The 137,817-nt window shown below is 36.3% G+C and overlaps 1 protein-coding gene and 1 long non-coding RNA gene across 7 annotated transcripts; one reads left to right on the top strand and one right to left on the bottom strand.

Moving 5' to 3' along the window:
* The first annotated feature begins 17,057 nt into the window (after positions 1-17,057).
* On the top strand, positions 17,058-128,128 carry LOC131032446 (uncharacterized). 6 transcript variants are annotated; one of them, XR_009103455.2, is made up of 8 exons: positions 17,058-17,482; positions 17,618-17,880; positions 27,434-27,983; positions 28,159-28,403; positions 28,580-28,818; positions 29,021-29,276; positions 121,148-121,247; positions 127,683-128,128. It is a non-coding gene; the product is annotated as an uncharacterized LOC131032446 (long non-coding RNA). The 6 variants fall into 6 exon arrangements; XR_009103456.2 differs by having other exon boundaries at positions 121,141-121,247; XR_009103451.2 differs by lacking the exon at positions 127,683-128,128 and having other exon boundaries at positions 28,995-29,276; positions 121,148-121,553.
* Positions 122,811-129,237, bottom strand: LOC131032439 (beta-fructofuranosidase, soluble isoenzyme I). Its single transcript, XM_057963414.2, has 7 exons — positions 128,409-129,237; positions 128,179-128,187; positions 125,505-126,361; positions 124,190-124,351; positions 123,717-123,958; positions 123,427-123,517; positions 122,811-123,298 (listed from the first exon to the last, which is right to left on the bottom strand). The coding sequence occupies exons 1-7, from the start codon at positions 128,758-128,760 to the stop codon at positions 123,107-123,109; spliced, it is 1,905 nt and encodes a 634-aa protein (XP_057819397.2). The 5' UTR covers positions 128,761-129,237; the 3' UTR covers positions 122,811-123,106.
* Between the last annotated feature and the right edge of the window lie 8,580 nt (positions 129,238-137,817).

Here is a 137,817-nt window from a genome sequence, read left to right as displayed (position 1 = left end):
GTTGGAGGTAGACACTTTTGCATTTCACACATTAAATGAGGAATTTTTCTCTTCCAATATTTTATATCGTCTTTATGAATTTCTTTACATGACAACCACCTACAAGGTATTCAAGACGCAAAAAAATATATTACATAAGAAGTAAAACAAAACGCAAATATAATATCTATACAACGAACTAAACAAATATCACTACTTACCTTATGTATTTTCCAAGATCATATATGACTTGCTTGACATTATTGTCGAAGTCGTCTGGGAGAGATAGAGGTAGAACGTACTGCAACAATTATAAAATTATCTTTTCATTTTTTTGTAACATAATGAAAAGTACACGTACGCTCAGTACTTAAAAACATACTAAAAACACAAGAACATGAATTACCTTAATGAAGGTATGCCAATCGTGCGTTTTCATCCCTGGCCCAAATTCACTTTTCTTTGATATGAGATTGTTTATGTTTGCAGCAAATCCTGTGGGAAATCGAATTTTTCGTATGACTTCTTTTATAGAATTGCTTTGTTGGCCCGTTAATAACCAAGGAAGCTCACTTATATTAATCTGGTCTCCATGGCTATTTGATTGAATGACATTTATCATTGCATGATTGGAATCCTAAATGTCACTACATATTTTGACAATTTTTTCTTTGTCACGCCTTCCATCCAATATTTTCCATAATGTCTCTGTTATATTCTTTCCAATATGCATACTATCAAACAAATGAACAATTTGTAACTGCTCGTAGTAGGGCAACGTACTAAATTGTCAGGGATAACTTTTTATTCCCTTAGGAAGGTGGTCATTTATGCCTTCACGACCATCATGATCATCAATCACATCATCAGTAAACAAAACAAAATAGAAAAGATGTTTTATGACAAACCAATAGATGGAATGGCATTACCTTGATGATTAATTCTATTATATTCCAACTTCCATAGGTGAGGTGTCATTCTTCATGGCTTTGATGTATTCTCTTCTTTCCCATTGAAAAGATGTTTTTCAGTATTTTGATACTTATGATTTTTGTGGAGAAAGTGCCTATACTCATCAAACACTTGCTTTCCTAAACTTTTTGAATGACGAGATTTCATCTTTGGACCACAAACAGGACATGCAAATTTTCCCTTTGTTTGAAGACCTACAAGATAATGTATAATTGGATTAAATATGATAATTTTTGAATTATAATGTTCATGCACAACTTAAACACTATAACATACCACAAAAATGTGTTAGCCCCGGGGCATTGTGTATTGTCCATAGAAGCATCACATGGAATTGAAATTGTCTTTGTCCTGTTGGTCTAGAGACGTCATACATAGTGACACCATTCCATATCTCTAGCAACTCGTCGATAAGAGGCTCGATATATACATTCATATCTTTAACTTGGTACTTACGTAATCGAATGAACAAAAACATTACATAATTATTATGACCATTTTACTACAACATTTATAATTAAATTTAGACGACTATATTTAAATGATAAAATACCTGGAACAATCATTGCCAACATTATGTGCTCCCTCTTTATTGACATCCATGGAGGAATGTTATTGTTGATAACAAAAACAGGCCACACTGAGTAAACAGATCTCATCTCTCCAAATGGATTGACATCGTCCGCTGCCAATGAAAGCCTGAGATTACGAGGTTCTTCTTTAAAGTGTGGCCACTTTTTCTCTATGTCCATAAATGCTGAGCCATCCGCAAGAATTCAAATACTGTCATCTCAACTTCTATTGTGTGCATGGTAATCCATAAATTGTGCCAAGGTAGTGCACTTGAATAATCGTTGCATACATGGAATAATGGGAATATAGCGAAGAACCTTGTGAGGAACCCTTTTTGTTATTTGATCTGTTCGATATCTACTGATATGAAATTCAGGGCATTCAGTTCAAAATTCATGTTGTTTGTGATATATAATATGATCATTGGGACAAGCATCTATTGCTTGATACTCCATTCCAATATCTTTCATAACGACAGATAATTCTCAGTATGAGTGAGGTAGAATATTTGATGGTGGTAACAAAAACTCACCTATCAATCTACAACAACAAAATATAATTTGTTATAATAAAGAATATTAATGGTATAGCATGATTCACAGTTTATTATGGCATATATGACATGCCTTAACATATGTGACATTGTTATGTTGGATAAACCATTCATAACCTTCAAGTTCACCAACAACAATACAACGGAGAGAAGAGTTGCCTGCGAGCCTTCATAAAGGACCTCAGATGCCTTCTCAAGTAGAGGGACATCATGAACAACATCAAGGTCATCTTCATAATCATGATCAGCTGCGCAAGTACTAAATGAGTCATGGATCAATGTATTTGTACCATCATCTTCAATTGTGCTTTCTGGCTCATGATCGTCATCTTCCATGGGATCATTATCTTCAGCTTCGATATTCACACCTCCATGTTCGTCCACTTCGAAAATCATATTCTTAGGGTTGTGTTGATCCATACCATGTGCTCCGGGGTGCTCAACCTATATAAAATTGATATACATAAATAAACCGTGATCATGATCTCATCATCACATGATTTATTATGTATATAAATTGTCAAAATGATATAATGAAAAACTTACAAATGGATGATAATCATGTCCACCTTCAATGTGACCATGCAGCCTACAATGTTTCTTCGTTGTTTTGATTAGAAGTCTTCTAGTCTTTAACCCCTTACAAATTTTGCACAGACAATAACATTTTCCATCACCTTTTCTTTTCAAATTAGACCACAATCTAGCAGTTGTCTCCTTATTTTGTTGTTCATTGATATTGTCTGACATGGTCTTTCTTCACAGGCAAGAAAATAGAAATTATTGTCTGACATGGTCTTTCCCTCAGGAGCTGGTAGATCCTGCTTCCATACTTTAATTTTATTTTCTCAAAGGACAATCTTAAAAATCCATGCATTGCAAACAACTTTTTACACCTTTGTTGGTTGTGGTGGCGTCACAGAGAGTTTACATCAATAAATGAAGAACATGCCAATGCTTTTAATGCAGCAGTAGAAGTCTATCTCTTATTCAATATCTCTAGTGAAACCCCCATGATCTTTTGTTGGAGTAGAATTTGTTATATTCTAGAAAGGGTCTTGTCCTTTGTTGATGGGATATTCATCTACCTCAAAAAATAATTGTTCTTATCTCCAACAAGAAGTGGAACTAAATGAAGATCTAGCACCATGAAATTAATCCTCAAAAGGATTACTATAGTTAGTTTTGGTAGATAATGATCTGGATAAAATACTAATGTGGCTTTATGAAACATTATGTACTAGCTTAGCATTCTCTAACAATTTTGGTGTGACATGCTACATCCAATTAAGTCTCCATCGGTATCTCTATTGTGTTTATGGATTGGGATTCAATGTACTCTTTTTATACATAGATTTTACTTTCAACGGAGGAGGTTTGTATGTACTTACTTGTCTTTCGATTGTATCCCTATTTCAAGAATTTCTTCTATCAACAAATCATTTGTTGTAAGTTGTACAAGTGGAAGCTTGAACATGCCTTCCATGCTAGCCTTGTTGATACAATCAACACCATCTTGTGCAACAAATCTTTAGAACTCCATTTTTCCGAATTGAAGAGTGAGTAGTAGGGACAATCTAGGACACTTACAAAGGTTTTGTAAGAGAGATAAATACACCTAAATATTATGGCTTAATAATGATCAATAGGTAAACAGATAAGAAACTCTCAATATCAAAATGACTTTCTCAATTGTCTTTACTAGAAATGGATAGATCTGCTAATAATGGCTTTATGACTATATGTCGACTTTAGACTCAATCCAAGAAGAGCTATAACTAATATGCGTTATCTAGATTTATGATCTCTATAATATAACAATCCAATAATTATGTTTCCACGCATCTATACCACAACACAAACATCATGCTAGTGTTCAGCCATAGCAATTGATATCCTAATTATAGAATGTGAAATATGCACATAACTATGATTAAAGATTAAGAAAAACAAAGAAAGATGCTTATTGCAAACATAAATGACTAACGGACAAGAATTGAATTCATTGTAGATAGTTTTGAATATCAAATTCACTTATTTGTGTGCATTTAGTAACTCATGTACTTGTGGCCAACTATTTATCTCTTTCATAAATTAAACACTTATTAATAACATTAAACGGCTGAGTAATTATGTTTTAGTAGAAATTGAAAATAAAATATTTTATTTTAGGATAGCTCACACTATTCCCTATCATATTTTGGACTCTCGGTTTTGTTAGTAGTGGTTTGGTGTCTTTGGAGCTGATCATTGCATTTCTTTAGTTACGTTTGCCAACCTACTCCTAGCCTGTGCCAAAATGGGAGTTTTGGAATAGGGTATGGACATCCATCAAAGCATAAAAGATAGAGGAATTTTGTCAGATGTAGTTGCAACTGCACAAAATGGATTAGTTGAGAAGGCTTTAGAAACTTTCAGGCAAATGCAATCAACAGATGTAAAGCCATATTCCATGACCATTGCTACTAGCCTCCCTGCCTGTGCCAAAATGGGAGATTTGGAATAGGGTATGGACATTCATCAAAGCATAAAGGATAGAGAAATTTTGTCAGATGTTGTAGTTGTAACTACCTTGGTAGACATGTATGCAAAATGTGGAAGCATAGACAAGGCATGTGAACTATTTGATAGAATGCCTGAAAGAAATGTTGTCTAGTGGATTGCAACAATTGTTGGATATGCACAAAATGGATTTGTCAAAAAGTCCTTAGACACTTTCAAGCAAATGAAATTGGAAGGCATAAAGCCAAATTCCACAACCTTTGCTAGCATCCTCCCTGCCTGTGCAAAAATGGGAGCTTTGGAACAGGCTATGGACATCCATCAAAGCATAATGGATAGAGGAATTTTCTTAGGTGTTATACTTGCAAATGCCCTGCTTGACATGAATGCAAAATGTGGAAACATGGACAAGGCTCATGAATTGTTTGATACGATGCCGCAAAGAGATGTGATCTCATGTGAACAATCAACACGCGCGTATACGAGAGGAAGGGATTATTGATACAAAATTGAACGCTCACTCGTCAATCACAGTTCTATGGTTTTACGAGATTAAACTAGGACAATTAACCTCCACATGTATATTTTTTGCAACATGAAATTAAAAACTAGGGCAATTTGAATCTACCTCCTGCATGGGATTGCCTTCGACGTGGGTTTGATGTTCTTAGGGGTTGAAGTCACCCTGGACGCCTACGCGGGATTGCAATTCACAAATGCATTCCCCGCCTCTTTTTTTATTTTTGTAATGGCCGCTGTCGTCGAAATTACGATGAACTTGAGCACTTTTTAAAAAAAAAGAAAATTCTCATTGCTAATGCCTTCTTCGTCGAAACCAAATGGGTAATTTCCGTCGGAATAACAACGAATGCGGGCATTTTTTCAAAAAAACATCAAATTTGGCCATAATATACCTTCTCCGTCAAAAACCTCAGTCAAAAATCTGGTCCAAATGTATTAGTGGGATAAAGATTAGGTTATGGATGTAATATAATGTGAAATATATCAAAGAGACTATGTATGTGAGGAATTCATTGCAAGGGTTATTCTGGTACTGAGGTTTTAACCGGAACAGACAGAGCTTAAACCAGAACTATATTCTGGCATAGGAGATGCTATACTAAGCAGTTCAATATTCTCTGAATTGTAGTCTGGATTTGTATGTAGTCAATGAGACTCCTTTTGTGATGAGCAGTGTGCTCTAGGCTGTAAGCTTTCCTGCAAGTGCAGGCCCCAACATATATTGTAATATCTCTTCATATGGCCAGTGGATTGATATTGTGGGTCATAAATCCCATTGTGGTTTTTCCTCATTGAGGTTTTCCACGTATAAATTTGTGTGTTATGGTTCTCATTTATATGTTTGGCGTATTGGTTGCAATACTTCTTTCAATTCCGTTTATACCAGTATGCCAGTTGGTGTATGTATGTTTTGTCAAGGCTAAAATCTTTTATTCCAGTATAACACTGATTCACCCACCCCCCCCTCTCAATGTTATTGGTTTCCAACATCTATATCTCCATTCAAACTATCGCTATCACAACAATTAGAGAATGAAAAAAATGTCTCAATGAGGAGGATCACCTTCATATGTCTTTCACAATTATGGACAACATTTTAAAGCATGATGGTGCTCCAATGTGCACCCAAATACACCTTGGATTGGTGGACAACATCTTCAATTTTGTCATGGAGTAACTATGATTAGGCCATCATGAAGAAAAATGAGACATAGGAAAAAGGATAGATCGTATCAAACATACTCCAATGCCCCCATATATACTTTGGATCAAGCATCATTTTTTCTATGACCAACCCAATACTAACACATGAGTAGCCATCCATTTCCTCTCTAAATCTCAAATATGAACCACTAATAACAATACTAATTATAATAATATTTATCTAAAGATAAATATGTTAATAACATAGATATTAACTAGCAATTGCACCTTTGTGTGCAATGGGTACACCAAAGAGTTTTTGAAGGTCGATTGAGGAGAATTTTAGTATATTTTTTGCATATATTTGTGCAATACATAAGTTCAATTGGAAGGCCATTTAATAAATGATATTGTTTGTGCAACAAAGGTCTCAATAGAGATGTGATAGGTTTAAATCAACTATGTATCCCCTTTAGGGACCCAAACATGTGACTGAAACAAAATGATGTAGGAGCATCCCCAGTTCTTGGCAATCTTGCATCAACCAAAAATATTTCCTTTATGTTTTCTTTTTGTTTTGTAGCTTCAACATTTCATTCTGCATTTTTTGGCATTGGCTCACTAGATCTTGAGGAGTTGTATTTTTGCTTGAGGATTTGATCATCTACCTTATTCCCAAACTGTGGAGCATTTTTTGACAAGTTATCACTACCAATTTTCGAGACAATTTTCTGGTACCGGTTGCCTGGACCTATTTGCATTAGTGATCTACCAAATCCCTTCCATAGCTTGTGGAGCCCTGAGTGGTAATTCTGATGTTCCTTGGCGTGTGGCTGACCTTCCCTTTGATCCGCACTTCATCCTTTGGATTTTTCATAGGAATTTCTTTGGCAGAGGCCGACCTTGTTGTTTTTACATGTTAGTGTTGCCCCTTAGTTGTCCTTGATGACAAAAAAGGGTTCTATTGTATGACAGATTGTATATCATAATTCATGCAATTTCATTATAGTGCATTGGAATATACAAGTTCTATTGTTATTTACTTGATTTTATAAGCACCTCAAGTTCTTGACACAATCACATTCTCTAATGAAAAGTTTCATGCTTTACACTTAGCTTTTGATGAAAATGATTATATTTTATTTAGCACTTTATGTGCTTGAATTTGATAGAGTCTTCACATAGCTTACTCAAGCTATCGATATTTTGCATGATTTAAAGGTTATAAAGCACTAAATAGTGTTGTCGACATTTCATGGTTTACCTTTGCATTTGTGGGCCCAAGCTACCTTGTCACTATATGACATGTACTATGGTCTTGCGTTGGAATTTTGAAGTTAGCGGATTTCAATGGATTTCAAAACGACATTGCAATATTGAAAACTCATTTGTTAAGGGCATTTCACAAATGAACAAAAGTAATCTTACTTCGAGTCTCTCGAACCCTATCTCATGTCGTTGCCATGAGTTATGTTCAAGCAATTACAATGAAGTTTTTTGGTTTCTAGTTTTGGGTTTTAGATATGATGATTCACTGGCTTTGGTGGTTAAATCGGTGGTCTTCTTGGCCGATTTTATGGGGATTTTGTGAAGATTTTGGGCAGGTGTTTTGGCTTGGTTAAACATGTAATATCTTTCTTGATCCACTCAATTCTGAAGGTAATTTCTTTGAAAAGGAAAAGCAAGTTTTTAGTTTTTGCTTCAAATATTTTTCAGTTTATTCAAAAATATTAAAGGGGTTTTTGAGAAAAAGGAAGAAGTTTTATCTTTCAGAAAAAGATTTCTCATAAAGAAAAATCTTTGTATTTTCATGTCTAAAAAATGAGATTTTTGAAAATGATAAAAGGAAAGATTTGATTCTTGTTTTAGTTATTTTTGTGCAAACCCTAGTTAGGGTTTGGTAACCCCATTAGAGGGTTATTGTTGAAGAATTTATCTCAGAAATTTAGATTATTTAATGACATTCTATTTTTACAGAAGAATATATAGAATTCAAAAGAAAACAAGTTATGTATTTTCAGAGAATTTTGACTGAAACACATATGAGATTATTTTATGGAGATTGAGATTATTCTCTGTGATCGTGATTGAGATTGTTTTGAAAAAGGGAAATTGTCATTCTATATTTGTCATACAGAGATATGAAAGATATATTGAAATACTCTTTGTAGTTGGAATCATTGCACATATTCTTTCATTATACTTGTTCCAACCATTGAAAATTTTGTGATTGCAAAACATGGTGCAATTACAAGATTACCAGTGACTATAACTTGAGTTGGTTTTTGGATTTGTATAAGGCATAGGGGTTGGTGCTCCTTGAAGTATTGATACTTCTAAATTCAGTGTATAGAGTTGGTGCTCTTTGGATTAATAAAAGGAAAATTTGTCGAGTGATTTTTCTACCCCAAGAGGGGTTTCCACTCATGAAAATTCGGTGTCATGTGTCAATTCATTTTATGAGTTCTATTAGATGCATGCTCTGATACTTTTGCATATATTACATTAATGATTTGCAAAGTTTAATTCATATGTTTGTCATTCCATACTTATGTCATTACACTTATAATCTGCAAGTCATACATTGTTGAAATTTGCTCATGGTTTCATGTCAAGTTTAAATTTATCATAATGTCATGCTAAGTCAAATGTTAAGAATAAAAGGATTATTCAATCAATTTATATTGATTAATTAGAAATGCATGCTTTAATAAAGGGTCATTAAGTCACACACTGTGTTTATGGTAAAAGATTTGTTCAAGTTGTTTAAAAGGTTTTAAAAGATCAAAAGTGAGTCAGATTTGTTATTGAATCTGATTCACCCCCCACCCCCCCCCCTCTCAGAGTCAATCCACTTTCAACAAGTGGTATCAGAGAATAGGGTCCCTCCATATAGGTCTATCCTAGGGATTGTTCCTTGTCATTTGGAAGTTTTGAAATGGCTCATTCACAAGAAGGTGCATCACTTTCAAGAGCTCCCCTCTTTAATGGCACATATTATGTGTTCTAGAAGATTAGGATGGAAACTTACCTAGTTTCTAATTATCTTAAAGTGTGGAGCATTCCGACCACAAATTATGTTGTTACTACTACTATTCCCATATATCCTGATGCAAAGACACAATATGAATTAAATGCCAGAGCTAAGCATTCTATATTGTGTGGTTTTACCAAGGATGTCTTTGTTAAAGTCATGGATTGTGTATCTGGTCATGAGATATGGAACAAACTTGAAACTATTTATCAAGGAGATGCAAAAGTCAAAGAATCTAAAATTATCACACTCAAGAATCAATTTGATTCTTTGAGAATGAAAGAAGATGAGATTGTTGCAAATTATTTTCTCAAAATTGATGAAGTTGTAAATTCCAGAAGGGGTCTTGGTGAAAATATTGATGATAACGATGTTGTAAGAAAGGTCATTAGAATTTCGTTGCCCAAATTTGAAACTAAGGTATCAACCTTAGAATAAATAAGACGTTTTCTACTATGTCTCTTGAGAATCTAAAAAGCATACTTATGGCCTCTGAAATGAGGATGGGTAGTAATCCTTCTACTTCTAGAGAGACTGCTTTTAAAGTAGAAAAGAAAGAAGAACTTGATAGTGAGTCTGAGATTTCAGATGCTATTGAAGCCCTGCTTGTTAGAAAATTGAAAAAGAAGTATAAGGGCAAATTACCCTTCAAATGTTTTAATTGTGGCAAAATAGGTCATTTTGTTGCACAACGTCCTCTTAGTGATCAAAATACTGAAGAAGAAAAAACGGAATTTTTTTATAAAAAGAAGTCCTGAAATCCCAAAAAGAAATTTAGTAACATAAAGAAAAAGAAGATTCTTTTCGTAAAGGAAAGCTCAAAAGATGAATCAAAGGACTCACCTTGTGAAGGTGATGAAATTTTGTTTATGGTAGGAATAACTTCTTGAAATAAATCCATGATTAGTAAATAAAAAAATCAATCTAATGATTTAGATCAAGGTGAAATTGATCTTGAAGGAGAGTTACTTTGTGCTCTCAAAGAAATTAAGAGATTAAAGAAGCTTGTAGTTTCTCATGAAAGCTCAAATAAAATCTTACAAATTGAGTTGAATGACTCAAACTTAGCAATTACAAATTTGAAATCTCTTCTTGAAGAAAGAGAAAAGAAAATTGAAACCTTAGAACAACAAACCATAAATATGCAAAAGCAGATTAAGCAGCATGAAAGTATCATGCATTTGAATGATATCTTGAGCAAGCAAAAACAACACAAGAATTTGACTGGAGTAGGCTTTGATAAGGCTGAATAATCAAAAAAGATCACTAAGCCTGCAAACAGAAAGCAATTTCAAGCTTACAATAGAATGACACCATTTAGGTGTGGATTCTTTCATGGCTATTGTTTTTACTGCAATAAGTTTGCCCATAAGGTTAACACCTGCATATTTTTGCTACATAGAACCCCTATGTTTGGACACAAACTAGCCTATGACTTTCCAAACACTATGAAGTGTGTCAAATATAATACCTTTGGACATAACTCTACTTAGTGCAAATCAAAGATAAATGTTGATAAGGTGTGGAAACCTAAGTTTGTACCTAGCACAAAGCAATCAATGTTAGTGTAGACTGCACTTCTGTCAAATAAGAAGTCATTGTGGGTGTTGGACAGTAGCTGTTCACACCATATGACAGGAAATAAAAGTACAAGTGTCTTCATCTAGAAGAATTTGATGGAGGTTTTGTAAGATTTCATGACAATTCAAGAGCTTATTTAAGAGGTAAAGGTACATTACTATTGAATGATGATACTCCAATCCATGATGTTTATTTTGTTGAACCTGGATTAAAACAGAACTTGTTAAGTGTTAGTCAAATTTGTGACAGTGGTTATAATGTATCCTTTAGTTCTCAAGGTTGTGTTATCAAAAATAAATCAGGTAAAACTATTGTTGTTGGTTTGAGAACAATTGGCAATGTTTACAACTTGCTTGACTCCACTGACATGAAAATAATGAAGGCATGTGTCTTATGGGTCAAGTAGAGGAAAATTGGTTATGGCACAAGTGCTTGGGACATGTAAAATTTGATAATCTAGCTCTAATCAACAAGAACCAGAATGTCAGAGGTTTACCTATCTTGAGTAAACCATCAAACTCTATGTGTAAGGAGTGTCTGAAAGGTAAACAAATAAAAGTATCCTTTAAATCTAAAGAACACTCTTCCACTAGACCTGTTACAAATTGTTCACACAGATCTATGTGGTCCAACAAGGACACAATCTATCAATGGTGAAAGGTATTTTATGTTGTTTGCAGATGATTATACAAGGATGGTTTGGGTTACGTTCCTTAAGCATAAATCATAAGCTTTTGATAGATTTAAGATCTTTAGAAAAATGGTAGAAGGAGAATCTGATTTAAAGATTAAGTGCTTAAGATCTGACAAAGGTGGTATAGGGGCATGAATAGAATACGGTTGGGGAATAGAATACGAGACTCCAAGATCAACCGGAAGGGTAAACACATCCTGAATTTACATCACAAGTGTTCCTTGATCACTGTGAAAGACATGGCATAAAAAGACAGTATGTTGCTGCCAGAACACCTCAACAAAATAGGGTGGTTGAAAGAAAGAATAGAACTGCCAAAGAGATGGCAAGAATAATGATCAATGAGGCAAATCTACCAGACAGGTATTGGAAAGAAGTTGTTCATACAACTATTTACATTCTAAACCATGTGCAAATCAGGGTAAAATCCACCTTTACTCCATATGAACTCTGGTATGGTAAGGTTGCTTCTATTAAAAGTATTTCAAGATTTTTGGCTGCAAATGCTATATTAAGAGAGATGAAGAAAATTTAGGAAGCTTTGATACTAAAATTGATGAGGATATCTTTCTTGGATAGTCCACTCATAGAAAAACTTATAGATGTTTCAATAAAACGTTGAATAAAATTGTTGAAATAGTTAATGTGAGATTTGATGAGCACTTTCTTCTAGGTGATAATTTACAGGATGTTGAGGAGGATACTTCAATAAGACTTGACAAAGCTCCTAAATCTGCAGAAGCAGAAGCCACAAATGAGGAGAGTGAACCAAGTCCTAAAACAAATCAGCCAATTAGAAAATAATTAGACTTGGGAATTAGTACCAAGACCAGATAATAAAAATGTTATAGGAGGAAAATGGGTGTTTAGAAATAAGCTTGATGAATCTAGAAATGTTGTTAGGAATAAGGCATATTTTGTTTGTAAAGGGCATGCACAGCAAGAAGGTGTAGACTTTGGTGAAACATTTGCTCCAGTAGCTAGACTAGAATCAATTAGAATCTTTCTTGCATATTCTTGCTATAAAAATTTTGAAGTCTACCAAATGGATTTTAAAACTGCATTTTTTAATGGATATCTTGATGAAGTGTATATGGAACAGTCGGAAGGTTTTGTATTTGTAGATAAACCTGATTATGTGTACAAATTGACAAAGGCTCTTTATGGCCTTAAACAATCTCCAAGAGCCTGGTACTTCAGATTGGATGCCCATCTTACAACAAATGGAATCACTAGAGGTGGAGTGGACAACAACTTGTATGTCAAGGTTGAAGGTAATGACATCCTAGTTGTTGAAGTATATGTGGATGATATTATTTTTGGTTGCAATAATGATTCCTTGTCTAAAAAGTTCTCTAAAATCATGGAATGTGAATTTGAAATGTCCATGTTGGGTGAACTAACTTTCTTCCTTGGTCTTCAAGTAATGCAGCTTGAACAAGGCATTTTTCTATCACAAACTAAATATGCAAAAGAAATGCTTAAAAAATTTAACATGACAGATTGCAAATCGGTTACCACTCCAATGAAGGCAGGGTGCAAATTGACTAAATCTGATGACTTCCCTGAGTAAATCAATCAGAGTATAGGTCAATGATAGGGAGTTTTATAAATTTGACTACATCCAGACCTGATTTGATGTATGCAGTATGTTTGGTTTCACGTTTTCAATCTACACTTGAGCAATCTCATTTGAATGTTGTGAAAAGAATTTTCAAGTACATTCAGGGTACTTTAGACTATGGTTTATGGTATCCTCGGAATAATGATTTCACTCTTGTTGGTTTCACTAATGCTGATTGGGCTGGTTGTATGGATGATAGAAAAAGAGTAGTGGTGCTTCTTTCTTCCTAGGAGATTGTCTTGTTGCATGACACAACAAAAACAAGATTGTGTCAGCCTATCCACTACAAAATCTAAATGTATTGCAGCAACAACATGTTGTACCCAGTTAATCTAGATGTCTTATCAACTTGCTGATATTATAGTTAACAAGCCAATCTCTATTTTCTATGATAACACTAGTGCCATAAATCTTTCTAAGAATCCTGTTATGCACTTTGGCACTAAACATGTTACAATAAAATTATATTTTCTGCAAGAACAAGTGTTAGCTAATGAATTTTAGGTTTTGTATGTGCCTTCCCAGGCACAAGTGGCTGACATCTTTACCAAAGCTTTATCCAAAGAAGTATTTGAACGATTCAGGGAAAGATTTGGGGTCATCTCTCAATCTCATCTTGCCTAAAATCTTGAACATGTTGAGGGGGAGCATAACTCTCTGCAAGCAACACTCTACTGCTTTGCCCTTTGTCCTTGAGATAAAAAGGGGGAGAAGGCATCATTGACAAATTTATATTTCATTATGAAAGGTTATGTCATTAAGAGTGGCATTATAGAAGAATATATAGAATTCAAAAGAAAACAGGGTATGCATTTTCAAAGAATTTTGACTGAAACACATGTGAGATTCTTTTATGGAGATTGAGATTACTCTCTCTGATTGTGATTGAGATTGTTTAGAAAAAGGGAAATTGTCATTCTCTATCTTTCATACAGAGATATGAAAGATATATTGAAATACTCTTTGTAGCTAGAATCATTGCACATATTGTTTCATTATACTCATTCCAACCATTGATAATTTTGTGATTGCAAAACATGGTGCAATTACAAGATTACCAGTGACTGTAATTTGAGTTGGTTTTTGGCTTTGTATAAGGCATAGGGGTTGGTGCTCCTTGAAGTATTGAGACTTCTAAATTCAATGTACAGAGTTGGTGCTCTTTGGATTAACAAAAGGAAAATTTGTCGAGTGGTTTTTCTACCCCAAGAGGGTTTTCCTCTCATGAAAATCTTGTGTCATGTGTCAATTCATTATATGTGTTCCATTAGATGCATGCTCTGATACTTTTGCATATATTCCATTAATGATTTGTAAAGTTTAATTCATATGATTGACATTCCATACTTATGTCATTACACTTATAATCTGCAAGTCATACATTGCTGAAATTTGTTCATGGTTTCTTGTCAAGTCTGAATTTATCATAATGGCATGCTAAGTCAAATGTGAAGTATAAATGGATTATTCAAATCAATTTATATTGATTAATCAGAAATACATGCTTTAATAAAGGGTCATTAAGTCACACGTTGTGTTTATGATAAAATATTTGTCCAAGTTGTTTAAAATTTTTTAAAAGATCAAAAGTGAGTCAGATTTGTTATTGACTCTAATTCACCCCCCACCCCTCTCAGAGTCAATCCACTTTCAACAGTTAGGTCTTGTTCTTCAGCATTTGATCCCTTTTTGGGCCGACTGGATCCCCTTGGATAGTATAAGTCATTGTAATTGAGCATTAAAATATAGATCGAAGGTGGTAGACAGAACATAGAAGCTAGATCTTAAGATTTGAGGTCCCGGTTGTAACTTGTTCTGTAATTGAGCATGTTTGTAGCAGGCTAGTGAGTCGTTTTCTATAACCTGGATGTTACCAGTTGATTGTAATTAGTTTTCATGATATAATTCATCATGTTCTGCATTGCCTCCATCATATCCTTGTGTTTCCGTTGTGTTTACTCTTGCTGACCGATCCAAATTGATCTCTTTGAGGTCGCTCCTAACCGGTGACTGCACCACAAAAGCTCTTAATTAGACTCGATTACCATCAATCTCATGTTATCTTTGCAATTCAAAGAGGGGGGGAGAGATGGAGAGGTAGGGATAAAGAGAGGGAGAGATAAGAGAGGGATAACTATATTTGGAAGATATAAATATATAGATTGTGTGTGTGTGTGTGTGTGAGAGAGAGAGAGAGAGGGGGGGGGAGGAGAGATGAATGTTTAGAGAGAGGGAGGCATGTCTAGAGATAGCTTGAGTAGAGAGGAAGATAGAATGAGAGAGGAAAAGGGAGAAAAATGGATACTGAGAGTTATGGAGAGATATAAAGATGGAGACATGGGGAGAGATAGGGAGCTATATAGGAATAGGGAGAGAGAGAGATAAAGATATAGATGGTGAGATAAAGTGACAAAGAGATAGAGATATAAGGAAATATAGAGTAGCGAAGAGAAATAGGTGGAGATAGAGAGGGAGAGAGAAAGAGTGATAGATAATAGTATTATATAATTATATCAACCATTATTAATTTTATTAAAAACATATTTACATATATATTATGGATATATATTAGATATTATACTATTACATAACACCTAATAATTATAAAAGATGAATATATAATAATTTAAGTACGAATATATAATATTAATAAATAAATGACCAATATATTTAAAATTTTGACACAATAAATTATATATATTAATAATATAATTATTGATAAGATTTGATTTTAAAATATATATTATTATGTTATATAATTTATTATAAACCAAGTGATTGCACACATGCCGAGGTGAGGAGGGATTGTAGAAGTGTTAGCTTTCGAAACTTTGAAGCAAATGGGATTGTCATGTGTAAAGCCAAATTCCACCATTTTTAGGAGTGCCCAGCTTACCTTGCTGCATGGGAGATTTGGAACAAGGTATGGACTTCCATCAAAGCATAAATGGCAAAAGAATTTTGTCAGATGTTGTCGTTGCACAACCCTGGTTGACATGTATGCAAAATGTGGAAGCATAGACCAGGAATGTGAACTGTCTAATGGGATGTTTGAAGAAATGTGGTCTAACAGAATGCCATGATTGCAGGATATGCGCCAATTGATTTGTTGAAAAGGCTTTTGAGACTTTCAAGAAAATGCAATGGGCAGATGTAAAGCCCCATTCAGCTGCTCTTTACATTCTCCTGCCTGCGCCAGAATAGGGGTTTCAAACACCCCTCCAAAGGTTAAGGTCTGAACAGAGGTTTGTGGGGATTAGACTGTTGAGCATTTGCAGAGTTTTGCTTTTCTACGCTAAGATAGAGAATATAATCGCTTTGTTTCTGCCAAGAGAATTGGATCTCATCGGTGAGGGGGCAGTGGAACAAGGCTTATTTCTGTGCAGGAGCATGTCAGATCACCCGCGACTTAGCCTCACCTATAAATGTTAAAAGACAACGGTTAAATGAAGACAGTCCTCCATCCGACGTGCTGCCAAAAATAGTGCCTCCGATGATGTTGTCAAAAGCCTTGAACGATGATGTGACAACAAGTTTAATGGTGGAGATTTGTTGGAGCCTCCGATGATGTTGTCAAAAGCCTTGAACGATGATGTGACAACAAGTTTAATGGTGGAGATTTGTTGGATCGTCTTGCAGCCCTCTCGGTAGTTATTGACCATTGATTTTAAAAAATAGAATGTTCATTTCAAATAAGAAACACCTTCCACCCAATTAAAAAAAACCATAAAAAATATTTACTTTAAAAACTATTCCAAAGTGTCATTTTCATATGTACGGTGCAAATTGTTTCTGGTCAAAACTGTCAATCCAAGTTGTTGTGAGACGTTGCAAAAGACGTGACTTCCAAGTCCAAAACGGAAATGACCAAAGCTTTCAATAATGGAACCCCCATGAAAGTAATAAGGGCCAAGTAATAATACCTAGCACGAGTTCTTGTTCATCTCTCATTCCTCTATTCACCAGATGAAACAGATTTCGCTTTAAGTGAATTATGGAGAAGGATCTACTAAATAAGCTGGTGAAGTCTCTGCAGAAGGTGCGGATTTCTGTTGAGGAAGACTGTTGGTACAGGAATTTCAGCACAGACACTGCCGGGGGATTTTAGGAAGAAATTGTCAAGTCTGTGATAAAGATCGCAATTCTAGTGAAACACGGAGAGACTTTGAGGGCAGAAGTGAGCAAAATAATTGTGGAAATTATACAGAGTTTCGTAAAAATTTATATCAACCGAGGTTTTATATGATTTTCTGGAGCGCTTTGGTGAGGAATTGCACCAGATTTCAGCCTGACTATGCCGAAAAGGTAAGTATTTGTTTGCTTGAACACTTGTTTTTAAATTTTGCGCCATATTCTTCTTCTTCTTCGGTTATCGTCCTGCCTTTATCAGAATCAACAAATTTCCGTTTTCCTGTAAAATTTAAGTAAATGTCTCTGCAGGAGGTGCGGATTTCTGTTGAGGAAAACTTTTGGCTCAGGAATTTCAGTGCAGACGCTGTTGAAGAATTTTAGGAAAAAATTATCAAAATATGTTCATAAAGGTCGCAATTTTGAAACACGGAGAGACTTTCAGGGCAGAAGCGAGCAGAATAATTGTGGAAATTATACAGGGTTTGAAATTTACAATAAGCGAGGTTTTATACGATTTTCTGGAGCGCTTTGGTGAGGAAATCCACCAGATTTCAGGCTGCGATGCCGAAAAGGTAAGTGTATATTTGCTTTATCACTGGATTTCAAAATTTGCGCCACATATTTCTTCTTCTTCGGCTGCTTCTCTGCTTGTCTTGCACTTGTCACAATTAACAAATTTTCGATTCCAATCATGTAAAATTTAAATAAATGGCCATGCTTTGAAATGCGATTGAATTGAGGCAATTCACGTTTACATGGATAAGGTTAAATAAGTTGAATTCAGGCAGGAATGCTTAAACAGTGTATAAGTTGTGTGTATTTAAATGGAGGGCGAGCGGGCCACATAAAGCATTAGCATTAGTTACTTTCAAATTCTTCTACAAGTGACGATGCAGATGCCTTAATCCTCATTAATGCTCCGTATACTTAGTTTCATTGAATAGATGCACGGGTGGGGCCTTTGTTTAACTTTATCTTTCACCTTCAATCTATATTCCCTTTTATTATATTTATGCACTTTCCATTCTTACCTACCATTTTATAATTTCTTGACCCTTTATCCTTTCACATATGGTACCCTAGATATTGTCATCTCACAACATTGTGTTCGACTTTCTATTTGGAGAAATTTTTATTCTTTTAACTTATTTTATTAAGACCATAAAAATTTCAATTACATATGGTTATTTTTATATGGTATCTTTTCATTATATTTATGTAATATTATTTGTATAATATTTATTATATTATATTTTTGTGATATGATATATTGTAATACATTATTCATGAACATATTTTATATAAATAAAAATTAAACTATTCTTATTTTATAATATTTATATAGTTTTTTATTATATTTGGCATATGAATTTATGATTGATCTTATATTGGACTAAACAAAATTTGCTCTTATCACATGATCTACAATAATTAAATCATATCAAGGGCCACTACAATATAATGCGTAATCATTACATTATTATATCCTTTCTAATCACCTTAAATCAAGTAGATGATAACATCTCACACTTAATTTGAGGGGTCATACAATCTTTATCAAAACATTCTCAATCTCACATGATGTTATGCTTGCATTTTCATATAGGGCATGATGAATTTTACTTCGTGATTACCCTACGCTCCATAATTCATATACATCAACATTAACATAATGGGGCCCATACTATCTAACTTTAAAAACTCCATAATTGTATTATTCATCATGATGTTTGGCTTTCTAGTTGGATAAATTTTTATTCTTCATTTATTTTGTTAAGAAAATAAAAATTATATTTTATTTTGTTATTTTTATATGATATCTTATCATTATATCTATATAATAATATTTTTACAAGATTTATTATATTATACTTGCGTGATAATATATTATAATATATCATTTATGACGTTCTTAAATGAGCATATCTTACATTAAATATTATAAAATATTCATATTTTATAATATTTTACATGATATTATTTACATTATTCTTATACTAACATTTGACATGTGAATTTATGATTGTTTTTGTATTGGACTAAACCATATATGTCCTTGCTACATGATCTATAATAATTTAATCATATAAATCAAGGATAAAATTGTAGCATGACAGTAAGTCACGAGCCTTGTTGATAGGGCAATCATGAGTTCGAAACTCATGCCTCTCATCCTGTAGGAGGAAGTACAATGCTTGAAAGGCGAGGTGGGAGTGGTCGTTGCAAAGCGGATGGTGTCCAAATTGACTACCATGGTGGATAGGATGCCTAGCAATTCCCTCGATGTGGCTAGGTGGTAGGGAGGCATTATGTTGTTGTGATAGAGGACATAAGAAGGCAAGTGAAGGAGTCAGATTGGAGTGATAAGGAGTTTGGTGGAGCGATGAGGAGATGCATGTTAGAGTGATAAGGAAATTGCGATCGGGGATATCATGCAGGCATGTGATAGAGAGAAAAGGGTGAGAGGAGGAGAAGGTTGGTGCAATGGAGTGATAAGGGATAATGCGCTTGTTAGAGAGATAAAGTGATGCCAAGCGAAATGGAGTGATAAGGGATGCCTAGCACAATAGATAGATAAGGAGTTGTTGACATGGAAGGAGCCATTGGTAGTACTGTGGAGAGAGGAGATACCTGCATGTAGGCGATGGAGAGATAAGGTGGCACTTGCACGTGGTGATAGAGAGATATGGTTTTTCTTGTGTGAGGCAGAGGACATATAAGGGTGAGCTGCCATGCCCATGCAACATCTGAGTGATAAAGTGGACATGCCATGCACACATAATGGAAAAAACATCTCTAAGGATGAGGTCCCTAAAAAATGTGGCCTCATTGGTTTATAGCTCAAACCAAAAGCGTTAACAACTTGATCTCTTACCAATCAAAAAACAAAATCATATAAATCATATCAAGGGCCACTACAATATGATTTATAGTCATTACATTATTATATCCTTTCTAATCACCTTAAATGAAGTAGATGATAAACTCTCACACTTAATTTGAGGGGCCATACAATCCCTATCAAAATATTATCAATCTTACATGGTGTTATGCTTTCTTATGTCATGTAGGACATCAAAATTTACTCCATGATTACTCTATGTATCCTAATTCATGTACATCAACAATGATATCATAAGGGGCATATTAGTTCCAACTTGAAAAAATATATGATTGTATTATTCATTTTTACTCTACTGACACTATCTTTTACAAGGTGATCATGCTTGGTTAAGTTGAGGGGGGCACACTGGTTCTAATTGGTTCTAACTTATGGTTTCCTTATGCATTATAATCTCTTTTACACCTTATACCAGTCTATATTTTGTGGGGAGCACAATGGTTCTAACCCCACTACTCGACATGTCCCTTTTTTCCAAAAATATCACTCACTAAAAATAGTAAGTTCCCACCCCCTAGAAATAGTAAGTTGATGGTAACGAGACACATTGAGAAATATTATTTATTTAATATTTTTATCATCCTAGTGTAATTTTCGTCCTTTAAATAAATAAATATTAAATTTATTAATTTTTTAGTGGTGCCAACATAGGTGGGGCATGATAAATCAAGGAGTAAATAGTGGGAGTTATTTTCTAATTTTAAACTAACATCTATAACAAGTTGTAAGAAATATTATGACACATGACAATTGCCATATCCTAAATATGGAATCCACATTGGAAAATATTCCAACGCATGGCATCCACATTTGACATTTTTTACCTCTTGCATATAAAAATTGGAAGTTAATCATTTGGAAACTATTGCATGTATCAATTTTCTCTCATAGAACCTTATGCTTGTGCTTTATTTAGTGGACAAAAACTCATCGAAGATTTGAGTTTGTAGACAAAAACCCATGAGTTTTAGGTGGTTCAAAGGATGAAAACCATTTGTTCATAAAAGTAAATTCCATCTAGTGGTTGCATTGGAATTGGAGGTTTAAGGAGGATACAACAATTTTTGGTAGTTTGCTTGTAGGTTGTCCCAATTGTGGTTTTGGTGATTCCAAAAGTGTTTAATGTTGTTGTTGCAGTCACATAAATCTGTCCACTTAATTAAATGAATACTTAGTATTAATTTGATTATTTAACCATCAATTAATAATTAATTAAATTAATATTTAATTAATTCATCTTAACCCTCTTCTCCTATTAATTAAATAAATTATTCAATTTATTTGATTTAATTCACTTAACCAAATTCAGACCATTAATTAAATAAATAAATCATATTTGTTTAATTAAATCTTCTCTCACATTTAAATAAATTAATATTTATTTAAATTCCCCCAAATCCCACCTCTCACATTTAAATAAATTAACATTTATTTAAATCACCTTTATCCTCCACCCACTTGTATTTTCCTACAAATGCAAGTTGCACAACAATTTTAAATAAATCATTTATTTAAATCACCTTTATCCCCCACCCACTTGTATTTTCCTACAAAAGCAAGTTGCACAACTATTTTAAATAAATTATTTATTTAAAATCCTATTTATCCTCACCCACTTGAAACCTTTAATGGTTTCCCTTAAAGTATTCAAACTTGATGGCTTTAAAGTCTTCAAACTTGATGGCTTCCTTCTATAGTCTTCTTAAGACTTTAATGGTTTTCCTTAAAGTCTTCAAGCCTTTAATGGTTTCCCTCAAAGTCTTCAAGCATTTTAATGCTTTATCTTCATTTTTCTCATTTAATAAATTAATATTTATTTGAATATTTATCCAAATGCAAATTACACCATTTAATTGAAATAAATGATTTTATTTTAATTGAAAATACCAAAATTTCTCCCACTTGCATTTTCCTACAAAATCCACTTGCATGCCTAAACCCCTTCTAGAATTTTCTAATCACTTCTAAATAACCTAACCCCTTCTCTAAACTTTGTCACATTCCTAAGCAAAAGGGAAGTCACTTCTCAAACCCTCAAAGTCTTTGATAACCATTAAAGGCTTTCAACCTTCAACCACTAAATGGCTCAAAGTCTTTGATAACCATTGAAGGCTTTCAACCTTCAACCACTTAATCCCCAAAGTCTCCAATAACCATTAATGGTTACCTCAAACCCTCCCACATGGTTAAAACATTTGTTTTGACTCAACCTCTACCCAACCCAAAGGTCTCATCAGGCCATTAATGCTTTGACCATGATTATCTCTTAAACATTTGCACAAAGGTTTATCCTTGGATTAACTCTTAATCCAGTGGGTAATCTTAATTTGGACTTGACCCTTAGCCTCTAGATAACCATGAGGTCTTCTCAGGCCTTTAATGCCTCCAACCTCTTCTCTCAACCCAATCCTATGTTGACACTTGTCACCATTTTATTGGTGCCAATTGTGCACATGGATCCCCAACTTTCAAACTTGGCCCTTGATTAAATCATTCAATCTTAACCCTTCATTTCCCCATTTCTTCTATAAATAGAACCCTTCTCCTCAAGCAAAAAAAGAGAAGCATTAGAGTATTGTTGTTATACTGGCATTAGCATAGAGCTTTCTCATAGCATCACTATCTACACTTGCATAGCATTTGCTTATCATATTCAACCATCTTGAATCTCCATATGGCATCCATGGCTAGTGCTAAAAGCTGAGAGCTACACTCATTTGGGACTTGGAGAGGAGAGGAACAAGGGAGGAGAAACTATGAGCATCTTGATTAGCTATTTTATTCTATGTTTATATGCTTTCTATTTCATGCTTAATATCTCTCTTGATATGCCTGTTTAGGATAATCTTTTGTTGCTAACACTAACGTTTGTTTCTTGTGCTCTTGTGCGTGTTGCCATCAAACATATTTTCTAATCCTTTTTGCAGAGCATCAGTTGTTATTATTATTAATTTTTATTTTTATTTTATACTCTTCGCAAATGCCATATCTCATTTGGTGCAATTTTAGAGGATTTTGTGTATGTTTCAAATAGTTTTGGGTGATCTAAGCATTGCGTGTTTCATCCAATTTGGTGTAGTTTGTAGTAGATTTATGGATTTTGTTGTAAAAGTTAAATCAATGTATTAGACATCATTTATGCATTTACATTATAAAATTAATAAAATTAAGTTTGTGGATTTTTTTGTGTATTATTATCTATTTTCCCATATTTATCTCATCTTTTGTTACAAATTTATTTAGAGAAATTAAGGAAAATGTTTAATTTAATATTAAGAACTAAAATTTAATGATGGGGAAAGTACAATATCCTATACATCATCACAATCACTACAATAATTTACACATTTCACTTCATGTTTGTACTAATAAAATGATGAATGCTTATACATTTTTGTACACTAATGATGTTTTAGGTATGTAAGATAATGATTTATTTTTAAGTAGAAAAGGATACCATAGTTAAATTACAAACACAAAAATAGATTGAAGTGTTAGTCAAGATTCAATGAGGTATCTTAGCATGCCTGTCTATGTATTTTACTATATATTTTACTTTGGCATACATGACTTGTGTAGATTCACATGCATGCACATCAAATTTAGGGAAAATGTAAGGGATAAAAGTGTATACAATACACTTTTTGTACACCAAATTGAATACCTCCCATAAAAACAGTAACATAGCTCTCAATTAGAGTTGCTTGGCACATAAACCATGTAGACTCTCTAATTTTTATCAAAAAGTAAACATGAATTTTTTTTTAGTTCAAGCCATAATAATTCACAAGAAAGGCCAAAAGACACTAGTGTATGGGTAGAAATTGTTTTTATAATGTATAGTTAAGAGGAAGAGTCAATTATGGTTTTCTATGCTTTCACTCAACATGGTTTCTAGGAACCTATTGGCCTCCTCTAACCTATTCACTATGAGTATTTAATTAGCTGATTATGATTGGAGGGAAAGGGTAGAAGGAAAAAACAACTCTTACAATCCACTCTCTAGATTCATTTATGCTTGTGGTACAGTAGTTTACTATGGAGTAGGGAAATAATTTGAATTTTGCTTAGGTGTGTGAATGTGTGTGGAAGTGCATTCTAATTATCTAGATGCTTTTTTATTTCCAAATTTACTTGACATAAATTTACATTCAAAGTAAAAGTGATAAAATAAAATACTATATATGTGATTAAATGTTAGATTTTTGTCTTTCCAATATTTAGATTTTGTGATGAATATAACTAAGATGTAAGAAAACATTCATTTTTTACTTACATAAAATGAGAATTTTAAAAAACTGATATGAAAATTTAAATAAAATTTAATCTAAACTACTTGCTAAACAAATTGGAAAATCCAAACCTAGAGTGGAGTGATGTAGAGGTGGAGATAGGTGACAAAAATATGGTCCTCAAATTGAACCCTTTCTCCAATTCTAGAGAAAATATTCTATTGAAAAAGTTCCTAAAGATGAGCAAGTGTGAAATGAAGATGAAATTGAATAACAATGGTGAGAAATCAAGAAACAAAGGTTGTCTATAGAGTCATATGGTTTAGGATTTCTTCCTCTATTTTTTCATGCACAAAAAATGAGCAAAATGATAACATTTATAAGATAATAAGATGGTAGATGAAGGGCTAAGGGTGCCTAAGGATTGAGAAATAGCATTAAAAAATAATGACATTTAAGACATGGATTTTAGCTTCGCAATTTTTTCTACATTGAAATCATATAAATCCATCACTTTTTAGCAACTAGCAATCTTGAAACCAAGTTATAGGTATCATCCAACTATTACGATGATCATGCGATTGTTGCACACTTATTTAGAACCAATAGTTGTGGGACAACAATAATTTCACAGAAATGAAAAGACCATAAAACCAATTATAAGAGAAATAAGTAAAGACAAAATAAATGAGGAGATCTTTAAGGACTTATAAGATGGGCTTAAAGAATTTGAATAATAGCATGACCTTGTTAAAGGGGATCAATTATTGCTATTTACACAATAAAGGTTATTTTAGGTTTCAGTCATCATTAGAATTTAAATCTTTACTCATGGATTTTCATTTTCAAAACCCACTTACTAAATATTAATATCCATCACCTCAATCAATATTGATTGACTTCTTTTTGTCTCCTACATTAGCCTATAATAGGTTGTATATAGTTTCACCAAATATATGTGTCAAACTAATTTGTGTGGCTTGGTCCGCCTAAATCAAATTTAAATATCTCACTCTCGATCCAATCTTTTTATGCAAGATAGTCATTGTCCCATTGACACCCACACTAAATACCTCAAGTTAGGTGACTAGAGACACGCTTGTATATGGTGAAAAATGATGATGATAAACTATTGCAAAACCACAAAGATCCAACCACAAAAAACCCTAGTTCTATAATAAAACATTCACCATACACCAATGAAGATACCTAAGAACATGGAAATCAACAAATTAAGCAATAATGCCATTCACAAGCCTTGGGTTTTAATCTGCATTGATCTTGTTTGATATATTTTCTCTCAGATTTTGTATGTGCACAAGAGCTCAACAAAGAACAGACTATGGTTGTGAATTCACTTGATTGCAATAAGGCTTGATTGTATAAAGTACTGATTAGGGTTGATAATGATGAAAGTATCCTCTTATATAGAAGATGCTTTAGAAAACAAAGGGATAAGATTAAGAGGTAAAAGAAATAAATGGTCGGATAGGATTAAATGGTAGGTATACAAAATAATAAAATAATGAAGGGGGAAGGTAGAGGAAAATTAAGAGATAAATGACATGTGTCATGAAGAGAAAAAGATAATAAATAAATTAAATAAATAAAGATTTATTTAATTAATAGAGGAAGTGAGACCAATTAAATAAATAAAATATTTATTTAATTTAGAAAAAGGTAATTTAAATAAATAAAAATATTTATTTAAATGAGGAAAGGGCTAGAAAAAGTTAAATGAATTAATTAAATAAATAAGAATTTATTTAATTAATAGAAGACTTAGGATAAAATAATTAAATAAATAAAAATATTTATTTAATTAAAGAGGACAATTTTAGGTGCCTACAATGTTATATTCCTATAGTTCATAAGCAAAGCATAAAAAAACATAGAAACAACAATCACAAGATCAATTGAAAGAATCTTCAATTGCATAGCTATCAAATGTTTTTTTTTTTTTCAATGTCTAGACATCTACACATTGCATTGCTTGAGATGTTTGCAAAATGTGTACATAAATTCCTTAAAATGGAAGATAGTCATTGTCCCATTGACCCCCACACTAAATACCTCAAGTTCGGTGACTAGAGACATGTTAATTTATATATATTCCTATAGTTAATAAGAAAAGCATAAAAAATCATAGAAACAACAATCACAAATCAATTGAAAGAATATTCAATTGCATAGCTATCAAAAGTTTTTTTTTTATGTGTAGACATCTACATATTGCATTGCTTGACATGTTTGCAAAATGTGTCCATCAATTCTTCAAAAGCTTCACTTATTAATAAAACTTAATGTCATCAACTTCTTGCCTGGTATAAAAATTCCTATTTTGTTTATCAACACAAACAACTCTTGGATGTAAGTCAAAATACATAACATTCAAAATTTTATAATTCATATCAATAACAAACCAAACCACATATGCATGACACAAATTAACTTAAGACAAACTATATGATATAATTGTACCCACATCAAAATAATAATAAAAAAAAGGTTTGTTATAGATACTTAATCTTAAATTTATTTTTAAATTTTAAATTCCAAATTTCAAAATCATTAGTCACAAAAGTAACATTAAAAACAAAATATCACATCATTGAAAACAACTAAACAATTATGTATTTAATTAACTTATACTTTCAACCTTTATTGATTTGAATTAATTATATTTATTGTTTTAAATATTTTTAGATTTACGTCATTTATTGTAGAAAAAACCTAAAGGTACTCATGCGTTTTTCCTCTACTTAAATAGCCATGATAAAAGATGTTGGCACACGTATACTTGAGTTTGAAACTAAATTAGAATGATAATTAAAAAATACAATAAAAACAAATATTTTGTACCTAAAATATCAGGACATTTAAAATATTACTTATAGTAGAAAGTGAAAAAGAGAGATATTTCTAAGGGTCCACTTTCCAATATAATAAGATACCAAAAACTTCCATTCAAAAAGCAATCTATGTGCGCAGGTGGGGGTTTTCCAATAGACGTGACTGCCGAGAACCCACCCAAAATCCAGCCTTACTGTAATTGAAAGACTGCCGCCAAATATGGTGGACGATTTGAGACATAATTTTGCAGAATGGCAGATTTGCTGGCGCGAAAATTAGCTGGATTTTAATCGGATGCCCTCTGCTAGGGTAGTTTAGATCTGGCTCTTCTGTTAGGTGTTACTATTTCTTAGGTAGATGCAGCGGCAATGGCGCGGTTTTTTAGCGCTGCATCGAATTTAGAAAAGAATCTGCTAAACATGGCGGTGGAGTTTCTGGAGGCCATGCGGCAGTGTTTTGAAAAGGAATTTCAGCGCAGGTGCTGTCGGAAAATTTAAGAGGAGATTATGGAATGTGTGCCGAAGATAGCGGGTTCGAAACACAGAGAGGATTACAGGGCAGGTCTGAGCATGATAATCGTGGAAATTACACAGGGATCTGGTAGTAATTTTTATGAGGCGAGATTTGCTTTGGTTTTCTTGATCTTCTTCATAATTGTGAGAGGTTGGAAGCTAGCGATGCTGAAAAGGTGAGTGAATTCTTGATTCTGTGCATTCTTCTTATTTCAGTCGCTCCTTTCTTTATTCTTCGCCTTTATTGCAATTAATAAAAATAGGAAGATTTGTTGTCCAGTCCACAACCAAACAAACTTTGCTTTTTCTGTCAAATTGTCTGAAGTAAACTTCTGTGCTTGAAATGAACAGTACAAGTGGAAGTTTGAAGTAAAATGCCCTGCTTCTCACATGACATTCAAGAAAGCAGTAACGCAAAAAGATCAATTCAGATCGCGGGTTCGAGACACAGAGTGGGCTACAGGGCAGGTCTGAGCAGGATAATCGCGGAAATTACACAGGGATTTGGTAGTAATTTTCATACAGGCGAGATTTGCTTTGGTTTTCTTGATCTTTGTCATAATTGTGAGAGGTTGGAGGCTGGCGATGCTGAAAAGGTAAGTGAATTGTTGATTCCGTGCTATCTTCATCTTCAGTTACTCCTTTCTTTATCCATCGCCTTTATTGCAATTAATAAAAGTACGAAGATTTATTGTCCAGTCCACAAAAGCAAACAAACTTTGCTTTTCCTGTCAAATTGTGTGAAGTAAACTGCTGTGCTTGAAATGAACAGTACAAGTGGAAGATTGAAGTAAAATGTCCTGCTTCTTACATGGCATTCAAGAAAGCAGTAATGCAAAAAGATCAATTTAGATCGCGGGTTCGAGACACAGAATGGGCTACAGGGCAGGTCTGAACAGGATATTACACAAGGATTTGGTAATAATTTTCATGAGGCGAGATTTGCTATGGTTTTCTTGATCTGCTTTCGCGGGGAATTGTGAGAGGTTGGAGACTGGCGATGCCGAAAAGGTAATTCTGTGAATATTTTGTTTCATCAGTGAATTCTTAATTCTGTGCTTTCTTCTTATTCAGTTACTCTTTTTCTTTATCCTTCGCCTTAATTGTAATTTTACTAAAAGTAGGCAGATTTGTTGTCCAGTCCACAAACCAAACAAACTTTGCTTTTTCTGTCAAATTGTCTGAAGTGAACTGCTGTGCTTGAAATGAACAGTACAAGTGGAAGTTTGAAGTAAAATGTCCTGCTTCTTCTATGGCATTCAAGAAAGCAGTAACGCAAAAAGCTCAATTTAGATCGCGGGTTCGAGACACAGAGTGAGCTACAGGGCAGGTCTGAGCAGGATAATCGCGGAAATTACATTTGGATTTGGTAATAATTTTCATGAGGCGAGATTCGCTATGGTTTTCTTGATCTGCTTTCGCGGGGAATTGTGAGAGGTTGGAGGCTGGAGGCTGGCGTTGCCGAAAAGGTAATTCTGTGAATATTTTGTTTCATCAGTGAATTATTGATTCTGCGCTTTCTTCTTTCTTTATCCTTTGTCTTTATCGCAATCAATAAAAGCAGGAACATTTGTTGTCCAGTCCACAAAACCAGACAAACTTTGCTTTTTCTGTCAAAATTTTGGAAGTAAACTGCCGTGCTTGTAATGAATAGTAAAAGTGAAAATTTGAAGTAAAATGCTCTGCTTCTCTCATGGCATTCAAGAAAGCAGAAAGGCAAAAAGCTTAATTTAGACGGCCTTGCAAGCTCTGGGCAGGGCTACTGCAATGGCATTCCCCCAACCACGGCCATTATAATATGTATATACAGTATAACATGATATATGTGCATATGAGACTGTAACATATACTAACTGTATATATTAATATTGGTCGAGGTTTCAATCGCAAAAGAGCTCAGAAATGTGATTTTCGTCAGTTTCGGTAGATCAAAGATTTCTGTCACCTACCGTAGACTTAGATTTACCGTAAAAGCTCTGAACGGATCTTTCTTTCTTTCTAGAAAGCAGTTTTGCTTTCCAAACACAGTTTAAAAACATAATTGTTAGCGTTCGGACACGCGGTATACAAAAGAGAATATTTTTGAAATATCCTATGCCTTTCAAAAATAACCTGGTTAATTTATTGGGTCAAAAGAGAAAATTAAAATATCGTGGTAATCGGGTCAAAAGAGAAAATTAAAATATCGTGGTAAAACTATGTATGCACATCCAGTAAGGTGGTGAAACGTGGCTGGATTTTTGTTGACTGGGAGATCTTGATAACGCGTTTGGGAGAGTCGTCAGTTTGGAAATGTTTCGAGATAGACGGCTAGGATTGCTTGAGGATATGCGCGTATATATATAATATATATTAAAGTGCTGTGATTTTATAATTTTTATGGTAAATATTAAGCATGGGAATATATGAACATCAAGCAGGGAAAAGTCCACGGTCGCCTTTATTTTGGCCACGGATTCTTAGTGCTATGAATTCTGCAAATGTGGTGTCCAAAGAGTAAATAATTGTGAGTGAGTACTCATTAATATATATAACTTTAAAAAAAATTATATGAAATATATGAAGGGAGAAAATTTTGTGGAAACATAATTGATTAAAAAATAGAGAAGGAAGGAAATCTTTGACATATTTTATATAGAATTTTGAAAGATATTTTTGTTAGGGATTAGTAGTTGTGCATGCTCGCTTTGCAAGTATGGAATATTTTATGACTTCATTTTTTTTAATGCAAAGTGAATAACGAAGGTTTGGAGGTTCGACTCATCACACAACTTGCCACATAAGCATGCATAGTGAGAAGTGTCTTAAAATTGACATTTTAAAGATTCAAGCAAAAATAATAGCACAATATCATTTGCAGTAGCACAATGTCATATTCTTATTTGAAATATCATTTGTTTTTTATTAAAAAAGCAGTGTTAAAGAGGGCGCTAACCCTTTACAAAGCCAAAGGCTATCAAAAATAAAAAGACCAAGCAGGGGAGCAAATCCCAAAAGAACAAAGTCGGACAAGCCAAATTGACCTATCAAACCATCAGCAACCCAACCCAAATCAAGAGGGGGGAGAAAAACCCAGAACTTGACCAGGGGGGGCTTGGGAAAGGGGGTTAGATTTTTCTTTCCGCCTACGACAAACAACCGTCTAGGCAACACTATCATTAGGAACTTTCAAAGAAGAATCAAGCGGGGAAGACCTTGCAGGGTCACTGCCAGATTGTTGATGCAGAGTGGCAACAAGCTGTTGCAGCAGAGCAGTAGCAGGAGAACAAACACCAGGAACAGAGTGAAGGTGAGGAGCAAGAGCAACAGGTGCAGGAACCAAGGGGGAAGGGTCTGACACAACAATGACATCAATAAGGCCTTCATCGGCAGTAAGGGGCACCTCATCATGAGATGAATCAACTGAAACAGAATCTGAAGCATTAATCGTCAAGTGGTCTTCCGTAGCATCTTTCCACCAAGTAGCAACACCTTTGCGACGAGATAAAGAATAGTTAGAAGCAAGGTGACCCGTTGAGAAGCACCTTCGACAATGAAAAGGGAGGCCCTCGTAATCCAACGGTTGGGTCCAAGGCCTATCTCCAATCATAAGAACCACATCCCTAGGGAGGGCCAGAGATATGTCAACATCAATTAAAAGGCGAGCAAAGGTAGAATGACCCATGGAGAATGTGGCATCATCAACCTTCAAGAAGTTGCCAAAACTTATAGCACAATATCATTTGTAGTAGCACAATGTCATATTCTTATTTGAAATATCATTTGTTATTTGCACAATATCATATTCTTATTTGAAATATAACTTATATGCAACCTAAATGACCACAATACCTTTGGTAATCATTAATATTGGGATCTCTAACTTTCATATCGAACACAAATAAACCAATAGTTGAGCACAAAAAACTACTACTTATAAAAACAATGCATTATTATTTAAAATACAACTTATATTGAACACAACTAATTTAACACTAAAGCTTATTGACAATCCTTCACATTTCATGGGAAAACACAAGGTATTTATTGTGTTCATCTTGTATACTTATGATAGGAAAAACTACTAATATGAAATGTTCCAATACATATACATTGCTGCCTCAATAGTTGTACGCATAAAAAAAATTTTTATGGAAGATTTAATATCATCCACAAAGAATTTTAGCTACCTGATATGGGAGCATGAACCTTTAGGTTCAAACCTCTTCGATTGAGAGCCAAGGACTCAGAGGTATCTATTCCACCAAATTTTATTGAGGCAGAATTCATTATGATGTCGGGTCCTTGCACTCAACAAGACTTGATCCATGTTGAGCTCATTGAGAACCATGCAACTTCACTGAGCTAGATTAAGGGCCCATTGATAAGAATAATATATTTACACTATGACAACAATACTTGTTAAAATCAACATCTTATCTTATCAAAGAAGTATTTATTTCACTTGTTAATTTAAATGTATTTATGCTATTTTTTAAATAAATTTGTAGCTTCTCATGTGTTCAAGTATGGGTCCATCTTGACCAACATTTGTATTTTTTTTTTAATTTACATATGGACTAACTATTGACAATATATAGTATAAATATGTGGCAAGACAAAATAGTATAACCACAAGTACTATAACAGCTATTGGGCCCCACACAACTACAAACCTCGAGTATTATTGTTGCTAAATATATTTCAAAAAGATATAGCACATTATAAATTGTATTTTAAAAGAATAATAATCATTTTTTTTTTTTAAATTGTGTCGTATTATAAATTTATGTAATTGATTTTTTATAAACTATAGGAATCAAGTAGCCCCCTATAAACTGCAGTGCACATCTAAAGTTTTTAACGTGACCGGTGATGTTGGCATGACACATCCTTCAGTACCATGTGGGTTGGGGGTAGATCAGATCTTGTGACCTCATTCTTTACCACAAGAAGCTCTCGCTAATCGAGTCATGCCCCCAACCCATAAATACAACTGATTTAACTCAATTGTATATATAATAATTTTAAATTTTAAAATTTATTTCATACTCAAATTTAAAATAAACACATTATTTAGTAAGATTTTTAAGATAAATATAAATTATAAATAAAATATTAAAAAATAAAATAAATAAATAATATATTGCAATTTATAATCTTAATATATTTAGATTGGGGTTCAGTGACATTACAGAACGATTAGACATATTTTTATTTTAGGAGATTTGGGCTCTTTCCCTTTCACCCTAACAAGCTCAATACTTCCTTGCTTTGGGACAAACCACTTCCCAATCTAGTTAGAAATTATGGGGGAGAGGCATTCTGTAAGATGCACCTTCAAGTTTGAAAATATGTGGATGAAAGATCCTTTTTTTTAAGCTTGTGGATAGTTGGTGGAAGGAGGAACAACCTAGGGTTCTAATATTTTTTGCTTTGTCACTAAGATCAAGCTCTTGAAACAAAAAATTAAGGAGTGGAATCTTACCCACTTTAAAAACATCCTTGATAATAAGAATCTGATTGAAGATGATTTGCATTGGCTCAGGGAAGAAGTACTCAAGAATGATATGGACCAGGCTTGCTTCTCTAAAGAGAAGCAACTCATGCAGGCCTACGAAGATATTCTAGCAAAGGATGGAGAGTTTTGGCATAAAAAATCCGGATAGAAATAGATTGAGGTTGGGGATACAAATACCAAATTCTTCCATAATGCCACTAATATAGGAGAGTAGTCAACAAGGTATCCTAGCTCAAACTCCAAGATGACACTGTATCGGAAGACCCATGGATTATAATAAGAGAAATGGTGAATTTCTTCTCCAATCTTCTGAATAAATCGAAAGGTTCTAACTTGGAAGCTCAGTAGAAAATGTTTTGCAACATCCCTTCTTTAGTCATCGAGGCTTAGAATAAAATGTTGAATGATAAATTATCAAGCAAAGAGATCAAGGATGCTCTTTTTCAATTCCACTTGAATAAGGTGCTTAGCCCATATAGCTTTCCTACCAACTTTAATCAGAATTGTTGGGATGCATTGAGAGAAGATTTGGTGGAGGCCATTACGAATTCCTAAAATGCGGGAAAGTTTATTAGGGAAGTAAACACTATGTTCATTCCATTGATTCACAAAAAGGAGGCTATTAATACTTTGGATGATTAACAACCAATTTCCCTCTGCAATACCATATATAAGGTGATGACTGAGGCAATGGCCAATAGACTCAAGAAGATTCTATCAGATATCATCTCTGACGAGCAGATTGGCTTTGTTCCACGAAGATCCATTTTGGATAGAGTTATTATCATGTAGGAAGCTCTTCACTATATACTACAAATTAGGATGCAAGGTATGGTTATCAATTGGATATCAGAAAATCTCATGATACGATGGATTGTCATTTTCTCTTGAAAGTGATGAAGGGTTTTAGATATAGTAGATGGTTGAATTAGGTCTTCCATGCCTAGAATCTTTGTTCTTCTCAATGTCCCACTAAAGGCTTCTTTGAAATTTCAAGGGACTTGCAGCAAGGAGATCCACTATCTTTGATTTAGGAGCATCCCCGATTCTTAGCAATCTTGCATCAACCAAAAACATTTCCTTTTCAGTTTGTTCCTGTTTTGCAGTTTCAACATTTCTTTCCACATTTTCTTGTATTTGCTCATCAGATCTTGCAAAGGTGGATTTTTCTTGTGAACATGATCATCTTCCTTTTCCCAAAACCATGGGACATTGGGATCATTTTCTGGCAAGTTATCACTTCCAGATTCCGAGATAGTTTTCTGGCTTAGAACCCTGGAACCACTTGGACCTATTCGCTATGGGTGAATCTTGCAGATCCTTTCTGTAGCTTGTGGAGATTTAGTTCATTGATTCCAATGCTCCTTGATGTGTGGCTGACCTTCCCTCTGATCAAGACTTCATCCTTTGCATTTTTCAGAGGATTCTCTTTGGTGGAGGCCAACTTGGTGGTCTTTCACATTTCATCATGTTCATCATGGTTTGATCCCTCTTGGGTCGACCAAATCTCCCTGAATCATATAAATCATTGTAATTGAGCATTAAAAATCATTCCATTAAATATTGAAGACATATCTTAGGATTTAGAGGTCCAGAGTTGACCAATTATGTAATTAAGCATGTATGTAACCGGCAAGTGAGCCGAATCTCATAACCAGATGTTACCAGTGATTTGTAATCAGTTTTCGTGATCTAATTCATTCAATTCTGCATTTCCCCCATCATTTCCTCTTGTTTTATGTTGTGTTTACTCTTGTTGCCTAGTCCATATTGATCTCATTGAGGTTCCTCCTAACCGATGACTACATCAAGTGGTATCAGAGCGATATTTCATTCCGGAGATTGCGTTGTCCTAGAGATCTTGTTGTGGGGTGGTAGATTGTAGATCTGACCTGCACCCGCAAAGGACTGGCGTGAAGATGGAACAAAGAGGAAATAGGAATGGTGGAGCGTGTGGGAATGCAGACTTTGTTGTAATGGAAATGTTGAGAGGAATTGCAGCCCGGTTAGAAGTTGTTGAGACAACCGAGAGAAGAGGTCGACATATTGAAGATGTGAGTGAGGATGATGATGAAGAAGAAGCACCTACAGAACAAGTAGCAAACCCACTGGCGATCAATCGAGAAGAAGAGAGGTTCCTAAGGGTTTTGAGTAGGGCGAACATTAAACTGCATTTTACCCCACCGGAGTATGATGGAAAGTTGGATTCAAATGAATTAATGGATTGCATCTTGAGGATGGAGAAGTATTTTGATTTTGAGAACAACGCAAAAGAAAGAAAGGTGATATATGCTTGTACTCGGTTGAAAGGTCATGCATCTCTTTGGTGGGAACATTTGCAGGTTTATAGACAGATAAGAGGCAAAGATAAGATCAAATCATGGGAGCAGATGGTTGCAAAGTTAAAATTAAAGTTTATTCCAGTTGATTACCAAGTAAATCTGATTCAAAAGTTGTAGAACTTGAAATAGAAAGAATCAAGCGTGAAGGAGTATATCGAAGCATTCTACAAGATGAATATAAGATCCGAACATGTCGATGATGAGGTTGAACAATTTGCAAGATATTTGAACGGATTGTGAATGTCTATACAAGATGAACTCAATTTGATGAAGTTGCAAAGTGTTGAAGAAGCTTACCAATATGCCTTGAAAGCAAAAGAGAAGTTGAACAAAAGACATGAGCAGAGACAGAGAGTTAGAGGTGGAAGGTTTCCTGGAGGAAGATTTCAAGGAGGCAGAGGATATTCCAGAGGAAGAGGAACCTGTACAGATCAGAATAAGGACAAGGAAGTAAGCAAAGATGGTAGTTCATACTGGAAGGATGATAGAAATTTCTACTGGAGAACAGAACTTGATGGTTACCAGAATGAAAGTTTTGGAAAAGAAGATAGAAAACAAGATAAGAGAGTGTTTAGAGGAACTTTCTTTAAGTGTGGAGGAGAAGGACATCATGCTTTCAAATTTAAGAAGACAAAGAACACTAGGAGAACAACATTGGTGGAAGAAAGCCTCATCGGATCAGCTAACAAACTGCAAGATGGATAATTGTTGATGATGAGGAGAGATTTGTGTCATATCGGAGAGGATAAAGAGCCCTTGCAGAGGAAAAATTTGTTCAAAACCAGATGTTAAGTATTCAGTAAGTGTTGTAAAGTAGTTATTGATAGTGGTAGTTCGGATAATCTTGTTTAAGAAGAAATGGTGAATAAATTGAAGTTGGAAAGATTGAAACACCCTAAGCCTTACCAAATAGCTTGGATTTAGGATGATCATAAGTTTTTAGTGAGTGAGCAATGCTTGGTCAAATTGAAAATTGGAAATTATCATGATGAAGTTGCGTGTGATATTATGCCTATGAATATTTGTCACCTTTTGTTGGAAAGACCTTGGCAGATCGATAGATAGGCAATACATGATGAAAGGAAGAACATATACACTATTGTAGAAAATGGGATAAAACAAGCCTTGTTACCCTTGGAGGAACCCCTAAAGAATGAAGTCTGTACGAATGGAATCTGTTTGGTGGATGGAAGGAAATTCCTGGATAGACTGAGACATGAGAATGTGTGTTTTGCCTTAATTCCTAAGTAGATTGAGAGACCAAAACCGGAAGGAGAACACCTAGCAGAGATAAGAGATTTGTTGATAGAATATGAGGACATCATTTCAGATAATGTACTTGATGGATTACCACCTATGAGGAGTATCAGTCATTGCATGGATCTGATTCCCATAGCTAGTTTCCCTAACAAAGTTACACACTAGTTGACACCGACAAAGAATGAAGAATTGAATAGACAAGTGCAGGAATTGTTGAAGAAATGTTTGATCAGAGAAAGTATGAGTCCTTGTGCAATACCAACAGTATAAGCATCTAAGAAGAATGGAGAATGGAGGATGTGTATCGATTCTAGAGCAATAAACAAGATGTACCGGTTTCCTTTACCTAGGATGGATGACATAATGGATTGTTTGAGTGGAGCCAAATATTACACAAAGATAGACTTGAAGAGTGGATATCACCAGATTAGAATCAGAGAAGGAGATGAGTGGAAGACAACATTCAAGACAAATGAGGGATTAAATGAATGGTTGGTGATTCCTTTTGGGTTGACTAATGCACCAATTACTTTCATGAGGTTGATGAATGAGGTATTGAAGAAATTCTTGGACCTAATTTTTTTATTGTATATTTGGATGACATTCTGATATTCAGTATGACAAAAGAGGAGCGTTTGTTGCATTTAAGACAAGTTTTGCAGAGGTTGAGAGAAGAGAAGTTGATAAGTCTAAAGAAGTCTAGTTTCATGAAGGAAGAGTTAGTCTATCTGGGGTTTGTGATATATGCGGATGGATTGAAGATGGACCCTAAGAAGGTAAGAGCAATTGATGAATGGCCTACACTGGAAAGCATTGGAGAGGTAAGATTATTTCATGGATTGGCTAGTTTCTGCCGATAGTTTATCATAAATTTCAGTTCAGTTTGTATCCCTATGGTCAACACAATGAGAGGAGATAGGAAAGAATTCAAATGGACAACCAAATCAAATAAGAGTTTTGAGTTGCTGAAGCAGAAGGTAACTGAACAACCTATGTTAGCTTTACTAGATTTCAACAAAGTATTTTGAAAGTAGATTGTGATGCAAGTGGGAATGCAATTGGAGCCGTGTTGAGTCAAGAAGGGAGAGCAGTAGCTTATTTTAGTGAGAAGTTGAATGATGCAAGAAGGAGATATTCGGTGTATGATGAGGAATTTTATGTCATAATTCAAGCCTTGAAGAAGTGGAGACATTACCTGTTTCCTAAGGAGTTTGTGTTGTATATTGATCATCAAGCCTTACAGTATTTGAATAGTCAGAGTAAGTTGAATTAGAGACATATGAGATGGGTGGATTGTTTGTAGAGTTACACCTTTGTGTTGAAGCATAAGAGTGGAAAGTCAAACAAGGTTGTTGATGCATTGAATAGGAGGAGGAATTTATTGACAGAGATGAAAGTGATCGTGTTAGGATTCGAGGAGTTGAAGACCTTGTATGATGATGACTCGGATTTTGCAGAGCCTTGGAAAACATGTAGCAGACCGGTTATGATAGATAGAAGTAAGTGGTTGGATTATTTCACTCAAGATGGGATGTTATTCTAGAGGAGTTCATTTGTGTATACCTAAGAGTTCTATGAGGGAGAATCTGATAAAGGAAAAGAACATAGTGGAGGATTAGTTGGACACTTTGGTGTTGACAAAACAATAGCATTGGTGAGTGAACATTACTTTTGGCCTCAGATTCATAAGGATGTCAGGAAATTTTTACAGAGTTGTAGAATTTGTTAGGTTGCAAAAGGTAGTAGTTAGAATGTGGGATTGCATAAAACTTTGACAGTACCGGAGAGACCTTGGGAAGACATTAACATGGATTTCATACTTGGATTACCTAAGACACAGAGAGGGATAGATTCTAGAAGATGGTTCATTTCATACCTTATAAGAAGACATTAGATGCAGTGCATATAGATAACTTATTTTTCAAGGAGGTTGTGAGATTACATGGATTACCTAAGAGCATAGCTTCAGACAGAGATAGTAAGTTTGTTGGTTACTTTTTAAGGATATTTTGGAAGAAGATGAAGACAGATTTGAAATTCAATTCTGGTTTTCACCCATAGACTGATGGATAGATAGAGGTCGTAAATAGGAGCTTAGGAAATTTGTTGAGATGCTTAGTTGGAGAGAAGACCGGAAGTTGGGATTTGATATTTGTACAAGCAGAGTTTGCCTACAATAATTCAGTGAATAGGAGTACCAGAAGATAACCTTTTGAGATTGTTACCAGAGCACACCCTAGAGATATATCAGAATTGAGGGATATACGTAATGAAGAAAAGAGGAGTGTAGAGGCAAAAGAGTTTGCAGATCATATGAAGGCCTTACATATTCAGGTTAAGCAACATTTGGAGGATATGAACAACAAGTATAAGGAGAAAGAAGATGAGAAAAAAAGACATAAAGAATTTTAAGTTGGTGATGAAGTGATGGTGTATCTGAGAAAAGATAGATTTCTAGTTGGAACCTATAACAAGTTGCAGATAAGGAAGTTTAGACCTTGTAATATCTTGAGGAAGTTCAATTCCAAAAATGCATATGAAGTGGAGCTACCAGATAGTTTGAGTATTTCACCTATATTCAACATTGTAGATCTAGACCAGTACCATGAATCAAAATTCAGTGAAGACTATATTGCAGACTTGGAGAAACAATTGCCCTGAAAGGAACTAGATCAGATTGAAGACATTTTGGATAGTAGGATTGGGCGTAGTACATAGAGCAATTAGTTCAAGGAGTATCTTGTGAAGTGGAAAGACAAACCAGTTAAAGACTCATCTTGGATTTCTCAAGTAGAGGTGGACCGCCTTGGTTTTCTTTTGACCCTAGCAAAGCGAGGGACTCACTTTTAACGACCCCAAATGTCTGATGTTGGAGCATCCTCGGTTCTTGGCAATCTTGCATCAACCAAAAATATTTCCTTTTCAGTTTGTTCCTATTTTGCAGTTTCAATATTTCTTTCTGCATTTTCTTGCATTTTCTCACTGGATCTTGCGGAGCTAGATTTGCTTGTGAATATGATCATCTTCCTTTTCCCAAAACCGCAGGACATTTGGATCATTTTTTGGCAAGTTATCACTTCCAGATTTCGAGATAGTTTTATGGCTTAGAACCCCAGATCCGCTTGGACCTATTCGTTATTGGTGAATCTTGCAGATCCTTTTCGTAGCGTATGGAGATTTAGTTCATTGATTCCAATGTTCCTTGGCATGTGGCCGACCTTCCCTCTAATCTGCACTTCATCCTTTGGATTTTATAGAGGATTCTCTTTGGCGGAGGCCGACCTAGTGGTCTTTCACATTTCATCATGTTTATCGTGGTTTGATCCCTCTTGGGTCGACTGAATCTCCCTGAATCATATAAATCATTGTAACTGAGCATTAGAAATCATTCCAGAAAACATTGAAGATATATCTTAAGATTTAGAGGTCCAGAGTTGACCGATTCTATAATTGAGCACGTATGTAACCGGCTAGTGAGCCGAATCTTGTAACCGATGATTTGTAATCAGTTTTCATGATCTAATTCATTCAATTCTACATTGTCCCCATCATTTCCTCTTGTTTTCCGTTGTGTTTACTCTTGCTTCCTGGTCTGGATTGATCTCATTGAGGTCCCTCCTAACCGGTGACTGCATCAATCTCCTTTCTTGTTTATCATAATGACGAAAGCCTTAGGGAGAGACTTACAAAATTAGTTACTTAATGGGAATGTTAAAGCCATAGACATTATTAGTGGGCTCCTACCTTTATCCCATCAACAATTCGCTGATGATACCATGCTATTTGGGGTGGCAAAACGATGATAAACTCTCCTTCTAAATAATGTTTTGAGCCTATATTCAAAAGCCTAGAGTCAGATGTTGAAGAAGACAAAATCATAAGTATTTTTCTTTCACACACATGTGCGTAAAGAACAATAAATTGTAAGATTTCTGTTAATTTAAAAAAAGTAATGTTGTCATGCACTTATTTGGGCTTACCATTGGCTAAGGGCCTCAAATCGGGGAAGCTATGGGACCCCATTAATAATAAAATGAGCTCTTTAAATTTCTACATGAAAGGGGAAATGGTTCTTTGGGGTGAGAAAAATCATGATGATCAAAGTGGTGATTTCTACCATCCCTATTTACCCGCTATCATGTTTGGCGCTACCAGCTAGTGTTAACCATATTTTGCATCAACATATAAGGAAGTTTTGTTGGCAAGGGTCAGAGGACAAGGCCAAATAGCGCTTATATCCTAGGATAGAATTTGCAAGTCAAAAGAAAATGGAGGTCTTGGGATCGAGGATCAAATTCTACAAAACAAGGCATTGGGAGCAAAGCTTGTATGATGCATGTTAAAAGAAGCCAAAGGATATGGGCAAGAATTTTATATAAAATATATCTTGATGAGAACAAACCCAACAAAATTTTAACAAATTCTAATCCTCCCAAAGGATTGAGGGTAAGGAATTTTATGCAATCATGCAATTCAGTTGTTACGGACTACCTTACTCGAGACATTTATGATGACTAAAAGGCATTATTTTGGGACGATTTGTGGGCGGGACTACTGAGTTTGGATAGTCAGATGGAGATAGCCCAAACTAAAGATACTCTAAAATTTTTATGGGGCAATCATGTAAGGGACTGTGTTCATTTCAGGGAGGAGGATTGGACTTTGGGTTGGAAATTGAAAGATTTCACCTCTTTGAATCTCCCTATAAGAGAAATTGACCTCCTCACTTCAGCCCTTGCAAATAAAATTTTGGCGTTTAGACATGGAGAGGATTTTATTGTTTGGGGTTGGTCCAAGATGGGGAAATTCTCAAGGAAATGTCATCGACTAATAATCATTATGAGGAATAGGATGAAACATCATCATCTGTAATCTTGTAGAACTACAAATACAAAGGAATAATGGTATAAGAAATCAAATTAAAAAATTAGATTGAAATGGGAGATACCTAAATGTCTCAAATATTTTCGTCATCCCCAAAATTTCACTAAAGCAAAGTTACAACATATAGATGGAAGTAAGATACATATAGCAGAAATACACATCATGGTGTTCCTCCTATATCCAAGTATCTACAAGGGTAGTAAGGGTCCTCAATAGTAAACAAATAGATAAAAATACATGCACAAAAATATAGGAACAAACAAACAAGTAGCACTAATCTAAACACATGAAATGATTTTGACACAATCATGGTTCTTAATCAAGTAAATTGTCTTGCTCTAGATCTAGATTAAGGCTAGGAGCGATGTGACTAGTTAATAGGAACAATACAAGGGTATCATTAGTAGAAGAATATACAAGAGGTTATTTGTGAGAGGGAAAATTGTTAATAATAATGTGAAGATTGAACTCAATGTCAAAATATCCAAGAATGACAAGCATCACTCCTTTGATGATAGAGTAGGCAAATAAAAGTTTGGATATGCAATCAATAACTATGGCTCACTACTAATAACAATGTTGGGAGTAAGAGTACTAATAGGTTGGGATGGAGGAATGCTCTCCACACTAGGGGAAGTAATGTACAAGGTCTTAGAGGTGATGAAATGGGGTTCATCTTAGCTCACTGAAAGGATCATATATGGCATTGCTTGATCTTGCACTAGGTAACAAATGATGGATTTCTATATCTATGGTGGCCAGGTGAAGCTTAAGGAAGGCTTGATGGTGCATTTGCATGAACGGAAAAAGCAAGGAGATACTAGTAATATAAACAACACGCATTAGGCACATCTAATAGAGTAGATAACATTGTAAAATCATGGATTTGAGGGATGAAGGGAGGGTCAAGGTATAGAGCCAAGACAACCTAAATGTGGGGAGATCTTGAAACAAGAGGTTGATTACAATGAAGAAAAATGATGGGCTTAGGAGGGTTAGAGGTGAAGTAGGATGAATAGTTAGGCTAGTTGATGGAGGTGGGGTGCATCATTTTTTACACAAGTGGTGGCATAGTGATGATGTTTATGTAGTCTAGCTAATAATCATTATGAGGAATGGGATGAAATAGCACCCTCATTGAAAAATAAGAAGGGTCATCTAACATGGGTTACTTTCCTCTTATTTTCCTAGGGTAGGAGGAGGAACATGAGAAACCTCTGAAGGTTAATTAACCATAGGTGATATAGAGGCAATTGAAGAAGGCGCAAGAGATGGAATTTGAATCACTTTATATTTTTTGATAAATTATAATTAAAATTTCATTTAAGTTTGGATGGGGCCAAAAGGGGTAGGCTAAAAGTAATCCAAAGAAAAGTTATCCCTAAGTGTGGGTGGCTAATATCCACCATAGGGCATAGTATTGTTCCTGCCATTGTAGGGGAACTTCAAGCACTTATACACAATATATGAAACAAATTTTATCAATGTGAGCCACAAATGGCACATGAAAATCATTTGATGTGGGAATAACTATGAATGTGGTTTCTAGGCTTTGAGGTCTAGTTTGAATGGAAAGTGTGATCTTATCAATAAAATGAATGGAAATATTGTTGTGTGTGCACAACAAGATACTAGATGAATTGTATTCATCTCAATACAATTGGTTAACTTATAATAATTCCTCACTCACCATATTTTCCATTTTCACTAGATCATCCAAGGCATTTGTCATGCCCCCTCTTTCAATTTAGAGACTTACCCTAATACCATTGGACTTGCATAATTTACATGATTCAAGTGTATTATGTAGGTATACTTAGTAGTATTTTCCTTAGAAAGAAACAAACTAATCATTGTCAAGACTAAGAGGTGTGATTCCGATTGATTGTTTATATTGTGATTACCTACCAAACACTCAAATTAATATGTTGTAAGCAATGGTAGAGTTACATGCCTCCAATCCTTGAGAATCTACATCAACAACAAGATACAAGTCCAAGCACAATATTGAATGAATTAAGTAGTAAGGATCATAAATTAATGTTGTGATTACTTTCCAAATGGTGTGATCACCTAATGAGTAGTTAAGGGAAAAGGTGCACTTCGCCAAGGGGCACCACTTTGCAAAGGGATACATGTGGGAAAAGACATACCTCTCCACCCAATAAGAAGATATAAATACTGCCTATTGACCTCCAAATGAAATCATCAAGGGAGAAGATCAGATTGGATTACTAGCAATCATTATTGTAACAACAAATTGCTATGTTGTATCTTACTTATGAACTAAGTGCTTATTTACAGTAATGTTATACTTGAATTCTATTAGGAATAACGAGCAAATCTATGGCCTATAACATAAGCCTTTTCATTTATCCTTATATATACATATAACACAAATAATGTCAATAAGATTTATATATGTTAATAATAGGAAATTCAAATTTATATGATAGCTATGCTTAATCTCATATATATACATATACATTCATAGTACATGAGAAATTAGTATATTAATGACCTAATTCTTAATCATTATCTATTTCCCCTCATGAAGATAGGTTGGTTTTGATAGGGAAAGGCGGTATTAATATCTCACAAAGTAGGTGAACCCCAAGACGTTGTATGGATGAGAATCCCTAAAATCCTTAGGGGGACCGAGAAGTGGTATGGATAGGTGTTCCTAAAACCCTTGGGCCTATTTGTGGAGAATAGTTTTCTAGGGCCTCAACATAGTAATTTCCCATCCTCTGTTAGGGTTGATGATTAGGAAATAAGTAAGGATTGGGGCTTAAATATAGTAATTATCAATTATATGATGAATACTAATGATTCTCTAGTTTTAATAATTTCATTTAAGGCATAATAAGTAGGATGAAGTATGTTTAATTACGGAAAATAGATATACTCCTAGCAGAGACATTATAGCATCATAAATGGTTTTCTATTTTACAAAGATGTGAATGTCGAGGGGTCAATCATATATGCTAATGGGAATGTTAGTGAAATAAAACAAGATGGAGAGCTCCATAAATTTCTCATCTCAAGGTGATCAAGGAGAAAGGTCCAGCATACCTACCATGTTACAAAAAGAAGAAGAAAAAGTGACAAGCTCGACACAATAGGTGGAAGAGGAAAGGAGATGAGTAAAGCTGGGTGAATTTCAAGATTGATGTAGTTAGAGGAATGGTTTGAAAATGGGTTTTGATAGAACTATAATAGGTATTCGTTTGGAAGAGAAACATAGTTATTCATTTAGTATTGGCACCAAGTACTTGTATTTTACTAGATTCAAACATATCCAAAATGATATGGTTGAGAAATAAACACATTTTAGTATTGTGTCTAAAGACTTTTGGTACTAATAAAAAGACTTTGGTTTGTAAGAATGTGGACGAATTTTTTTATATCAAGAGGATGAATGAGTGAAACTTGGATCATGTTATTTGTTTGAATTTGTTGCAAGATGACATGAAGTGGTTTTTATAGAGGAGAAAAATATTGATTTCTTTGTGTTCACACAATTCATGATAGATCACTATATAAGAGGACGATGCAGTAATGGTGAAAAATCAGGGTTTCACCCAATGATGTAGTAAAACCCCTCATTTTTGCTTAGGAACCAATTACACTAAAGAGGGGTGAATCCAATAGATCTAGCCTCAATCCAAGTAAGGTAGGGCTAAGAATTATGATTAGATTCACTGGTTGGAGTTTTGATTCCCTCTTTTTAAGTTGAATTGTGAAATGCTGAAATTAGGGTAAATATGTTGAAATTGAAGCAATTATGCATAAACAGTGAGCTACAGTTGCCAAATAGAGCCATCAACCTGGATCTGAGCAATATGTGAGTGTTCGGATTTGTTCCCAAAAGGTCGTCCTGAATTGTTCGGACCAAAATTCCCATCGCTTTGGTCCTTCGAACTTTTCGCCATCTAAAAGGGAATATGTTCATCTCTGTGAATAATATTGATCTTTAAAATTGCAGCTCCATACTTATTCTTGCACACATTAGAGAATATAAATTTGCTAGGAATAGGGGTTTTCCTTAAGACAAACCCTGGTTTTGGAATTAACCATGAAATATAATTGAAATGTAAATGAATTGTTGTAATGGAAATGATTTCCTTTTGAGGGAAATGTTGAAAATATTTGAAACACTAATGATATACCTCTTTATAAAGTTTTGTTCATCTCCATGAGGAATTAGGTTTTCATGTAGTCCTCATAAAACATAGAACATGAATGTCATCTCCAATGCTTGAATCTTGACTTCACTTCTGCTCCAATGTTTGAAAGAAGATTAATTACTTGCTCACTTGAATTTGAATGAATTCTTGATTGATTGAATTTTGAATTGATTGAATGTATTCATGGATGTCAAAATGAGAGGGGTAGACCTTTTATACATCCTTGGTCGAAAATAAATTAATTTTCCGACATGAGCCGGCACGAGATCTAGGTTCCTGCCAATTTCAAGTTAGCGTTGAGAGGCCTTGAAATGGGCCCTGATTGGGAGGACCAGAGAACCGTTGAGAGGCCTTGAAATGGGCCCTAATTGGGAGGACCAGAGTGAGGGTGCTCTTGTCCCTAAGGACCAGGGCACCAACGCTCTGGTCCTGATTAATAAAGGACTCCAAATTTTGGGGGAGAAAGTGTAGGTTTTGAAAATATTGAGTTTGGTGCATGGTATGAGCATAATCATGGCTCCAATCAGGGCTCAATGGACGAACACCAAAGTGAGGGATCAAATGAGGACAAAATTGTAAGGGAGTACAATTTATGATGCTACAGTACTAACAATATTATTCACAACTATGGAAGTGAAATGTTTAAAAAAGCTATTATTCTTTTTAAGAATTTTATTATATGATGTAGAAATCCCTATAGACACAATTGGAGTCAATGAGGAAGCCTCAAGTTTGATGACAACCAATTGATAGTCTACAATGTGGTGTATAAGTGTGCAAATGAAGGATTCGTCATCAAGATAATCTTATGCCTAGTCAAAGGCTAAAATCTTATTATTAAAACCCTCTACACATAAAAAATAAGAAGTAAGCTATATGTTCTTCGATTGATATTGAAAGATGAAATTAGTCACCATTTTATTGGCCCTTGTCTATAGTGAACTAGGTTAGTGAAGGTGACTTGAGGGTCAATATTTTTCTAAAGTGTTGAATGATTGGTTAAGAAAGCAATCTAAAAATAATTAAAGAGTTCAATAAGAGACAAAAACCAGTTTAACATTGTATCCTTGTGGGAATATGGGAATAGCTTTGCTAGGATCTTGTATTGAAAGAGGAAATTGCTACATAGAGCAATGAAGTTGGGAACATGAGACTATGAGTTACCTTTTCCATTATAATTTTCAAATCTAGGGAACTCAATCCCCACATGAAAGGGTCAAGCCATAAACTCTATTAAAAGTGGATGCAACAATAATATGTGATGAAAGAGTCTATGAAGTGGAAAATGTAGTGATTCATTGAAGGTTGTCCATGTTATACATTAGTTGATCAAGCAATTGATTGGTTGTGTACACAGTGGAAATAAAATTAGTGAATGAAATGGAAGGAGGTTGTGAAAAGAATGTGTAAAATTGAAGGACATGTTCATAGGTTAGGTGGCCACTGATGTAGTTGAATGGAAAAGGTTGTGTTTGAGGAATTTTCAAAAATCATGAAGGTAGAAAATGGGTACCAGTGGTCACACGTACACTTGAAATGGGCACATACATTCTAATTTGGTTATGTGTAATGTAAGAGTGCAAGTCATGATTGTCTCTGAAGCAGTCAACGGTTAGGAGGGACCTCAAAGAGATTAATCTAGGCCGGTCAGCAAGAGTAAACACAATGGAAACACAAAGATATGATGGAGACAATGCAGAATAGATTGCATTATAACATGAAAATTGATTACACCCAACAGGTAGTAACCGGGTTGCAGAAACCGGCTCACAGGCCTGCTCAAACATGCTCAAAGTACAAAATAGGTCACAACTAGGACCTTCAATCTTAAGATCTATCTACTACGCTTAGTCTAACTACTTGATTAAATTCTAATGCTTGATTACAATGATTTATATGATCCAAGGGGATCCGGTCGGCCCAAAAAGGGATCAAAACCCGAAGAACAAGAACTAACATGTAAAACCAACAATGTCGGCCTCCGCCAAGAGATTCCTCTGAAAAATCCAAATGATGAAGTGTAGATCATGGGAAAAGGTCGTCTACACGCCAAGGAACATAGGAATCAACTCTTAGGGCTCTGCAAGCTACGAAAGGGATCCAGTAGATCACAAATGCAAATAGGTCCAGGCAACCAGTAACAGGAAATTGTCAATCGATAACAAGAAAATGTCATGAAAACTGATAGCGATAACTTGCCAAAAAAGATCCAAATGCTCCGCGGTTTGGGAATAAGGAAGATGATCAAGTCTTCAAGTAGAATCCAACTTCACAGGATCTGGTGAGCCAAATCCGGCACACACAGAAAGAAATGCAGAAACTGCAAACATAAAGCAAAACAAAAAGGAAAATATTTTTGGTTGATGGAAGATTGCTATGAAACGGAGATGCTACAACATCAGACATCCGGATTTATTGAAAACATGAGTCTCTCACTTTGCTGGGGTCAAAGGAAAACCAAGGCGGTCTACCTTTTCCTGAGAAATCGAAGATGAATCTTCAACTGGTCTGTCCTTCCACTTCACAAGATACTCTTTATATTGATTGCTCCGGGTAGTACGCCCAATCCTAGTGTCCAAAATGTCTTCAATCTGATCTGGTTCCTTCCGGGGCAACTATTTCTCCAAGTCTGCAATATTGTCCTCATTGAATTTTGGTTCACGATACTCATGAAGATCTGCAATGTTCAACACAGGTGAAATACTCAGACTATCCGGTAACTCCACATCATATGCATTCCCAGAACTAAACTTCCTCAAAATCCTGCAAGGTCCAAACTTTTTCATCTACAATTTGTTATAAGTTCCAATCGAGAATCTTTCTTTTCTCGAATTTACCATCACTTCATCGCCAACTTCAAATTCCTTATGTCTCCTTTTCTCATCTGCCTTCTCCTTATACTTGTTGTTCATGTCCTCCAAATGTTGCTTAACCTGAATATGCAAGGCTTCTATGTGATCTGCAAAGTCTTCTTCTTCTAAACTTCTCTGGTCTTCACTGATAATATCTCTTAATTTTGATATACCTCGAGGATGCACTCCGGTAACGATCTCAAAAGGTGTTCTTTTGATACTCCTATTTACTAAATTGTTGTAGGAAAACACTGCTTGTGCAAGGATCAAACCCCAACTTCCGATTTTATCTCCAATTAAACATCTCAACAAATTTCCCAAGCTCTGGTTAACTGCTTATGTCTGTCCATCAGTCTGTGGATGAAAAGTAGAACTGAACTTCAAATATGTCTTCATCTTCTTCCAAAGTGTTCTCCAAAAATAGCCAACAAACTTAGTGTCTCTGTCTGAGACTATTCTCTTAGGTAATCCATGCAATCTCACTACTTCCTTAAAAAATAGGTTTGCTACATATAATGCATCTAATGTCTTCTTACAAGGTATGAAATGAGCCATCTTCAAGAATCTATCTACTACCACAAATATAGAATCATTCCCTCTCAGTGTTTTAAGGAATCCAAGTATGAAATCCATGCTTATATCCTCCCAAGGTCTTACCAGTACTGTCAAAGGTTTATACAATCCCATATTCTAACTACTACCTTTTGTAACTTGACAAACTCTACAACTTTGCACATATTTCTTAACATCCTTATGAATCTGGGGTCAAAAGTACTGCTCACTCACCAATGCTACTGTTTTGTCAATACCAAAATGTCTAGATAATCCTCCATTGTGTTTCTCCTTTATCAGATTCTCCCTCATAGAACTCTTAGGTATGCACAACTGAACTCCTCGGAATAACATCCCATCCTGAATGAATTAATTTAACCACTTGCTTCTATCTACCATAACCGGTTCTCTACATGCTCTCCAAGGTTCTACAAAATCTGGGTCATCATCATACAAAGTCTTCAATTCCTCAAATCCTAATACTGTCACTCTCATCTCTATCAAAAAATGCCTTCTCCTACTTAATGCATCAACAACTTTGTTAGATTTACCACTTCTATGCTTCTACACAAAGTTGTAACTCTGCAAAAAGTCTACCCATCTCATATGTCTCTGATTCACCTTACTCCGACTGTTCAAATACTGCCAAGCTTGATGATCTGTATACAACACAAACTCCTTAGGCGACAGGTAATGTCTCCACTTCTTCAAGGCTTGAACTATGGCATAAAAATCCTAATCATATATTGAATATCTCCTCCGAGCATCATTCAATTTCTCACTGAAATAAGCTACTTCTCTCCATTCATGACTCAAGACTACTCCTATTGCTGTTTCACTTGCATCACAATCCACTTGAAATACTTTATTGAAATCCAGTATAGCTAACACAGACTGCTCAGTCACTTTCTACTTCAATAGTTCAAAACTTTTGTTTGCTCCGGTGGTCCACTTGAATTCCTTCCGATCTCCCCTTTATTGGCAAATTGGAGGAATTTATCATGTGTTACATTGATGTTTGGTCATTGATGGCAACACCGACTGTTTAAGTTGTTTATCGGTTTCCAGTAGAGCCTGGTTTATGATATTGATCTGGTATGCTCTGGTATGCTTCAATTTGTGGAATTGGTTTGGATCTATCATTCATGCTATTCAAATGTGTATCACGATCAATTGGTTCGAGATTTGATGACTCAGGAGCTATCATTTGTTCTAGTAAACCTTTTGGCCACCGGTAAGGGTTTTACCGGTAGAGCTTTGTTGAAGATCTTTTGATGCACGTGATAAGTGGTGTTGGCGTGGCTTCTAGATGGATTTCAAGATGATGTTGGTTATCTTGTTCGTGTTCCTGTTGATCGGTGGTGTTGGATTTGGGTCTGGACCTAATGCTATCTTATTTGGTTAGGTTATGGACCATTTTATGTAACATGTTGGTGGATGATCCTGATGCGTTTCTGGCTGGATCTATTGATTGGATTATGTTGTTTTGGTCTTAGGCCAACTTGGTTGATCATTGGATTGCAGTTTTATGTTATGAATTTACTGTATTATCTTTTAGGTGGCCGACCAAATTATTTAGCTCCTGGGTTGGTATAAATATGATGTAAGATCTCTTTGTAGATCATGGGCATATTCATGAGTTTTCGAGATATAGGATTATCTATGTGTGAATAAGGTTGTAATCATATACAGAGGTTTTGGTCGATCATAGGTGATCGAATTGGGTTGGTGAAAGAGGTTTAAGACCTCTGGTACTGAGCTTAAATGGAACTATATCCAGGCATAAGAGATGTTATTCTTGCAGTTCACTCTTCTTTCCAGATTGCAATCTAGATTTATTTTGTAGTTAGTGAGGCTCATTTTGTGATGAGCAGTGCACTCTAGGTTGTTGGCCTTCCTGCATGTGCAAGCCCCTTTTTATGTAATCACATACTTACTACAGAAGTATTATCTGACTGTGGGTAGGCTTCCCACCATGGTTTTTCCCTTTACCACGTTTTCCACGTAGAAATCTTGGTGTTATATTTTGTAGATGGTTGGTAAATGTTTTGTGGATTATATTTGTGCTTAACTTCATCATCATGTCCGGATCTGATATTCAACTTGTAAAATGCTTCGGTGTATTCCTTCACACTAGATTCCTTTTGTCTCAAATTTTGCAACTTCCAGAACAGATTCACTTGATAATCAGTCGGCATAAATTTTGATTTCAACTTAGCAATCATCCGATCCCATGTCTTAATCTTCTCTTTACCTCTTCTCTGTCTATCAACCTCCAAATGTTCCCACCAAAGAGATGCATGACCTTTCAATTAGGTATAGACATATTTCACCTTCCTTTCTTCTGCAGTGTTTTCAAAATCAAAATATTTCTCCATCTCTGTGATCCAATCCATCAATTCATCTAAATCCAACTTTCCATCATATTTTGGTGGGGTAAAATGAGGTTTAGTATTCACCCTACTCATAACCATCAAAAACCTTTCCTAATCCGGATCAACGACTTCCAACTGGGCTACTATTCCTCGCAACATTTCCATCACAGCAGGGTCTGCATTCCCACGCGCTTTACCATTCCTAGTTCATCTTTATGCCATCATTTACGCCAGTCCTCTGCAGCTGTAGGTTGGATCCACAATCTGCCACCCTACAACAAAAATTCTTAGGACAACGCAATCTCCAGAATGAAAACTCGCTCAGATACCACTTGAAGCAGTCGCCGGTTAGGAGTGACCTCAAAGAGATCAATCTAGACCAGCCAGAAAGAGTAAACACAATGGAAATAAAAAGATATGATGGAGGAAATGCATAATAGATTGTATTATAACATGAAAATTTATTACAACCAACCAGTAGTAACCGGGTTGCAGAAATCGGCTCACGGGCCTACTAAAACATGCTCAAAGTATAGAATAGGTCACAACCGGGACCTTCAATCTTAAGATCTATCTTCTATGCTCAGTCTAACTACTTTATTACATTCTAATGTTCAATTACAATGATTTATATCATCCAAGGGGATCCAGTCGGCCCAAAAAGGGATCAAAAACCGAAGAACAAGACCTAGCATGTAAAATCAACAAGGTCAGCCTCCGCCAAGAGATCCCTCCAGAAAATCCAAAGGATGAAGTGTAGATTATGTGAAAAGGTCGGTCACATGCCAAGGAACATCAGAATCAATGCTCAAGGCTCTGCAAGTTACGAAAGGGATCCAGTAGATCACAAATGCAAATAGGTCCAAGCAACCGATAATAGGAAATTGCCAACTGGTAACAAGAAACTGTCATGGAAACCAATAGCGATAAATTGCGGGAAAAAGATCCAAATGCTCCACGGTTTGGGAATAAGGAAGATGATCAAGTCTTCAAGTAGAATCCAACTCCATAGGATCCGGTGATCCAAATCTAGGACACATAGAAAGAAACGCAGAAATTGCAAACAAAAAGAAAAAGAGAAAGGAAAATATTTTTGGTTTATGCAAGATTGCTATGAACCGAGGATGCTCTCGCATCAGTCTCATGCATATATTTCAATGAAAACTCATTTTTGTTCATGAATAGGGTTATCCCACACAATAAATACATAGATTTTGGATCATTGTACAATTGTGCTCTTATGTTCTCTAGAATAATATAATAAGTGTCTTGCATAACCTCATCAAAATCACATGTTTTTTTTTTTTAAGTAAGATATCAATCCAAGTTACATATCTCAAGATTAAGGATGGATTTTTGGTTAAATCCTCATCATATATCATGCAAAGTTGTAGAAAGTGATGTACGTAACTAGGAAAAATTCATGGTCAAATCAAAGGAATTTTTTGAAAATTATAGAGCTATATGAATGGGAGTTGTATGAGTTCCTGAATGGGATATGTTTAGATTCATTAAAATCCATTGAATAATATTATATGAATAGAGTGATTGGGTTGTGAAGCTAATAAATGGAAGGTTTCATAACACACAATTTGGAATTTGAGTTATTTTTGTCTTTTAGGTATGATCAAATGCATGGAATGTTCATTGCTTCAAAAAGTCAAGGTCTGTGATCAATAATTTGAAATTCATATGGAAGGATGCTTTAATCTTTCACACTAACCATGAGAAAGGAAAGGGAGGTGTTGCAATGCTTGTAAATAGAGAATGGAGTAAATACATTACAAGTTGTGGCTACTCTCTATGCAATAGGTGTTTAAATGTGTGGAGATAATGAAAGACAACCTCAATTTCAACATATTCTTAGTATGTGCTCTAAATGAGCACAAAGAGAGAATTGTCTTATAGAAGTGCATGACCAAAACTCTCCTAAAAATCCCTTGGGTGGTGGGAGGAGACTTCAATATGGTAGAGAGAAAGGAAGATAAGAAAGGAGGTACCCCTTGTGGATGGAAAGGCAATGAGAGGTTCTTCTACGAAATGATGAAGGAGATGTTAAAACTATATGACCCACTAGAAGGTAAAAAGAAAAAGAGTAAAGGAATTTGGTTCTCTTGGTGCAACATTTGGGAGACACAGACAAGGGTGTATTGTAGACTTGATAGGTTTTATGGCCAAAGGCACACATTTTATTATGAAAGCAACAAAGAATGCAACAATGTTCAAGTTGAACCCAAGACATTATCACACCATCATCCAATCATAATAGGGCTAACAATAAAGGTGGTCTGTTCAAGCTTAACGCCGATCTACTAAACCATCAATACTACCTTGATGGGATTTACACACTCAAGAGCATCACTAAAGTTGTGAACAAGAGAAGGGACAACAGGGCCTATTAGAACTCTCTGACTGAGAACCTACACAGTCTTTTAGGAACTATAGGGAAAAGAGAGTCTTTAGAGAATAGGAGAGTACAATATCATCTTCAAGAGGAACTAATGGATATGGAATATAGAATGACCTCAACAACAATGCTTTAATGAATTAATTAAAAGTAGTGCAACATAGATTGAGGAAATATCAAAGCAAGAGAGCACAAGGAGATAGGGTAGGAGCAAGAATAAACTAGGTAAAAGAAGGTGAAAAAGTATTTATTCAACATATTTAAAGAGAAACATAATATAGAGTCTATTAGATTGATTCAGGAAGATGATAAATGGTGTCATGAGAAATTATAAATTAATAGTGTCTTTCTTAAATTATTTCAATCTCTATTTACTATTGAGGATGTAAATATTAATTGCAAGCATGCACAAGAGTCATGCGAGAAGATCATCCCCAAAAATCTTAGCCAAGAAATGGTTAAGGAGGTTGGTAAAGACATAACCAAAGAAGAAATAATTATACCCATCTTCTCCTTCCATAATGGTAAGTCCCCTAGTGCAGATATAGTTCCTATAGAATTTTATAAACCTAACCTTGAATGGGTTGTGGAGGACTTATATAAGGTCTATCAAGAGGTCATTAAGAAAGAAATATTGGGTTAAATGATCAATAGAGGCATAATTAGATTGTTACCTAAAGGGGGTGACAAGAGCAACATTAAGAACTAGAGGCCAATTACACTTTTGAATGTATCTTACAAAATCTTTGCTAAGTTGTTAGCTAAAAGATTCACTGATATTCTGCCAAGAATTGTGAATCAAACACAAACTATGTTCATTAAGAAGAGATAATTCTTAGAGAATCTAATGACCATTTGGGCAAGCCTTAACTAGGCAAACAAAAGTACTTAGGAGGTGGGTATATTACTTCCTGATTTTGAAAAGACATATGATTGGGTGGAATGGTCCTTCATCTTAATTGTACTGGAGTCTATTAGATTCCCTCATCAATTCTATATGATTGCACAAATCCTATTCAAGGATGAGATTGTTGTCAATGGGGAGTTGACAAAGGCTTTCTCCTTGTGTACATCCATAAGACAAGGTTGCTCACTAGCTCTAGCTTTGTTTGTAATTGAATCTGAAGTCTTGTTCTATGCTCTTAGAATTGATCTCTTTAGTCCTGTACTGTAAGGTATTAATCTTCTTGACTCTTCCCCACTTCTCAACATGCAATTTTTTGATGATAGTTCTCTTTTCACATTTCTTACCAAAGAAAATGTGGGTAGCTTGGTTAATAGACTTGATTTATTTTGGAAAGCTTATGGCTCTATAATTTCACAAGCCAAATCCATTCTTCTAGGATGCTTTGATAGGCCTCCTGAGTGGTTAAGTGAATTTGGTTGGAAATTGGGAGGACCCAAAAGGGTTGTTGGATACCTTAGAATACCATTCTCAGTATCTCCTTCACTGCCAACAATGTGGGATTTGATTGTTTGGCAAGATTGAGAAGAAATTGAATTGTTGGAACAAGAATTATTTGTCTTTGGCTAGTAGAATCCAAGTCTGCCAAAAAAATCACTCTTCTTATTTTGTTTACTATGCATTAGCTTGGTTTTTTGTTGGATATCAGGTAATAAAGTCTAGAAATTCATCAGATAGTTTCTATGGTTGGATAGAAGAGGAAAACAAAGGAAGCATGTTGTCAATTGGGAATGGTGTTGTGTGAGAAAGGAATTGAGGAGATTGGGTCTTAAAGACCTTAGGAAGAAAGAGATTGCCTTGGCAACCAAGTGGATTGTCAAGGCTCAAGAGGGGGAGGAGCCTTGGAAAGTTTTGCTAATGAGAAACATACAAGATGCATCCCTTAAGGTGGCCAAGAAGTGGAAATTATTGCACTTTAATGATATACTATTTGGGAAATTTACTGCTATCCCCTTAGGATCTAATATCTTCCATAGCATTTGGAGGGTTTGGGGAATATGCAAAGATAAAATCCTTCATTTTTTCAAAGCTATTAAATATCACAAAGGAGAGATCTATGGCTATAGATCTATATGGTGGAATATTAATCACAAAGATAAAACTCTGGCTCCACTTCAAGTTTGTTCAGCTAGGAAATGGATCCTAGTAGGGCTGACTAAATTAGATGAATTATTTAAGAATAATTATGCTAAAAGTTGGGACACTCTAAAATTTAAGTTCAATTTATCTACTAGCAATAAGAGAACATTTCTAGTCCTATCCAAGTCCTTGGCTAAGTTAAAGCAACCATCCAAGTCTTTTAATGTTGTAAACACCATTCCTAATATTAAATGGGTATATGGTACTCCTTTCATCAACCTTAAGGTTAATTGTCTTTACAAGATGCTCACCTAGACCTATGAGATCCTTGACTTTGCAAACAAAAAGTGGAACTTATGCCTTAACAACAAATAATGGAAGAAAACCCTTGAGTCATGTTGGTCTAGGAGGTTAGAGCCTAACAAAGTTGTTTAAAATGGCAGCTCATCATCCATAAACTTGCTATGCTAATCATGTCAACTATCTTTATCGTGGTGCCTTGGAAGAATTCTTGCATATTTTTCAATGTAAATTTTCTATTATTATTTGGGCTGGAATATTGCTAATAAATCATGTTGGTTTGATGTCCTCATGGGTTATGTCCAAAGTTTAAATAAGAAGGCTAATTTGTTTTGGCTTGTTTTGTGCACTCATATATTATGATTTTTATGGAAGAAAAGGAATGAAAATGTGTATCAAGGGAAAGGAAGGACCATTATTGAGACTATCATAGAATCACAATGATTTTGATTATTGAATGTGTAGAATTCACTTTGAAATTGCTAGCAGATAGATTTATGAAAGTTATAGAGGAGGGATCCTTGATCTACAAGGAAAACATATAGGATGTTGGCTTTTGGCCATGAGACCTAAGTTAAATTATCAAGAAGTTTCAAGACGAATACATAGAATTTCAAAATATACATTGCATAAATCATCTACCAGCTGAAGAGGGATAAAGTTTTTCAACACCTGGAATTCTCACATTATAATTTCGACACCTCAAGTTGGGAAAGGATGTCTCTTCCCATAGGTGCAACATTCGATTATTTCTAGATCAGTAAGACTCAACCAAAGAAGAAGGACAATGGGAAGGGTAAATAGAAAGTCAATGATGAAGAAGAGGACAATTAGGAAGAAAGAAATGATAAGGAACAACAAGATGGAAGTGAGGAAAATTAATACCTATCCTCATTATTATCTCAATTGCTAGCATATGATGTTTTGTTACTAGCTTTCATTGTTGTATTAGAACTTATATTTGCTTAGCGACAAAATTGAGCATATGATTTTTGTTATCTTTTGAGATAGTCTAGACTGAGCTTACTTGAAGTGACCATCTCGGTCACTAGTTATGTAATCAAGTTATGTCTTTTGAACTTTATTGGTAATTGATCTACAAATTAAAAAAAAAAGTTAGAAAGGAAATAATGCAAATTATGATGTAACAGAGGAAAAATGCAACCTAATATAGAAAGTTTGTAAATTTTCCAAAATAGATGATTTTTTCAAAATTACTCTTAGGGTTAATTTGTATTAAAATATAAAATGATGTTTTTGAGTGTTTTGATATTATTTTAAGAGAAAATGTTTACACTAACCTATATGAATATTCTTTAAACTATGAAAAATAAATTAATTAAGCTAAAGTAAATAGTTGAAATTGGAAATTTATTGTTTATTACTAACTTAGATGAAATTTTAGACAAAAAAGCACTAAAACATAAAATAACAACTAGAAATGAACCTATAGGCATATATTGGAGCACTTTAGCCCAAATGCTTCTGCAACACATAGATGTTAGTACATTGTGCTATCATTTATACAATTTTCATGAATAATCTCTCTAGAAAACTCACTCCACCTTCCAAATTTATCTTCTAACTACACACGAGATGAAGAAGAAAAATTAGTAGCATTTCCAAGTATGAAGAAAATAAAGAAAAACCAATTTAATATAATGTTTAAATGAATTAAAAGATAATTATTATCTTACAAGAAGGAAGTTCCCAAGATAAAAAAAAATTCAATGGTTTTGTAGAGGATAGGGTATGCGATGATGATATTGAGAGGAAGCTCATAGAAAACTTTGCAAAGGATTGGATCCTCCCTTCTCTAGCACTCACATGTAGGGGTATTTTTCAGGCCTACCAAAGAATATGGGTATTTGTCAAGCCTACCAGGAGCACTTTCCACGTTCCCTTCCTCAATAGCATCCTCATCAACATCTAGGTCCACAACAGGTTTGGAAGTGCTGGAGCCATCAAGGAACTTGGCAATTTCCTCCATATTCCTGGTCACAGAGGTAAGGTTATCCGTAATCATAACCAAAAATTTCTTCATGGTTGTCTTTCCTTCCTCCAGCTTACTAATTTGAGCTTCTAGCTTCTCCTCTATTTCCATTGCTCTTGGTTACTTTCATCTTTCTTTCCCTGCTCTTCCTACTGCTTATCATTTTTTTCCAGTTTATTGATTCTTTCATATACCCACCTATCGAAACCCATTCGAGCCTCAGACTAGTTTTTGAGTTTATCCAGAATAATCCCATCTCCAGTTTTATCATGTTCTCTACTCGTTTCCTCCTTATCCTTCTCTTGCTCAGTTTCCATTTCCCTTTCCTCCTTATTAATCTGATTATCTTGCTCTTGTATAGGTTGGTTGTTAACATTACCAATATTCACGATGTGGGTAGGGCTATTCTGATCAGAAACATCCTTTGCTCCTCCTTCCTCTTCCCCCACTTCCTCTTCTTTCCAGCTCTCCTCTTCGTTAGACTCATCGGTCTCCATCTCACTTCCATATTTTCACATGTCCTCAGAATCAACCTCTGTATCCTTTTGTTTACCCATGTCCTTTTGAATTTTATCTACAGTGGCTTTTTTAACCTTTTTGCTTGTATCAACTCATCCTTACTGGGCCCACATTCCTCAATTTTCCTTTTCCTTTCCTCGGCAACACTGACAACCTTTTGTTTTCCTGAAAAGCCAAATCTTACAATGCTCATAAATGAGCAAAATAAGGTCATAATGAAGCACAGGAGAAGCAGGGTTCTTACTATGCTTGTTAAAAGACCGTGACAGAAACTTGAAAAGGTAATAGGGTAGAGAGATCATCTTCTCATGTCTAAAGTGATTTAGAAGCACAAAATGGTAGGTGTGGACCCTGGTGAAATGACCCTCCACACAACCCCAAATTTTTTTGATATTAGAAGCATCATAATACCCCCCGAAGCTTTTCCTAATTATGCTCTCTCTTTCTCTTTACACGGAAAAATCTTCACTGCATTATTAGACACTTTCAGGTCCCTAAAGAAATTAAGACCAGAATGGGGCATACCTATGACCGTAGAAATGAGGTCCACATCCAACTAGAATCTAACACCATGAATTTTGAAGGAGCCATTTTTCCAATTTTCAGTAACTTTGGTAACTGCTAGGTTAACTCTGCTTTTATCATAGTCTACCAATTTTTCCATGAAATGTGTCATGAAACCCTTCTCCATCTTTTTCCATACCTTAGGCATCTCTTGCCATCTGGAAATATTATCAGATTCCTCTCTTCTTAGATCACCCCCCATTTTAGACTTTGTTTTACAATTTCTCTGCTTCTGCAACTTCAGAGATTTCTTCCAAATGACACTTGACTTTTTCAAAATGCACACCCACAAAGCGTGCGAAATTTTAATATTCTTGTTTAGGACTCTGCCCTTCTGACGTGCTATCATTACCTTTCTAAAAATTTGATGATTAATCATTAATACTTCCATGATTAACATGCAATCCTTCTTTCCCCATAAATTTGTCCTTTCTAATGAGTTCTTTAATATTAAAATCAATATTATATTCCCCATTCCATATGCTTTGAGCTTTGAAAATAATGCCCAGGTTAGCAAGGTCGTCCGCTACGACATTTTTTCCCTAAAAGCATGCTCAATAATAATTGATTTAAAGCTTGAAATAATTTCTCTAGCTTTAAAAATAATATTTTCTATAGTCCACGAAGGCTCAACTTCTCCCTTAAGGCATTTAATAATGTTAAGAGAGTCTCCCTCCAACCATAGATTATCATGAATGAGATTTTCAGCTATAATAAAAAAATTTAGTGTCGTCGAGGCTTCAACATAATGACTACTTTGGGTACCCAAAGGGCTAGCAACAACCACAAGGCAACTTCCAGCAAAATTCCTAACAATGCCCCCATAACCAGCATTCCCAGGATTTCCCTTAGAAGCCCCATCAAAGTTTGCCTTGATCCATCCCTAGGAAGGAAAGCACCAGAAAAGACCATCCCTACCCTTATCCTTATTGTTTCTATTATTGGAGAGGTTTCATCTTTTATTAAAGTCTTCTTTAGCAGCTAAACCATTATCAATTCCATATAATCATTCATAGATTGGTCAGTAGGTACTTGTATTTCTTCATGTTTGAGTGTTTAGCATTGTGGTTTTGGTGTTATTCCCTTGTGTTCATGGTCATTATCATGTTTGAGTTTCATAGCTTTTGGCTTTGTTTCCGATAAGATGTGGATTCTGGTATTGTCTCGGTTGATTGTTCTTACCAGTTAGCTTGGTTGTATGTTGAGCGAAGATGATTTCGGGTTGCAGTTGATCTTTGTGACTTGCGGATCATTTGAGGTGTTGCTTTGGGCCCTGGCCGATATTACTGGAGGTCTATGCATCATTTTATGTGTTGGAGATTGTTCTTAACTGATTGAGCCTACATGTTACCGTTGCACATTTCATAAACTGGTTGGTCTTTGGGCCAACTTGATTAAGTTGTAATTATTTGTGGGCAGTATATATATGGAAGCTTGTGAATCATTTGACAACACTCACAACGCAATCACAGAGAAATCACAAAAAACCCAATGAAGACATAAGGTCAAATCTTCATTTCTCCCAATTCCCAAACTTGCATAACAAATTGAAATCCATCAAGTAAAATCATTCTACAATCAACCAATCCCCAACATCAATCAAAACTCAATTTACAAACATGGAGAAGACAATCTTTTCCGGAAATGAAATACAGAAGTAAGAGTCACCAACCTGCAATTCACAAAATCAAAAATTGAAGAAGAAATATAAAATTTCCAAGCCTTCACAAATCCAATTCGCGATCCAATCTTCAAACCAAATTTGAAAGCCTCATGCATTGATCTTCCAAATGATTAACTCGTGCACAAACCAGCAAGCCAAAATAAATAGAAAAATTAAATTTTAGACTTTAGGTTTTCCCACCAATTGAAAATTTCAAAAACCATATATCTTACTTACCATTGCAAAATTTGAAAAAATACATATTATAAATGTATATTTCTTACCTACTCAATCAAGCCAACCAATCAAAAATAAGGATAGGTAAAATAAACCCAAAACCCAATTACTATAGTATAGGAATGATAATCAATTAAGAAATACAAATATTTCCTCATAATTAGATGGTAGGTAGGAATAATATTATTTACAAATAATTACCCATATTTAATTGAATAATTCCCATACAATACTTTATAATTAATTGTCAGTACTCATAATAACACCAATAAATAAATAAAATAAAATAAAAACAAAAATAAATAATTAAACTAAAATCAATAAATAAAAGCCATTCCAATAATAAATCAAATCAAGATTTGGAATAGCGAGGGGGAGCTCCCTTGAGTGGCACGTGACATCTTAATTTATGAAAGATAGCATGGTAAGCAAGGTTGGATTTGAAATCATTTCCCGAGATGATAGGGGAGGTTGTGGCAGCAGGAAACGATTTTGTATGCAGCCGAGAAGGAGGTACATTAATAATTGTTGGATCACCTTGCATGCTTTGTGGGTGTGTTTTTCCTTATTGAGAGGAAGCATTAGAAATATCCATTAGCTTCTAGTGGTTTCTCCCCTGCTAATTAGAAATTCCATAGAAAAGAGTGGTATTTGTAGGAAATCGCAGTTGACAGAAATCGATAACAAAATGGGTGGAAATCGCAAGAGAACGGAGGCAACCAAAATTGATTTATGGTGGGACCGTCCTTAGGTTTGGGCTATGCTGTAAGCAGCTAAGATGACTGATTTTATGTAGAGAATGGAAGAGAAACATCCAGAAATTACTAGGATTTTCAAAAAGGGATGGAATAAAGGCACCTTGACCATTAGCAGTAGGAAGGTCAAGGTGAATGAGACCATGATCGCTGAGGCAACGGGTCTATTGATGGATGGCATCAAGTTCTATAGGGGTAGGAAGTTGTTTGATGTTGCAGCAAAGAAATTCCCTAAGGATGAGGAGGAGAAAGCCTGACTGGTGCAGGGAAGTCACACTTACTACTCGCCGAAGGTAATTAAGCTTATTTGGTGACGGGTCTTGTTTGCTGTTATGGAATTTTTCACTTTAGATGGGAGATTTACTAGGATTTACATGTATCATTTTGTTATTCTCAACCATTTTCGGTGTAAAGAGAAAATTTCCATCCCATATTATTTGTTATGTGCCTTAAATGTTGGGATAAAGGATGCTATCTCCAACCCCAAAACCAATCCTACTATGCATGAGGGTCTGATGGTGATTTTGTACGATCACATTAAGAATACCATCGTCAAGCTAAACATTGTAGAGATTTATGAGTCGGACGAGGAATTGGAAGACTCGGATGATGATGATGGTGAAGGTTATGACACGGAAGCTGATGTTGAGGATGACCCCCAAATTGTTGGGTCAAGAAAGAGAAGGAAAAAAATAAGGCAAGAGAATCAGAGTAAAGGATCGGCCAGAAGGAAGTAGAAAGGGGAGGACGATGAAATCTTCTATGAGGAGGAAGATGAGACTGATGATGATATGGAGACTGACAGCAAGGAGGTCCAAATCCTCTCTAGCCAGAAGCATAAAAGGAAAAATCTAAAAAATGAGGATGTGGGAGCTAAAAAATGTTCACCCTTCTCAACTAGTTCTAAGGATAAGGGTCTGGCTGGGGAGGACACTGCCATGAAGAAATCTAAGGGTGCGGATGTGAGGGAGGTGGTTCTGGAGGTGAATTTGGATCCTGTAGGAGACAAGGCCTAGGAAGGCTCTCATCTGGATATTGACCTTTGCATCAAAAATGACACAGATAGCCTCAACAAGGTTTTCCTTTGGGTTCAGAAGGAAATTACAAGCATAAAAGCCAAGCAAACTCAAGAAGCTAGCAAAATTGAGACTTTAGAAGCTATTGGTGTTGACTCTAAATTTTACTTTGAAAGCAGACAGCCTTATGGGAAATTCAATGATGGGGGACCTATTGTGCGAGACTCACTGAATAACCTCCAGATTTAAGAAGCTGACTCTTCCTTATAGTTTTAAGAAAAGGGGAAGAAGAAAACTTAAAACAACATGATCTAAACTATTGAGGCGATACGCCAAAGCATTTTGTAAGAGCATCAATAACATATAAAACCCAAAGATGTGCTATTTTAAAGCCCATTCAAAAATCTACATAGCCGAATAGAACCACAATTAAGATTCCTTTGCAACATAAAGAATTATCAATCACATCTACCAGATAACAAGTGCAAAACATAGTTTAATCGGTAGAGTCTTAGATATGTATTTCCAAAGTCATCAGAGTTACAGGGAAAAGCACAGAAAACCATCCAAGCATACTGAAAAGAGGCATCATAAAGGCCACAGGCACAATTTGATTAACCTTCCTTCAGGAAACAGCAACAGCTAAAAGGCTAAAATTCTATCTAAGAAAACTTAATTGCTCTTTTTCAAGTTCTAAACCCACAAAATAGGGAAAAACAAAGCATAAATAGAGCCCATGGTTCTGCTAACAGCTCAAACATCCGCCAGCCATGCGCAACCGTCTTTGAAATAGAAAAATATTGTTGTGGCATCCCACAAGAACACACCCAACAATACGGCCTCTGAGGTCATTACTCCCATTTAGCTGCGACGATCTCCAAACCTGCCCGAATAGAAAATAGCTTGCTCTAACCGCAGCCTGGTAGACAACTCACCCTCAATAACGTGTGGCATCTTGGGGGAACCCCACAGAAAGGCATCCAAATAGAAATAATACCAGTAGTGCGAAGATGCCATGTGTCTCCTTCTTTCTCAAGATACAGGGTGGGGTCCAACAGAAAATTGAGTCATCAAAAACCGATCCACTTGGCAACTCCGTGTTCCTCCAAACTTCGAATGTAAAATGCGAACCGTCAAGGGCAGCGCCGAGATGACATTTGGCATGTACGTTGAGCGCGAATGGAAAGTTAAAAAAGGAAAAAAACACCCCGATCAAAATTTCGCTCGTGGACTTTAACTGAAAATAATGTGAACATTTCTTGGTGACTAAAAGAGGGAATTCTTCCTGTTGGATGCAAGAACCCAAAATTGTCGGTTCAGAGACCAAACTTCATGCTAGGATGGGGTGGAGTAGGTCAAAGACCTATTGCAACGAGGACCAATCTTCCTTGGAGGGCAACATTTGCGATTCCAGATTTTGATAATGTTGATCCAAGCAGATAGTTTCGTCAAAAGGCAAGCCTACTAGTTCATCATGGACCAACTTCAAGAGCGTATAAAGCTGAGCTAGGGGGTGTAGAAGACATTCAACCTCTTCTGCCGATATGGGATCACGCAGGCACCAGATGAAATTTTTGTCCTATTGCAAAAGCTCAACCTAACTTAATAATTGTTCAACCCCCAGTACAGAGCCATCCACGGGGAAAGGAGAAGGTAGAACTAATGAGACAAACCTCTTTATATTTTGTTTGATATTTGGGATAGAGATTTGCAAAGGCTCAAGCGTCGTTGATACTTGCATAATCACTCTATGATGATTGATGAAAACATTCATCTTCTTGATCAGTTGTGGGCAGTCTGCTATCCCTTTCTCTCTCAATTCTTCATCTTGGGCCGTGTATAGCATTTGGATTAAGTCCTGAGCCATGGGGATCTTAGGACCAAGGATGACCATAGAGTTGTTGACAAGGGTTCCTACCTCAGCACAGAGGGATTGTGCTTCCCGAATGAATCTCAGCACGGGCTACAATGAGGGGCTATATTACTTAATTCTCTCCCAATGAGAAAAATACAATTCTATCAGAATAGACAAAAAGTCCTGAGAAACTTGCATGGGAGGAGGTATACTTAGCAACCGTGAGACCTCCTTGCTCTTGGAAGCTACTTCATGCTACAGCTCCTTGCACCTATTTTGCTCAATGATCACCTGTCTTTCTAGAGTGAGGATCCTGGCACTCCCATCTTGCACCACTTGATGGAGCTGCAATGTACAGTCTCGTTCTTGCTGCAACAAAACCTCTGTGTCTAGAAATTTCCTTTCGGACAATTCTAGACTATCCTCCCTATATCGCAGCTCTGCTTCAAATCTCACTTTCTCCTCTTAAAGCATAATTTGTGCATCACTCAGTTGTCGAGCGTACTCTTCCTTTAGATGGACTCTTCGCGTAGCTGAACTTGCACTTGGGTGGCATCTCTAGAAGCTACCCTTAGCTACTAGATCTCTAGGTCTTTCTCTTGCAATTCTTTTAAGGCCACATTTCTTGTTGCCTCCTGGCCCTTCAATTAGGAGCTCATGTTATTAAGGGCTGACTGGAGCTTTCCCTTCTCTGAATTGGCCTGCGTCAGTAAACCATGGAGGCGATTAATTTCTGCACTCTGGGCCTTGTCTTCTTTCCTCTACTGGGTCAGGGATTCTCAGAGATGTGCATTCTTCGCTTGTATCTTCTCCAGGTGATGACTCTTTTTGATGAAATCTGAAGACACGGCCTTTGAAGTCTCTTCCATCATTTCAACCTTGTTAGATGTTGTAGCATTCAGAAGGTTGACGTTGATAGCATGCAAGGTATAATCATTGGGCCTCATTTGGGATTCCGTCTTATCAACCTTGGGGAAAAGGTTTGCAAAGAAAAGACAATCTTTCTCTTCATTGAAATGTGTCTGAAGGTGTGGACAAGCTGGACGAGAACCCTCTGTTTCTTTTTGTTTGCCCGTTCTACCAATGTGGGTAGTCTTGGAGTAGGGGACTTCCTGCTGGAAATCATCTGGGTTATCAATAGCCTGGCCTGCAAACGCGGCGCCAGGGTGAACCGCAAAGGGAAACTAGGAAATAGGCCCACCAAAAGTCGTCTGAATAGGATGGGCAAGGGTTGACAGAGAAAACAATGGGACAAAAGGAGAGGCTTCATACGGAAAGGACTCGTGGACACTAACACCATAATTGAGGGAGGAGTGGACTCTTCGAAACCAAGCCTACGCAAAACGGAGGTTGCTTCAGACATCTGCGTGGAAAATACTGTGGGGATAAAAGCGGGGGTTGGGAAAGGAATGGAAACCTATAGGAATGCATCTTGGGGTTCAACTTGTGTTCTGGCGGGTGCCAATGTAAGGGCAGTAGGGACCTGGGTTTGCACTATGACAAAAGGCATAATAGAGGAAATAGCTTGAGCAGAAGAAAAAGGTAGAGAAGGGCGTACCTGAACCATAGAAGTCACCAATTGTTGCGGATCCGAGAGGACCCCTAGGGTTTGAGAAGGCAAACTCTTCTTTGTTGAGCTCAGATGCTGCCTTTTTCTTGGAGGGGAGTCATGTGCCTACTTCTCAGCTTGTCTCTTACCAGCCTGGGAACGAGATCTAGGAGTGGAACTAGCTAGAGGAAGGAGGATATGGGGTTCTGGATCTTTCTCTTCGATATTTATAACCTCTACATTCTGTCGTGGGGCCACCTCGGGGGACGAGTCCCCATGTGGGGAACTGTCACCCGTCTCTCCATCTGATTTATTGAGTTGATGCCATTCTAGCTCGAAGCACTCATCCAAGGGGGCATTCCCGACATTACCTCTAGGCTGACTTACTTCCTGCCGATAGATCCAAAAATATTCCCTCTTTTTCCTAGGCCAGGCATCCAATGTCAAGGTTTCTAACATTGCCCGAGGAATAGGCTTTGTGGGGTTGAACCTCTACAAGACTGTATAAAAGCTCAACCATGGGGGGTGCTTGAGGACAAGAAAGTCATCAAGACCTACACATAAATTTGGGTCATTGGCCTGAGGGTTTGTACGCCCCTCCCACAAGCTTCATGGCTCATGCCTTACTACATTTTTCCTCTTACTGAGGCAACCGTCAGGTCATAGCTCCAAGAATGATCAATTACTACCAGCCCGAGCTGCACTAGCTTGGATGTCAGGACCTCTTCTACAATGTTTCTTCGTACCAGAGCGATTAGACCAATGGTCTTGTGGTCTTCGGTAATAGAGGTATCATTCTTTCCTACTCCAATGGCCCTCTGAATCCTCACCAACTACCGCGCAATCTCTAGAGCAAGGGTCCTCTCAGTCACATAGATGGGCAAGTGAAAAGGTTCCTAGGAGAAACCATGAACTCGGATGAAAGAAAAATCACGACCTATGAGCCAGTCAAAGGGAGGGCGCTCATTTTGCATCCAATTCATCTAGACTTGAGAGAAATGGGCCAATGGTTCGTTAGCGATTGAACCAAAATCTCTAAGCACTGGAGTCTAGAAAAAGTCAGAAAACTGGTATGCATCAAAGGAAGCTAGCAACAGGGGTGTCCAGGCTGACACCGACATCTTGTTTCCCGAATCATCACATGTTTCCAACCACATGTATTGGTTGAAGAAGGCCTCGTTCTGGTGCAAGATCAGATGGACGAAGACTGAGGAAAACCTGAACCACCGGAACTACTGAAATTTCGATAATTTCTTCACCATGGCTCTAGCTATACAAACCGAGAAGTCAAAATGGAAGGACTCCCTCTGGTTTTTGCATTTAAAAAGAAAACCCATCATCGCGGCCATGATGTCTCGATCATTATCATGACCGCATAACCAAGAAAAGGTGGAGGAAATGTCCTTAAGATCCTCATGCTTCAGGTCGATGTGGGACAAGGGGAACCTCGAGACCCCGGAAGACAGACTTCGGTTGAGCGTATTCTGACAAAAAGACAATGCATCTCTTCTAGTACCCCATAATTATTCCATTGTAGTCTCAGAAAAAACCTTTGTCCCCTCGAAAATGGGATAGCACATCATATTCCTAATAGCTTCTGGGGATATCACCACCCTCAAAGATGAGCTGCTGATTGAACAGGAGGTGGGATCAAAACTGTCGGTGCAGACCGCTACGAGCTCTGGACAGTATGGAACCATGGAGACCATAAATTGAGGCACACCACTACCCCAGAACCGAGTGGCCATTGATTGTGGCTCTGCTCTATGGTGGAGAATTTTGTTGCATGCGACCTCTCTAAGGTTCTTGGGCTGCTTGCGGATTTCAAGTTCAAAGAAATTTTCAAAAGAATCTAACACAGCGGATGTATTGTGGGTGATTGCCTTTGTCTTGATTTTGGTTCTAGGGTATTCCACCTTGGGAGGAATGGAACAAATGAGTACGAGAGCTCTCCAAAAATATCCACCCATAGTCCTCCTTGAGCAGAGCCTGAAAATGTGGCTCTAGCTTCCATTTTCAGCTTGAGGCTCTTCCTCTATCAACCTCGCTTTCTAAGTGAGCACTTATTCAGCCCGCCGTTGCTTGAAGCCACTTGAGAGGAAAAGCTTGTCCGGATGGATCTCCTCTTTAACTGAGAAGATCAATAGACAGTGAGGCTTGCACAAGTTGAGACAATCCTGCGGAGGTTTTGGTGTAAAGACGATGCACCTACACATACATGTGGTGTTTGCTTGCACAATCTCCTACTTCGAGGTACCAGGTAGGACATCGCCAACTGTGAATCAAAGTTCATTCCCTTGTGCGAATTAATGAAGAATGACAGGAGTGTTGGAGTTGTCTTAGCCACTCGTCACCTTGAGCTATAATTTTGTTACAAATGTCTTTTTAGACATTCCTTTGCACAGTGCTAGGCTCAACGTCAAAGTTTTTCTTCAGAAGATGGATACTCCTGTTAGGCTCGTCAACAGCAAAGTGCAAGTCACTTTCCTTGGGAACATCTATGATTGGAGGCTGCAAATGATGACGCAGCAGAAGAATCCCTTGATAATCGATGTCATCAAATGGGTACTCGGTGAGGACTTCATTGATAATGCAAATCGGTACCGCATAAACACAGATATCTTCTCACACTTTGTGGCCTCATTGCTGGATTTTGGGTTGGCTGGGCTATTGGCTTCCCAACTCACCAAGGAACTCTTTTCTCAAGGTTATCTGGGTGGGTTGGAAGATGTAGTGGCATAGCATGTCCCCTTTAGGGGCCTCCCCTTGGCGTCTGATCTGAGACGCTTTATTACTTCTGGAGACAAAGTAACTTGACACCCGCTCGTTGGCGGTCCGAGGATGATGACACTGTCTTCCCATCGGTTTCGCATTGAGCTTGCTGCAGAATTCCTCTTGTGGGTTCACATGATAGTCCTTGTTCCAAATGGTACTAAATGGTATTCTGATTTCAGGGACTACATCTTCCCTCGGGTTTTGACGCCGCACATACAACCGAACCTAGTTGTTATCTACATGGTGGGGTGCCTAATGGAAATCACGGCCATGGGTGGTCGGAGGGAGATGACACTCCAGATGATAGCGGGAACTGGGACTTCCAGATGGAGGACGATGAAGACGAGGAGGATCAATGAGAAAGTGGTAGCCTGTCATGTAGCACTTTGACTTATTACTTTTTGTAAAACACGGCCAAAGGTCCACTCTTCAAATATAAAAGAAAAACAAAATGTTCATAATATGATAGTTTTTTTCCTTTTGCTTAATCATGGCATATCTTGTGATTTCAATTACCTCACTTGGATTACGACTGAGAATAATTAAAATAAATAAGGCACGCAAAATAACTATTTACAATATATACATTTACAGAGGGAAGACCTTAATGTAACGGTTTGAGGTGGAACCCATTGACTAGGATCCAGAGAGAGTCTCCATTCGTATCCTCGAGGTCAAAAGAATTAAAACCCTTACAATTCACGATACGAAAAGGCCCCTCCGACAAACCGTCAAAATTAGCATGTTGGTCGGGCTTGGCCACTCTTTCATTATATTTCAGCATGAGGTCCCCTAGTCTGAATACCGGATTGGAACTATTTTTATTGTCAAACCATGTCTTGATGGTTTGTTGTCCGTTTTGGAGAGATGTGAATGTTAGGACCCAAAGGCAACTGAGAGGAGGGGGGTGAATCAATTGTCTATTAATTTCAACCCAATTATAACTTAATCAAACTTGATACATAATATCGGTAAACCAAACTTAATGTCGGTTAACAGATTAATAGTTAATATCAATACTGGTGAAACTTAATGCATGAAATAGAAAGAGAAACAACATCCACAACACATGACACAGAGATTTGTACGTGGAAACCCTGTAAGGGGAAAAGCCACGGTGGGAAACCTTACCCACAATCAGATGATACTACTGCAGATAGTATGTGTATACAAATGAGGTCTGCACATGCAGAAAGGCCAACCACCTAGAGCTCACTGCTCAATCACAAAATAGGAGTCACACTGACTACAATTGGATGATTAAATCCAATGATAGTGTACTGCTCAAAGTAGCATCTCCAATGCTGGATTCAGTACTGGTTAAACTATGATTATCTCCTTATCTATGGTCTTCTCATATGATCTTCAATATTTGCACATACCATGTTACAATACCATAACCTTACATGTCGTGTTTTTACATCTCACTATTGAGATCTTACATATATACCAGAACCTAAGACCAAATGTGTAGGTCGGCTAATTAAGAATATTACAATAAAATCAATTAAGTGAGTCAAGATGCGATGCATCATGTCGGCTCAATGTAATTACAACAATGTCCAATTGATTAAATCATCTCCATAACGTGTTGTGCTGATCTAGAATAGATAACGCATGTTGGTCCATAACCTAGACCAATTAGCAAATATGTCAACTCGATTAGACCAATAACCAAATCACCAAAACCAAGTGTCCAAACCATGTCTTAGACATAACCAAGTGATCTCCATATGATAACAAGCCATCCTCAGTGTCGGTGAACAATATAACCTATCGGTGAACCAAATACTGGTGACTATGCATAAGTCAGTGAACATGTCGGTGAACATAACCAAAGATCTCCAGAAGGATAAGTGTTGATAAGTGTTGACATCAATGACAAAACCAATGCAACACATCCATAATACCAACAATCTCCCCCTTTGGCATTGATGGCAACACAAGATGGAAAAACATCTATGTGCCTAAACATAATGCCAAAAACCAAAAGAAAAACCAACAATCTCCAGAATAGATATGAAAATAAATGCAGAGAGTATGTATCTCTCCCCCAATGAATAATCTCTCCCTAAAGGATAATGTTTGTTTTTCCAGAGATATCTCTCCCCCTTTGACATCAAATGCCAAAGCAATATAAATAACAGATACAACCAGTTCATAGAACCAATTACAATGACCAATTGTTATAACAAACTACTCCAACTACTCCCCCTGAGAAGTAGCTCTCGTCCATCAAAGCCGAAAAAAGGTTTTTCTGAAAATTCTGTCGATTTGATGCCAATCATCAACTGTCTAAGTCTCTACCAGTGAGGGTATAACCCCAAGCTGCTCTCTGAGATATTCAAAAGTTTCCCTAGGCAAAGGCTTAGTAAAGATATTTGCAATCTGTTTTTTAGTATTCACATAAACCAATCTCACATTTTTTGCTTCAACATTCTCTTTTAGAAAAATTGTATTTGATAGAAACATGTTTAGTTTTAGAGTGAAATACCGGATTCTTAGATATATCAATTGTTGTTGAATTATCACAATAGATTATTATAGGTTCTTTGCATTTTATCTTTATGTCCTTCAACATTTGCTTAATCCATAATACCTGAGTACAATTAGTTGTTGTTGCAACATATTCTGATTTTGTTGTTGATAATGATGTACAATTATGTTTCTTGCTCAACCATGAAATCAATCTATTGCCAAGAAAGAATGCCCCGCTGGTGGTGCTCTTTCTGTCATCTACATCTCCTGCCCAATTAGCATTGGTGTATGCACATAAATCAAAATTTTCATCTTTAGGATACCATAAACCAAGATTTGTTGTGCCTTGTAAATACCGGAAAATCCTTTTCACTACTGATTCATGATTTTCTCTAGGATTACTCTGAAATCTTGAAACAATACACATTGCATTCATTATATCAGGTCTTGTTTGTGTCAAATACAGTAAACCTCCAATCATATATTTGTATCTTGTTGGATTAACATGAGATGAATCATCCTTCAATGATATTTTATCAGTTGTAGTCATAGGAGAACTTACCAGTTTAGAGTTTTCCATACCAAATTTCTTTAGTAATTCCTTCAAGTACTTTGATTGACATATGAATATACCTTTATCAGTCTGTGAAATCTGCAATCCTAAAAAAAATTTATCTCCCCAATCATAGACATTTCAAATTATTTCTGCATCTTTTTAGAAAAGTCTTTACATAATCCATCTTCTCCTCCAAAAATGATGTCATTTACAAAAAATTCAATAACCAAGATGTCTTCATTAGTCACTTTGAAATATAAGTTGTTGTCATCATTACCTTTAGTTTAACCAAGCTTCAAAAGATATTTGCCCAATCTAGCATACCAAGCTCTAGGAGCTTGCTTCAATCCATATAAAACTTTCCTTTACCTGCAAACCATATCTTTATCATTTGTCAATGAAAATCCATCAGGTTGTTCAATGTAGACTTCCTCTTCAAGATCACCATTCAGAAATGCACATTTAACATCCATTTGATATACTTTATAGTTCTTGTGTGCTACAAATGCAAGAAATAATCTGACTGCTTCAATTCTAGCTACCGGTGCAAAGGTTTCATTGTAATCAATTCCCTCTTTCTGTGAATATCCTTTACACACTAATCTTGCTTTGTTTCTGATTACCTTACCATCTTCATTAAGTTTATTTTTGAATACCCATTTAGTTCCAATTACATTTTTATCTTTAGGTCGGGGAACCAATGTCCATGTATTGTTCTTTTCAATTTGTTCCAATTCTTCTTCCATAGCTTTAATCCAATGTTTATCTTCACATGCCTCAATGACAGATGTTGGTTCAATTTGATAAATTAAACATACTTCATTTGTTAGTCTTCCTCTTGTCATAACTCCTTGATGCTTATTCCCAATTATCTGACTTTCAGAGTGATTCAATCTTACATACCTGGGTGTGTTCACTTGATGTTGTTCTTCAGTCACTGTAGAATTTTCTGATGATGCCGGTGTGACTGGATCAATATTTTGTACCAGTGCATTATGTATAGGTTCATTTATTATCATCTCAACTGCTGGTTCAAAATCCATAGACCTTGAATTTCTTCTAAAGTGTTCATCTATTTTCACATTTGCACTCTCAATGAATTTCTGCAATCTTTTATTAGAACATCTATATGCTTTTCTCTTAGATGAATAACCAATAAATATACCTTTATCACTTCTAGGATCAAATTTACCAATATAGGCATCTCTCCTAATGTAGCATTTGCTTCCAAATATTCTTAAGTACTTAAGAGTAGGAATATTACCAAACCATAATTCATAGGGTGTCTTACCGGTTTCACCTTTGATGTGAACTTTGTTGAAAATGTAAACTGTTGTATTCACTACTTCTCTCCAATACACATGAGGTAGATTTGCTTCTGATATATGCTTCTAGCTGCATCCAGAATAGTTTTGTTCTTCCTTTCCACAACTCCATTTTGCTGAGGTGTCCGGGGTGATGATAGTTGTCTTCTAATTCCATTCACTTCACAAAATGTATTGAACTCTTTAGATGTAAATTCACCTCCTTGATCTGATCTTAAACATTTGATTTTCTTACCGGTTTCATTCTCTACAAGTGCCTTGAATAATTTAAATTTCCCAAAAGCTTCTAATTTTTCCCTAAGAAAAGTAACCCAACACATTCTAGAATAATCATCAATAATTAGCATAAAGTATCTATCTCTCTGTAGACTTCTTGTTCTTGTCAGACCACATAAGTCAGGATGAATTAAATCAAGAACATCATTGGATTTCTCAGAAATGCTCTTGAAAGTTGCTCTAACTTGCTTTCCCATTTGACATTCCTTACATACTGGATTATGAGGTTTTACAATCTTAGGTAAATCCCTTACTGCCTTAGATGAACTAATCTTCACAATGCAATCAAAATTCACATGACACAGTCTTTTATGCCCTAACCAACTTTCATCAATATGTGCAATCAAGCATGTCTTTTCATTGTTATTCAAATGAAAGATATTACCTCTAGTTTGATTACCGGTTGCAATTTCCAAACCAGTTCTATTCATGATTTTGCATTTACCATTCTTGAATTGTAACTGAAATCCCTTTTCAACTAATTGACCAACACTCAAAATATTATGCTTGAAACCTTCAACATAATAAGCGTTGTCAGTATTGTGCTTACCATCAAAAGATATAGTGTCTTTTCCACTGACCAAACAAGCTTTGTCATCTCCAAATCTTACTAGATCTCCATTATATTCTTGAAAAGATAAGAATTTACTTTTATCACCAGTCATATGATGTGAACATCTGGAATCTATAATTCATTCATCCTTTTCTTCAATTTTAGCTGTCAGGGCCTTCTCTACCGTTGGAACAGTAGGTGTCAGTTGATCTTCTATTATTGCAACAAAAGCCCATCCATTGTCTGTCGGTTCTTCATCAGAATCATCAATAACTCCTTCATTAGCATAGTAACATGATTTGTCTCTATTCTTCTTAAATCTGTATCTCTGATATTCAGGGTTAGGCTTGTATGTTCTTTTAGCTTCTTCTCTCAATCTTGCATGTCTGTCGGGACATCTAGATGCCATATGACCAACTTTATTGCAATTAAAACATTTAAATGGTGCTTTACCTTCATACTTACTTCCAATAGAACCTTAAGGCATTTTCCTTGCAAATAGTGCTTCAAGTTTTTCTAGTTCTTCATTTTCCCTCCTGATATCTTCAAGTTCTCTTGCATAAAGTTCTTTCCAATCAGATGTATCAGCTGATAATGAAGATGTTGCAGATGATGATGCTTTGAAGGCTAAATCTGTCTTAATTGTAGCAACAGGACCAAATTCTTCAAGCTCAAATGCTAAAAGTTTTCCAACCAGGGTATCTCTAGATACTGATGTATTAGGCATAGTTCTCAACTCATTAATAAAAATTACTTTCATTTTGTATACCGGTGGCAATGCTCTCAAAACTTTAGAAACAATTTCATCTTCACTTAAAGAATGTCCACAACATTGTATTCCTAAAACAATTTCATTAACCCTTTCCATAAAAGCAAAAATTCTTTCATCTTCTTCCATTTTCAAATTTTCATACCTGACCCGGAAGCATTCCAGTTTTGCAATTTTGACAGTGGTATCTCCTTCATTCAATGTTTCCAATTTATCCCAAATAGTTTTAGCACTAGGTCGGTCTAATAATCTCATGATTTTTTGATCTGACAAGGCGCTCAAGAGTGCTTCTCTTGCTTTACAATCATTCTCTTGATTCTTACTCAATGTAGGTGGATTAGGTTGACCCGGTGTAGGACCAACATAGCCATTCTGGGTAACATCCCATATGTCTTTTCCAATGCAATTCAAATGTGTCTCCATTTTGATCTTCCATATACCATAGTTAGTTCCATCAAGTTTCAGACTGTCCTTCCTAAAAAAGTTAGTTGTCATAGAATCTCCTCAAGTTGTTAAACTTCTACAAAAAAGAGAACTTAGCTCTCATACCAATTGTTAGGACCCGAAGGCAACTGAGAGGGGGGGATGAATTAGTTGTCTATTAATTTCAACCCAATTATAACTTAATCAAACTTGATACATAATACCAGTAAACCAAACTTAATGTCGGTTAACAGATTAACAGTTAATATCAATACCAGTGAAACTTAATACATGAAACAAAAAGAGAAACAACATCCACATCACATGACACAAAGATTTGTACATGGAAAACCTGTAAGGGGAAAAACCACAGTGGGAAACCTTACCCACAATCAGATGATACTACTGCAGATAGTATGTGTATACAAATGAGGTCTGCACATGCAGAAAGGCCAACTGCCTAGAGCTCACTGCACAATCATTAAATAGAAGTCACACTGACGACAATTGGATGATTAAATCCAATGATAATGTATTTCTCAAAGTATCATCTCCAATGCTGGATTCAATACCGATTAAGCTCTAATTATCTCCTCCTCTATGGTCTTCTCATATGATCTTCAATATTCGCACATACCATGTTACAATACCATAACCTTACATGTCATGTTTTTACATCTCACTATTGAGATCTTACATATATACCAAAACCTAAGACCAAATGTGTAGGTCAGCTAATTAAGAATATTACAATAAAATCAATTAAGTGAGTCAAGATGCGATGCATCATGTCGGCTCAATGTAATTACAACAATATCCAATTGATTAAATCATCTCCATAACATGTTGTGTTGATCTCGAATAGATAATGCATGTCGGTCTATAACCTAGACCAATTAGCAATTATGTCAACCCGATTAGACCAATAACCAAATCATCAAAACGAAGTGTCCAAACCATGTCTTCGACATAACCAAGTGATCTCCAGATGATAACAAGTCATCCTCAGTGTCGGTGAACAATACAACCTGTCGATGAACCAAATACTGGTGACTGTGCATAACTCACTAAACATGTGGGTGAACATAACCAAAGATATCCAGAAGGATAAGTGTTGATAAGTATTGACATCAATGACAAAACCAAAGCAACACATAATACCAATAGCGAAAGTTGTCTCTCTAGCTTCTTCAAGCTCCATAATTTCCGCCAACCTCATGGCCATGAGGCCATTTTCTGCCACTTCAATGGACTTGAGTAGCTGTAGGGTTGGGACCTCGAAAGAGATCAAAAACCATACATCCTTCCTGTAGACAAGCTTGTATGGGGAATCTTTCAAGACTTGCTTGGGCATTATTCGGTCCGCCGACAACATGCTCCTCAAGTGGTGGTGTCGTTCCCTCTTGTATTCAGAGCCTATCCTCTTGATGGACCTGATAAGGTTCTTATTAGTGGAATCAGCAAGCCCATTCCCCTGAGGGTAGTAGTTGGAGGAGGTTTTGAGATAGATACCTTTGATGAGGGAAAATTGGGTGATTTGCGAACCGATTAATGCACGCGTGTTGTTTGATATAATGGTCTTCGACGGACCATATCAGCACACTAGATCTTCCAAGAATGTCATAACTTCGCTCTCTGATGAATTCTTTAAGGGGATGGCTTTGGACCATCTAGTGATGTAATCAGTAGCGGTCAGGATCCACTTATGTTCGGTTGAGATAGGGGGGTTGATCATCCCTATGAAGTCGAGTCCCCATTGAGCAAAAGGCTCTTCTACCATCACGGGTCGGAGTGGCATTGCTGCTTTTCTACCCCTACCAGCGTAATACTGGCACTCCTTGCATTCTCTCACCAAAGTGTGCACATCCTTGAACATGGAAGGCCAAAAATATCCGGCATGGGTGATTTTGATGATAGTTGTTTGTGCTGAGAAATGACCTCCTGACAAGCCACAGTGAAATTCATGTAGGATTTTATCAGCTTGGTAGTGATCTACGCAGAGGAGTAGAACCCCATCAAAATCCTTTTTAAAAAGTATGTCATCTACCAAGCAGAAACCGTTGTTTTGAAGTCTATAGAACCATTTCTTTTCCAGAGGGAGACCTTTGGGGAAAATCCCCGTCTTCATGAAATGCTTTCAGGCCTCCATCCAGCATGTATTTGGAGACTCGGGAGAAACCATCACGACTTCCTCTATGGCCATCTCGTCTTCACAGGGTTCGCACTCTTGAACTATATATTCGCATAAGCCTTTGCTGCCAACTATTTTGGCTGGCTTGACATCAATGTCGTACTCCAGGATCTTAGTGATCCAATTAGCCCTCTTTTTGGTGATGTCACCTTCCATGATGTATTCTCGGACTGCAGGGTGAGCTACATACACAGTGCTCTTGTTGCAGGCAATGAAGTGCCTAAATTTCTTCAATCCCTTCGCCACAACCAAGGCTTGTTTTTTGATGAAGTTATATTTAGCCTCATATTCTTTGAGAGTCTTCGAATGGAAGGCTATAGGATGCGCACTCCCCTTTTTGTCATCCTTCTGGGTTAGGACCATGGCAATGCTATACTAACCTGAAAAAACATACATTATGAAGTCCTTTGACATATCTGGGTTAGATAACAAGAGAGCTGAACAGATGGCATCTTTAATTTTGTCAAAAGATCCTTTGGCTTCGGGAGTCCATTTGAAATGTGTCTCCTTCTTGAGCATCAGGATGATGGGCCTTATTATTCCGGCAAAATCATAAATGAAACGGTCGACAAAGTTGACCTTTCCTAGGAAAGACTGGACTCCTTTTTTATTGACCGAAAGGGGAAGATCTTTTATTGCTTTGACTCGATCAGGGTCGATGAAGACACCTTCCTTGGACACTATGTGTCCTAGTATCTTACCTTGAGGGATGTCGAAGATGCATTTCTTTGGGTTTAAGGAAATCCCAAACTCGAGGCACTTTTGGAAAACTAGCTCGAGATGATCGAAATGATCTTCTCGATGTTTAGAGAATACTGTTAGCTCATCCAAGTATATCAGAATAATTTTATTGATAAGTTCTTTAAAGGCCAAATCCATAGCTCTTTGGAAAGTTGCCCAAGCATTTGACAACCCAAAAGGCATCTTTTGGTATGCAAACGTTCCTCACTTGGTGGTGAAAGTTGTCTAGTGTTGGTCTTTCAGCTTTACCAGGACTTGATTATATCCTGAGAAACCATCGAGCATCGAGAACATTTTGGATCCCGCCACCGTGCTCAGCAACCGCTCCATTGATGGCAAGGGGTAGTGATCTTTGAGAGACACTTGATTTAGATATCTGAAATCTACACAGAGTTGGATGTCTCCATTCTTTTTCCTTACGGGAACCAATTTGGACACCCATGTGTTGTGTTTAATGGGGTTGATAATCTGGGACTCGATCAGCTTCCTCAACTCTTGAGCCATGAGAGACTCAGTCTTTGGGTTGACCAACCTTTGCTTCTGTCGGATTGGCCTAGCTCGATCAGTGAGTTCGATAGTATGTTGAATGATGTTGGGGTCATAACCTTTCAAATCCTTGTAAGACCATGCCTGGACACCCATGTATTCATCACAATATCGGGTCAAGCATCTCTGTCTTTCGGAGAAACATCTTTTCCTACTTTAAGTATCCTCCCATCTCCTACCAATATTTCGATATAATCTCCTTTATCAGCTGTAAGATTTCCCCTATCTTTTTTGGCATCATCATGGTTGAACAAATTCTCCAGGGTGATCAAACCATTAGGAAGTTTATTGGATCTTAGCTGGAGGATTTGGTCTCCATAGCTTCCTTCACTTTAGGTTGCAGCTGATATGCAAACTCCCCTAAGTTTTGAATAAACAGTGCAATCTGCTCATCACTTTCGAAAACTTGCCATTTGGTATAGTTATCAAGGATAGCCGGCCAGAAAACCACACAGACCACTTGGAAAGTGGCGAGCAAATCCATGACAGGGTCAAATTGTGATCCAATGGCAGCCATCTAATCGACAACATCATTTATTTTTTGGGGGATACTCTGGATATTGAAAGTGTCGAAGCTTTCAATTAAATCCCACATTCTGGCGCGGTAAGATCTCATGCAGACATGTTTGGCATTGGAAATTCCTCGAACTTGGTGTACTACCATTTTAGAGTCGCCCAAGACTCTTAATTGCTTAATACCCATCTTCTCTGCCAATCTTAGACCTTGGATCAGTCCCTCGTACTTTGCCTCATTATTTCAGCATGCAAATTGTAGACGAAAGGAATTCAAGATTTGTTCGTCCGAAGGTGAAGTGAGGCAAATCCAAGCTCCGGAACCTACTTTGCATCTCACACCGTCAAAGTGCAAGGTCCAGTGAGTAGATGACAATTCTTCTTTAGAAAATGGCTCTTTGGTAAGCTTTGGGATGACCTGGTTTTCATAAAAAATGCAGTAGGTGCCTAGGTCGGTAGCATGGTAGTTGGAGAATGGATCAGAGTCTATGAATTCGTTTAGGAAAACTTCTTAATTTGGTTGGATCTCCCTGGTCACTTCCTCATCCTCTAGGAGCTCTTCGACTTTCCTTTCTTCATTTGAGATGGAAGTATGAGTGGGTTTAAAATTAATCATGGCTTGGTCTTCTACGTGCTCGGCATGAAGGGGATTTTAAAGGATTTTGAGTTTGGAACCACGCTGAGCACGGAGGATGAGGTGAGACCAATCTAAAGACATATAGCCTCCTATCTTGGCAATAAAATCCTGGGAAAGGCAGAGCCCGAAAACAGGTGGGATGTCAATGACCACTACTTCTTGGGGTACAGTAATACTAGGGCATGCAAACAATGTCAGCGGGAGGCTTTTCATAAGATCTATGGTCTAGACTTTATTCCCATCTAATTGCATGACTCCCCTATTTAAAGGTTCATACTTGATATTCAAAACCTCAGTGATCTATCTAGACATGACAGTAGTACTAGCTTCAGAATCTATTATAGAATTATGCAAGAGCTTATCCCTGACTATAAGGGTTAGATAGAATGGGTTCGGTTTGGGCTTACCTTCCATCTGAGCCTTGGGAGACATGGTCCCGTTTGTTAACATAGTCGAAGAACATGATTTGTCTGTAGAGGGTTGGGGCTCTCTTTCGTTGTACTTTAGAGGTTTGGAATAATTTTTGTTTGCGCTTTCACTCATGTCGGATAGGGCCTCTTTCAGCCGATTCTTTTTCTCTAGGATGCTAAGGAGATCCCACAGAGATACATTGGTCAGAGCCTTCTTCAGTTGCTCCACCATGTCTATTATTGTAGGCACCGATGCTTTTGGCTCTCTTGGCTTATAGGGGACGAACTCTTTCCTTGGGTATGTGGGGAGAATTGCAGGTTTCTCAGGAGCTTTATCTGTGGGTGATCTCCCTAATGTGTTCATATTCTCCCCAGTGAAATGCCTTTTAGAGCGAAGATTATAATCTGATTGTACGAAGGGGGCTCCCTCTTTTAAGGTAGTTGTGTCATTGGTTAGCACCACATCTTCGTCTTCCATCCAAGAGAATAATGCATGATCTGGGGCTATCTTTGTTTCCTGTTGCATTGACATACCCTGCATTTGGGTGATGAGAGATGAGTTATCCATACCAAGGGATGCATAAACAAAATCATTTGGAGTCACACCGAGACTCTGTTTCTCTGCAATCTTTTGTTGTAGATTTCCTCTCGGATAATTTCTTGGTGTGTGAGCGTTATTGTGGGCAAAACATCAAGAGTTAGTATCATCCACTAGATTAGTTTGACACACTGCCAACTCCTTGTCGGTGTTGGGGTAAATGGTCTGCAAAGGATTGGAAACTGGGACTATTTGGCCGTTCGGTTGGGTAGACTTATAGGCACGGTGGTTTGCATGTTGATTATGCTGGTATGGGGGTCGGTTTCCTTGGAAATTTTGCTAAAAAGGGGGTCTAGCGTATGAGATTTGGGCTCTTTTCAAATTAATGATTTCATTCGAGAAGGATCTCAGCAAGTCTTTCATGTCGTTGACCTCCGCAGCTAGAGACAATTGTGGAGGGACGTATGTTTGCTGGGGGCCGAGGTACCCATACATAGATTGTGGGGTAGATGTACTAGAGACGACCTCTTCAGGAGTTTGGTGAGATATCTCAAGAAAGACTGGCATGATGGGGTGAGGGGCAAGCTTCTCGACGTCGATCAAATTATTTTCTTCTTGAACTGCTATGTCGAATGCTTGCGGGAGGGTATTGCCTCCTACGGATTGGATCATCACTGATATGTTAGAATTGAAAGCCTTTAGGTAAAATACGAACATCATATCCGCAAGAGGGCAGGCAGATAGAGGTATTCTTTGCCAGGTCCTCTGGAATTCCATCAACACTTCCTAAGGGGCCCTCTTTATTGTGATCAACTAGTGCATCAATGATGATCTGTCGGCCTTGTTAGAGAATCCCTGAAAGAAATGGTTGCCTAGCTGATCCCAATCTGCTATACTATTAGGGCCCAAGGATCTGTGGAGTTGGGGGAATGAGGGGGCTCTCGTTATTCCAGGTCACAAAATTTATGGGGGGAATGTGTGCCATCATTGTGAGGGTGACTACAAGAAAGACAGGTAAGCTCTGAGAAGAGGAAGATGCAACCGAATGAATGTTTACCAAGGGGGGAGGAGTAAACTGGGATTTAGGGTTGTTTGACTCCTGGTAATGGGCCTGTGACTCATAAATTGGCTCAATGCTTATTCAAACTATGTCCCATCGGGCGTGCCAGAATAAGAACTGTTGACTCTAAATTTTTATTTGAAAGCAGACAACCTTATGGGAACTTCAATGATGGGGGACCTATTGCACAAGACTCACTAAATAACCTTTGGATTTAAGAAGTCGGCTCTTCCTTATAGTTTTGAGAAAAGGGGAAGAAGAAAACTTAAAACAACATGATCTAAACTACCGAGGCAATATGCTAGAGCATTTTGTAAAAGCATTAACAACATATAAAACCCAAAGACATGCGGTTTTAAATCCCATTCAACAAGCTACATATCTGAACAAAACCACAATTAATACACAATTAAGATTCCTTTGCAACATAAAGAAATATCAATCACGCATCTACCAGATAACAAGTGCAAAACATAGTTTAATCGATAGAATCTTAGATATGTATTTCTAAAGTCATCAGAGTTACAGGGAAAAGCATAGAAAACCATCAAAGCATACTGAAAAGAGGCATCATAAAGGACACAGGCACAATTTGATTAACCTTCCTTCAGGAAACAACAATAGCTAAAAGGCTAAAATTATATCTAAGAAAACTTAATTGTTCTTTTTCAAGTTCTGAACCCACAAAATAGGGAAAAACAAAGCATAAATAGAGCCCACGGCTCTGCTAACAGCTCAAACATCCACCAGCCATGCGCAACCGCCTTTGAAACAGAAAAATACTATCGTGGCATCCCACGAGAACACACCTAGCAAAACGGCCTCTGAGGTCATTACTCACATTTAGTTGCGACGATCTCCACACCTACCTGAATAGAAAATAGCCTGCTCTAACCGCAGCCTGGTAGACAGCTCACCCTCAATAACGTGTGGCATCTCAGAGGAACCCCACAGAAAGGCATCCAAACAGAAATAATACCGCAACGCGGAGATGCCATGTGTCTCCTTCTTTCTCAAGATACAGGGTGGGGTCCAACAGAAAACCGAGTCATCAAAAACTATCCACTTGGCAACTCCGCATTCCTCCAAACTTTGAACGTAAAACGCGGGCTGTCAGGGGCATGTTGGGTCTCAAATCAACAGATTGGATAGGTTCTAAGGATGTGCCAACTCCTATGATCAAACCCTCCTATGATCAAACCCTCCAATTGACTTGGCCAACTTATAGTGTGAACCTATTTGGTTATTAACTCTCTCACTTTAGGCTCTGCAAGACCTAGGCAGGTATACCTATCCACTAGTGACTTTTGATGACTAGTGCCTTTTATAGCAGATTGAATATCATGATCTAACTTCCTCCTATCTTAGAATGACAAAAGTTCCTAGGATAGAGATACAACAGATGAGTTCAAGATTGTTGTTGTGGAGGCTATTCGATTTTTGTGCTTGAAATTTATGTGTATACACTATTGCTGATCTACTCTATATTTCCTACTTAGCTACTCCTATTGCTTTAAAGTAAAATGTGAACTGATATGGTGATAAACTGTATTTTTATAGATGACCAGTGCCTTCTTTGTTGTTTGGGCTACAGAGTCTTTATATTTCTTTAGGACTTATTGTGTAAACTTATGAGACAGTTTTTAAACCCACCCCTTTTGGAAAGTTGTCAGTTACTGTTTCTTATGAGCTCCACTTTGATGTTTATATTGTAAACTGCTTGAATGAATTTAACCCTAACTTTTAAGAGACCATCCAAGGAAGAATTACAGGGAACAATTACAATTCACAAGTAAATCCTTTTGATCCAAATCTACAATATGAAACACAAAACTTCACTGGAAGAACACAAATAACCTTATCTCCTTTAGATAATATCACAAGCAACTGTTTGCAGAAAATGCAGTAATCCACAACACATATGCAAAAGAGAAAAACTAATTGTATTATATATTCGTCAAAATGGTACAATGGTGAGCCTGAGGCTATAATCTATTCTGATATCCTTAAATATTACAAAAGTTCCCTCATTTATATGAGAGTATACAATTTCACCAAAAGGTGTGATTGTTTAGTATGTAACTACTATCTAGTGCTTTTGTTAACAAACTGAAAGATAAGCAAATTTAACATCCCCACATGTTCTATGTATTTGTCATCTTTGTACATTACAATATCATTGTTCATTCTCCTCATGTCGGTTTCTATCAGGAAATAATTAGAGAGAATGTGATTCACATAAGGTGATAAATCTTTGCCTCGATCCAATTTTGCCACTGCTCGATCCTTGTCATTAACGAACTCTTGTTTCCATTGCTCCATCGACACCAGTTCACCATCATTGTAAAAAGAGGGCACCCTAGGGGTATTCCCATTGTCCAATCTTTGAAGCTCTTTTCTTAATCGATCTGCAAACTCATCATGCAACCTCAAGTAAGTCTCGGCTTCAATCCTCTCACCAGAAGTCATTAAACTGTCATCATTCATCATCCCCTGCAACCGTGATCTGAGCCTTTCATGTTCCCTCAAAGCTTTGGTTGTCCCAGTGTATGTTTTCCAATAATTCTCTACAACTAGCATCACACTCCTGAACCTATGCTCAATGATTACATGAACAAATTTATCCATCTTCTACTGCATCTTTTCTATTTGTTGAGATGATTTTTCTGCCTTGCTCCTCCAATATATTGCATCCGTCCAGGCATCCATAGCATCTTGGTCAATACCATATGACATTCATGTTTCACTTGTGCATGTCTCGATTTGCAGTAATCTTGCTTGCAATCTTTGCTTCTCTTCATCAGCCTTTTCATATAGGTTCTTGTTAGTAGAGTTTTCTCTAACAAGAAACTCTATTTGATCCTGATTTAGCTTGGCCACATCCAAGTTTAGTTTGGTAGTGATTCTGGGATCAGTCTTTCCAACTTGTTGTATCATCAAATGTCCAAAAGCTTCTTTTGTGTCAACTAGTGTGGGCCTCTTATATTTAGGATAGATAGCCCATTGTAGAAGAGCTTTTTGATCTGGATCATATCTTGATCCCTTGAAGAGTTTATCAATTTCATCTGGCATCATTTACTTACTTGGATCTTATTTTTTGAGAAAACCATCAAATAACAAGGCAGACTTCATATCCCATCCAAAATACAATAGCACGCCAGCCTCCTTAAGCAATTGTCTCCCCTTTTCAGGTGTCATTTATTTCATCATAAGATCCATTTCCTCCTGTAGCTTTTGGACCTGTTGCTCTTCATTGCTATCTTTCATGATGTTTTTGATCTGCAGTCCTTTATGTTGATATAGGAATGTGGTGAACTCTTTGGAGGCAATAAAATCACTATCAACAATGAAATCCTCATGTTCCAGGAATCTAACATCAGCAACTTCTCAGACATTTAATTGTCCTATTGTCAAATCCATCTATGTACCCCCTTCATAACCAAGAGGGTAGTCTTCTCTAGGAGAAAATGGAATAACACCAGATGTAGAAGCAGGGGACATATGAGCTAAAGGCTCTATACTTCTAATGGTATCAATATATTCCCCAAAGACATGAGGTGGAACCCCTTCAAGTATTTCCAATTCATGCTCCATAATTTTGTTGGCCAACTCCAAGGGGTCCTCAATCTTTTGCAATACATTTTCATCCATTTTACCTCTGAAAAGATTCCATTTGTAGGCATGCATCACCTTCTCAAAATTTCCTCTTTTTGTTTTGGCCTCTTCTCTATCAATGTTCTTAATGAGATCATCTGGAAAATATGGCTTATGTTCTCCAACCTTTAGCTTCTATGATGATCGGCTTGTCCTTATATATCCCTCGGGATCAAAATTTGGCCTTGGGTCTCCCATTGTCATGCCATAATAATCCAACTTTGTCTGCAGCAAGCCATAACTTTTGGAACTTTTCACAATAAAGTCTGGAAAAACTAACAATCCAAGCGCAATTGACTATTTTCCATGGTTTTTCAAATGCTCTGCACTCACAATTGATAGTTACCTCACAATTTCCATGCAAGCTACTCTGTTAGGTACTGTAAGTGGCAATAGATTTGGTCTTCCTTCAAACTAGTACAGCCTTATTTGTGTGCAATCTGAAAAACAATACCAATCTCCCCAATTGTAGTCAATTGAGGAATCTTCACCAAAATCCTTAGGTCTCAAGATTCTCTGAATTTCTGGTGCAAGGGCATGATCACATGGACAACCCAACAAACTGTACAATGTTTTAACAAAGAACTCTTGAAAGTGCCAATACTGATTATTGGCATATCTCTCGTCCCATGAGGAAACCCACAATTGAACCGGTTTTCTCACTCTAGCCTTGTCATAGGCTCTGACACATAATTCTTCTGACCACAATCCTTCATCTTGTCCAACATATAACAGCATATGCATAAGAAGAGAATAATGCTTAAAGTGCACATTGATCACATCCCCTTTCAACTTCTCCAACCCATGATTTAGGGCCTCAATGAGGTAAGCAGTAAAATCAAAGAAGTAGGGGTCTCTAGATTGCAAGTCAGTGCAAATGACCATAGTTGCAATATCCATTTAAGGATGGGCTTTTATCCCTAGAACCTGAGCAACATAGTAATAGGTGTATTTCAAGTAAGGGTGGAAGGAGTTGACATCATAAGGGGCTTTGTCATCCTGACCTAATGGCACTAAAGACCCTGCATTTCTAGGCCTGTGTATGGGGAGTCTCCATGTTTTGTAAATGTGTTCTAGGTTAAAGTATTCACTTGTCAATTTCTTGAGGTCAATTGGTTCCTCAAACCCCCAATCTAACTCAAACACGGTGTCAATAACCTCCCTTGTAATTGAAAGAATCGGCTTACCCATATAGTTATATATGGTTCTGGTTTTAGGGTCATAGTTGCTTGCTAAGGATTTCATGAGTTCTACATTTACAAAGACATTAGCCACAGCCAGTTTGCCTAGGTTTAATCACAATAAATTATTTATAGGCTGAGGGGTAACTCTTCTGGCATATCCATATACAAACAACTCATATCCCCTTAATTCAGTCCATGTATCTCCAAGATCCTCAAATCTATCCTCCAGACCTTCCTCGTCTTCTTTAATCCTTTTAGATCTTAAACTAGATGATGGCCACTGATCAATCAAATCTTGGGCCAAGGAACACCCTTCCTTCTTCTGTCTTTTGGGTTTTTCTTCTTTGGCAAGAGGTTCCTTTCCCTTTCTAGTTTTACTAGCTTTAGATGATAACTCCATTTGAATTTACAAAGAGGCTCTGTATATGGATAACTTACTTGAAATTTGTGAGCTTTCTTTGTGAATTCGTCTGATTTCTACTTCTGGTTCGTCGCCTGTGGATCCTTCAGTACTGTGTCCTTCATTACCAATTTATCACTTATGGTGAATTGAGCAGTTAGTAATGGCAGTTCAACAATGGTCACTTAGATATATGTTTTAATTAAATGGTGATGTGACCTAGCCGAGATTTGATTCTGTTCTTCGCAGCAATTAATAATCACTTCGATGAAAACATATCTTTCGATCACTAGTTTTTCAATCCACCGATCCCTTTACTTCCATCGAAAATGCTCTTGCCTTAGATATCATGTCGATGGGGTATTTTCTCCTTTTATCGAAATACTGTATTCGATGAGAACATCTACCTTTTCACCAATACATATCCTATGTCAATCAGGTTCCATGTCGAAGAAACTTCAGGCTTTGATAACTCCCTCTATCTTTCCATCGAAACACATTTTATATTGATACCATTATACCCTTTCGATGAAAGAGTATATCATTTCATCGAAGCCCTTCTTTCTTCGATGACCTGCTTTCATTAACATCTCTCATTGATGAACTCATAATAATTTCTTCGATAAAATTCCCATGGTGAAACAACATGTATCGGTGACTTATTTTTTGGTCTCCTAAAAACTCATATCCTATCGATATCCTTTATCGATGTAACTTCCTTCTATTTGATCGACATTACTCTTTCGATAAGACTGTTGTTATCGGTGAGTCTTCTATGTGTTAAGCCGATAGCATTATTTCCTCGAAAGCCTTTTCTCATCGATGAGACCATTTCCGCTTTCTTTGATATTCTTTTGTCAATGGAATCATTGCTTTCGGTGAGTCCCCTTTTAAGTTCATTGGTATTCCTTTTTCTTCGACAACCCTTTTATATCAATGAGACATCGCTGGGTCTCATCGATACCAATTGAATTTGAATCTTTCAATAGGATGCCATCACACTTGTTCGACAACTTATAGGGTACTTTACTTTGGTAGGAAAATGATGATTTTTTCTTCTAAAAATTGAGGATTTTATGATTTAATTTCACACATCAAGAAGTTTTATTTAATTTAGATTTGGTGCTCAACAGGGCAATGTCGAGATGACATTTGGCCTATACATTGAGCACAGCTAGAAATTTAAAGAAGGAAAAAGGCGCCCCGATCAAAATTTCGCCTGTGGACTTTAACTGAAAATAATGTGAACAATTGGCATTGTTAAATTTGACTCCCTCCCTGATTGTTTAAGTGAACTTACCAAAGAAATCAGTAATGTTGAGGAGATCATTAATGCTCAATGTAATAGCTTCCAAATTCTGGAGAGCAGAGCTGGGGCTACTGAAAAAAGGCCGGAAGGGATTGAGAACACGCTCAAGAAGATTGGGGAGAAGAGTCATAAGATCTTAAAGGCTTCCTCTGCAAGTATGAAGGTTCTTATCAGCAAGCTTGATAGTGACCAAGGGGATAAGGCCTTTGGGGACATCACTGAGGTGAAGGAAGACACCCCTGAAGATAAGGAGACCGATCATGGTAGAAGAACTCGTGCGAACACTAGAAAAAAGCAAAGCCAAAGTAGGGAGATTGAGGAAATTAAGTGGACTATTGAAAACATGGAGCAATTGGAGCTGGAAGCTGCCGAGTTGCTTAAGAACTTTACCTAGCCTTGGATTTTTCTCTGTTGGTCATGTTTGTTGTTTATTGTTTGTTGTCTTTCTGTTGTTGGCCTTTTGTTTGTTGGTCAGTTGTCTCTTGCTTTTTGTAGTGTTTTAATGGCTATCTTTTGATATGTTGTTGTAATGGGTTTCAGAGGCCCATCAAAATTTGTTTTCCCTTAATCAAAAACAATAAATCAAACAAATTAAATAATTAAATAATAAATGGATCTCATTTAAATATAAATAAATTAGATTAAATAAATTAATTACTCAATTAAATTCTTATTAAAATTAATAATCCAATCATGAAATAAATCCAATTACCAAACCACGACTAAGCAAAATAAGAAGCCAAAGAGATTTGATCTCATAACCTATGGAACAAGGTGGAAGAGACTTAACCAATACGCCACATCTCCTAGTTGAATCTAAAGGAAAATCAACCAAGCATAAGACATCAGGATAAACTAACAAGGTATACATCTTAGACCAAGAGTATGTGAGGGAAACTATGTCATCTCCGACAACTTGCAATTGGGATAGAGACACACTTAGACCTGTGGAGCCAGGTGGAGGCGATGTCTGCTACCTGCAAACTTGCATCAAAGGCCAACACGACATATACAACACATATACATCACAATAAACAGATAGGTGATAGAGAATCGTGATGACATAACCCGCTTGCAATGAGTGATATGGCATCGTCTCTACTCATGAAGACAGTCACGCAATATAATACCAAAACATTGCATAGGATCATTATCATGAAGTAGGGTTAGTATCATCATAAATCTCATAATCCATGTAAGAAATAATCATATGTAAATCCATGAGTCAAATAAATCAACCAATCTAGGAGATACCATATATCAACATCCATAAGAATCAAATGTCATATAATAAGTCTCGCATCATCAATCATAAAAGTCTCAATCATAAAGTGTCATAACAGATAACATGAATCCACATAAAGTCCTAGTATCAGAGATACCATCCAAAGTAACAGAAGAGTCATAAACAACCATGCAAGTAACCATCATGAGTCTAAATGAGTCCATCAGTATGTAAATCAAAATGCAAATCTAGGAGGGACACTACATTATTTGCAACTCTTTTATCTTGCCACAATTGAACATATGTTACCACAAAATATTTGACCATTCTTATATTATAAGCAATGGAATATAATTGCAACTCATAAGAGATTATGACTCATAACTCCAGTATGAGAATCCATTTCCCTTGCCAACATCAATTGACCCCTTTATGAAGAATAAAGTTTTTAAAGAAGTTTATATCAACATCACTCGCTTGTGTTAGTTAGGGCCCATTCAAATTTTGGAGGGGTCTAATTCAACCATTTAGAGCCTCAAAATTATTTTTTGCCAACATCGATTGAGCCCTTTATGAAGAATAAAGTTTTTAAAGAAGTTTATATCAACATCACTCATGTTAGTTAGGGCCCATTCAAATTTTGGAGGGTCTAATTAAACCATTTAGAGCCTCAAATTTATTTTTACTGTTTTTAGTAGTTTTTCAATTTTGGCAATCTAGATTACTTAAGCTTTTTATTTTTTTATTATTTTTTATGGAACATAATTAATCTAGGTACTGGGAGAGTGGGATTTTCATTTTAAAATATAGTACCTTCATGCATTTCATTGTTAGTAGTTATTTCATTGTTAGTAGTTGAAGAATGGGAATGTTTTATTTAGTTTTTATTGTAAATTTTGGCACTATATTCTTGTTATGATTTTGGCATCATTCATTTGAAGTACCAAAAAGTGACACGTTTGAAATTTGAATGATTTAATATAGTTCATTTTTAGTGTAGTATCTGTATACTTTTTGCTTGAATTTAAATATAATTCTTTTGTAAAATTGACATTATAATTTAATTGCTAGAAAAATATAAAAAGTGAAGTTAGGGAGTCTCCAATTTCTAATAGTAAAATTATTTTACCATTTTGCTAACTTGAAGCTTTAGGATATGTACAGTAAAAATAATAATTTCAATAAATATTTTTATTTCTTTTTTTCAAATCAAAGATATACTAAAAACATAACAAGTTAAGTTTTAGGAGCCTCCATGTTAAGTCTTGACTATTTATCAAAAATAGAAAAATATTATATTGCTTTGATAATGGTTCTCTCCTCTAGTACATAATATTTTTCTTATTTAAAAAATAAATAAATTTTAGTATATGCATTTTTAAATTTCCAAATGAGTCACATGTTTGATTGTAATGACCTATGAAATTACTAACTATATATATATATATATATATATATATATATATATATATATATATAAAACAAATTGTATTTTTAAAAAATTAAAAAATATATGTACATGAGAAAATATGGTAGAAAGATAAGGTTTTCAAAAAGTTGAAAAAATAGTAAAATTGGCGCCACATATTGTTTAAAAATATTCTAATCGAAATTGTTCTAACTAGAATATAGTATTTTTTAACAAGTACCTCTACATATGGTTGTAACCTAAATATTTTAGTCCCAATGTGACAATCTAGATAGATGTCATGAATTGTCTTAAAGTGTGCTAGAGCTTTCAACTTTGGTCTCTATGTGTAAATTGTTAGAGTTGTGGCTCTATCAAAATATGAAATTTTATGGGGCATCATCCTTATCTCGTATTCTTGATTTTTTTCTTATTTATTTGACATTTCACAACTTTAAAATGCATGATTCGTGTTTCTCACTTGCACTCTCAACTGAGAGAAAAATGTAGAGAAGAAAAGTGCAACATTTCCATTTTACTCTTTTTTTACTCTCACTTTAGTCATATTGTAATTTATCTTTTTTGTGTACATGATAACTCCAATCCTATGTTAGGGTTTGTACCAAACCTCGAGAATTCAATTTACAAACACATCGTCTTACATGAGAGAAGCAACAAAAACAAATACTATTTCACCAAAGAAGAGAATGTATAGAAGTGAGGTGAGTACAAATGTAGAAATGCCTTGCTTATAAAGCCAAAGGTGACATGTAGGAGATCACGCGATATGGACATGTGTCTCAATCATATGTGAGGGTAGGTAGAACTATTAACAACTACCTAGAATAACTATTAAATTCAAGGTAAACATTAGTAAATAATAGTTACCTCACTATCTAGATATTAAAATGTGATGCCTAAGTAAACTTAAGCATGAGTAAGTAGGAAAAACCATATTTACTCCAACATCTTATACTTAACTTCCTTTATGCTCAATTCATCAATATAAAATGCAAGCAATCCATATCTATTTTTTTTTGTTCCTTAGACTAAATCGTGGGTTCATATCTATCTCTAGATAGTCTCCATAGGACCACCCAAACAACCTAGTCCTCCCAATTTAATAAGATCAATTTATTTTTCTAATATGGACCTATCAAACAATATGAATGTTACCCATCAAGTTGTGATGCAGGGGCATCGTGCTCTTGTAATTTATGGTTTTATTTCTATTTTGAAATTTTGGTTTTCTTGTTTAGAGTGGGTGTTCTTTATGTTATGTTGAAGCATATCTCAAGTCTTTGGTTACTTATGTCGCCATGTAAAACAAAAAGTAAGGGGATTTCATGTCTCCTGTCGCTCGCATGATAGGAATTGTTTTGAAAGGGGGCTTTAACCATGTTTGGTCGTTATTCTCTCCAAACCCGACAATATTACTTCTTGGTTTGGTATGAATCGACAGTTAAGCGGTTGTTTGGGGTTGGAAGTCAAACGTTTCCAGGAGGAACCGATGGGACGACAAACGGTTGACAGTTGGAAACCCCTAGGGATTGGTAAACTATATGAAGGAGGTCGATAGTTGGAGGAAGGGTTGGACAGTGAATGTGTAACCATAGAAGCTAATTGTAGAGGAGACATTGGTCGAAGGAATGAATGCCTTGAAGATTTAGTGGACTATGGAAGATGATTGTTGAATGTTGCCAATGTATTGATTGTGGACCTTTGTAATTGATAAAACATAACAGTGGACAATTGTTAGATTTCCTATCATAAATTAATAGTGGAGTTTTTTATTTGTAATTCTTCTTATCTCTCTGAATGTGTATGAAATTGCAGAGTATTTGATTGCTCTTAATTTTGGTTAAAGTAAATCTATTCTTTGTTTCTTGTTTAAACCATTGCCTACAATAAGAAGGGTTGATTGAATTGTGTCTGAAAGGTAAATTTGGATAAGTGGCCAGTGAGGCTTGCCATCAAGTTGCAAGCCAAAATACTTTGAAAACATTGTGAAAAATAACGTATTTAATGAGAATCCCATAAAAATTAGGAAATTATTTAATTAATTGATCAAAAATTATCCACTTGATACATTATATAGAGACTAAAAGCTTGCATCATCACATGCATAAAAAATGCCACACATCATCTAGGAATCTTGTATTTCTACTTTGTGTGTAGTCAATCGTGTTCATTAGCAATGGCAACTAACAATTATAAAAGAAGTCCTCATTGTGCATGCTACCAATCTTCCCAAGTTGCTTTTCAACTGATGTAGGATCATCTAAGTGCACGAGCAATCCTGCACAACCAAAAAAATATGATTTATTTATATAATTCATTTTGTTTTGATTTTTTTTTTTGGTCTTGAAGGTAGGATTTTCGATTAAATACTTGATATTTTCCAACTCTTTCAAATATTATTAAACTTGGAAGTTTGACTTCCTAGTTAAAGCTTGATATTGAAGTTGCATATTTTGTATTTTTCTCCAAATTGTAAGAGGACAAAAACCCCATGTCTAGATATGAATGGGACATTTCATGCATATTTTGGAGCCTTTGAAATTTTAATTTATTTGCCTATTTGAGCATGGACAACCTCAAGTACCTGGTAATGGAGAAGATGGAGTATGAAGGGATTGGTGAATCGAGTGAGTGATGCTACAAATATTGATGGTGGGATTTGTATGGAGGCTAAATTGGGAAGATTCCCATGCCCAATAAGAGGGAAATTAGATATAAACTTATTGGTGTTGGTGGAGAAATTTGGAAGCCCAGATTGGAGAAGGTTTTGATATAGTAGAGGCAGTCAAATAAAGAGAAAAAGAAGAGAATAATGTAAGAGCTTGTACTTGGATGCTAGGAGGATGATATATGAAGAGAATGGAATGAAATTGCATATGCTTGTAGTGGTTATGGTGTTCTTTGGTAAGATTTGTAGAGTGTATGAAATTAGAGAAGTTGCATGGTTAAAGACGAAGAGATTAGCTTGATGATTGCTCTTGAAGCTTGTTGAATGTAAAAATTCTTGAGTACATTTTAATATCAATGGAATCAACCTATGTACTATTTAACTTAGATGCTTTCTCATGATTTAATATTTTTGTTTCGGTCTTTAAGCATTTGCATTTCAAAATTTGGGAGTTTATCTTTGTCACAACAATTTACAATCCTTCCCGAATTCTCAATTATTGGTCTATATCATCAACACTAAATGTCTTCAAATACAAAAGAGAAAATTACAAGAGAGCAAGGAATATGATACATTTGTGCCATAAAGACTAAACCATGCTAGGAGCGCTAGATTGTTCATGTGATACTAGCCATGAGAAGAGAAGACCTTCTAAGTAAGATTGTGATGATACATGTAATGTTGATTCAATAACAAAATTCAAGATCCAATTCTTAATCTCATTCTACAACTAATCATTCTTCCTTGATCATCTAAGATCGACAAACAAATCTATTTACATCTAACCCTTTTTACAATTTACATTTATCAATCTCATTTCTTAATTTAATTTTGATTTCTATTTATTATTTTACATCAAGTCATTAGACTCTAAATAGGTGCAGGGTGAACATATTTTTCCTTCACATACTAAATTTGGGATCTCTTTCAACTTACCCAATTACAAAGGGGTACTTATGTAATTTCTCCCTTGACAAAGTGTTAATGATTAAGGTATACTTTTCTCCTTAAATGTGTACTTAACATAATTTATCTCTTGGTGGGTTTTTAAAGCATCTCAAAATTCAAGCTCTATTTTTGGCTTTCACATTATGTATGGTAAGTATTCTTCTCATATTTGGTTTATGTATGACACTTTTTTGATGGATAATGCCACTCTTGAAGAAGCTATTGCTTGTAAGTGGACTCAACATTTATATTAGTGCATATAGTCAACTTTTGAATGAACGCAACTCTTCATTTTATTTTTTGATATAGACCCTCATCATCTAAAATAGATTGCTATTATTCTTCATTTCTACGTTGTATCTCCTCCTTTCAAATATTTGGGTATCCCCATTTCTCCTACTTGCCTTGGAAAAAAGGACAAAAAAATTGTTTCGGATTCTATTTATTGTCACATCAATCATTTCACACACAAATACATCTCTTTCTTTTTGGTTGGTTGTATAGTCCTTCAGGTTATTATTCAATCTATTCCAATTTATAGATTATGGCTTTTGCGGCTCCAAAAGGAATCCTTCATTATTGGATCGTAAGATAAGAAAGTTTCTTTGGGAAATAAATTGAAAAAAGAAGAAACAACATTTGGTTAACTAGGGGAAAATGTGTTATTCTAAAGAGAAGTGATTTATGTATGATATCTTTCTGCATCAATAATTAATCTATTGCTACCAAATTATATTAGAGATGGTATGTGGAAAAACAAGCTTTATGGGGGAGAATTTTTAAGCTCATGTACCTAAATATAGACAATCATTCTCTCATTCCTCGATTGCCAACCCTTGGTCGGGGTTCTCACATATGGAGAACAATGAAGTTTGGTAACAATCCAATCAATTTTTTTCTTTTTTGGATTGTGGGAAAGTTTGGTCTAACTTTTTTCTAGGATGATGTATGGGACCAACATAGCTCTATATGTGGTATACCTTGATCTCCTTGATAAAAAAAGATAAATGCATTGAAGTTGGCTTGAGTTATGTTTCTGATTTTCAGTATGAGGTCATGTACGATGGTGTGAGGATTTAGACATAGAAACCTAAATATTTTTGGTTGAGTTAATGATTCCCTCTCCACATTGACCAATTAGCTCATATTTTAGCATCCTAGACACTTCTTTAGATAGACATATAGATTTCCTTGGAAGAGGTTTGTAAGGTTGTAGGATCTACATGACCAATGCAAACTAGTTATAAATCTCTTTTAGCAAAAACCAAGAATTTAAGAACTCTAAGCTTTGGAAAAGGATTTGGCATCCTAAGTGTTGGCCAAAGGTTAATGCTTTCATCTGGCTTGTAACTGTAGACACCTAAAACTTGCACAACTAATTAAATGAATTTTATTCATTTAATCATCATTTATTCACCTATTAATTAGACTAAGGTTTAATCAATATCCCTATTCTTCCAATCATCCTATTAATCAAATTAAAGATTTGATTAAAATCCTTTTCTTCTAGCCTAACCTATTAATTAAATTAAGGTTTGATTAAGTCCCCTTTAGCCATTTAATTGAATAAATCTTATTTATTTAATTAAAACCCCCTTTTTCCCTTTTAATTGAATTTTCATTTGATTAAAATCTCTTTGCATTTAAATAAATCATTATTTATTTGTGAATAGTCCCCCCACTTGCAAAATCCTACAAATGCAAGTTGCACCCCTTTTGGCTAAAATAAATCTTTCTTTTTTTTTTAAGCAAAAGTGGCAAGCCACTGATAAATATATATTAATATGATAACTGATTCAAAAGCTCAATAGGGAAAGAATTGGGAAGAAAACCCTATATCCTTGCTCAAATACTATGAAAAGAGAAATCGAGGCTATAAGAAGGAACCCCCCAAAGATCTGAAGGGAAAGATAGGACCTACCCATAGTACATACCTCATAGAGGTCAAAATTGAGAGTAGCGGGTCAAGACAAAACCAAAAGAAACCTTAAAAAACTACCCCCACAACCAGATATCATGAAAACCTGGGAAGCGGGATTCTGGCTACCGGAACATTGTAAAGCTGCCACAACTGGTTACCGGTTGTGTTATACTGAAACTTTAATATAGGTATGTTGTCCTATTAACTGGTTCGAAAAGAGCCTCCATTACCGGTACTACCCAGCTAATTAACAAAATGTCTCTACTACTAGTTCTATTATACCGGTGGAAATAAATGAAGAGACCAACACCTATTATCGGTGAGCAAATGTGAATACCAGTAGATTGAAATTACCAGTGAGCAGATGCATATACCGGTCCACTGAATAAAAACGCCATCGTAACCGATTGTGTTATACCGGAACTCAAAAAACCGAAATGATAACCTTTTTACCTAATCTTGCTACACATTGATTGATAAGTATTACATTGCCAAAATTGGCCATTGAAATCCATACAGAAATTTGAAGAGTTGTAGTAAATGACCATCGATTTACTCATAGAGATCCAAAATAGGAAATAGACACGAGCTTATTCCACCATTTCTTCTGGAACCATCTCATGTTCAGCTAACTGCTCAAAGGGCGAGGTGCTTACATGAACAACAGGCTCATGAGAAGTGGAGGCAAATTCAACATCTCCTTGTGTTGTTATCATCACTGGCAAAGAATTGAGATATGGCAGAGAAAAAAGAGTGACCTGAGAGGTTGAAGGTTGATGAGGAGGGACCCGGGCATCTACATGAGAAGTGCTAAGTAAGATAAGAAGTTCATTCACCTTCTTCTTAATCATGCTTGTCATCTCATGCCCTATAACTCTGTGATGTCTGTCCAAAGCCCTTTGAATGTATGTGAAATTCTGCAACTCCGTAGTGTTTTTAATATTGTCATAAATTGAAAGGAACTCAAGCCGGTTGAGGATAAATTGATGTGGGAAGAGGCCACCAACATGTTCTTGACCCTCCCAAAGGTCGTACTTCTGGACTGCAAGAAGGAGTTTATTATTAGGCAAAAAAACCTCCTTAACAACTTTACTGGAAATGATTTCCAACAATGAAAGAGATTGTAACATATCTAGAGCATTTGAGAGGAATATTGAAACCAAATGTGATGGAAATATGAGCCTCCTTGCTTGGGGAAATAGGATTTCTTCCCCAATTAAACATTTGATGCTCTTTTGGACCTGATAACTATGAGTGAGGAAAACCTGCCCAAGTTGGTCATCAAAGATATGATCTGTGAACTAACGTTCCCATTCTTCCACAGAGATGTTGACTCTGACATTACACGACATGTACTCCATGTGTTCTCTTCTGCAAGTGAGAAAAGTGCTATTACTCTGCATGTCCCCTGTGTCGATAGGAAGCATTTCACACCTGCATCGGAACCCTTCCTGAAGACTGCACTAATTTGGAACCCTTAATCAAGTGCAGAGACTAAATAGGATGCAAGTAATAAATGTCGAGAACCATCGATTAATGATGATGAATCAACCACATGAATTTTGGAATACAGGTGTAATAAATATCTGCATAGTAGCAACAATGAAAGCAATAAAATTGAGTGTGAGATCGATTATTGAAGATTGTGAAGGCCGAAACCATGCCTTCGCACGATGCAAAGGTGATGAGTGAACCAAGGTTTCCATCTCTTAGCCACCAATTAAAACCAGCAATACCTGCTCGCACATGCAACCGTAGTGAATGTGAGTGAGTAGAGCAAGTTGCATGATTTCCAATCTGTGAAAAATAAATAGGATTCAGGTGGCATATATTATAAAGATTAAATCATTAATAGTTTAAAACTCCTTATCCTGTACTTGACTCTGCTTTGATAATGTCATCTAGCTGGGGGAGGATTTGTAATAAAACATGGTCATCTTTAGCTGAATCAACCTCTATCCCATCACGCCCTAAATTTGCTAGCATGTTCGCTAATTTATTCCCTTCTCTGAGCGTATGTGACAAGTGGACTTCCGTGAATGAATCCAATAGATCCCAAACTTGAGCTAACACATAATGAATGTGCCAATTGAAGGATTTTCTATGTTTGCAAGCATTAATTATAATAGTAGAGTCCCCTTCAACATGAACTTTTGAAAAATCCATCTTCTTAGCAAGTGTCAAACCAAGCAACAATGCTTGGGCTTCCGCCATGTTATTGTTTCCTGGGGGCAAGATTGAGGATTTGAAGGCTTTCAGGTCCCCATGATGATCTCTAATACACACTCCAGCCCCTGATTTACCTGGGTTACCTCGTGAAGAGTCGTCAAAATTTATTTTTACAAAGTTACATAGAGGAGGATGTCAGACAACACGAGATCTATCAATTTTTAACGGATTGTTAGGTGAAGAGTAGTTAGCAGTGAGAATACAAATCAACTTCCAATTCGTGACTATATATGCATCCCATGAAGTGAAAACTGAACTACAACTGGAATACCTTTGCACATATGTATTTACAGATTCTGAGATAGATTTTTCTGAACCCTCAAGGACTATCTCAATAGAAGAAGTAATTTTTCTGAGAATTATTTTGTTCCTCTCCCACCAAATTGACCATAGGACTGTCACTGGGATGATTTTCCAAATGCAAGAAAAAAGGGAAGATTTGAAAAGGGTTGGCCATGATTGGGATAAATCCCAGATAGAACTTGGCAGGGGCATTGAGAGTTCCAATTTATTCATAATAAAGAGCCAACATTGACAAGAAAAATAACACTGAAGGAAAAAATGATCAACATTTTCAATTTCTTGACCACAAAGGACACACAAAAAAGGTTGAGCAATTTGCAACTTATCAAGTTTGTCACTAGTTAGAATCTTTTTTTGCAAAACCAACCAAGAAAAGCATTCTGCTTTTGGCAGAACTATATTATTCCAACAGAAAGAATATAATCTCTAATTCTAGTGTTGGTTCACCCTATGCTATAGAGACTTGTATTCATACTTAACTGAGTAATTACCTTCTCTGGATGGATACCAAATGATTTTATCCTCCTTATTTGACAAAAAAACTATTCTCTGGGATAAGGCTTGATGCACTATTCTCTTATGACTGTCATCAACAAGGATCTCTGAGAAATCTTTCCAAATTACTTTCCCTGAATGTATTTCAACACCACTAACATAATCAATTGATTTATCACCCCAAGCACTAATGACAATTGGAATTACATCCTCCAAATGTTGCAACTGATATAGTGGGATATATCCATTCCAAGAGTCATTCCAAAATGTATTGATTCTCCATTATGCACTTTCCAGGAGATATATGAAGTTATAACTTCCCTAGAGGTCATCATGAAATTCCACATAGCAGACCCTTCTGAAGGGTTAGAGATAGTGAGAATTATAATGGGGTTAGTTGATTCCAAGTATTTAGCTTGCATTATTTGGCACCATTTTGTGTTGGGATTAGAATACATTTTCCACACCAATTTTCCTCCAAAACCTTTATTGCGCTTAGTGACATCATGAAGACCTACCCCTCCCGAATGATTTTCAATGGCAATGTTACTAAGAGAAACTAAGGGGATCTTCTTCTCTTGAGATAGGTTACCTTTCCAAAGGAAGTTCCTAATGATTTTCTCAATCTGAGTGATGACTGATTTAGGAGATTTAAGCACAGATGTGTAATAATTCGGTATGGCAGTTAGGACAATTTTAATGAGGAAGGTGCGACCTGAAAGAGAAAGCTATTGGACTTTCCAAGCTAAAACTCTAGCTTTAATCCTTTCAATAACATTTTTCCAATAGGAAGCCCTATTTGGCCCCATGAAAAAAGGAATGGCTAAATATGTGCAAGGTAATTCCTCTATCTTGAATCCCCGGATTTTTGTATTCGTTCTACTAACAACACTTCTAGTATTAAAGATATATAACTTCGACTTAAGAACATTAATCTTCTGACCTGAAATTGATGTATAAGCTTCCAAAACTTTTCTTCATGTGAGTGGCTTCTAAAATAGAGGACTTACCATACAAGAGAGATTCATCTACAAATAGTGTGGGAGTCACTGTAATATTATTTCTTGGGATGTGAACACCCTACTAGTTACCCTTTACATTATTAGATATGATTAATCTGCTAAATGCTTCAGCCATGATGATGAAGAGGAAGGGAGATAAAGGGTCTCCTTGTCTAACTCCTTGGGTAGCTGGAAAGAACCATGCTGGAACCCCATTAATGATGATTGAGAAGGTTGCTCCTGAAATACATGAATTGACCCATTTGCACCATCTTTCTAAGAAACCAAATTTTCTTAGTACTTTCGAAAGAAAACTCCAATCTACTTTGTCATAAGCTTTCATCATGTCAACATTAACAATAAAGGAGGACAACTGAGATGAGTGGATTGAGTCAAGAACTTCATGAGAAACTAATGCCCCTTTAACCGTTTCTTTACCGGGGACAAAACCTCCGTGTTCCAGAGGGTTAATTTTTGGAATTAGATGTTGAAGTCTTAGATAGATAGCCTTAGTAAGAATTTTATAGATTGTATTACATAATGAGATGGGTCTGAATTTTGCAAATGTTCTTGGTTCCTTAACTTTAGGGATGATTGCTATGTTTGTAACATTAAACATTTTTAAAACTGAAGTACTCCTTCTTGACTCTTTTAGTGCAGCCAGCAAATCAAGATTAATAACATCCCAACACTTCTGAAAGAAAAGGGTAGTAAATCCATCAGGTCTTGGAGATTTATCTGGAGGTAATGATAAAACCACTTTTTGCACTTCTTCTAATGAGAACGGCCATATGATCCTCGTTGTCCTACAAAGAGATAGAATGAGGGATGGCTCCAAGGACATCTTGATCATTTATGGTCAAAACGGGAGGGGGGGTTTATAGAGGATGGAGGAGCTAGGAGGGTTTTGAAAAATTTGACCCCTTCTTCTTGAGTATCCTTAGCATTTGACAGTGAGTTTCCTATGACATCATCATTAATTGAGAAGATGGAGGTTGTTGCACTCTTTGCTTTTGTTGAGGCATGAAAAAACTTGGTATTTCTATCTCCTTTCAACCAAAGCTCTCTAGATTTTTTCCTCCAGTAAATTTCCTCTCTTTTACTGAGCTCCTCCCACTTTGATTGTAATTTTTTTTGTCTATCATAAATGAGTGTATCCATCCCATGAAGAATAATGTGCTCATGAACTTCATTTAATTCATTGGCAACTGCTTTTCTCGGTGAAAATGTTTTTAAACATGTGCACATTCCATAGTTTGCTTTGGGCTTTCACATGCTGCATTTTCTTATAAAAATGATACATTTTAGTACCCCTTTGATAGGGTGCACTTACCCACCATTGGCGCAAAAGAGGGAGGAAGCGCGGGTGTCTAAACCAGATTCTTTCAAACTTGAAGGATGAACGATGCAAGTAGTGAGGTGAAGATGGGGATACAGAAAAAGAAATAGCAAAATGATTTGAACATATAAGAGGTAGAATGTTCGTTTCAAAATTTTAATTCTGTAGCATCCACTGCTGAGATATGAGAAATCTATCCAATCTCTCAACCATTTGTGCAAAATTTATCCTCTTGTTTGTCCAAGTAAAAATCCCTTTCTCAAGGACTATATCTTTTAATGCATTATCGGAGATGAAGGTTACAAAATCATCAATGGTCTTTTGTGGGGGGCTAATTCCTCCTATTTTTTCCTGATCAAAAACAAGTGCATGAAAATCCCCACCTAGAATAAAATTATGATTTGCAGACTGTTGTATAAAAGTTGGTAGGGTATCCCAAAGTCTTTTTTTTTCATGAGTAGGAGTGGGGCCATAAACATTTATCAATTTAAATGAAAGATCAAAGCTTTGTATGTTCATCATTTGCCAATTGTTACCTTCACTAACTGTTTCTGCTATCAAATTCTTTGGATTCCATAGTACTATAATGCCTCCTGAAGCACCTATAGATGGAACATGTGTTGCTTTCCATTTTGGCCATTTACCAACTATTGATTGAAATTTCTCTAGAGATATTTTTGTTTCTTGTAACATAATAATGTCAGCTCTTGACGAATCAAGTTGTTTCTTAACTTGACATGTCTTGTCAGAAGTGTTTATGCCTTTGACATTCCATGAGATGATCTTCATTGGGATCGAGGAGAGAAGCATGCCCTCCTTGGCCTCTTAGTCATTGAAAATTTCCCATCTAATGTAGTTTGTATGTCCACCTCTATTTCTTCTTTAACTTTCACTGAATTAGGTTTCCTCCCTCTCGGTTTTGGAGATATTGAGACCTGCCCCTGACTAGCTGGAGATTGGGAGATGGATAAGGACTAGGAAAAATCAAATGATAAGTCATGATGCTTATGCGGAACAACTGCATTAATACTATCATCATCTTCAAGATCATGAGGGAAAGGAGGATTTTGTGAATCCTAACTAATGAGAGGGAGAGCATTAAAATGTTGAGAGACCCTTTTATCTTCTTCAAATAAGAATTCATCTACAATGTCATCAAAGAGCTGAGAACCAACAGATTTCAGCAAATCATCAGCAACTTGCTCTAGGTTATCTGGTGGTTCAAGAATCTCTAAGTTAGGGAACCATTGAAGTTTACACTGCTGATTGTGAGTTCCCAGCATAGACGAAGACATAATTTCAATAGGCTGGTTATTAATGGCTATCCTCCATACTAAATCCTCCATATTTGAGAAGGGTAAGGATTAAAAATCAAAACTCCTCTTAAAGAATCTTTGTAGAGGTGGTCGGATAGAAACCTCAATCTCTTCCACCTGAGCATTGATTGCTTCCATGTTAACATTATCATTTAGGAGTTGAGGAGGTGAAGAATGCCAAGGGAGGCTAAAATATTGTTTGTCTTGATTTATGAGTAAGGAATTAGGTAGAGAAAAATAGCTATTAAAAAGAGGAATAATGTACCTCAAAACTTTAGCAAAAAAGATATGCTCTTCTTGTTCAACATGAGTTCCACGATTGCTAGCAGATGAGGAGGGAGCTCTAATCTCATCTCGTAGCTCACCATTGGGATTGCATTCTTTATCTGGACTATCCACTGAACATAATAAGGGATCCGAGGAGTGGTCAACACAAACCCTGATAGGTGAGCAAGTGATCCTTGACATTGGGAATTAAAGTGACTTAAACATTCAGAGTGGTATTCTACTACTTCAGGATCTTCTATAAAAATGGTTTGCTTCCATTTACCAAACTTGGAAGCAACTGTCAGACTACCTGGAAATGGTTTAGACAGATGTAGCAACAAGAACACTTGAGATGGGAGATGAGTCAATTCGAAGGGAATGAGGTCATGTTTAATAAAGATTCTCAGTTGATTGGAGAGGAAGCTCAATTAACTCCAAATCTCTATATTCCAATGGTAACACAGGTAATAGAATCCAGAAAGCGGCAAACTTGCAGATTTTAGAGTCTGTCTTAAAATTTGGAATCCATGGGATTGTGAAAAGACCAAATCCTTTACAGAACCAACCTTTAAATCTATGGATCACATCCATTTCTTCTTTAGACTCGAAGATTGCAATAAAAAAATCAGATCCGTTATCAATGTAAAAGATCTCTTTAATCCATTTCCAAAACGTTTTTGCCTGGGAAGATAAATCAAAGGGAGAGGGAGAAGACTTCCAGAACTTACCGATGAGTGCATGATCCCTGAGATGTGAAATCTGCAAATGGAATAAGTGATCAGGTAAAGAGATCAAACAATGTGGAGCATGTCGGCTAGACAAAGCAATAGAAGATGCATCCATGCCTTGAGAAGATTCCTTTGCTATACATTTCCTCCTCCAAACTTTTAGGGTTTGATGAGAGGGTCGATCAAAACCTTCCGCACTTGACTACAACTTAGATTTCTTTTAATCATAATGCTTGGAAATTGTTCTATCCTTGGAGCCTCAAGAACGAGAGAACCCATCGTTATGGAGGGGAATATTATTAGGAGAGGACAGAAAACTAGGTTTATGCAGAAGAATAGAATTTGGCCATGACGAAAAAGGCTTATAAAGAGGAATGGTATTTGGCCAGGATAAGAAAGAAGGGGTGTGACCACTCAAGAAGCCCCCAAGGGAGCTTTTAGAAATGAGATCAGCCTCAGATCTCTCTCACAGTTTATACAAGAATCCCTTAGCTTTGTCTGTCTCTCAAGGAAGATCCGGCCAAATATTTTCACAAATATCAAAAACTAGTTGCTTTTTATTGGAAAGCCTTTTGATCAGTCGATTACTCTGCTAGGATAGGTGTTGACGAGAGATCTGAAAATGCTTGCCCTTCTGGTTACTATATCCACCACCAAAGTCATCCTTCTGGAAACTGTAGCCACCACCAAAGTCATGGCAAAACCTGGGCCATCCTTTGTGAATTGTTAGGAATCTTGGGTACGTTTTTTCAAATTTTCCTCCCGCTTGCGCTTGCACTACCGCATGTGGTCCTCCCCACGCCATCAATCCAATAGGATAAATATTGATAAAATTGAAAGCTAATAAAATTGTTTAAAATTTTACTAAATAATGAAATGGGTTTTAGTATTTATTTAAAAAATTCTCCAGTTCTCCTGCATCATTGTTTATTTTTGCAGAAAGGGGAACAAAGGTACTTAGTCCCCCATTCATTTCAAGTGTTTTTTGGGCAATGCCATAGCTAGATCTGTGGGCCCGGTAGGAAGCAAGTCGGCAAGTGGGACCCAACAACTTATTGAAAAACATACAATAAGTCCTCCTTCCAGATCACAAGGATAGCTTAATGAAAATAAATCTTTTATTTTATCTAAAAATCCATATTTTCCTCCACTTGCATTCTCCTACACTTTCCATTAGCATGCTAATATTCTTCCAGAATCCCTCTAACCTCTCATTAATTAGCCTAGTTCCTCTAATCATGTCACATTCCTAAATTTGGGGGAGTCACTTCTTCAAATTTAGAAGAAAGTCTTCTAAATGTGTTGAAGACTCTACCTTCTTCAACAAGTTAACTTGTTGAGTCTTCCAAACTTGTAAGGTTATCTAACTTTCAACAAGTTAACCTCCAAAGTCTTCAAAGAGCATTTAATGCCTCTTACAAGACATCACCCTATCCCATGATGGTTGTCTCTTTGGCCATGCCTCAACTTTGCACAAGAGTTTACCTCTTGGACAATATCAACACATGAGTACCATATCAGTTCCACCTAGTCTACGCAATCAAGCTTCAACTCTCAATCACAAAAGGGGCACCTATCAAAGTGACGATAGTCACGATATCACATAAAGAGTTCCAAATCAGACACTCTTGACAACTAAGTGGGTTCAACTTAACCTATCATATCGAAATCAAGAATCATGTAGCAAACAAGTCTCATATGGAAATCAAGTATCATATCGCAATCACTTGAATCGATCAATCCAGGATGCATATCAAGCACCAAATCGACAAGTTTGACCCATATCGACAATCAAGTTTGACCCATATCAACAAGTTTGACCCATGTCGACAAGTTTAACTTATATCGACCTTTGACCCATATCGACAATAAAGTTTGACTCATATTGACCTTTGACCCATATCGACCAATTTGACCCATATCGACAATCAAGTTTGACTCATATCGAGCAATTTGACCCATATCAACAATCAATCTGACCCATATCGACCTTTGAACCATATCGACATGACTCATATCAACAATCAGAATCCATACCAACGAGACCCATATCGAATTTGAACCATATCGACCCAACTCATATCGAACAACTCATACTGACTCTAGACTGACTTTTCGACATCACACATCTCAACGGACGCATATCAACACATCGAAAAGGTGTAACGAACCTAAAAATCAAATTTGCACATGTCAAAAATTTTAAAATTTTCACAAAAAACTTAAAACTGTTGCAAATGTGCTAGAACAGTCGACGAATGCGCTAAAACATAGCGTTGTACGACTTAACGAAGGTGCTATTTAAATCAACAAATGCACTACACAAACTAACAAATGCACTACAAAAAAAATCGAATGTGTATGTTGTACAACAATGCGCTTTGAAACATGACAAATGTGCTAAAAGATTTTTTTTTTTTAAACGAAAAATGCCCTACCGTACAAGCGAAAAATTTGGAAATTCTAGCCTAATAACAGGAAAATCTAGCTAAAAATTCACACAAGAGGGTTAGAAATTCGAACTTACTGGTGGGTCATACTTTGTTGATCGATGGTAGCGTCGAACTCGCTCGAATCGATGTTTGTAGTAGGGGGGCTCCATTTCTTCTCTCATCTCCAAGTTCCAATCTCCAAATGTCAAGTGCACAAATGAGATGGAAATGGGCCCCTTAAGGGTTTATATAGCCCATGCTAACGCAGGCAACTATGTTGCCTCGATGGACGTGTGGGGCATGTATGTGCTATGCCCACATTATCTCTTCACCATTTTTCACTATTATTTTTAATAAAATTTATCGGTAGATAAATTTTGAAAAATTTGGAAATTCCAAAAAAACCGAAAAATTTAAAATCGTCCAAAAATTTCAAAAATCGTCGTGCATCGCGACATTGCCCCGAAAATTGTATTTTTTCTCAACTTATCTCCTGATGGTGCATATCGAATCAATTTTTCATATCCAAGGCTTCATATCGACAATTTTGACGACAGCACATTCCTAAATTTGGGGGAGTCACTTCTTCAAATTTAGAAGAAAGTCTTCTAAATGTGTTGAAGACTCTACCTTCTTCAACAAGTTAACTTGTTGAGTCTTCCAAACTTGTAAGGTTATCTAACTTTCAACAAGTTAACCTCGAAAGTCTTCAAAGAGCATTTAATGCCTCTTACAAGACATCACCCTAGCTCATGATGGTTGTTCCTTTGGCCATCCCTCAACTTTGCACAAGAGTTTACCTCTTGGACAATAGCATTCTCCCTTGGATAATGGCATTATCCAATGATGTCATCCCTTGATGGTATCCCTAATGCTTACTTAGCATCTAATGCTTGCTTAGCATCCTGTCAAGTCATCTCAAGGTGGCATTTGTCAACTTGGGATTGGATTGAATTCCTCACATGGATTGATAACTTTCAATCCTAGCCCTTATTGAGATTGTTCAATCTCAACCATCAATTTCTCTATTTTCTCTATAAATAGAACCCATTTCTTCAATCTAAGGATCCATCCATCATCTTTTGCATCCATATTATGGTTATTTTGTTGTGCAGGTTATCAAGGAGCTCCAATTGTTCACCTTCAAGCATCCAGGCCATCCTAATTGCATCATAGTTTAGATTATCTCATGTTTTAGATTATCATTTAGCTTGATTTCATATCTATTCCATAGCATTCTCATATCTCATCTTCATCTTAGCTTAATTACATCACTTAATATTTCAATTTGGAAATACACCTCCATCTTGCATATCATCTATCATGGTTATTCATCATCCATAGCATATCAATAGTTGTTCATTTAATCGCTAGGATCTTAGTTGCATCCATTTTGATCCTATATCATTCTTCAATCTCATTCTTTAGGTTGTCATCTTAAAGATCAAGTGCTCTTCCAAGCTGAGAGCCACCTTGAATCTTGAAGATCCTTGGAGATAGAGGACCATGAGATGGTTTTGAGCAATTTGATTTTATGAACATGCTTTCTTCATTTAGATTTCTTGATATAATGTTTCATGGGTGCATTTGATGTTTGCTTGTTGTCTTGTAGGCCTCCAGCAAATCAGGTGCACAGTAACTTTAGATAAATTTCTTCATCATGATAATTTCTACACACATGGGGTTGTTGGTCTGAATAAATGTATCATCTACCATCAAGGTGAAGATTCTAGAAGAAATCTTGTTTTAGTCTACCCCTTGGCCACTTTCCTTAAACGTGTATAGTGTGATTTGTTGGAAGTTTCATGGAATACTCACAATTCTATCTAGGACTTTCTATTGAATGAGCTTGAGCCACTTTGAAGCAAAATACTTGAAGTTATTGCAAGATATTGTTCCTAGTCTGATTTGCTAGAATATTTGGTGGGAATGCAATCAAAGAATTTTGAATGGTACAATTAGATATACAAATCAAGTTTGAGGTAGTAGAATTGTGGTCAATCTAAAAGAAGCCTGTCAAGTTTGAATTCATGATTTTCAAGCAAGTTCTTAGTGGGAATTTAAAGTTCCAATGAGATTGGGTACTACAATGGTTTCTCTCTTTGCCTCTTCTAATGATTATCCTCAAGAATATCAGCTTGCTAAATAGGTGCATCTTCCTCTAAGCATGTTTAATAGTAATGTTTATAGAGCTTCAGAAGACTATCCTAGAAATGTTGTAATAGGAGGTGTTTATTGTAACCATAATGGCAAGGTTAGGTTTTGGTTTGTAAGTGGTTTGGGTGTTGCTTCTAATAAACTTATGAAGGTTATTGCTATTAGTTGGGCTCTTTAATAAGGTAACCTAAAGCATTTTACTTATTATTTTGGAATTTGACACTAAAACTTTGGTTGATCATTTCTTAAGGAAGTCTTCCTTTCACTTCCAACAATGACAAATAAATAAATATATGAAAGACATCAACATCCCCTTTCATGGTTTAAATGTTTTTTAATTCAAAACATACTAGAAGGGAAGGAAATTAGGTTGATAATTTTTTGGCTAAGGTTGATAAATTTTTAGCTTCTAATTAGAGTGATATGAACATTGATATAGGGAATAATCAAGACTACTTTGTCTTAGACTTGAGCAAAGACTTATGTGATTTTGTCAATGCTAACTATAATGCCTCTATAGATTTTGTATTATTGCTAGTGTGCATATTGTCGGTGTGTTGTTTCTTGCTTTTGTTTTGGTAGTGCTTCTTTCAAGTAAGCCCAATCTTCATAAAGAAAGGAAAGAATCAACCCCCTCCTCCCCTTCTAATTCTCAACACCCAATGATACGCCCTCAACTATCCCACTCCTTGAACTCTCCCCCTATTAACCTTGTGTCTTCATCCTCCCAACCTAGTAGCCCTCATAGGTCCCCCCATCAAGCCATATTAGAGTGCATTTGCAATCTTCATCTAGAGAAAGGTCACCTATAAATGGCTGTCTTGGTCCACAAGTACATTTGTCATCAAATTAGTTTAATGCTCTCCTCACATATGAGGAATTCCTTGATTCCCAATGAATTGTTGAATACAGTCATGGAATGTGAGGGGATTGACTATCCCATCTCATAAGAATCATGTTGAACAATCTATATTGGATAACCATACGGATGTCCTCATGCTTCAAGAAGTTGAAGTCAATCATACTCATCTTGATGCTTCCTTAGATGGGTTTTGGAAAGAGGCCAAGTTTTTTCATACCAACCACCAAGAGGGTAGTTGGGGGTTGTTCTAGGCCTTGCTCCTTGACTAGAGTCTATTGTTTCTTCTGGAACGGACCCTAACAACTGTTGTATTCGGGATACCACACTATTTCAAGACACTTTGGTTGGATTTTGTTCAATTTATGCCCCAACTCTTCAACTTAAAGGGTTACCTTGTGGGAACAATTACTTTCTAATTTACTAGCTGTTGAATGGATTCTTAGGGGTGATTTTATAATGGTGGAACACTCGACATATTGCAACTAGGATTGCCACTTTTGCCTCCCACACCTTGAGTTTGAAGCTTGGACCCTTTATTATGGAAAAAATGGACTCTCATAGACCGCATTAGTACACTTGGAGCAACTGTTGTGAAGGTTTTTTGCGTAAAATGGGTCGCTTGGACAGGTTTTATATCTCTCCCAATTTATGTGTTTTGCCTTTCCCTTTTGGGCACCTTATCTAGCTTGATTTAATTGCTACTCTTTCAGACCATTTGTCCATTTTCATCGCCTTATCCATCACCAATGGCTCAACCCTACCTAATGACCTTCTATACAAATTGAACATTTCATCTTCAAAATCAGGATTGCATCGATGGGCTCTTAGCTATCTAGAAGGATGAACCTAAGCCTAAGAGTGATATATGGATCACTTGGTGAGAAAGAACTATTTCTTACTATAACCTTTTTCTTTGTGACTTTGGGAGGAGAGTTGCAGCCAAGCGTAAAAAGCTAGAAAATATGCTTAAAGGTCAACTTATTCAAAGAAGAAAAAGCCTTGACAACAACCCACTAAATACTTCTTTACAACAAGCAGTTGCGTGTAGTGAAATCAGCTCTGTAAATTGGTTTCTTACTAGGGCAAAGGAGGTCAATTGAGGGTATGTGAAAGAAGGGGATAAGAGCACCAAGTTCTTCCACTTTCTTCAATATAAACATAGAAAAGAGGGGATCTCAGTCATTAAACCTATTGATGGCTCATTGCAAACTAGCCAAGACATGATAATGAAAACCTTCTATGATCATTATAGACAACTCTTTATGGATGATTCTTCTAATGATCCCTTAATTCCTATCTTGGAGGACAACCTACCTAATTGTATCCCATGTAAAATTCAACATGATTACAACAAACTTCTTGACCACTATCTCTCCTTAGATGAGATTGAGGATGCTATGTATAGTTTGGCTTTGGAGAAAAGTCCTAGGATGAATGGCTTGCTTGTTGAGTTCTATCACAAGCTTTGGGCCCATATTAGTGAGGACTTCTATAATGTGTACCTTGAGGGAAATGAAATAGGGTCATTGGGAGCTATTATTAATCAGGGCCTTACCAAACTTATCCCCAAAGGAAAGCATGAAGACATTGTGAACAAATGGTGCCCCATAACCTTACTAAACACATCGTACAAGATCATAGCAAAAGTGCTGAAAGAACCAAATCATTTCATAGGAGATTATTCGACTAGAGAAAACTATTTTCCTTAGGGGCAGATTTATTTTGGACAACTTGGTGCTTGCTTGAGAATCATCAGAATGAGCACAACAAGCAACATAGGATTCCTTGATCTTCAAACTTGACTTTGATAAGGCTTATGATTGTATAATGTGGTCATTCATCCTTAAAATGCTTCAATGGTTGGGATTCAAACACAATTTTTGTGCCCATGTTCGAATGTTGTTCATAGATGCTAAAGCAAGATTGGACATCAATGGAGTTCTCTCTCCATAATTGCCTCTTGAAAAGGCCATTCATTAAGGTTGACCTTTAACGCCATTCCTTTATGTTCTCATAGCTAATGCTCTTGGATATCTTTTACATATGCCCAATCAAATAATATCATCCATGGAATTTGGCTACCAGGCAATACAACTACCCTTAACTCCCACTTGCAAAAGATAGCATGATTTTCATTCAAGTTATAATTGAGGATGTTAACAATTTGTTGCATATCCTGGATCTCTTTTGTGTTGTTTTGGGCTCCCAACTTGCTATGAACAAAACTGAATATTGTATGATATGTCCCAATCCTCACCCACCTTGGATTCAAAAAGAATGGCAAGAAATGAAACATGGAACCATAACTAGATACCTTGGCATCCCTTTTGGAATTGGGGTCTCGCTAAAAGACATGTGGAGATGGTTCTTAAATAAGTTCAAATCCAAACTCCTATCTTAGACAAATCATTTTTTGTCTATGGCTACGCAAATACAAGTGGCCAATAGAATTCTCTTCGCTGGCCATGCTTATATTTCTTCTTACTGGCTGCCCTCCAAAACTTGTTTCAATTAGCTTACACAACTCATCCAAGGCTTTATTTTGTCTAAATGGGAAAATTAAAAAAGCATGCCAGCCACTTCATGGTCTCATCGTATTCTCCCAAAGGGGAAGGTTGGATTAGGCATCATTGATCCATACACGCAAGGAGTTTGTCTCTTAGCCAAGTGGATTGGAAGAGCTTTGGAAGGAAGCACACCTTGGAAACTCTTAGTTTGATATCATATTCAAACGGCTACAATTGATACATCTTAGAATTTTGTTCAATGGAATGATAAGATACTTTTAGCTCCATACTTTTAACTCATGGATCTGCCCCTTTCAATTGCATATGGAAAGCTTGGCAAGTGGTCTCCTACAAGTTGTTTTGGTATGATCAATCATTTAGCCATGGTCTCAGCTTTGCAATTTCTTTGATCTGGTGGAATCACCTAATCCAAGAAAATAACAATCCACTTTCTTCGATCCCAAGATTCAAAGCTAAAAGCCTATTTAAGAAAGGCATTCAAACATTCAGAGATTTATGGGACCCAACTTGTTTCTCATGGAGATCATGGCATTAGATGTGCTTCAATATAAATTATAGACAAAGGTTGTGGCGATGGAAGTTCAAAACATTATGCCTCCCAACCTTTCTAGTCTTATGTCTGATAATTCTCATTCTTGCTTTCTCAAAGATTAGAGGTGGCCAAATGGTTGCAACCTTAGATCCTTTCCTCTCAAAATTCCTTATAAACTATTAATTTTAAGCAATCAGATGTTAATCTTAAATAATCATGTTATAACAGAACAGTAACAACAATAAAAACACAAAACAAGACACACCAATACCTGGGAAAACCTCTCTCTTGGAGGTGAAAAACCCAGCCACAAAGTACAATGTGTATTATCTCAAATGTAGGTAATTACAAGGCAAGTGTGCTTATCTCAAATTGATGTTCAACCAGCAAGATAGCATATCTGAATTCCTCTTTATATGATAATGGAGATTACAACCCTTATCATCAACATCAAACTCGCTCAATGCAAGTCTTAATTAGCTTCGCAAGATCTTGATAGCATCACCTAACAGCCAACCTTCACACAATGGATGAGGAGCAAGTTTGCACGAGAGAGAGAGAGAGAGAGATAGAGAGAGAGAGAGAGAGAGAGAGAGAGAGAGAGAGAGAGATCGCCAAATGTTGGAGAGCAGATTACATGTGTTGACAGCCTTAAGAATGATTCGCCTTGTATGTGAATTGATTCATTATGTTGTGCAAATGACTTGCTTATATACTTGACTTGTAGTGTCAAGTCTCAAGTCGGTCTGCCTTGTTAATTTAATAATAATATTATGTAGATTGTCCAAATAGGTCTTCACCTATTAAGACATTATTGCTTGATTTCCTTTACCACACACTACATGAGTTTGGGCCCAACCCAATTACATAATCGCTCAAAATATGTATTGGTCCTACCCTATCTACAAGTTACATTCAATATAGGACCACAAGTTACATCTCCCAATTAGGGTTAGACCAAATTACAAGTTACATTTATAGGGCCTATCTTATCCACAAGTTACATTATATATAGGTCTTGCCCAAGCAAGACATAATTACAAGTTACATGTATTTGGGCCCAGCCCTAAGTTCAATTTACATAATAGATAATACATGTGTATTTTAATTTGTCATTGACAAACACTAAGATACAATAGATAGGTATCCGAGCTAGCTACTATTTCAACACTCCCTCTTAGCTAGGGAGGATATCTGCCACTTGTCATGATCTATTCATGACTTTCATCTTGCATTGCCCACAATAATGAATGTATAAGCTTCATAGAGTATACCTGCAATAAAACACATAAATATCATGAACTCATTTCATGATGTCCATCTTGCATTGCCCGTAGAGGATGGATACACCTTGCATTGCCCGTAGAAGATGGATACACCTTGCATTGCCTGCATGATGAATAATGATGAACAACAAATACCCTAATCGATACTAAGAGGGGGGGTGAATCAGTACAAACAAAAACTTTCTCAACAACTTATCAAGTTAAAACAATACCAACCAGTTGTCTTCATCACTGAACTTAACCATGGCAATACCGGTTAAACACAGTAAGACTTCAGACAACATAAACTGATAAGTATGATCACTTCAAATACATTCAATACTTGATAACAACTTCACCCATAAACATATGCATGTGGTATACCAGTAATACCATAACCTATTAGCTCTACATGCATAATCACTAAAATACATAATACTTAAGCACTACATGAAAAATGCACAACTCATGACACAAATTTTTCACGTGGAAACCCATATGGGAAAAACCACGGTGGGGATGAATACCCACAAGCTTGTTTTGAACTCTTTTGAAGCTCGCTCTAATAGGAGCCTAGTCTGGTTAAAGACTTTACAATAAGGTTCTATTAGGAACCGATCTTGTTAAAGATCACCCGGTTAAGGGATGGCTATATACCCTGTTAAAGGTTACCTCGGTAGAGGATTTGAAGAACTCAATGATCTTGAGTCACCCAGTTAAAGGATTTACAATAATCCTATTAAAGCTACCCGGTAAAGGGATTTTCCAACTGTTGAAATGGTTAGAAGACAACAGGTAAAACTCTGATCTGATAATAGCACTACATGCCAAGGCAAATCTTTTTCATTTCTTCTCTTCTGCAATCACACTCTGCAGTTTTCCTCTTACTAGTCTGACAAGTATCTCATCACTCAGATACACACACAACATTTGCCAACAACAAACAATAACAAACATCATCGACCTTATAGACAACAATTAGGTCGGTAGCATAAACCCTAAGCATTTAGGTTTACAATACAAGCGGTCCAATCTCGACCATCCAAACACTTTGCATAGAGCAATACAATCTTAAACGGATCACAAGACAATCTACATCGTTCAATCTTCACGGCATATGGGAATCAGTAACCCATCACGCTCTCTTCTCATACCGCTAAGAAGAATGATCATTCCCGAGGTAGACATTTAATGCAATCGATCTTTACATGCAAGATCCTCAAGGAAATCCTTCATGCGCACAAAACTGACGTGGCACCTCGATCTCATCCTCATTTCTTAGCTAACTCATCACAAAAATGTCTTCGGTTGCATTGCACAACCTAGATTGCCAAACCGGAAACCCTAGAGCTGAGACTACCAACCGATAGTCACACTTAGCGAAACCCCGACACCGGTTCACTACATATCTTCATATCGATTCACCGTCTTCTTCCAATTTGCATACTGGTTCACTTTCACTCATTGACATCAATGACAACATACATTATCATCATGTCGGTTCATCATATGCCAACAATATCCAACACCGCAGAGGGTGGAAGAGGTCTTACACCTCAGCCTTCTCCCAGAGAAAAATACAATGTCACCTTGCATTGCCCGCAGAGGGTGGAAGAGGTTTTACATCTCAGTCTTCTCCCAGAGAAGAATACAATGTCACCTTGCATTGCCCGCTGAAGGTGACCCCACCTTGCATTGCCCGCAGAGGGTGGGAGATGCAAACTAAATTGCATCACTAGGATTGAGACTCCCTCTCAATCAATACTGTGTTCTCCACAATTCCAAGCTTCTCTCTGAAGTACTCAAACTTCACTCGAGCTAGAAGCTTGGTGAGAACATTTGAAACCTGTTCAACAGTGTTGATATATTTCAGCTAGATGGCACCTCTTTATGCCATATCACAAACATAGTGATAATGAGTTTCCACATGTTTTGACCTACCATGAAACATGGGATTATTAGACATTTAATACAACTCTAATTATCATAATAAATAATAGTGGATTCCCAAGGTTGTCCAAACAACCCAGCAAGAAGCTTGCGAAGCCAAACTGCTCTTCTAGTTGCCACACTTGAAGCAATGTATTCAGCTTCTACAGTACTCAATGCAACTGAGGATTGTTTCCTATTGGCTCGAGAGATCATACCGGAACCCAAGTTGAAACAGATTCCTGAAGTGCTTTTCCTGTCAGTAACACTTCTGGCCCAATCAAAATCAAAGTAGCTTTCCAAAGTGATTACTGAGTTGATTGGATACTTCAGTCCATAGCCAACTGTTCCATGCAAGTATCTCAGGATGTGCTTGGCTGCCACCAGGTGAATATGCTTTGGTTGGTTCATGAATTGGCTAAGTGCACTCACTGCATAGCAAATTAGTGTTGACTAGATACATCCAGGATCCAATCAACTACCTGTAGTCTGAAGGATCTGCAAAATCAGAGTTAGTTACAGAAATAATCAACTTCTTCAAGTTAGTTTCCATAGGATTAGATATAGGTTTACAATCCATCATACCAAATCTTTTCAATATATCAATAGTATATTTTCCTTGACTTAGAATAATTTCATTAGATTGTTGCCACACTTCTAACCCCAGAAAGTAATGCATTAGACCTAGATTCTTCATTTCAAATTCAGTAGCTAATTCTTTCTTACGCCTAATGATGATACTATCTTCACCAGTTAGAAATAAATCATCCACATATAAAACCAGAATTAACATTTCACCATTAAATACTTTAAAGTAAATGTTAGGATCAACATCATTCTTATAAAACCCTAAGCTAACTAAGTACTTATCAATTCTTTCATACCAAGCCCTAGGAGCTTGCTTGAGACCGTAGAGAGCTTTCTTCGATCTGCACACATGTGTTTCTCTATTATGAATCTCATAACCTTCAGGTTGTTCGATATCGACAACATTAATAAAACAGTCTTTATATCTAACTTCCAACCTGCAGCATTAGCTATAATGGTTCTAATATTAGTATATCTAGCAGCAAGAGCAAATGTTTCCTTCTAACTACATCTAGCTTCATATTTTCAAAAACTTCCATATGGAACTCTCTTTTGATTTTTAATATAAAATTGTGGTAATCAAGTCTCGTGAAGATTGCATAAACTAAGAATCAATCAAGGAAGGCAACCATAAATCAAAGATGAGAAATGTCAATCTTTTTCCCGCTTCACTTTTATGAAATGGACCTATAGTACAATCATTATGATCAAGGCATACCTTCGAGTGAAGAAACCAAGCTCCCTCTTAAGCTTGAAGGCATGGTAATTCAAGAAACTCTTGAAGAGAAAATATCCCAATAGAATGAATTAACATGTAAAGTAACTTATCTAGACTTCCACCATTGACAACATATGCCAAGATTGCTCAAAAGGATATTGCTAGTCTATGAACAACTTCAACCATAGTGTAAAGCTACACAACATTCTAAAATTGTTTTCCATAGTTGAATAATAGAGAGTTAGCTTATATTAGAAAACTAAGGCAAGTGTATGACTTCAGAAAACATTTTACAAAATCCATAAGTAAGGTATATAAGCCTAATTGTCTATCCAGCCAATGCGTAAAATCAGATACGAGTATAGACCACTCAAAAGGATACACATTGTAGTTGAGCACAAGCGTATGATCGAAAGCCAACTTCAATAAGTTAGATACCTCATTCATCTTAGGTTTCATCATCAAGAGAATACTTACTTCAAAGAATGTAATAGGCAATATGCTTAAATTGAAGAGATAGTGTCGCAATGAATATTATGTAAGGATGATGAAAGCCATGACAGAAAATGCATTAGAGCTAAAGGCAATCCTCTACACAAGAGTAGCAGAGCAAGATTATAATAACAACATAACAAAGAACATGAGAGCCTATTATGAAGAGCTGAAGAGAACCAAGTGTTACACAGTCATAGCCCTACATGACAACCTTATCCAAACATAAAACATAACAAAAAATGAAGTCCATACGATGTTAAGAGATTTGATGCAAATCGAGAGACACACCATAAGAGTATATAATTCCAAAGTAGCAAGACTATTGAGCATTTCAAGACTTAGATAGAATACAGTGCATCAGAACTATGCAACAAGTATCATAAGGGATCAGATCATAATATGAAGATAGCAAGGTCAACATTAGGCATAGATACTAAGTAGGATGTCTATCACACCAATGACTGAGGTTCCATGTTTCTGAATCTCCTATAAATTTATTCATATTCCTATTTGTGCTTGCGGCTATATCCATCATAATACTCCTAGATTTATATCTAAATACACATGCTAAAGTCTTAAGTGCCAAGGATGTATTTAGATCAATGCATCAATTCGGATCACCACGTCAAATAGGTTGAGAGCTAAACATACTTAAAATAGAGAGTAGGGCATAACTATCTTCAATAGTTCAAACTGGATTAGAACAAATTCTTAACACAAGAACAAGGCTCGAACTAGGGTGATTGTTCCAAACCTTAGGAAGAAAGTTAGGCAATAGTAATATCTGAAAACAAGTGCACAAACCGACATATGAAAGCACCCTCAGATGAAGTAGTTAACAAGCAAGAGAACCTTGTGCACTAGATAAGACACTAATAACAATAAGGTAATTAGATGCAAATCTCCAACCAGGTGGACCCTATAATTGAGAATAGAGGAATGAGAGCACCTGAAATCTTATTCTTGGTATCATCCCATCGATGCCTTTAATTTGTCAAGCAAACATTGTTGTTGAACTTTCTGATTCACAGTAGACTTCTTGAATTGCTTTAACTCATCCAGATCTGAAGGCTCAGTCAAATCCTTATCTTTCACAAACTGTAACGGACCTTCCATGGTGTAAAATTTAGGGCACCTTCAAGTCTGTCCTCGACTTTCAGACCTGTAACCATCTTGCAAAACTAACAACAAACTGAAAGTGAAGGACAACTAATAATCTGATTATTTAGAATGAACCTAAAGCTCTGATACCATGTTAATTTTAAGCAATCAGATGTTAATCTTAAATAATCAAGTTATAACAGAACAGTAACAACAATAAAAACATAAAACAAGACACACCAATACCCTGGGAAAACCTCCCTCTTGGAGGTGAAAAACCCAGCCACAAAGTACAATGTGTGTTATCTCAAATGTAGGCAATTACAAGGCAAGTGTGCTTATCTCAAATTGATGTTCAACCAGCAAGATAGCAGATCTGAATCCTCTTTATATGATAATGGAGATTGCAGCCCTTATCATCAGCATCAAATTCGCTCAATGCAAGTCTTCATTAGCTTCACAAGATCTTGATAGCATCACCTAACAACCAGCCTTCACACAATGGATGAGGAGCAAGTTCGCACAAGAGAGAGAGAGAGAGAGAGAGAGAGAGAGAGAGAGAAATGTTGGAGAGTAGATTACACGTGTTGACAGCCTTAAGAATGATTCGCCTTGTTTGTGAATTGATTCATTATTCTATGCAAATGACTTGCTTATATACTTGACTTGTGGTGTCAAGTCTCAGGTCGGCCTGCCTTATTAATTTAATAATAATATTATGTAGATCGTCCAAATAGGTCTTGACCTATTAAGACGTTAGTGCTTGATTGTCTTTACCACACGCTACATGAGTTTGGGCCCAACCCAATTACATAATCGCTCAAAATACATATTGGGCCTACCCTATTTACAAGTTACATTCAATATAGGACCACAAGTTACATCGCCCAATTAGGGTCAGACCAAATTACAAGTTACATTTATAGGGCCTGTCCTATCCACAAGTTACATTATATATAGGTCTTGCCCAAGCAAGACATAATTACAAGTTACATGTATTTGGGCCCAGCCCTAAGTTTGATTTACATAATAGATAATACATGTGTATTTTAATTTGTCATTGACAACATTAAAATACAATAGATAGGTATCCGAGCTAGCTACTATTTCAACATAAACAACGTTTGCCTGGCATGCCCATATCTTGTAGACTTAATTCTATTTGGCAATGCAAATATAAATGATCTAGTTGAAACAAACTCAACCTCCAAATTTGGAAATCAATATCTGATTCCCAATCTCAACTCTCTGCTTGGAAGCTTCTTCACACGAAACTCCCTGTTGGCCCCTGCCTTAAATTCCTCAACCCGCCCCCTTCTTGTCCTTTTTGTGGTAAACTTGAATTCTTTAAACATTGCTTTTGGTTCTTCCCTCGTGTTAAATTGTTAATGGAATGAACTTTTTGCTTCCTTACTTGCCCTTTTCCATTTTCCTTGGTCTTGGAAGGCTGCTCTCCTCAGATCCTTAGGTGCTCACAACACAATATCCAGCTCCTATGGTCTCACCATAATTAAACATATTTGAGAATTTATATGTCTGGTTGCTTTATCAGTCCTTTATTTCCATGGAGATGGAAATTTAATCCATTTGTTGTAGCCTCTTAACTCAAATGACACTCATAATCATCTCTTTAAAAAATGAATCTAATAATGATGCTTTTAGGGTGCAGGCAGAGGATCTTCTATCTCAACTCGAGCATAAGGTTTCTCTGTCAAACAGAAATTGGAGACTATGTCCAGCCACATCAGCTGAAGACCTGGAGAGGGAAGGTGAATCTTCAAGCTGCTTTCACTCATTGTGCTATAATCTTCTTTTGCCAGCTTGAGCATTTCAGCTGGATGTAAGATTGATTGTAATATGCTGTAGCTTTTGTTATTATTGTTTTTGTTTAATTTAGTCCAGTCAAGATTGCGGTAGCCTTTTAGTGAGCTGCTACAGCTGGGTTTTCCTCATTGTTTTTGCTGCAATTTGGACTGCTGTAGCTTTTTAGCGGACTGCTACAGCCTTGTTTCGATGAACAAGATTGTAATTTATTCTTCTTCCAATTTAAAAAAAGAATTATTATTATTATTTTCTTTAGGTGTTTTTTCTATTGGTCCAAAATTTTTAACAGAAAGACATTATCTATGATATTCAAAACATGTACAATCTTTAAGAGAACAAGTACTTATCCTATCAATGAAGTTTGGAGAGTTCCTCCTCTCTTATTGATTATCTATTTTCGACTCATTTGAATTTTGTTGATTTTTTGAAATTGATGTACTACAAATCTTTAAAATTGACAGATCTACTTTATAATCAATTGTTATATTAATATTTATTTTATTTTATTTTAAAACTATAATTCATATACCTTGATTGAATGTCAATGATCAACTCAATGATGCTAACTTGAAAGTTAACAACTAAGCTATGAAAATCTGTAGCCTCTATGTGGTTGCCTACTACAATTAGGAAGAGTTATGAAAAACCATATTTTTTGTGTTGGCCAACAAATTAGAAGTGTTGCCACCTGCAAATTGAATAATCACAGCTGGAGCCTTCTAGTGGCTGTTGTTAATTTAGTTACAGAGGACTTGGATTAGCAGCTGAAGTTCATAGGCTGAATACATAAAGAAATAACTCCAAAATGAACAGAACAGTAGTTGTGAATTATACTTGTAGTTATTAGTCATCTCAAAAGTACCTTAATGCATTTGTTATTAGGGTGAGGAACCATGAACAAAATATTAAACATCCTTTTAGCTGTCCAAAAGCTGCAAAACCATTTTCTCGCAGTTTTAAAAATATGAATCTCAGCAAGTTTCATAGATCCAATACAGAGGGCAGCAGAAATTATTTTAGATTGGTATGAGTAAAATACATCATAATTGCAAAACAAAATCTATATGCACCAATAAACAATTAAACACTGAATTGGGATTTGTTTAAGCGGGTTTCATAGTTCCAACAGAGGCCAGAGAATGGTTTACTGAAGAGACCCATGGCTTGGGGCACTGCCTTGATTAGTACGCATATATGCATTGTAGCTGCAAAATGTGAGATTTTTTATTTACTTTTCAAATCCCAGGGAAGTTTTCTGTAGACTGTATTATGCATATTCATTCAACGTGTTCTTCTTAAAGGTAGAACGGAAAAAATCTGTGATGCAACATGTGAAATATAGTTGCACTCCATTTCTCTTTTGCAATGCGATCAATTTCACATTAATATGGAAAGAATAACCAATATGCGGCCCTTGTTTAATAAAATTTTTACCGTATAACCAGATGAAGTTATCAGAATATTCCCCAGAAACCCTTTTGCTATTTGTTAGCGACAAACATGGGGTGCAACATCATATCTTATATTAGAGAAAGATTTTTTTCTACAAAATAACCTCATCATATTAACTAGAAATCAAAGTGTACATATTCGATTATGGCAGGCCTGAAATCTATTAGTCCAAGCCTGGGCACAATAGAGAGAAGGATACATATAAGAGACAAACATAGTACATGTTTTACAAGGCCCAAATATTTGCATCCAGAGCTCACATGCAAGAAAATTTCTCGTACATGTATGACATACCCATCAATTAGATTGATAGAACAGCCGGATTATCTTCTCTAAATATATGCAAAGGAATCTACGCTACATAGGGACGCATTAACACTGACTGCATCTGCCACACATTGAGGCTCTTTACTTTTAAAGTTGTAGTGGCATTGTTGAACAAGAAAAGCTTGGCAGAACCATCGATGGCCACAGTTGGATACACCCTCGATGTAATGCATGTTCTTCCACCTTGGGCAAAGCTTTCAACAATTGAGTGGTCAACCTGGGCCAAAATTGAAAAATGATGGGATATATTTTGTATGATTAGGAAAATTTGTTAATGTCTGGTAAGTTGAAAAATCAAGAGTTTTTGAAAACGGGCTTATGATCATTTTGGAAATCTGTACTTACCAGCGTTCGGAGAGAGAGTGTTTTTTCGTCTAACAGGACGGGTACAAAACTTCCATAGTTTCTCAAGATGAGATCAGATGCACGTGATGACCTGTATTTGACATAAACATCAAGCCAGGTGAAACAAAAATTATTATTTTGGGTTTTAATGCTTATGTCCTCTTTTAAATAGCTGCTGTTCCCTGGGTTGGGGTTTGAATTTTGAGCCTCTACATATTTGATAATGCATCTGCTAAAATCATGTTTGGAGCACAAGAAATCTTTGCAAATTTTTCTAGCGAGCTGCTCACCTGAGCTCATCATGGCAGAAAAATGTCTTGAACTCCCCATCAGATGCTTTGGTAATGTAGAAATAAACAGCTGTTTGTTCCCTTCTGTCCTTGTCAGCCAGAACAAGTAGCCCGAAAGGACCCAGTGGGCCTCTGCCTGCAGCCCCCTGGCTGGTGCTGCAGTTGTATGTTGTTACATCTGCTTCCGTTAAATTTGCAAGAGTGTCTTGCGATGGGAATTCGAGAACAAGCTCAATGTCCAACTATGACATGCCACAGTATTGAGATCAGTGGTGTAAGAGAGTTTCTATGTCAAGCAAGCTTCTCTGCTTGAGAGATGTTAGAATAAATAAAATGAAAGTGCCTCAGAACACCCAAGGGTGGATGGTCCTTTTGGGAGATTTACAATGTATATTTACAAGTTAAATGGTCTAAATGCAATAGTATTATACATCGAAGATGTAAATAGAAGGGAATTTCTTTATTTCATTTACCTGAGATGAATCAGGTATATTGATCTCTATTACAGAGCCTGGTGAGAGCACAAGATTCTCTAGCTTAAGCTCATCTGAACGAAGTTCACTGATTTCTTCAACTGGCCACTGAATGATGTTGGCCTTCGTCTTGGCATCAAACCAGACACTTCTTGGAACCGTCTGCAAGCCAAATCCAAACAAAAGCATTTGTCATCAACTTGATTCAAAAGAAAGGTAGATCACACAAACCCATATAATATGGGTTACAATATAGATTTGGAATGCTGTTTTAGTGAATAGCTTCTGTTTCAAAGTGAACACTTAAGATCACTAGGTTAGATTGCATTTACTATTTCATTTTCCATCCTCTTTATTTATACAAAAATGTTTCCACCGAACCATTTCTATATAACCTTAGCCATGCTTCACTTGCACCACCTTGTAAACTGAGCAAGTTGACTGCGATGAAATTCACCTAAAAATAACATTATATATCACTAACTACTATCTGAGCAACCTTAATATCATAACAATTTCATCTATAAACTGGAAAACACTCAGCCTTTGAGAGTGTACTGTCAATATTAGAGTGCTGGAGTCAAAACTTGATGTGAAACCTTTTTTATCAAAAAGATAGATGATGATTGCTGTTGTTTCTGGATTAGAACATGTTAGAGTCTTCTGCATCAATGTTTTGGATCACAGAAATCAGCATTATTGTGATATCACTAATTTGACGATGACCAGGAATCCTGAGTGGTCTCCTTTTTGCAATTCTCTTAATAAGTATTGGCTAAAAATAACTCTAGTCATGCCAACATATCTGATTGCAACTCTACTATTAAAATTTATCAATGTTACTGTTAAAACTGAAGTCACCAAAAAACAAAGCTTTAGTCCTTGATATTATCTTAATTCATTCCTCACAAGGGATATTGCCATTTCTGATTTTAACAAGAAGTCACAATAAAAAAGACTATGGTAATAGGAAACATAACACACGCAAAAACCTCTAAAGAGTAAATGTTAGTACAAATTGTAGCACCTTTTTGACAATGTTTGCACGTAAGTGAAGAGGAATGTTAAAACAACCACCAGTACATTTTAAAGACAGATTTCATATCTAACAACACTTTTGTTGCTTGTAATCTTTTCTGGGGTTCCAGTTTTAGGCTTCTTCTATTGATGATTTTGTATCCTCACTGCATATGCCTATTGCACTGTAATATGCTATATTGAAAACGATTGCCAAATGTGTTCTTAGTAATGGAAAAATACCAGTAATTTAATACAGGGAGCTTAAAATAACAGATGAAAGAAACAAATTAAAAACCTGAAGTGAAGCCCATCCCTTCAACAGATCATCCTGCGCACTGTCGGTCTCTCCCACCCATCCCCATAGAATTCTTCGCTGGCGTTCTGAATCAAAAAAGGTCTTGGAGGCATAATACTTTCCATAATCCAATCTAAGCCCAGTCCCTACATCCATTTCTGGATCATCTGGAACAAAAGTTTGATTAACCACATCATATGTTCCAACTGCATAATAATCATGCTTGTCATCATCGAAGCTTGCCTTCAACACATGTTTAACACCCGGCCCAGTTACAGAACTGTCTAAGCCTACTGCTGTTCCAGATGCGTTAAGTGGATAGAAATCTACACATTCCCACATGCCAGTTCCAGACACCTGGTGCAGAATTCCCTCCTCCTCGTACTTCACAAAATCCTGAGTCTTAAAAATCAGGGCAACGCCTGTTTTATTCAGCTTGGATCCTATGATAATTCTCCAAACACCATCTTCTAATAACCAACCTGTGGTGGGATCCCTAAAATCAGTCAGACCAATCCCCTGGGGTGGAAGCAAAACCGGATTAGCCTCTGATTTAATCCAGTTTTGTAGCAGAGGGTCCTCTGGGTCCGCAGGAAAGGCCAGATTCTGGACCTGAACAGACTCATTGGTGGATCCAGTGTAAAGCATAGCGAGCCTACCATCCTGCAAAAACGTAGCAGAGCCTGTCCAGACCCCATTAATGTCATACCAATGATCTGGAACCATGGCCAATTCCAGATAATACCAGTGAACCAGGTCCCTGGAGATCGCATGCCCCCATGTTATGTTCCCCCATATTGCCGAGTCTGGGTTATACTGATAGAACAAGTGATACCATCCCTTATAAACGAGTGGCCCTGAAACAGAACAAGGGAGCACAATTTAGTTCAACGCAGAGGTTCCTTTTAGAGTAGAATGCCAATTAGTCGAGAAAGATATTTTAAAACAGGAAAAAAGGGATTTGTCTGTTGAGATGCAGGTAGGTACAGCAATAGATCAAGAAAACACTGAACTGTTCAGTTCAAAGCTACCATTTTGGAGAGCTTCAATATTTCATCAAGGGAAGCTGAAGAAGTTGTGTAGTTTAGAAGTATTCCATTATAGAATAAGGAAACAAGATGGGGTATTTGTCTGTTGAGATGCTGAATTCTGAAACGATTATAACAGTGGAACAAGAAAACACCATACAGTTGAGTTAGGAGCTCCATTTTGGGGTGAACGGCAAATGTATGGATGGATGGATACATTAGAAAGAGGGTGGATTTATCTGCAAGTAAGCAGACTTTTCGAAATGGCTATTGAAATAGAACAACAAATAAAGTTCAGTTATGTCATTTAGAAAAAGAGGGTTTGTCTGTTGAGATATTAAATTACTGAAATAGATAATGCTGGAACAAGTAAATACTATTCAGTTGTTTTAAAATTTAATGAAAGAGGATTTTTCTGTTGAGAAACGAGATATGAAGCAGCAAACACGTGGGACTCCCATTAGATTCACCTTAACCCTCTACAGATCTCTTCTGTCCCATTACACTAAGCCTTTATAGTTAAGAACTAGCTCACACTATCTTAGGTGCAAAACAGGGAGGTGGAAAACACATCTGGGTCAGTGGAAACAGAATGGCATTACATCATGGATTGTGTAATTTTGGACAACATTCGGAACAAATATATGAATATTCTACAAGTAGAGTCTCTAAATACTTTGTTCGAGGAAGAACGAATTGTAAGAATGGCAGATTACTTGGCCAAAATTCACAGAAGAAGAAATTTGATCAGCAAGTATTAGTGGTTGCTCTTGGTCTGCTTCCCGTCAGTTGATTCTTTGGCGATCATTATGTTATTCTCAATTTTTGGGTCCCATAGACTACCTGATCTCATGGAGATCATTAAAAATCTTCATTCATTCATTTCCTACAATACAGCTTGCTAGATTCAAGACTAAAATGGAAGAGGTAAACCTTCACCAAAATTTACAATCAAGTTTAATTTACCTTCGATTTTTCAAGCTGAATTGATGTTCATTTATTTTTTCTAGCTGGATGCGAAATTATACGTTTCAAATCTAATCTCAAACACCATATTTAATATTTTTGGTTTATAACTTTATAATTTCAATGCTACAGATTAAATCTAGCCGTTTTGTTTAATCTTTGTAGAATTTTTGTTTTTTTGCAGGTGGAAATGACTCGGGCAAACCAAATCAAAGTTTTACTTCGAACTTCAATCCCTTAATTATCAAAGAATGATTAAGGACAGAACAAAATCCTTTTTCGTTAGGAATAAAGGATTAAGGGCAGGGGAAAATCCCTTTTATTTGGGAATCATTAGAGGATAAAGCAAAGTGACAATTTACTGCTGAATCAAGGCAACGAATTTCTGAGACAATTCCTGCAATAGCGCTAAAATACACAATACACATAAGACAGTTCATTCCGGGCTCTCGCATATTGAAGACACCCAATTCAAGATATGTAATGGATTTGAATTTTGATCAATCCAGAGCTCGCATATATTTCGGGTACCCAAATTCAAAATGGGCAAAAGATTTGAACAATTCAGAACTCCTATATTACGGATACCCAAATTCAAAATAGGCAAACGAATTTATAATTCAGTCCTTACATATCGAAGACACCTAATTCAAAATAGTTAATGGATTGAACAATCTTACCGTCCGGATCTGCAACAAACATCCATCAATAGCCACCCGCCAGCATCCAGCACACACCCACAAAACAAATCAACAAATCAGCCCAATTTAAACAAAAATAATCCATTCCACCCTTAAAAAGCATGCGGGTTCAACGCAATAGCCTAATATTCAGGCTCTCAACTCTATTTCAGAAACCCACACTTCCAAACGTACGGTACAAACAAATGAGAAGGGAGGAGATTGAATACCGTTCATCCAATTCTTCTCAGGTTGGAAATGAAATCCAGTCCTCTGCCATTTGAGCTCTGCATTGGTCCACGGGTATGGAGAAGACGAGAATGGAATTCTTACACTTTTTTCTGAGACCCCGTCAGCAGGTCCTCTTGAAATAGTATATACTAAATTCTCTGGTATTTGTTCCTCTTCTTCTTTTGGTTCTAACTGGGTTTTTCTGTTTAAAATAGCCAGACATGCAGCAATTAACACAATAGACAGAACAACCAAAGATAAATGAGTCCTCTTTGATTTCTTTCTGCTATCTTCATTGTTCAAGAGACCCACATAAGGTCCTGCTGCATCCTCTAAACCCATCTTCCCCATTGTTTTCGTTATTTCAAATTGCTCAGTGTTAATACCCCCCCTTATTTATACATCTTTGAGTCCCTCTCCACCTACCCCTCAACATCTACTGTATCTCCTCGTGGCCGAGCCATTGTGGACTCCCATCCCCACAAATTGAAATAAAAACAAAATTCCAAAATTCAATTATCAGAAAAATCTTGCTGACTAAAAACAGGCACCAACAAGTCCTAAAAAAAGGACTCAATGGTGACTGTGATCCCAAAAAAAGTATATACTTTCCGACAAGAGGCCCAGAAAAAGAATTAGTTACTTATAGAATAAAATCCCATACGGTGCAAGCCATAATCTCTGATTTAAACTATTTATCCGTGACTAATTTTTTTTGTCTCCATCACATGCAGTCTCACTACAGCATGTGGTGCATGCTCTCTCTGCGACTCGAACCCTGTATCTGAGACACTATGGCCTTCCCGTAACATGGAAAGTGAATGGCCATGGCCCCCACCCACATGTCTCTGACAAGACTCATAGCTGGCAATTTGTAGTTCAAATAGATAAATTCAGATAAAAGGAAAAAACAGTGCGGTCAAATTAAGATTATTTGTCAAGGCAAATGGCAAATCACAGGGCAGAACAAAGCTAGCCAATAAAAAAGGCGACACCTAGATTTCAAGATCCAATAGAAGTGGACCGTTTTGGGGGGTCCGTGATGACGTGTAAACGCCGTTTTCGGTGTCTTTTGAAATGCTTATTTAAAAGGAAAGTGATTAATGCTTTTGGCATTCTACATTGGCAAATCTCTTTTTGACACGTGGACAGCGGATATAACGATTAACCATGCAAATGGTTTACTGGATTTTGCATGCATTTGGTATTTTCTTCGAAATGAACCTGCTATTTATCCGATAAAACAAAGCATCGTCTTACTATTGGTATTAATTTTTATTTTTTATTTTTTCCATTTATTAATTTAACTGATAGTTTTAATTGTTTACATTTTCATTCAAAAGTGAAACTGGTTGTTTGGTTTAAATCATTTTTTATTTATATGCATGATTTTTCATATTATTGTTCAAAATGTAAAACGTGTTTAAAATTTAAAATCTGTTGTTTTGTCCAAGACAATTTATGATTTCCATGTGTGGTTACTCAAGTTATTGTTTTTGACAACTTCCATTCAAAAGTAAAATGTTGTTGTTTAGTTCAAGATGATTATTGACTTAGTTATATGCTTATTTAAATTATTTTAGTTGTACATGCGAAAAACTATGTAATCCCACTTGTTTCTATATATATATGAATTTGCATGGATATTTGAATTTACTATTATCTTATTAATTTATTTCTCATTCTTAATTTTAATTAGTTTTAATTCCTTACAATCCCGACTCAAAAGTGAATGTAAATATTTTAAATATAGATATATGTTGAAGTGCATAATTTGTATAAATATAAATATGAATTAATTAGTATAGATATATTTTTAAATATATTTATTTTTTTAAAAATCAATATATTAATGGTTAAGTATTTAGATTAAATTTATTATATAAAATAAATAGATATTTTGAAACATCTTTTAAATAAATGTATTTATATAAACATATTTTTTTAATATTTACTCAAATTATTACATGTAGATACAAAGATATATGAACAATAAATTTTAAAAAGACATGTAGACGCCATCTATTTTAACTTTTAAATTATTTTATTTTAAAAATTCTTAAATAACTATATTACTTTACAATAATAATTAAATAAATCATTAAAAACATACACAAGATATATACACACACAAAATAACTTTATTTTAAAATGTTATCATAATTTTCTATATGAATATGTATATAAAATCTTAAATAAGTTTATAAATACACAACTAAATAGGTTCATGGAGACATGTCTAGGTAAATAGGTACTAAATTTTTTTATTTAAAACTAAAAACTAGCAATCGCACTTTGGTGTGCAATGGGTACGCCAAAAAGGTGTGGAAGGTCAATTAGGAAAAAAATTGATGTATTTTGCATATATTTGTTTAGTGTGTAAGTTCAATTGGTAGGCCATTTAACAAGGGACACAATCTCTCCCTCCGATGGGCCTGGGTAATGACATTGACAACTCCCCTATTGGAGTTGTGCCCAAGGAGATCGAAAAGACTATGGATGACATGGTTGTTGTGAACCCCCAGGGTGTCCCTACTCTGCAGCAAATGGAAAAGTTGTGCATGGATGTGTTGGACATCACACATAGGATTGAGAACCTGGGCCCCGTGTTTGAATTGCAGGCTATCATGGACGATGTCAACCGGCTCAAGAGAAAGATGGAGGCTTGGGATGCCCAAATGACAGGCCTTAACAAATTTCATTTGCAGGTCTTACACAGCTCGACGCTTACCCTCTCTCTGTTGAGGGAACGTACTGCTCACACAGAGGAGGATAAGCAAGAGGCTAGGGACCTTTACAAGTTCCTGTCCAATGATTGGAACAGTGCCATGGAGGCCACTGGGGTGCTCAAGGCACCCCTATAGTTTGTTTTTGTGTTTTCTGTTGTTGTTTCTGATTTATAAAGACTTGGTCTTTTTTTATTGTTAGTTGTTGTTATAGTGTTGTTTCTACACTATGGTTTTTAATAGTTATGCTATGTAAAGGGTCAGTGCCCTTGTTCTCACTGCTTTATTAATAAAAAACAAGGGACACAATGGGTCATGTTCCTGCCAATAGTGTAGTTGGTTTAGAGTAGATAAAAGTAGAGATGTAGATAGAGGGGGAGAGGAAGAGGGAGAGAAATAGTAGACATGGAGAGAGAGAGAGAGAGAGAGAGAGAGAGAGAGAGGGTAGAAAGTAGAAAACAAAAAAGCATTTGATATGATGTCTATTTTGATCACGAAACATTAGTAATTCAATTGTTCAAAGATTGTGAAAAAATTCTTTAATTGCTCTTGCACTAAGATAAAATTAAGTTGTACTTATGGTATTGAAGTAATGAACCTGTAAGAGTTGTGGTTTCAAGTCTAAAGTTTGCAAACTTAACTCTTTGTTTTTAGATTACACAAATAAGATATCATGAAGATGAAGATAGCTATCATTATATTACTATTCATTTATTGTGTTTTGACTATTTTGTAATGTCATACAATAATGGCTCTTAAGTCTACTATATTACTATTTTGCTTAGGGGAAGATATTACAGACGAAATATGGAGGGGTGGAGATGGGGGGTGAAGAGATATAGATATAGGGGTCTAGGAAGAGTGATAAGGAGAGAGAGTAATGAAGTGATAGATAGAGGGTGTCATTCTAGAGATAGAGAGGAAGATGAAGGTAGAGAGGAAGATAGAGAGGAATAGATAGAAGAAAGAAAGAGGGGATGATATATGTTATGGAAATAGAGAGAGACAGACAGAGAGGAGGTGATATATATAGAGAAAGGGTGGAGTTGAAAAGATAGATAAAGATATAGAACGTGATATAAAAAGAGACAATGGGAGGGATATATAGATAGAGGGGTAGCTTGTGAAAGATGAGAAGAAAGAGATAGAGGGGGCAAGAGTGAGAGATAAAGGTGGTTTTATTATACTAAGAAATATTTAAATATAACTATTGAGGCTAAAGTTGAACTCCAAAGAAATGTCCTGAAACTTGTTAGTCCATCATAAAACATATAAGAAAGCTACATAAATTTATCTTCAGCCAATGAAGTAACATGAAATAAATTAAATAAACAAAATTATACCTTCCATGATTTAAACCTTATTGTGTCCTAACTCCACTATTCTTGGTTGTAGATGATTTTGCTCTCAGACAAGCACAGATAGCTTCCAAGATGGCTTATGAAGAATGGACTGCTAGTTAGTTGATACTATGATATGCATATGCAAATGATTTAAGCTAACATGATATTAAGTTATAATGTTATGAAAATGATTTATGCTCAAAAACTCTAAAATGTTATTTGCTTCAAACTGAAACTCACAGATGCAAGATAAAGACTCCTAATTGACTATTAGATTAGCTATTAGTTTCAAAATGGCTTAGGAGAGTTCTATTTATAGATTTTTGAGTGCATGAGCTTAGGTGGCAGAGATCAACGGTCATGATCGAATCTTGCAAATTGGATGGCTATGAGTAAGAAGTTGAAGGTTGAGAGAAAGGGGGGAGGAGAAGATAGGTGCCACTCATCTCACCTTGGCTGAGTTGAAGACTTGAGAAGATATAGGATAGTTGGAGAAGATGTAGGAATGAGAGGACAAGTGGACTCAAGTCCTCCTAAGATATAGGGATGTTGGAGAGAATATAGAAGAAGGTTAGGAAATATGTGTATGTACACAATATTTCATTTATTTTGGAAGTTGGAGATAAGTGGCTAATAAATGATTTATTTTATTTTATTTTGTTGAATTAATTTAGCCACATGATAGATGAGTTGGCAAAGGGAGATGAAGTGGAGATGGAAAGGTGAGTTGGAAAAGGGATTAAATAATTAAGAAATTATTTAATTAATGAGACTATAGGATAGTGTATAGAGGAATAATCAAATAATCAAATATTTAATTATTCAATTAGAAGAAAGAGATAAAATGAATTAATTAATAAAAATTTTCAATTAAATTAATTAATAGAAGGATATGAAATGAATTAAATAAATTAATCTTTTCAAATTAACTATTTAATAGAAAAATAATTATTAAATAAATATTAAATATTTATTTAATTGCTCATAGTCATTTTTATATGTATACAATAACATATTTTGTATTATGTTCAAACTATAATCATTTATTTAAATGTAATTTTGTTTTTCATCTTTTAATATCATAGGATGTGAAATTATCATGTTTTTAATTTAAAAGATGATTAAAGTTGATTTAAAAGAAATATATATGTTAGAGGAAAAACTTAAAATCAAAATATTAATAATGAATATTTTTTATGTTACTGTAATTAAGAAAAAAATTAAATTATAAATATGTGAAAGAGGATCCATTAGAATTGATAGTGTAATTATGAGAGTATGTATTGGAATGAGTATGATAAATTAGCACATAGGTGAATATACAGGGATGTGTAATCATATAGATGAGGTTCCCGATTAAGTATATAATAGCATGTAACAACTAGATGGGTAGCATAACAACTTTAAATAATAAACATAGCATACAGTTTCACATATGCATACCAAATTAACTCTCAATAATTAATTTTAAAAGAAAAAGATCAACAATTTTGAATTTTAATCAATCATAAATTATTCAAAATTCAATCCAAATATCACAAAATTATCCTAAAAAATATTAATTCTAAGATCTAAAATAAATATATAAAAAATAATAATTAATAATAAAATAAATATAAATAAAACTAATATAGTATCAAAAATATAAAAAAAAAAATGCATAAATAAAATAAATCAAAATTAATAAACACGCCTTTCATGGAGACATAACTACATTCAATTATGCTATTAAAATAAGTCTAAAATGAATACCATTACAAAATTATTTAATAAAAGTAAACAAATTTAAGGAATATCACTACATGGTAAGTGTTAATAAAAATTTGCCTTGCACATGCATAGAAAATAAAATTGTTTGACTATGGAAAGGTAGAAATCAGACTTAAAATAAAAACATCACTTCCTTACTGGCCAAGTTTAATTACAATCAAAGATTCTCATGGCTTTGAAAATTAATTGTGGTGTTGGGAACGAGAATTTGGAGGCCACCTCAGCATCTTCCATAATGTTGAAACACTTTGTTTCTGTTATTTTAATTCATTGAGATTGTCAAGTCTATTGCTGTGAATCAAAATGCTTTGTTTTTGTTATGTGAAATTGTCTATCATTGTAAAATTAAAATTGTCTAATGTCGGTACACCTCGTAATCAATTCTAGAGCCTCCTCTGCCTCACATGTTTCCGTGCACAGTACTTTTTCTCGAACGACATGAAGGTGCAAGGCTTAATCAAAATGTTTTAGCCAATCACATGATCAATAATCATTTTTTAAATAGTTTTTTGTTAAAAAATTTGCATGTTTTTGATATTAGAAGCAGCAAAAAAACAAGGGGGCTGACCCATAGGAACAACAAGGAGAACAGTGGCGGAACCGTTGTCTGCATATAATCAACAGAGTTACAGCCCTTTACATCTATCAAAAACTATGATCATTTTACGTAAGTTTAGTAGGTATAAAGAAGTAATAAACAAAGTTTTAGACATATGCCACGCAGGGCAATAGACATAGAAATTCAAATAAAAACATAGGCTAACGCTATCTGCCCCCGCAGGATACTAAAAGTAGACAAAAAACCAGCTTTCCACAGCATTCAGAGAAGTTATTTCTTTTTCCCATGGCTCCTCTTGGGGAGCAGCTTTCTTGCCCATTCCTTGGTGAGGAATTTGAATAGGGCCTTGTAGTCCTCATCGTCCTTGCCTTTACCCTTGGACACATTTTCCTGCATGAGGCATAGAGTAGTAGTCGAGCAACGCATCACATTCAACGCGAATTTAGAAACATCATGCATTTTGGATTCCGCCACCTCCAGTCTGCTGGTGATATTCTGCACATTATCAGATAGGGCCACCATTTTTTTCTCTAGATCCGCCAGGCTGTTATCCTCCTCCTCCTCTTTCATGCTACTCGCCTCCTCCACAACCATCATTTTTTCCAGTCAGAAAGTCGGGGAGGGGGAATTTGCAGGCTCCAGACTCTTTGAAGATGTGGGGCTTTCAGAAGCCTGGGTGGAACTGACAGGGTGAGGGGTCAGGTTATGGTGGAGCAAAACCACATTATCAGTTGGGTTAGAATTTCCAATGTCATGCGAAGAGGAGGGGTCTCTCAGGGATTTTTCTGAGGGTTTAGAGGCAAGTTTGCTTGAGCGGCGGGGGTATTGGCCTTGTCAGTGATATCCATGTTAGAATCAATCTCTTGGATTTTGAATTTCTTGGTAGTTCTGACCTCTTCAAGGGAGTGTTTTTTATTTTTTTGCTGCAAGAGCCAATTTTTGGGAGCCGAGGGGGGCTAGCATCATTTTTAGCAGTAGGTTAGGTCGAAGGACTAGTACTAGTCACATTCTAGACGGAGTTAGAACAGGGCAGGCAGAGAGTGAGTTGGAAGTTGTAAAGGCAAAGAATGAGGCCCTGGTGGAGGATAGGGAAATCTTTACCCTTTTTCTTAGCCTTGGCAATATCCTTCACATTAGCATCTAGAGAATGCAGCAAGAAAAATGGAATGGAAATATAGTCCTTATTTCTCAAATGGTTAAGGAAAGGGAGATGGTATTAATAGAAGATACCATACCTTCCCTCCGGCGTGAAATACTTCGTCACAATGTAATAGACCTCATCCCATGGGGAAGAGAGCTCCTCCCGGTTGAATCCATCTACCCTCTTAACTGGGTTTTCACCCTTGTGGAAGAACTGGTTCAGGCTGGTGGTATCCGCAATATGACTCTTCTTTTTCCATTTCCTCCCCTCCATAGAAAGACCCGTCGGGGCTATAACTTATTCATTAATTTTGGACGAGATACCCCCCATGGTAACTCTTCTGTCTTCCTAAGAATTCACAAATTGCTTGGAAAGTCTTTCATCGTTCCCTTTCATACTTTCTATGAATTTATCAATGCCGCCCTCCGAGCAGACGAACCACACCGCCGGCTTAGCTCTAAACTCATCAACTTTATCAGGTTCCAGTCTGAGCCTGTACCCCCCCATTTTCGATTCCTCCAGCTAAACAGAGTAAATGTGAGACCTTTTAGCAGAAACGTAGAGCCGAGGTAGGGCTAAAGAAAAGTTGATATAAAATCTAAGTCGAACTTGAGATAAGAGCACGTAATAATCAGGGTGATTATTATCTCTTATGTCCAAGTAGATATCAAAATTAGGAAATCTACTAGGAACGTGCGGACCTTCAATCCAGCCAGTGTGATTTGACTTTTGCCTTCTATCGCCTTTATCGCTGCCAGTTGGCTCCGTCCAGGTAATAATTAGGGAATAATCATTCCTGATATTTGTACTATTATCATAAATGCATCCCTTGTGAGGGTGGTGACAAGGCCTATCGTGGCTACATGGCAAACTGGGTTCATAATGGGCAGGATTCCCATCCCAACTTAAAATTTGAAAGTTGGCTCCCTTCATCTGAAAACGAATAAACAAATTCCTCCTCGGACTTAGCTTTTTTCCCTCTCCAAGATCACCTTGGTGGTTACCGACAGTAGACTGGGGTCCCTCCAACATCATAAGTCATTCTGCAGCCTTCCCACCGTTGCCATGGAGTCAGCAGCCTCATTCCCTTCTCTAAAGACATGTCGGATGGTGAAGCCATCCAGATTGGCCAGAAGGATCCTGACATCCCTCAAAATGGACTCCACTCTCAAGCTAGCTGTAAATCTCCCCTTCACCGTTTCCACAATAATCTGTGAGTCTCCTTCAATTTCCAACTGTTTAATTCCTATGGAATTAGCAAATTTCAGACCCCATAGGAGGGTTATTCCCTCCGCTTGAGTGACAGTATTATTCTTTAGATTGCCTGTGTAGGCTGCCAAAGTGTTCCCCAAGTGGTCACGGATGATTCCACCCCCCGTTTGGCAAGCATTTTGGGCGGAGCCATCAAATTTCAGCTTACACCAGTGTAATTTTGTGGTTGACCATTTGGTCAATCTCCTTTTGTTTTTGGCACTGTTCTTGAAGATTTCAAACTCTGGGGGGAGCTTCCAACTTGCAGCAATTTTTTTCTCTATCCAATTAGGAGGATTGAGGGGGGTTTTCCACTTTGTCATCACTATGTTTTCAGATATCATCTTAAAGAAATTGTGTGAGACACTATCAAGAGGGGTTTCAGTATCTTTGAAGATTCTGTTGTTTCTCTCTCTCCATAAAGCCTAGCTGATGTGCGGCGGTATTTGCCTCCATAATTGGATGATGAGGGGGTGATGGGAGGGGGGATTCCATCCGAATACAAACTACTTAATGTCATTCTAGAAGACCCAATGGAGACCAATTTTTTGGAGGGTGTTAATCCACAGATGTTCAGCAAAGGGGCAGAGGACAAACAAGTGGTCAATAGTTTCCTCG

Source organism: Cryptomeria japonica, chromosome 3 (assembly GCF_030272615.1).
Source record: "Cryptomeria japonica chromosome 3, Sugi_1.0, whole genome shotgun sequence".
NCBI lineage: Eukaryota > Viridiplantae > Streptophyta > Pinopsida > Cupressales > Cupressaceae > Cryptomeria > Cryptomeria japonica.
This window is presented reverse-complemented; position numbering and strand designations above follow the sequence as displayed.

Bases quoted from the DNA above. Each gene is read 5' to 3' on its own strand.
- LOC131032439 (XM_057963414.2), bottom strand. From the start codon at position 128,760: ATGGGGAAGATGGGTTTAGAGGATGCAGCAGGACCTTATGTGGGTCTC. The intron at 124,352-125,504 runs GTTTTTAATTTG...TTTGGCTTGCAG, and splicing joins AGGGATGGGCTTCACTTCAG to ACGGTTCCAAGAAGTGTCTG. The intron at 123,959-124,189 runs GTAAATGAAATA...GGCATGTCATAG, and splicing joins ATATACCTGATTCATCTCAG to TTGGACATTGAGCTTGTTCT.